General features: G+C 42.9%; 3 protein-coding genes and 1 pseudogene across 11 annotated transcripts in view; 2 read left to right on the plus strand and 2 right to left on the minus strand.

The window, feature by feature from the left end:
- Positions 1-13,137: 13,137 nt before the first annotated feature.
- On the plus strand, positions 13,138-52,767 carry LOC118359254 (protein shisa-like-1a). 2 transcript variants are annotated; one of them, XM_052480558.1, is made up of 6 exons: positions 13,138-13,751; positions 15,545-15,723; positions 33,542-33,727; positions 36,407-36,620; positions 40,487-40,798; positions 52,007-52,767. In XM_052480558.1, coding segments are annotated over exons 3-6 (594 nt in total). In that variant the 5' UTR covers positions 13,138-13,751; positions 15,545-15,723; positions 33,542-33,660; the 3' UTR covers positions 52,008-52,767. The 2 variants fall into 2 exon arrangements, with proteins under 2 accessions (XP_052336518.1, XP_035593565.1); XM_035737672.2 differs by lacking the exon at positions 15,545-15,723 and having other exon boundaries at positions 13,143-13,751.
- A 31,333-nt stretch (positions 52,768-84,100) lies between these two features.
- On the minus strand, positions 84,101-92,094 carry LOC118358766 (beta-parvin-like; annotated as a pseudogene).
- Positions 91,757-103,410, minus strand: LOC118359255 (pseudouridylate synthase 7 homolog). 4 transcript variants are annotated; one of them, XM_035737674.2, is made up of 17 exons: positions 103,302-103,410; positions 102,347-102,694; positions 102,153-102,237; positions 101,031-101,141; positions 100,741-100,885; positions 99,950-99,967; positions 99,310-99,421; positions 99,133-99,210; positions 98,396-98,524; positions 98,127-98,252; positions 97,784-97,845; positions 97,495-97,655; positions 97,103-97,229; positions 96,745-96,846; positions 96,398-96,527; positions 94,877-94,968; positions 91,757-94,685 (listed from the first exon to the last, which is right to left on the minus strand). In XM_035737674.2, exons 1-17 carry the CDS (start codon positions 103,349-103,351, stop codon positions 94,549-94,551), a joined length of 2,013 nt encoding a protein of 670 aa, XP_035593567.1. In that variant the 5' UTR covers positions 103,352-103,410; the 3' UTR covers positions 91,757-94,548. The 4 variants fall into 4 exon arrangements, with proteins under 4 accessions (XP_035593567.1, XP_035593570.1, XP_035593569.1 ...); XM_035737677.2 differs by having other exon boundaries at positions 103,298-103,389; XM_035737676.2 differs by lacking the exon at positions 99,950-99,967.
- Positions 103,411-105,116: 1,706 nt separating this feature from the next.
- The window catches only part of LOC118359256 (SRSF protein kinase 2), a 109,989-nt gene continuing 70,926 nt past the window's right edge, over positions 105,117-144,179 (plus strand). For 3 of the 5 annotated variants that reach the window (XM_035737680.2, XM_035737679.2, XM_035737682.2), the window contains exons 1-2: positions 105,118-105,254; positions 105,476-105,542. In XM_035737680.2, the coding sequence (XP_035593573.1) occupies positions 105,239-105,254; positions 105,476-105,542 (83 nt within the window). In that variant the 5' untranslated portion in view covers positions 105,118-105,238. Of the gene's footprint in view, positions 105,255-105,475; positions 105,543-138,556; positions 139,184-144,179 lie in introns of those variants that run through there. The other 2 variants (XM_035737684.2, XM_035737681.2) reach the window with 2 other exon arrangements.

Below are 144,179 nucleotides of genomic sequence, written 5' to 3' on the forward strand. Positions count from 1 at the left end.
ACCAGCTTTGGCCTGGGCACGAGTGACAACTGAACATGCCATCTGAACATCAGACTGGCAAACTGACTGCTCATATAGCTGACCCCCCACACTTCCCAACAGATCAGAGAGTACAGGCACATCCCTCCCCAAAATCATCTCAAAAGGTAGCTTCTCCATTACCACAACTTTGAGGAGGTATTTCTGACCCTGAATCTCAACTGTGAGCTCAGCTGTGGGCTGCTGTGACTGGTCACCATGAACACATTGGATCAGTGTCTGATGACCATAATCAATGTCATTAACAGGTACATTACATTTTCTGATCAATGACAGGGAACTGCCGGTGTCAATCATTGCAGTAAGACTTTTACCATTCACTTTTACAGGTACCAAGCATGACCCTTCCCGAGTCTGTCTATTCTGAACACCATCCCCCTCTCTGGGTACATAACAGTAACCTGAGAGCTTGGATTTACGTAGCGGACACATTGAAGCTTTGTGCCCCTGCTGCCGGCAGTAAAAACAGGTCAGACCCCTCCCATCAGAGCGAACTGCATGATCCCTTACCTCCCTCCCAGACACATAACCCCCAGAGTTACCTCCACCATCTCTGGCGTTTCTGATGTCCCTTGTGTCTCTGAGACTCCTTGGAGCGGGTGCTGCAGGTTGTGGTGGGCCCCCTTTACGTGCATTAAGATACTGCAGTGCAAGCTTGGCCGCCATAAGCCCGTCCTTGGGCTCGTGCTCTCGGACCCAGGTTCGAATGTCGTGTGGTAGAACTTGTAGAAGTTGCTCGAGGATGATGACCTCCCGATTTCGTCCTGTGTCTTCTCCCCGGTCGAACCCATCGTCGGTAGAGACCCTTGAGGCGGTGGTATGTCTCTGTCGGCGACTCACCCGATGGCGTTGATGCAGCTCTGAAGCGTTGACGGTAGGTTTCCGGTGAGATGTCAAACTTCACCAGCAGCGCTTCCTTCAAGACCTTGTAGACATTGGACAGCCCTCATCCATTGCTGTGTAAGCCTCTAAGGCCTTGCCCGTGAGCAATGGGACAAGCCTGCAGGCCCACTCTACCTCAGGCCACTGCCACGTCTTAGCCATGCGCTCAAACCTCAGCAGGTAGTTTTCAATGTCCTCCCCCTGCTGGTATGAGGGCATCTTTGGCTCCTTCCTCAGGAATGCTGGAAGATGGACGTTAACACTGTTGGACTGGTCTCCTGGTGCTGGCCTCATTACTGCTTGGGGTGCCTGCTGTGGAGTTGAAGTCCCTGCTGCATCGAGCCTTTGTCGTCCTGGTGTTGGAAGACCCAATCTTGGGCTCTCACTGACGAGTTCCGCCTGGTGGGGAGCTGTGAGGATAGATTGGCGTAGGCCACGTAACTCCTGCTTGAGGTCTTCATCCCTCCTCTCAAGGCAGGTGAAAAGTTGCTGAAAAAGGGTTACCATGGTTGGGTGTGGTTCTGGTCCCCCAACTGCTCCTTCAGTCAGCAGCTCACCCAGTTCTGGTTGTCTTTGGCCCCGCGGTCGGGCTCCTAGTTTCTCATACTTGACCTCTTCTTCACCAGACGATTCCACGGTATTCCACCCCGGTTCAACTTCAGGTACCTTTTCTGACAGTTGATGCTGTTGCTGAGAACGCAATCCTGTACGCATTCCTTTACCTCTCTTGTTGGAATTCACTGATTTGCGGTACGCCATCCCACCACTGCCACCATATGTCACGTAGAGTAGGCCAGAAGGCTAAACTGGATAACCTAACCTCTATCAAAATAAAAAGATGGCGGAACCGCAAAAGTTATTCTGTGCAAAGGTGTTTATTTACAAGTGAATTCCGGAACAAAAAACAACAGTACTGCCATCAACGTCTACCTTATGGGACAGCTTAAAAACAATGCTGCCCCATCCACAGCTCAATCCAAAATGCCTCCCCCATTACTGAAAGAGAGGCTCCTTTTGTAGGGCTAGCCCCTCCCCTCAGAACAATTAACCCTGGTTAATTAATCAATTAATAATACAAACCTACATTTTCCATGAACTAAACATACTAAAGGATATACATTGCAACACGGTTTTAAACAATATCACAACATAACATTTACAACATTACATCACTACTGACAATATCTTTCAATATGCCCATATGCATTAATGAGCCATTTGGGACAGGCACTATAAAGCCAACCCAATTCCCTTAGCTCGGGTCCTTTTCCAGCTTACCCGGAAGCTACAGAGATGGAGAGAGAGGAACAGAACAAACAAACAATGCGCTCATCCACAACATTGATAAGTATCATAATTATTGTATCTCTCAAATATGAACATTGACAAGTGTGAAATGCATGCACCAAGACAGAAGTTAATTTGTGTGTCGACCCACATTGTTAACTTATCTTATAATGGCGCAGGGAGGAGTGATGAATATGTGTGTGTGTTAAAGAACCAAATGCTGCCCGCGGCCAGTGACGGACTTCTACGTCACACTCTGAAACCAACCCTTCAGGGTGAGGAGAGACCCTCTGAAACCAACCCTTCAGGGTGAGGAGAGACCCTCTGAAACCAACCCTTCAGGGTGGGGAGGGACCCTCTGAAACCAACCCTTCAGGGTGGGGAGGGACCCTCTGAAACCAACCCTTCAGGGTGAGGAGAGACCCTCTGAACCCAACCCTTCAGGGTGAGGAGAGACCCTCTGAAACCAACCCTTCAGGGTGAGGAGAGACCCTCTGAAACCAACCCTTCAGGGTGAGGAGGGACCCTCTGAAACCAACCCTTCAGGGTGAGGAGAGACCCTCTGAAACCAACCCTTCAGGGTGAGGAGAGACCCTCTGAAACCAACCCTTCAGGGGAGCTGCTCCTGCTGGAGAGGATGACGATGTTGTGAACGACTTTCCAAAAATGGGGCCTGTGCCAAACTAAATTACTATTGAGGGATCCATGTGGAGGGCCACCCACGAGTTGTACTTACATTCAGAAATCCAGGAATCAACCCATTGACCTGCACAGTACGGAGTTCGGCTAACGATTCATCAGAGGACAAATCAAGTGAGGTAGAGCTATTATTATCAGGTGTTTATAACCCCAGTCCACCAGGCGTGCTGTGTGAAGTCTCTGTAAATAGATACAGTAAGTCTTCACACATCTCTCCATGCTCCCCCTCTGATCTCCACATTACCCCCCTCACCAATACCCCTGAGAGGGGCTTGACAAGAAGATTCACTCTCCTCCATGTTGCTGAATGACTTCCCGGCAGCGGGGGCTGGTCAGTCAGTGATTCATGGTAAGGCTATTGCTTCTAGAGGCATGAGTATTGATTTGATAAACCCACCCTAGAACCCATACGGCTAGAACGGGCCACAGCACATATTTTTGGGGAGTTTTCCTCTGTGGAGCTATTTCCTTTCTAAGAAATGGTGATCATATATAACACAACACACACAAAACATCTGAAAAATAAGTTTCCTTTGCAGACTGAAAATATAATGTGGAACTGAGCTTTTTTAAAGATTGGAAGTTCCATCGGTATCAAATACCCTCCTGGTTTTAATGGCTGGCTATGTAAGCCGATACACTGCATTTATGGTCTCTCCTAAAAGGATTCAAAGAAATCTCCTTGATCCAGACTAACGCAGGGAAGATTGCACTGCAGAAAATATACACTGTGTCAGTTGGATCTCTCCACTCGCTGAAGGATGGAGGAATTTACAAACAAAGATGAGCAAGTTAGACAAAATGTCCTGTTCAGTTAAATGTTGATTTTGAACAAAAGCGAAGGCACAGCAATTCAATGAGTAAAATGATCGATGGACATTGCTGTACACACACAGCTTTGAAGTATGAATGAAATCAGCTGCATGACCAACACAGAAATGGACAGGGCATTACATAGTTTCACATTTCACATTTTTATTAGTCGTATGTACAGTATGCACTGTCCAACAAAACTTACTTGCAGGTTCCTTCTCAACAACGCAACAACAATAAGAAATAATAAAAGATGAGAATATGAACATAAAGTAAATGGCTCAGTAGAATATAATAAATATTTTAGCATAAGTTGAATACAGGAAGGAACTATTTGTAGTGTAATATTTGTACATCTATCATGAAGGGCTGATTGGGTGCAAATGTTTAAATTGTGTAGTATTAGCAATAGCAAATTAGAGTCTGGTAGCAGCAGTTAGAGTGAGTGAATGAGTGAGTGAGTGCAGGTGGTCAGTCCAGGTCCAATGTTCAGCAGTCTAATGGCTTGTAGACAAAAACTGTCTCTGTTGTAAATCAGACCTCATGCTCCAATACCGTCTGCCTGACGGGAAGGAAGAGAACAGCTCATGGCTGGCGTGTCTGGGATCCTTGATAATGCCGTGTGACTTCTTCTGGCATCTTTTCAAGTAGATGTCCTGGATGGGTGGGAACACAGCCCCAGTGATGCACTGAGCCATCTTCACCACCCCGATGGAGAGCCTTGCGTTCGTGGATGGAGCAACTCCTGTACCAGGCCGTGATGTGGCTGGTCAGGACGCTCTTGATCGTGCAGTGGTAGTATTTGGAGAGGAATTGGCAGAATTTATTCAGCCGCCTTAGGAAGTCGAGGTGCCTTTGCAGCCTCTTGACAAGAGTTGATGGTCCATGACAAGTCCTTAGTGATGTGGACGCAGAGGAACTTAAAACTGCTGACTGTCTCTACTGCAGTCCCGTTGATGTGGATTGGGGTGTGTTCCCTCCTCTACTTGCTGAAGTCAACAATCAACTCCTTTGTTTTGCTGACATTGAGGGAGAGGTTGTTGTCCTGGAACCACAATGCCAGTTCACTTACCTATTCCCTATAGGCTGACTCGTCATTGTTGGTTATCAGGCCTTTAACCGTGGTGTCGTCAGCAACTTGAAAATGGAGTTGGTGTCATACAAAGCCACACAGTCGTGGGTGAACAGGGAGTACAGCAGAGGGCTAAGGACACACCCTTGGGGGCCCCCTGTGTTAAAAGTCAGTGTGAAGGAGGTGTTGTTGTCAACACTCTGTGGCAGTGGGAAACTCACTACACTGGGCATCTCCCCTGTTGAGAAGGCACAGTATGACGAAACTCGTTAATACCCACAGTGGAATCAAAGAGTTACCAACCAATTCAAGGGCGTTATTGGCATGGGAAACATATGTTAACATTTCCAAAGCAAGTGAAGTAGATAATAAACAAAAGTGAAATAAACAATCAAAATGAACAGTAAATATTACACTCATTATCTATCGACATCCATGTGAGAAGCTTGTTATCTGATCGTCATCAAAGGGTTTACTTCAACATGTGAGTTTTGGAAACAATCCAGAAGCTTCCCTGTTTTGCATTCATTTAACATGACCTGATTTTCCCAGCACATTTCAAAACAGTCAATATTTCACGAGAGTGGTAAGAGAGGATGAGAGAGACATATTTACAATATTGCAATGGTGCTGGGTAAAAGCCTGATATAGAAACAAACAAAAAGTGATGCTTTGCATTTAGTTGTATTAGGAGACAAATATTTCTTAATAATTTTGATGACTTGTTGTTATGATGTTATCCTGTTATAATTCACATTCATTATTATGGGGTGGCAGGTAGCCTAGTGGATAGAGTGTTGGATTAGTAACCGAAAGGTGCAAGTTCATAATCCCTGAGCTAACAAGGTAAAACAAATCTGTCGTTCTGCCCCAGAACAAAGCAGTGTCCTAAGCCATCATTGAAAATAAGAATTTGTTCTTAACTGACCTGCCTAGTTAAATAAATAAAAATTATTACTGTTTCATTCACTTCTTACATCCCCCTTGCTGCTCCCCATATGGACGTTCCCCAACGGACTCTTACCCTTCCCCCGCAGTTGTAAATGTGCATAGATTATTACTATTATTATAATAATTACTATCTTTAATTTGTCTCTTTCCCTGCAATTAGAACTGCGTCCCTGTACATGTGACTAATAAACTCTAACTATCAAGAGTAGACTGTGTTTCTGCTCTCTTTGTTTGGCTTATTGTTGGAGGGGTCAGACTGTTTAGCCTCCCTGTTAAGTGGTACCATTACTTCCCAGCAATGACAATTGCCACTCTGCAAAGGACAAGAACTGTAATAATAAGGGTAAACAACTCTAGACAGATGATAAATAAATGTTCTCTCTCAAGGCTGAGTAACATTACAGCAGAAACAGCATACATCTCTTGATACAAGCTTCTCCAGTTATCCTCCTCCAGTATTTCCTGTTGGCTGGACATCATTAACTCAGCAAAAAACATATTTTCACTGTCAACTGTGTTTATTTTCAGCAAATTTAACATGATCATAACAAGATTCAACAACTGAGACATAAACTGAACAAGTTCTACAGACATAAATTGAACAATGTGTCCCTGAACAAAGCGGGGGGTCAACATCAAAAGTAACAGTCAGTATCTGGTGTGGCCACCAGCTGCATTAAGTACTGCATCTCCTCCTCATGGATTGCATCAGATTTGCAAGTTCTTGCTGTGAGTTGTTACCTCACTCTTCCAACAAGGCATCTGCAAGTTCCTGGACATTTCTGGGCGGAATGGCCCTAGCCCTCACCCTCCGATCCAACAGGTCCCAGATGTGCTCAATGGGATTGAGATCCGGGCTCATCGCTGGCCATGGCAGAACACTGACATTCCTGTCTTGCAGGAAATCACGCACAGAACGAGCAGTATGGCTGGAGGCATTGTCATGCTGGAGGGTCATGTCTGGATGAGCCTGCAGGAAGGGTACAACATGTGTGAGGAGGATGTCTTCCCTGTAAGGTACAGTGATGAGATTGCCTGCAATGACAACAAGCTCAGTCCGATGATGCTGTGACACACCGCCCCAGACCATGACGGACCCTCCACCTCCAAATTGATCCCGCTCCAGAGTACAGGCCTAAGTGTAACACTCATTCCTTAGACGATAAACGCGAATCCGGCCATCACCCCTGGTGAGACAAAACCGCAACTCGTCAGTGAAGAGCACTTTTTGCCAGTCCTGTCTGGTCCAGCGACGGTGGGTTTCTGCCCATAGGCGACGTTGTTGTCGGTGATGTCTGGTGAGGATCTGCCTTACAACAGGCCTACAAGCCCTCAGTCCAGCCTCTCTCAGCCTATTGCGGACAGTCTGAGCACTAATGGAGGGATTGTGCATTCCTGGTGTAACTCCAGCAGTTTTTGTTGCCATCCTGTACCTGTCCCGCAGGTGTGATGTAGGGATGTACCGATCCTGTGCAGGTGTTGTTACATGTGGTCTGCCACTGCGAGGACGATCAGCTGTCCATCCTGTCTCACTGTAGCGCTATCTTAGGCGTATCTCAGACCGATTTCAGAGTGTCAAATCGGAGGGCCTGTTGTGTGGACCTCTGGCAGTCTCTAAGGGGGTGCCACAGAGTTCAATTCTCGGGCTGACTCTTTTCTATGTATACATCAACAATGTTGCTCTTGCTGCTGGTGATTCTCTGATCCACCTCTACGCAGACGACACCATTCTGTATACTTCTGGTCCTTATTTGGTAACTGTGATAACTAACCTCCAGACGAGCTTCAATGCCAAACAACTCTCCTTCTGTGGCCTCCAACTGCTCTTAAATGCAAGTCAAACTAAATGCATGCTCTTCAACCGATTGGTGCCCGCACCTGCCCGCACGTCCAGCATCACTACTCTGGACGGTTCTGAATTAGGATATGTGGACAACTACAAATACCTAGGTGTCTGGTTTGATTGTAAACTCTCCTTGCAAACTCACATTAAGCTTCTCCAAATCAAAATTAAATCTAGAATCGGCTTCCTATTTCTCAAAACAAAGCATTGTTCACTCATGCTGCCAAACATACCCTATTAAAACTGACTATCCTACCAATCCTACTACCCACCACTGCGACCTGTATGCTCTTGTTGGCTGGCCCTCGCTTCATATTCGTCGCCAAACCCACTGGCTCCAGGTCATCTATACGTCTTTGCTAGGTAAAGCCCCGCATTATCTTAACTCACTGGCTGCACCCAGCCGTAGCACGCGCTCCAGCAGGTATATTTCACTGGTCACCCCCAAAGCCAATTCCTCCTTTGGCTGCCTTTCCTTTGAGTTCTCTGCTGCCAATAACTTGAACACATTGCAAAACTCAATTTAGAGAGGGAGACTCATATCTCCCTCTCTAACTGCAAGCAACAGCTGTCAGAGAAGCTCACAGATCACTGCACCTGTACATAGCACATCTGTAAATTGCCCATCCAACTACCTCATCCCCATACAGTTATTTATTTTTTGCTCCTTTGCACCCCAGTATCTCTCCTTGAACATTCATCTTCTGCACATCTATCCCTCCAGTGTTTAATTGCTAAATTGTAAATATTTCACCACTTAATTGCTAAATTGTAATTATTTCACCACTATGTCCTATTTATTGCCTTACCACCCTGATCATTCCTCATTTGCACACACTGTATATAGACTTTTTTCTATTGTGTTATTGACTGTATGTTTGTTTATTCCATGTGTAACTCTGTGTTGTTGTTGGTGTCGCACTGCTTTGCTTCATCTTGGCCAGGCCGCAGTTGTAAAAGAGAACTTGTTCTCAACTGGCCTACCTGGTTAAATATAGGTGAAATAAAAACAATAAAAAATATGCATTACAGTAGCGTCCATTCCCTGTAGGGATCCCTATATGCTCTGGTCTGGTCCTGCCTCTTACCTCTCTCTGACTGACACTGGCCTTTATCAGGGAAGGCAATGCAAATAGTCTGGGTAGCCATTTGATTAGCTGTTCAGGAGTCTTATGGCTTGGGGGTATAAGCTCTTGGAGCCTCTTGGACTTTGGCACTCAGGTGTAGTAGCAGAGCGGACAGTGTATGACTAGGGTGGCTGGAGTCTTTGACAATGTTTAGGGCTTTTCTCTTACACCACCTGGTATAGAGGTCTTGGATTGCAGGAAGTTTGTCCCCGGGGATGTACTGGGCCGTACGCTCTACCCTCTGTAGAGCCTTGCGGTCAGTTGCCATACCAGGCAATGATGCAACCCATCAAGATCCTCTCAATGGTGCAGCTGTAAAACCTTATTGAGGATCTGAGGACCCATGCCATAACTTTTCTGTCTCTCGACGGGGAATAGGTTTTTTCGTGCCCTCTTCATGACTGTCTTGGTGTGCTTGGACCATGTTTGTTTGTTGGTGATGTGGATGCCAAGGAACTTGAAGCTGTCAACCTGCTCCACTATAACCCCGTCGATGAGAATGGGGTTGTGCTCTGTCCTCATTTTCCCGTCGTCCACAATCATCTCCTTTGTCTTGATCACGTTGAGGGTGAGGTTGCTGTCCTTACACCACACGATCAGGTCGCTTACCTCCTCCCTATAGGCCGTCTCATCATTGTCTGTGATTAGGCCTACTGTACCACTGTTGTGTCATCAGCAAACGCAATTATGGTGTCGGAGTCATTCCTGGCCGTGCAGGCATGAGTGAACAGGGAGTACAGGAGGGGACTGGGCACGCACCCCTGAGGGGGCCCCGTGTTGAGGATCAGTGTGGTGGATGTGTTGTTATCTACCCTTACCACCTGGGGACGGCTTGTCAGGAAGTCCAGGATCCAGTTGCAGTGGGAGGTGTTTAGTCCCAGGGTCCTTAGCATAGTGATGAGCTTTGAGGGCACCATGGTGTTAAACGCTGACCTGTAGTCAATGAATAGCATTCTCACATAGGTGTTCCTTTTGTCCAGGTGGGAAAGGGCAGTGTGTAGTGTGTGGATCATCATCTGTGGATCTGTTGGTGCGGTATGCAAAATGGAGTGGGTCTAGGTTTTCTGGGATAATGGTGTTGATGTGAGCCATGACCAGCCTTTTAAAGCATTTCATGGCTACAGACGTGAGTGCTAGGGGTTGGTAGTCCTTTAGGCAGGTTACCTTAGTGTTCTTGGGCACAGGGACTATGGTGGTCTCCTTGAAACATATTGGTATTACATACTCAGACAGGGAGAGGTTGAAAATGTCAGTGAAGACACTTGCCAGATGTGGACTACATGTCTGATAATCCGTCTGGCCCTGCGTCGTTGTGAATGTTGACCTGTTTAAAACCTCTTTGGGATAGGCGGGACACAAATGTCCCAACTGGCCAATTGCCAGGGGAAATGCAGAGCCCAGATTCAAATAAAATACTATAAAATTCAAACTTTCATTAAATCACACATGTAAGATACTCAATTAAAGCTACACTCGTTGTGAATCCAGCCAACATGTCTGATTTTAAAAATGGTTTTCGACGAAAGCATCTGATGATAGCGCCAGCAGTAAACAAAGGGGTTAGCATATTTCAACCCTGCAGGCGCTACACAAAACGCTGAAATAAAAAATAAAACATGCATTACCTTTGATGAGCTTCTTTTGTTGGCGCTCCAATATGTCCCATAAACATCACAATTGGTCCTTTTGTTCAAGTAATTCCGTCCTTATACAGTGCCTTGCGAAAGTATTCGGCCCCCTTGAACTTTGCGACCTTTTGCCACATTTCAGGCTTCAAACATAAAGATATAAAACTGTATTTTTTTGTGAAGAATCAACAACAAGTGGGACACAATCATGAAGTGGAATGACATTTATTGGATATTTCAAACTTTTTTAACAAATCAAAAACTGAAAAATTGGGCGTGCAAAATTATTCAGCCCCTTTACTTTCAGTGCAGCAAACTCTCTCCAAAAGTTCAGTAAGGATCTCTGAATGATCCAATCCACCTGTGTGTAATCAAGTCTCCGTATAAATGCTTGATGTTTGAAGACTGAAATGTGGCAAAAGGTCGCAAAGTTCAAGGAGGCCGAATACTTTCGCAAGGCACTGTATATCCAAAATGTCCATTATAAAGCGCGTTTGATCCAGAAAAAACAGCTTACAAAAAACGCAACGTCACTCCAAAATATTTCAAAAGTTGCCTATAAACTTTGCCAAAATATTTCAAACTACTTTTGTAATACAACTTTAGGTATTTGTAAACGTTAATAATCGATCAAATTGTAGACGGGGTAATCTGTGTTCAATACAGGAATGAAAACAAACCAGCGCTAAATGTGTTACCCAGTTCCTAGTTGGCCTACAACCTCAACCAAATTCCAAAGACTGGTGACATCCAGTGGAAGCGGTATGAACTGAAAACAGGTTCCTAAGAAATATCCCTTGGCAATGACAAGGGATATTTCAGGGAACAGAGAGAGGCACAAAAAAATCTGAACAGTTAGTCCTTGGGGTTTTGCCTGCTACATAAGTTCTGTCATACTCACAGACATGATTCAAACAGTTTTAGAGACTTCAGAGTATTTTCTATCCAAATATATGAATAATATGCATATCTTATATTCCTGGCATGAGTAGCAGGAATTTGAAATTGGGCATGCTATTTATCCAAAAGTGAAAATTCTGCCCCCTAACCCCAAGAGGTCTTTCATCGGCTGCGGAGAGCGTGATCACACAGTCGTCCGGAACAGCTGATGCTCTCATGCATGTTTCAGTGTTACTTGCCTCGAAGCGAGCATAGAAGTTATTTAGCTCGTCAGGTAGGCTCGTGTCACTGGGCAGCTCTCGGCTGTGCTTCCCTTTGTAGTCTGTAATAGTTTGCCGGCCCTGCCACATCCGACGAGCGTCAGCGCCGGTGTAGTACGATTCGATCTTAGTCCTGTATTGACACTTTGCCTGTAGGGTCTCGTCTCTCAGTCACTGTGCAGGTGCCACCCACACGCCAAACCACTTTTATGCACACATCAAGATGATAGCAGTGCCACATGTTCCCATCTTTCCTTTTTAAAAAGGTCCCCCTTCCCTTCATCTTCAGGTGCTGTGTGTGTGGCATAGGGGGAATTATGGCACTTTATCAACACAGTGCATATATACAGATGTAGGATCTTAATTTGATCACCCTGTTGCAGGAAAATGATTCTGCAATGCAGGACAATTTAAACTTGTAGTGTATATGGGGTTTAAAAAGGCTCCTGAAGTTTGTCATTTCCACATTTCTGACCCGATTTTCCCTTACAAAAAATGTATCAACCCCTATAAAAATGTCCCTTAATTAGAATCCTCATAATAACTCACATTTCCTGTTGCTGCAGGATTATTTTCCTTCTGTGGCAAACTGGCTCAAATTAAGATCCTACATCTGTACACCCATGTCTGTTGGGTGGCGTCTAAATCACCTTCCACTTGACGTCTAATATGGATGGCAAGGGGCTTTCTGTGCATTCTGTAGCATGGTGCTGTGCATTACAATTAACTCTCCTGGGAAGAGAAGCACTTACAGCCTCAATTCTGTTACAGGGCACATGTGTCACATCATAAATCAGAGACCTGTAGAGAGATGACAGAGTGCTATTTACAATGCCCATGCCATTCCCCGCCCAGTTAAACAGACAGCAAGGACCTCTCATGGTGGGGTGGGAACAACGACCACTGCTTCTGAGATTCAATCCAAAGCCATCCATTGCATGTGTGTGCAGGTGTGTGCATGTGTGACTACACGTATGTGTGTTGTGTGTGATTCATTTCCATTTGCAACGGAGATTAGATTATAACTCTCTCTGGGATGCAAATTAACTGTGGGGAATCGAGGAGGAGAAGAGAGAGGGAGAGCGAGGGTGTGGGGAGAGAGACAGATAAAGACTGAGAGGGGAAATAGAGAGAGAGAGAGACAGCTGTGATAGAGAGTGAGATAGAAACAGATAACTAATTCACACAGGATTCCCAGTATGTTGCCTGAAGAAGAAAAAGATGCTGGGCAATGTTTATATAATCCCCCATTTATTTGTTTATACTTTTTCATACTGACAAGGACAATGTCGGGCAACAATAGAATGTTCATGATTTAATGTGTGCTAAAGCCGGTAAGATGATTTACATTTTATACTGAGCCGTTGACAGGACTTTAAAACATAATACCGCATTCATGACTACCTTGTTTGGTGGATATAAAAGTACAGGCTTTGTTACTGGCAATATCTTTCTGACTTAAATGTAAATGATAAAGAAAAGGCAGGAAAAAGAAGACGGCATGCCAAAGTTGGCAGGTTTTTGTCTTGGTATGAATGGGATAAGAGACAGAGGCAGCGGTGACAGCAGCTGACCCTGTGTCTTCTGTTTCAGACAACATGTGAGGAATGCCATAACTCGCACACTGAAACACACGCACAAAAGCAAGGAAACGCACACACGCAAACCAAGACAGAAGCCCCGTTTATACCTGGTGCTAACGTGTCTGGAAAATGTCCACATTCGATTTTACCCACATTTTCAGACAGGTGTAGATGATTAAAATACGCATTGTGAACTTATTATGATCCCGATTTCACAAGTGTAAACAGACTAGATCAAGAAAAGATTAGGATGAAGAACGCATGTAAGTGTCAGGTATAAACGGGGCTAAAGAGTCACCCTAGTGTGAACACTGCTTGCTTACACTCCTCTCTCTTACTCGCTAGCCACTAGCTCTCTCACTCACGCAGTATCGCTTCATCTCTCTAGCTCTCTTCCTCTCTCTCTCTCTCTCTCTCTCTCTCTCTCACACACACTCTATCGCTGAGCTCTAACCGGTTGGATACAGTGCAGAGGACTTGAGGAGAGTGCTCTTTTCTTCTTTGGCATTTCCTTCCTGCCTCTCTCCCTCACGCGCTGCTGATTTAGATCATGTCCTTAGGGTGAGGATGTATTTGTGTCAAGCTGCAACAAAGGAAGAGTAAACAAAGAGTAAACATTTACTGAACGGAGGAACGGGAAAGACCCTCCTTTATAGGCTCAACAAAGGTGAGTTGAAAAACTAGTAGTTCTCTCTTTCTCTCTTTCTGCTCTGTGTGGACCTCTTCTTTTCACTATAAAAGTGTGTATTTCCATAGTTGTGCAGGAAGACACACATGAGCTTGTATGGTTTTGTGTGATAGTTTATTATAATAATAATATTAATCATATATTCAGATTTAAAGCACTATTCATTATATAAAGAAATCTCAAAGAACTGTAAAGTAAACGACAACAAAAAGCAAGCAATTTAAAAACAACATCATCACGTTGAGTAGATCTACAGTCAAGAGACTGAAGGATGAGAAAGTTCACACTTACTACGTCAAATGACACACTGTTTTCATCGTTGAGGGATGCCTGCCTCTTTGGTTGTGAGGACTGAGGAGAGAAGTTACACTCTGGGTTGGGTTGTAAACATGGTGTGCTCTCTTATTGTCTGATATCCAGGTGGAGTGTTTTCTCTCTACCATGGTAGCAGAGTGAGCTCAGTGTAAGAAAGGCGAGGGCAGCAAGTTCTGTCTCTCAGCTCTCCCTTTACATGTGAGGCAATTAAGGCAGATTGGCAGTGGCTGTCGGTGGGTAACCTGGAATCAGGCGCGTGGAGGTGCGTTGAGAGTATTTAGAGACGAGAGGGACAATCCCTTTGTACATCACAAAAAGCCATCTTCTCACTGACTAATGATTTAGAATTCACTAAAGAAATGAGTTTAAAAAAACATTGGGCATACACTGGTTGAATAGATGTTGTTTCCACATCATTTTAATGAAATTGCATTGAGCCAACGTGGAATAGACGTTGAATTGATGTCTGTGCCCTGTGGGTTGCAAGTTTTTGTTTGAGTAAACGTGGCCAGAGGCATCTTGTGTGTGCGTGTCTGTGTGTGCACGTGTGCATGTCTGTGATTGTGTCTGCGTACAGTGGCCTTTGGAGTATTTTGAGGTAATGTGGCCATTAGGGCTAATGCACACAGTGCTGAGCCTTCACATTTAATGACTGCAAACTGGGAAATGATTCAGGCATGGCACTGAGAGCATGTAGCATATTCCCTCTTGAATTTTAGTTGATGGATGCATTTCAGCATACCTTACAGGGTGGCTTTACACAGTAGCTCGCCTGTGGGTCCTTCTCTGAGATCACTGTTCTCTGACGTAGGGAAAGTGATTTAGTGAATGGAAAAGTTTACATTAAATGCTCTGAGGGGGTCCATGTTGTAAGTGATTATGAATTCACTTGTTTTAATTAAACAAGGGAGAGGATATATAGGAACACACACTCGGTTGGAACATGGGGCAGTATATAAACATACCCAAATGAAACTGCCTATTTCTCAGGCCCAGAATCTAGAATATGCATATAATTGTCAGATAGAAAACACTCTAAAGTTTCCAAAACTGTCAAAATATTGTCTGTGGGTATAACAGAACTGATATTGCAGGCAAAAACCTGAGGAAAATCCAACAAGGAAGTGCCTAAGAGAAACAAATCTCCCTGTTGCATTGCATGCCTTCCCTCCATTTAAAGGGATATCAACCAGATTCCTTTCTCTATGGCTTCCACATGGTGTGAACAGTCTTTAGACATAGTTTCAGGCTTTTATTCTGAACAATGGGCGAGAAGGATCACATCGCGTCAGCGGATGGCTGGGAGCTAGCAGAGTTTTGCATGTGCAACAACTTGGAGCACACATTTTCTCTCTCTCTCCTATTGAAAAAGCTATGGTCCGGTTGAAATATTATTGATTATTTATTGTAAAAACAACCTGAGGATTGATTATAAAAAACGTTTGACATGTTTCTAGGAACTTTACGGATGCTATTTGGAATTTTCGTCTGACCCGTCGTGACCGCTCGAGCCTGTGGATTTCTGAACAAAACGCGCCAACCAAATGGAGGTATTTTGGATATAAAAATAATCTTTATGGAACAAAAGGAACATTTATTGTGTCTCGTGAGTGCAAACATCCGAAGATCATCAAAGGTAAGCGATTCATTTTATTGCTTTTCTGACTTTCGTGACCAATCTACTTTGCTGCTAGCTGTTTGTAATGTTTTGTCTGCTGAAAGATGTCCTAACATAAACGCTTGGATAGTTTTTGCTGTTAAGCTTTTTTGAAATTTGACACGCCAGGTGGATTAACAACAAGCTAAACTGTGTTTTGCTATTTTGCACTTGTGATGTCATGAAAATTAAATATTTTTAGTAATTTAATTTGAATTTTGCGCTCTGCAATTCAGAGGATGTTGATGAAAATGATCCCGCTAATGGGATGGGTGTGCAAGAAGTTTTTAAAATGAGGGGGGATATTTTTTTTTAATGAGCTTTGCCTTATTTCTGTTACAGCATATTGGGTGACTGTCATTCATATTCCATTCACCCAGTTCAATGTAACATCGATAGATTTATGCTACTGCATGATACTCAAATTTCCCCTGTACCCATCATGAGGTTGCTACAACCTAGCCTATGAATTAAAGTTTACATCGCAGGTGCACAGGTCGACATTCACACATTCAATACCGCCTTACAAACTCTTGCCTGCATCTAGCTGATCTAGGGTGTAATAATTAGTCCAACAGTTGCAAATAAGAGTTTCCATTGGACAAATTCAGGTATGTTTATCCCCGTTTCATTCCATTTGCTTCCATTTAAGAACAGTTTTTCAACAGTATCTGCAGAATGAAAAATAAAATGCAGAATAGGTGGCAGTAGACAGCGCCAGCAGTAGATCCAGCAGATGTACTTCTCAGGCTTTAACATGAAGGAACTAGAGGAAGTAGGTCTGATAAAGGCTAAAAAAAGCTTGGAGTGTCATGACTCTGATAATGTCTCACAGGCTGTCACACGTCTAACCCTGTCTGTCTGGGCAGCTGTTGAGCCCTACAAGGGTAGGTGTCAATTAAAAACACTCAACATAGCCTCAATCCAATAGTGCTATATCAACAAATGTCTTTCATTTGATATTTTAGTCATTTAGCAGACACTCTTACACGCAGCAACTTACAGTTAATACATTAATCTTAAGATAGCTAGGTGAGACAACCACTTATCCCCTATCAGCAAAGAAAAGTGAAAGGTTTATTTAATTGTATAAGCTTTTTATGGTGGGGGGGATAAGACTGAGATGTCTTATTTAAGATAACACAGACAGGTTATCAGCATGCCAAGTCTACAAACAAACCATTTAGATGGTTAGCTAAGAAAAAAACTGTCAATGACTTTTAATAAACATCTGTAGTCGAAATTCACAGAATACCATATAGAATATCAGTCTTATCAAGTTATCTCTGCATAAAGTTCATACGGAGTTCCCCATTTCTGGGCTGGGTCTATGAGTCTCTCTCTCTCTGTCTCTGTCTCTCTCTGTGTGACTGACGGAACCAGGCAGGCAGCCTCAGTTCATATACAGCAGTCGGTTCCTTGACATTGCCTTTGATGCTCCCCCGTATCCAATTCCACTCAACAGATGATCATCTCTAGCAGGAACCTAGCAGGAATATATGTATAATAGACTCTCATCTCATCAGCTGTATTGTGTATCCTCTGTGTCTGTGGGCCCTCGGGGCCTTGTATTTAAAACCATTAGACGCCAGACGCAGTAAGCTAGCGGTCTACCCTGTTACACTGTCAAGTGTAATATCTGATACTAGGAATAGAGAACTCTATGCATTCAGACACCGTTTACTGCTGTGTATTACCGTGTCTGCTCAATGGATAAAACAGTGCAAATTAAAAGCTTGTCGTTGTTGTTTACTCCATATAAAACCACATTCCATTAATCCATTAAATGCATTCATTAAACTGAAATGTCAATAGTGTTGATTTGCTTGTAGTCACCCTTCACTACAATGTCATTCCATCAGTATACACATTAACATTATTTGTGGGTGGTTGCTTTGTCACCCAACACGAGGGTAGTCTCTCTCTCTCTCTCTCTCTCTCTCTCTCTCTCTCTCTCTCTCTCTCTCTCTCTCTCTCTCTCTCTCTCTCTCTCTCTCTCTCTCTCTCTCTCTCTCTCTCTCTCTCTCTCTCTCTCTCTCTCTCTCTCTCTCTCTCTCTCTCTCTCTCTCTCTCTCTCTCTCTCTCTCTCTCTCTCTCTCTCTCTCTCTCTCGTTGTGTATTTAAGCATTGCTGAAATGAGAAGCAGGAATAATAAAATAAAGAACATGATGTTGAAATTCAGAGACATTTTCACCCACTGGCAGTTTTGAATACTAATGTACTGTGTGCTTCTGTGTTAGTGCTCTGTGTACAGAAGTGCATCTTTGGGTCAACAGAACATGCATCACATTTTTAAATCCTATACTGCCAGGCTATGGAAGTATTGACCTATTGATAAACACGATTTAGAATTACAATAATGGCTGCACTTTGCTAAATGGGGCATATAAACTGTGCTAATATTGGTACTATTGAATCCTTCTCTGCATTTTAACACAATCAGACCGAGAAAGCAATTAATCTGTGATGCCATGGAATCAGCATGAAACTCACCATGCTCCTACCATTGGCAAAATGTCTACATACTACAACAAACTGTATGGATCCACAGGAGCAGGAACTCAATGTTCTGAAAAGCCCGATGTCTGAATCATGCTGTAATGAATGGCTCAGCTCCCTGTCGTCAATACTCATTACTTGCTCTACCTGCCTTTGACCAATTGCTTGACTAGTGGATCTGACCTTTGACAGACCAGTGTCACAGTACACCCTATACCTGTATTAGAAAACAGATAATGACAGCTCAGTAAGGAGGGGAGAGTGGGGAGGCAGGGGTGTGTCTGTCCATATAATAGACTTAAGGTTCACTGACCTATGCTCAGCCAGTAGGTGTATACAGAGGCGAATGCCACAAGATCGAATGAAAAGTGAATGAGGGAGGAATGTCAATGTCTGACACCTGCTGTTCGTGATTACAGGTGAACGTGTTAGCATTACGGCATAGTCCCCCTAGCTGCCTCTTTGTCTCAACTTGACCAAGCGTCAGGACAGGATGAACTTTTCACCCCAGATAAAAGGATAATGTCAAAGCTGTGACCCTGATGCCTCTCTAGTGTCTGACCACATGCAATGTGACAGCCAGGTGACCGAAGGGAATATGTGACCTCACCTCACGTCCACCATCAAAGGTGCCAGCTCATTCCCAAGAATATCATTATATATATTGGAGAAAATGGACTGACTTCTAAGTCAACATCACTCAGAACACGAGTAGTAATATCCAAGGTTCGGGTTTAAACAAACCATGAGAGAGTGGATGCAATTACCACCCATAACTCACTGTCCTTGCTCAGAGGGACAACATTTCTCTCATTATTTGTTCATTGATGTTCAGTGGTAACATAATCTTTTTACCCAAGCTGTTCATATCTGCAGTTTAGATTCCAATGCATGAGGCATGTTCAGGACTTCCCCCTATTCCCTCTAAGTGTCCGTTGACTGTCGGCAGAGTGACTCACCAGAGCAGTGGGACTGGAACGATAGATTGGTATATAGTTGTCAGGGTTAAAAGTGGAGCAAGGTGTACTTTCCTTCTTTGACAATGTTCTCATCTCCATGTGGTCTGGTGTGAACGTACACCGACAGACAGGATGGCACAGGACCAGAGGGAACCACAGATAAAAAACATGTAAAAAGGTGCATCCGTAAGAGAGTCGATTTTTTGTCTCTTTCTGATCCAGATCCACTGATGTATGTGGCAGCTGCTTTTCATAATCAAATGATATTCATGGAAAACTGCACAAAATGACACTGAAGTCTGTGCATTAGACAGAACATGTGATATTTCTGCCGTAGTAATGTCTGTAGTAATGACTGTGGTTGTGTGTATTGGCCTTGTTGTCTGGGATAAAGATCGAGGGAATGTGATTCATTATAAGATCCGTTTTTTATATGACTCCTGATATCTGGAACAGACAGTATTATAATGAGCCATCTTCCCCACCGTTAACAATAGTAATATGAATAATAATACACATAATTTGGTGGGTGCTTATATTTGTCCTATTTCGCACATTTACAAGTGTGAATTAATATGCATGTGTGAATTGGAAATGTGTTTTTTGCATATCCCAACTCCCCCTGATACACCTTCAGAGCGTTATCATCCATAATTGTTGCAGAATCCAGTTAGTTTTACACTGAAGTTAAGAAATACTTTAATTGTTCTTAAAGAAAGTTGAAGCTCACTTACTGCATTTCTATACAATTTAAAAACTCAAAAATACTGTCGGAGAACAGCAAAAAAATATCTAAAATTGCCACAAACACTTAGCCTATTAGCTAAACAGTTAACCTCTACACAGTAAGTCACATTAACTGGGATCACAAACTACAATTGTATACGAACAGATTTTTTCTGTTAGCAGAAAAAATATTTGTAATAACACTTTTTTTAAATAGATTTTTTAAAGTACATCCTGCAATTCTACACATTTTGCTATGGCTTATGTTATGTTAATATGATATCTGAGTGAGAGTAACTAACAACATCAATGGGGGCCCCATGGTGGTCAGGGCCCCTGAGCACCTGCCCTGCATGCCCAGGTCGGTAATCCAGCCATGATTACTAGAAGTTTAGATAGCTGTCTAGACTCATTTACCAATCAAAAATAGTGTAACTGACATGGGCTAATTGAGTGACTGTCAGTGTGTGACATATAACAAGAGGAACACTGCTGATGCACAAACAAGTTTAGAAATTGCACCTCGTGTATTCTACTATTTCAATCAACCATATGCACAAAATGTTAATGTAATGAGATTTCAGATTTTACCTCACAACGATGAGATCTCATACCCATTTTGTATGAAATCCTGCAAAAAGTAATCACAATGGAATTCAGCTAATATCTAAGTGCCTTGTGCAGGGCTCTCCAACCATGTTCATGGAGAGCTACCATCCTGTAGGTTTTCACTCCAACCCCAGTTGTAACTAACCTGATTCAGCTTATCAACAATTCAGCTTAGTTAATTATTGAAATCAGGTACGCTAGATTACGGTTGGAGCAACAGTAGCTCTCCAGGAACAGGGTTGGAGAGCCAAGTGTATATTTCAAACAATATTTTGAGAAGGGACAGAATTTTAGTTAAAATGATAGATTTTTTTTTTGAGAGCATGCCAGAATGGAATGGGTCAGTGTGCTTCATCACGGTAGCATGATGAACTACAGTATCTATAATGCTCTGTAAGTATATCCGGTTTATCTTACTAAATACGTTCCTAAAGCTAACACTATGTTGTCCCATCTTCTTATTAATATATGATGTCAGAAGTGCTTTTGAAATCACAGTACGTTACTTTTCCATAAAGTTCCATCACCTCACCTTGACTGAGAAGGTGAACTACAGTGCTTTCAGAAAGTTATCACATCCCTTGACTTTTTCCACATTTTGTTGTCTTACAGCCTGAATTTCAAATGGATTAAATGTATATATATTTGTATATTTGCCTACACACAGTACACGGTATGTTTTTAATTTTTTACAATTTATTTTACAAATGAATGAAAAATTTAAAGCTGAAATATCTTCAGTCAATAAGTATTCAACCCCTTTGTTATGGCAAACCTAACTAGGTTCAGGAGACAACATTTGTTTAACAAGTCACATAAGTTGCATGAAATCACTGTCTGCAATAACAGTGTTTAACATGATTTTTGAATGACTACCTCATCTCTGTACCCCACATATACAATTATCTGTAAGGTCCCTCAGTTGAGCAGTGAGTTTCAAACACAGATTCAACCACAAAGACCAGGGAGGTTTTCCAATGCCTCACAAAGAGGGCACCTATTGGAAGATGGGTAAAAAAACAAACATTGAATATCCCTTTGAGTAAGGTGAAGTTATTAATTACACGTGGATGGTGTATCAATATACCCAGTCACTACAAAGAAACAGGCGTCCTTCCTAACTCAGTTGCAGGAGAGGAAGGAAACTGCCCAGGGATTTCCCCATGAGGCCAATGGTGACTAAAACAGTTACAGAATTGAATGGCTGTGATAGGAGAAAACTGGGGATGGATCAACAACATTGCCGTTACTGCACAACACTAACCTAAATGACAGAGTGAAAAGAAGGAAGCCTGTACAGAATAAAAAATATTCCAAAACATCCATCTTGTTTGCAACAATACTGCAAAAAATGTGGCAAAGCAATACACTTTTTGTCCTGAATACAAACTGCCACTCTCCATATTTGCAAGCATAGTGTTAGCTGCTTGTAATCGTTAAGGACTGGGGAGTTTTTCAGGATAAAAAATAAACAGAATGTAGCTAAGAACAAGTCCTAGAGCAAAACCTGGTTCGGCCTGCTTTCCACCAGACACTGGGAGATGAGATCACCTTTCAGGAGGACAATAACCTAAAACAGAAGGCCAAACCTACAGTACACTGGAGTTGCTTACAGAGAAGACAGTGAATGTTCCTGGGTGGCTGAGTTACAGTTTTGACTTATATCTGCTTGAAAATCTATGGCAAGACTTGAAAATGGTTGTCTAGCAATGATCAACAACCAATTTGACAGAGCTTGAAGAATTTTGAAAAGAATATTGGGCAAATATTGTACAATCCAGGTAAGCAAAGATCTTAGAGACTTTACCCATAAGACTCACAGCTGTAATCGCTGCCAAAAGGGATTCTAACATGTGTTCACTCAGGGGTGTGGAAGTGAGATATTTCTGTATTTCATTTGGAAACATTTCAAAACACGTGTTTTAACTTTGTTATTGTGGGGTAATGTGTGTAGATGGGTGAGAAAATATATTCAAAATATATTCAATCCATTTTGAATTCAGTCTATAACACAACAAACTGTTGAATAAGTCAAAGGGTATGAATACTTTCTGAAGGCACTGTGGCTGTGTCTCTGGTCATTAACCCTCCTGCTGTGTTCCGGTCGAATTGGACCGACTTACAAGTTCTTTCTCTGAAAAATGTAGTTCATGTAATCTGATTGTCATAAGGTTCCCTGACTTTGTCCACACAGGGCATCTGAACACACAAAATACATTTAGATGATTTTCATTACATTTTGGGTGCTTTATTTAACTTTTGTACGCCTGTGGTGTTCCCAATCAAAAATTACCAGTCATTAGAAATGAATGGGTGAGACTACAATTAGTGTATAAAATTGAGTTCAGGCACATGCCCATTCATCAGATGGACACAATTCCTCTCCCAGACCCCCACATGCATGTGTGTTTGAGCACACAGACACACACACACCTCACTCCCCTTCTTGGCTTCCATGGCAACCCCCACAGGAACCTTTCCCCAATATAATTTTTTCCCCATGGGAACCACACCTGTTGACATTCTCACAAACAATTGCAACATTGTTTCAATAATCTATAGAACTTTTCTCGCAGCTCTGGTATATAACGCTTTTTTGAGGTCTTGCTCACAATTAATTCTGTGGCAGCACAATGACCAAACGATATACTGTATGTGAGGCTCTTGATCATATCTTTGATCATGACACTGGTGAGGAGGAGAGTCCTTGTTAAACTTTGACACAAATTAGTCTGTGATAAATAGCACAATATGTTTCATCTGAGTATTTGTTATAGTCAAAATCATCCATGCATTATGCATACATTTACATTTACATTTAAGTCATTTAGCAGACGCTCTTATCCAGAGCGACTTACAAATTGGTGCAAACACCTACTTATCCATACTTTTTAAAACTCAAAACGAGTTGTATGAGCTCAGGTCGATGATGCCTTCAGGCCATAAATAGCAAATAGAAGTTCAAAACATGTTATGTTCGCAATAACTTAAGTTGATAAAAATATCTAACAGAACATCAGGTGATAATGTATGTATTATTAAGAGGACAGACAGGTTAAGAGGACAGACAGGCTCAGTAATGAGGTGGGATTCCCCAGTAAAGGCCCAGCCACCCAACACTTCACATGACAATGTCTGGATACAGGCTCTAGCTGGAAGAGCTCTCCTCAACTCTCCACTTTTTGGACTTAACAGTCCGTATAACCACCTGCCAAAACACCATTAGTGTTTGAAACCAAGAGTAGAGTGATAGAAAACAGATATTCTCTCAGAGCAAGAGTGATTCCCAGAAGCAGTGTTTGTGTGTGAAGCATGTGTGTGACCTTTGCCCAGTGACCTCTGTGACCTGGTGGAGTCTGAGCTCTCTGGGTGTATATCTTCTGCGGTGTCTCTGTATCTTGGTTTAAGGAGGGTTATATGCTGTGCCAAACCCAACACTCCTCTACATACACTTCTAATAACAGGATGTAGTACCCTTTTGGGGCTTGTTAGGGACTTGATACTCAAGCTTTCTGCCCATATAAGACATGTCTATGTCCTGGAAAGTTTGCTGTTATTTACAACTGTCATGCTAATCACATTAGCGCATGTTAGCTCAACCGTCCCGGTATAGGGACACCGATCCTGTATATTAAGGGAGATTGATGTCAAGGCATTCATCTCAGTGAATATGTTTATTGTTAAATTCAGTTACAGTATTTATAGTTTGGGCAAGTAGTCTGACAACCACAATAGCAGGACTAAGGCTATGGGTACCCAGAAAAATATCCTCCAGAGAGATGTCCTATCCCTGTATGTGATCTTTGATATGGGCAGACAAGACAGTATCTCCCAGACACAACCAGACTGTTTGTTTGGATTCTCTGACACTGTGCTTTGGGCTGAACTAATTTCTCTTGGACTGCCACCACATCATCCTCTGACCCTAACCTCTAAATATACTCCTACCCCAATAACCTTATGGACAAATAGCTAGATAGGAATTTCAAATATGGAATCCAACATCACAGAGATATTAATGCAACATTAATGAAAATAAGAATCATCCATAACTACTGGATGATATTAATCATTCCCTAATGATTTATTACATCAACACTCTCAATGAACATATCAGTAGACAACCATGTTGTTTATGAGAATGGCTTAGTGTGGGTACATCTAGTCTACAACACATGTTGGTGCTCAGTGAAATCTTTCATTCTAACGAGACATCATTCTAACAAGATATTCAAACTTAAAACTTCCTATGTGTTTCCATTATAAGCAATGCTTCTAAGATGTATAATTTCAGCCAGTAGTTTTGAAAGTAGCGCTCACGAGCCAAATGGGTCCCACGAAAATGGTGTACTATGTCATCCATTTCATATAATGTATATTTTTTGGGTAGGATATGTTACAAATTCCCATTTTTACAATATGTTACAAATTTGTAAGTGCCGGACTGCATCTTTAAAGCTACCCACAACAATACAAAAAAAATACAGGCAGCCAGACATGAGTGTTGACTATCTGACTGGTTGCAATACAGGCAGCTGCTCCCTTTGTGTTCATCGTACTCCACTTAGCCTCACTCAATTTGGCTGATCTCTCTCTCTCTCTCTCTCTCTCTCTCTCTCACTCTAGCCTCACTCAATTTGGCTCTCTCTCTCTCTCTCTCTCTCTCTCTCTCTCTCTCTCTCTCTCTCTCTCTCTCTCTCTCTCTCTCTCTCTCTCTCTCTCTCTCTCTCTCTCTCTCTCTCTCTCTCTCTCTCTCTCTCTCTCTCTCTCTCTCTCTCTCAGAGAACTGGACCATAGTATATAGTATTTTATATCCTCTGGGAAGCATGGGCTTTGTAGATAGTAGAGAGAAACAGAGAAAAACTTGGAATATGATAGGGGTTCTAATAAATTCCAATCCCCAATTTATTTTGAGGACCTTGATTGTATAACGAATTCAACTTGTTAAACTCCAGTGGCAGGTTCATTTGAAAATCTCTCGGCTGATTGTATATTTGTATTACTGAGTGAGCTTGGCACCAAAAGGACATCATCGTCAGTTTAATTCTAATTTGTCCCAGAGAGTATTCAGATCAGCTCTGCTTAAAACCGCTGGGTGGCTTTTGCATGTTGCTAATATATCCCTTTGAATGGTTCATGCATGTGGATACGTCTTAATCAAGTTATGTCTGTATCCTATTTCCATCAACTTGCCAATATCAATCCATATTCAATGAGAAGTCAAGCTTCACAATATTGGTCTCGTCAAAGAAATGAGGAAACCTCAAATATGTTAGTGCTAAATGCATATTGCTACAGTTGCCACAGATTGATTTTGAGATATTGAGATATTCTAAGACATAGAAAATATTAATTAGCCATGTGACAATATTATTTCATCCCATATGTGTTCAGGCTCGAAATAGTTGTTTTGAAGCCTTTGGAAAGAATATCACCACAATTACCCCACTTCCAGCCATTCCAAACAAAAAGAAACCCACTTTTCATATCTGCCCTTGAGGATTCTGACGAGAGAAGAATGAGCTGTGTGTGGGATGGGGGAGGGGCAGCGTTTTCTCCCCACAGACACATCTCAACAGGCCTCCAGCTGAATTGAGTTTGATTACAGTGCTGATTCCTCTGATTTTGTCAACTTAATACTGTAATCCTTAATTGAAACAATAATAGATGGGACACCCTGCCTGTGTTTGAGTGATAGCAGAGGGATGGGCCTGGAGAAATGTAAGGTATCCATTATATCAAAATTATAGTTCACTTTGTTTACAAATAATGTTTACATATATTTTGGGTTCTGATGTGGTGGGACAGTTAAACTAAGCTCATGAGGCATTTGTAAGTTATATTCTTCAAGAGTCAATTAGTATATATAATTAATGTATAAGTCCAAACAATGTATGTAGCAACTAAGGATTCTATCTTTAATGAACAGACGGTTACAAGCATGGGCCACACTCACCACAAACACAACACGCTCCCTGGCATGGTAACCCTGCCGTGTTGTTTTATTTTTTTTGAATTTCCTGTTCACTACCGCTAATTACTCACTAGATAGAGCAATAACCACCCCCCCGTCTCTTTTGTGAGAAAAGGTTTCCCAGGCAACCTCAAGCCGCAAGTTCACTTGCATTTGCACCCTGCTGCCTTGTGTTTATTTTGAGGATATTAATCTTTTTAGAAAAAGGACTGAACTACATCCTCTTCAGAGCCGTCACTACGGGAACAGCAGGTTTGATGTACACAAGGCACCTCGAATTTGAGGGGGGGGTTGTGCTTTTGATATTTCAAGCATGGTAATTTAGACTGGAAAATAAAATGCACTCATGCCAAATAATGGCACCTCTACAAAGGAAAGAGTCTTATACATTTATACACACACAAATATATGCACGCATGCACGCACACACACACACACACACACACACACACACACACACACACACACACACACACACACACACACACACACCAGAGCATGAAAGCACAGCACCGGACGGTCCCCGTTAAGCTGTTTGATCATGATCTGCTGTCGAGGCTTGTGTGTCAATTACAGTCATTAGATCCCAGCGTTACTACAGCTATCAAATGTTGGCTCATAATGGATCACAGCACAGCCTCTAGCTGAAACTCTAAAGTCATAAAACTGGAATAAAATCCAATTCATTCGGATATGAATTCATAAAGAGCATCAATCAGACCATCAGTGAGACCAGGACCTGATGCCTGGAGACGATAGCTGACCGGAATGCTCAATCTTCTGTGACAGCTAATCTTATTTCCCGACAAACTCACTCCTCTTGTGTCTCAGGGGACAGATTGGCACAGTAGTATTGTACATTAGGATGGATAGACAGAGGGCTTGCAACCAAAAAGGCTATTTGTGTGGCTATAGGAAATGAGGAAACATCAAGGCTAGCGCTCCATGCAGGCATTTCAATGAGACAAATACAGGTGAAAAGTCAGTGATGCCCTACATGCTGCACTTCCTAGGCTGACAATACGGTAAATGGGTCAAAGGGGTTGAAGTCATTTCCTTGGATTTAACAGCTGAACAGCCATTCAACAATAAATCAAATAGAAATCTATATCCAGAAGGGAATATTCTGTCAAGCCCCGCATAAGATGCAAACGCATTAAATGAACAAACTCAAGAGCAAACAAAACAGCATTTTTAGAAAGCAAAATGTGTCACTGGCTAGAAGCAAATGTTTTATTAAAAACAAGAGAGCGTAAGAATGCAATAAGAGTGTGTCTTTCTCTCTATCTCGTCGGAATTTGCAAACAGACTGAAACCTTCAGTAGTTTCTTATCAACCAACTGACAGATCTGGATCTCCTGTCTGGTAGTAATGCAGACTTCATAGTGCATGTGTGACATGGTGAGGTTAGACCCAGATGCAGAGAAGAGATCAGACAAGGAATCAGTGGTTAAGGATAAACATAATACTTCATTGAGAAATGGTAAGGATCATAGTAACACTGGGAAAACACTGGGTAACACTGGGAAAAACACTGGGTAACACTGGGAAAAACACTGGGTAACACTGGGAAGACCTCACTCAGGAGACAAACGCACCCGGCAGGTAAATCAAGCCTCAGCAAAGGACAACAGAAAACACACCTTTTTAACAGGGAAATCATAATGAGTAAATAGAACACACCTGGGTGTTGTTAATGTCTCTAGGATGGTCTCTGCCGCAGTATCCTGCAGTATCCTCTCTTCTAGGAGCTGATCCAGCCGCGGAGCCAGGGCAACCACCACATAGTTGGTTGAAGTCCCGAACGAGTCCCGGATCCAGGATGTCCCGGTCAGGCACCCACGCCCACTCCTCGGGGCTGTAGCCCTCTCAGGCCACCAGGTACTGCCTCCAACAGACACTAGACAGTGTAGTTCGGGCGACCATCGACAACTCGAGGGGGCCGAGGGGCAGGTGTGGGGGGAGAGAAGGAACTGGTCCTTACCAGCTTGAGACGAGAGGGATGGAAGGATGGACAAACTCTCATATACCTGGGAATCTGGAGACGATAGGTGACCGGGCTGATGCGACTGAGGATCTTGAATGGGCCTATGTAGCGTGGAGCGAGCTTCCACGAGTCCACCTTTAAGGGAAGATCACAGGTGGACAGCCACACTTGTTGACCCAGTCGGAGTAGCCGAAAAGGTCTTCGGTGCCGGGTTGCCTGGTGTTGGTGTCGTGCAGATGAGAGGAGCAAGGAGGATGAACGCCTCGGCTGATGGCACCCCCGCTTCGGCCTCTTGTTCAGGAAACAGGGGAACGTAGGAACCCGAACTGACACTCGAATGGCGACCGGCAGTGGGATGTGAGCAAACTCCATCCAGGCAAGGAACTTGCTCAAGTTGCTGGCCTATGTGGAGACTAAACAGTGGAGGAACTTCTCCAGCTCCTGGGTGGCCCGCTCCGTTTGTCCATTCGGCTGTAGGTGGAAGCCGGAGGAGAGACTCACCGCCTCCCCCCACATTAAGCAGGAGGCTTTCGAACACCGTGCGATGAACTGGTGCCCACAGTCCGAGATAATGTCCCGCGGAAGTCTGTGTAGTCAAAAGACATGGGTAATCATGAGATCAGCAGTCTCCTTCACTGAGAGCAACTTGGGTAAAGCAATGAAATGGGATGCCTTGGAGAATCGAACAATGACCACCAGGATAGTGGTAAGACCTTGGGATGGAGGTAACCCTGTGATAAAGTCTACGGACAGGTGGGACCAGGGCCGGCTGGGGATGGGCAGAGGTTGGAGCTGTCATGACTTGCTATGGGCACAGGTGGAACAGGCCGCAACAAAGTATCTCACATCCTCAATCATGTTGGGCCACCAGAATCTCCGCCTCAGGAAGTCCCGTGTCTGATTAACCCCTGGATGCCCAGATTATTTAGAGGCGTGTCTCCATTGTAACACTTCAGAATGGGCTGATCGCGGATCATAAAGTCTGTTAGTGGGGCCCCACCAGCATCAGGTTCTTGGGTCTGGGCTTGTCATAACATAGGAGCCACAATGCGGGAGCTGGGGATGATTGGCTCAGAGTCCCCTCTCCTCGTTAGAGGCATCGTGTTGGCGGGACAGGGCATCAGCTGCAAGGTGGCGCACAACAGGGGTAGGGGTTAACGGTTCTTAATCATGATCCTGCTCAGCGCTCCTCCATAGCCTAGGCAGGGACATAGAACTGCATCCTTCTTTCCCACCAAGAAGAAACCTGCACCAGCTGGGGATGTTGAGGAGCAAACGAAACCTGGCTCCAGCAACTCCTGGATGTATTTGTCAATGACTGCAGCTTCAGGGATTGAGGGGGAGTAAAGACAGCCCTGGGGAGTGTCGGAGGTGGAGTTATGGGGCGGCAGCGTAGCCTAGTGGTTAGAGCGTTGGACTAGTAACCGGAAGGTTGCAAGTTCAAACCCCGAGCTGACAAGGTACAAATCTGTCGTTCTGCCCCTGAACAGGCAGTTAACCCACTGTTCCCAGGCCGTCATTGAAAATAAGAATATGTTCTTAACTGACTTGCCTGGTTAAATAAAGGTAAAATAAAAAAAATAAAAAAATAAAAAATATGGCGCAGTCGTATGGACGATGAGGAGGGAGGGTGGCGGCTTGCCTCTTACTGAAGGCCTCCCAGAGGTCAAAGTATTCGGGAGGGAGAGCGGAGAAGTCCTGGTCTTCAATGTATGCAGGGCGGCACAGCGAGGTTCTAGGTGGGGCTCTTAGACATTTAATCTGGCAGTTCTTACCCCAGTCTAGTATGTGTCCCATGGACCAGGAGCGTAGTGGGTTATGTAGCGCTAGCCAGGGGTACCCTAGGATAAGGGGGTTCTCGGTAGCTGTGATCAAAAGAGAACTAAGAGTGATTCACCCATACCTTCAGTAGAATGGGCTTGGTCTGATATTCCACCTGGCCTGAGCCAATGGGGTGTCCATCGAGGGCTTGAATCTGCAGAGGGATGGGACATTTCACGCAGGGGATTTGTAATTCTCTGGCGAAGTCTTGATCAATTAAATTATCTGCGGCCTTGGAGTCCACAAAAGCTTGAATCTGGTGCTGGCGGTTGTCCCAGTGGAGGGTTGCAGGTAGTGACAGACGGTGACTGGGTAGCCTGGGGTAACTGCACAGCTTGTCAGGGTCTCCCCTTGTCCTGGCGAGCCCTGGTGTTTCCCGTCAGTTCTGGGCATGTAGCATGGAGATGGCCGAGACCGCCGCAGCAGAGTCAGTAGCTTTCGCGCATGCGCCTGTCACGCTTCTGTGGGGTCAGGCGTGTGCGTCCCAGCTGCATGGGCTCCTCAGTGCTGGGTTCGGGGGGGTTGGGGTGCTCAGGAAACCAGGATAGTGTCAAAAGGTGGTTGTTGATCCTGATTTCCAGCGTTATCAGAGACTCGAGGTCCTCTCCCAGTTCCCGAGAGGCCAGTTCATCCTTGATGGAGTTAGACAACCCCTGGTGGAAAGTGGTGACCAGTGCCTCCGTATTCCACCCACTCAATCCTGGCTAGGGCGCAGAACTCAATGGCGAAGTCAGCCACTGGTCTGGCCCCTTGGCGGATGTTGAACAGTCGGCTGGCCGCTTTTCGTCCTCCGGCAGAGTGGTTGAAGCTCTGCAGTGAAAGCTAATATGGAGCTGCAGGATGGTGGCTGCTGCTCCCACACCATCATAGCTCATGCCAGAACCTTGCCTGAGAGTAGAGCGATTATGTAGGCATTCATGGCCCGATTGGTGTGGAACGAGGATGACTGTAGCTCAAACACCAGAGAGCACTGGGCGAGGACCAATGCACTGGGCGAGGACCAACCAGTTTTCCCAATGGGAAAACAACAAACACTAAGTCTCAAATAAACTCACTCAAGAGACAAGCGAAACCGGCACATAATTCAAGCTTCAGCAAAAGACAACAGAAAACACACCTCTAAATAGGACACAGCTGAGTGTCGTAAATGTCTCTAGGACGGTCTCTGTGACCCGCTGGTGACACGTGGAAGCATGACAGCATGCGGGAGTAATTGGTAACATTTCCTGCTCCTCTTTCTTTCTCTGTCCAGCCCAGAAAAAAATGCAATTTGTGCATAATACTGTAATAGATTGAATATGGTGTTCTGCCTGCTCCTTAATTTGTGCTTAATTTGTGCTGCTCCTTAGCAAATTATGCTTACATTGCATAATATTTGTTCAGTTTTTGTTGTTGTTTTTAGAAAGAATGGCTAGAATATTCTGTCAACTTGCGTTACATCTTAGGACAGTCTTTAATTAACATGCTGCTGCCCATTCATTTGTGTAACATGTCTGTTCACATGTGCAGTACATGTGTTCAACTCCGGAGAATATATTCTGTGTGTGTGTTGCGAATAGGGGTTCTGCTTCACTTACATTAAGCTCATTATGTAAACCTTCTGTCTCCACATCAGATTCTTTGTTTATCAGAATAAATGTCTGTTTACACCATGTAGACTTAAATAGGACAGCCGATGACACAAAGGGGAGATTCCACATTTTTAAAAAATATTCAAAAGGCAGAATTCATGTAAAACCCTGTGAAAGACAGCCTGGGGAGGAGGATCTTTCAGAGGATGGGAATCCCTGGCCACGAGTCACATGTTGTCTGACAGAACCCGATACCTTCATCCTCTCTCTCTCTCTCTCTCTCTCTCTCTCTCTCTCTCTCTCTCTCTCTCTCTCTCTCTCTCTCTCTCTCTCTCTCTCTCTCTCTCTCTCTCTCTCTCTCTCTCTCTCTCTCTCTCTCTCTCTCTCTCTCTCTCTCTCTCTCTCTCTCAGAAGGCAGAGGAAAAGAAAGGAACGGCTGCCCTAAGAAGCTCAGTCTAGAGAGACTCTGACTACCTCCCTGAGGAGGAAAGCTATTAAAGACAAAAACTGAAAAAACCCTACAATACTGTAATGGCATAAACAGTATACTCTCCATACTGCACTATACAGTATGGCGGCCATCTGGCTTTGGTTGTGTTCCAACAGTACCTATTGCCCCTTTCTTGTCAGGGACATACAGGCCAGGGCTAGATATACTGCACCAAACAGGACCAGGTATGGGTAGATTGATAGAAATCACACAGAGTGATAGAGACCAACAGCCTCAGCAGACAAACATCCACATTTTCTGCATCGTCAATGTTATGATGCAGGAACCAGCCTCACCAGGCTTTCTCCTCTTCCCCCTGGGAGATGTAGGATTCCTCCTAGCTCTGACAGATGTAGCTACACTGCTGATTAGTGTTTCTGTATCTGTATCTCAGACGAGCAAGAGGAGATTGTCACACTAAACTAAAACCCTTCATGGTTATTCAGAGTGTTTGATGACTAAATCTGTGGTTTTAAATTTCACAATCTCAGATTAACATCAAATCCACAGGAACACACAGTGACCAATTGCACTTCATCCTTAACTTAAGCATAAACAAGAGGCAAAAACTTGTCCAAGAGCAGAAACAGTCCTCAATTCTCACTAAGAAAAAAAAGAAAAAAAAAGAAGGAAAAAAAAGTGTGCCTCCTAAGCCATTTATCTCACTAAGCCACAGTGTACGGATGTTGGACAGGTTTGATAGAGTGGTGCGATGCTAATGGCAGCCACGACACAGGCCTCGCGGGTGACATTCGGTATTTAAACGAGAGATTTCCTCCATGAACTGCTGTGATGCATCACTACAAGCAGACTCATCGAGAACAACCTCTGTAGCCAGACAGGGTCCTCTTCTCACTTTGTATGATTTATCACTAGGTGAGAGAGTCCCAACACAAGCACTCCTATTGATCACAATTATTTGAAGGGTGAGAAACACTTTTTCAAATGGTTTTGGTCCTTGGTGAATACTGCAAGGCGCAATTGTCCAATCAGAGAAAATAACCTGTGGTTAGATTTATGTTATTTGATCCAAAGATTCTATACTCTTAGTTTCTGTAGCCCTTTTTTGACAGCTGTTGATATAGTTCTTCCACAACAGGCTTTATATGTACATACATTTAATGAAATTAAGTGATTCATTGGTTCTCTTGTTGCGTCCAGGTGGCTCACCGGACAGAAGCAGCAATGTGATTGTTTGGGTCAGAGAGCAGATGATGTCCTGGTACAGCTAAAGCAGAAAATCTCCCCTCCTGTCCTCTGTCCTATATGAGGACCCGAAGATGACTGTCACCAGCCGGCAGTCCTTCAATGTCCTGACGGTCATCTTCCTCCTGCTGTCCACCGCAGGTCAGTGCGGCTTTAACCTCTTTGTTATGGTGTGTGTGTGTGTGTGTGTGTGTGTGTGTGTGTGTGTGTGTGTGTGTGTGTGTGTGTGTGTGTGTGTGTGTGTGTGTGTGTGTGTGTGTGTGTGTGTGTGTGTGAAGATGGCATTTTATTGCATTCAATGTATCTTCACTTTCACCTTTATTAAATGTGTGATTTTGTTACTTATGTGTTAATTGGGCCCAAAACGGACATTATTCAAGCATATTTGTACATTTAACATCAACTTCATCCTCAAGATTTCAGTAGTTTGTCTTGTCAATTTCAGTGTTTTCGGGTGTGTTGGTTTGTGACTTGAAAGGTGGTCTGTTTGAACAGTGGGGAATAAAATGCTTGGAAGAGGTAGACTTGCTATATTTTCTGCAGGAAAAGTTTTGTTTTAATAACCTTTTAGCATGGTCTGGGTTTCAACCTCTTTAAAAACATCTGTTTTATAGCCTAATAAATATTTATTGAATTCTGACCATTTTTATCAGTCCAGTTATTATTTGAACCTCTTGATATGCACAGGGTATGGCCAGCTCCGTCACAGTGTTTGTGTTTAAGAGTGTAGTCTTTTCCCATAGTTGCCTGTGAGTCTGGCAAGCGAGACTGGTGTATGACTGTCTCAGGAACAGTATTCTGCATGGTAAAACATCATTGTTGATTACTGCATTTGTGAAACTCTGTCGGTACCCTACAAACGTTATCTTGATTTTTTCTTTTTCAGCTCACAGGTTGAGGTTATAAACGTAACAATAGAGCCAAACTGCTTACTGTAATATGCTAAACTTGTAAAGGTGTTAATGTAATTAACAACATGGCAATGTTTACAATGATTTCCTAACCAGATCCAGCTGTTTCCCCTCTAATAAGACTGCCTTCCCCCTGGTCTGCCTCTCCCTAACTCTTTAAGTCTTGCATCATTAGAGGACTTTATGGTCCACTTCTGATCCCGAGCTGCTCTGCTTCCTTATTGCCAATTCACCCTACTATTACCGCTGACCCCTCCTTTATATCCTGTCAATTATGAGATTAGCTATAGGATCAGAATACCAGAGGCGGAGTTAGATGGGAATATTTTTGAATAAATAATGCTGTCTTTCCAATGTCAGTTTGGGATTGATGTTTGACCTTTTAGAAGTTACTGGTTTGATTTATATATCATCTTCACATTTACCTTTATCTTGCAGTATACAGTTACAGGTCTGGTCTGTACAGGTTTGAGAAATTGTCCCTGAAAATGTACACAAATTACATCTATATTTTTCTGTGACATCTGCAAGCTCCTCTTTTCTATCAGTTCAGTACAAGTATATGAATTCCAGATTTGAGTGCTGACAAAAATTGTATTTCAGAAGCTTAAGTGGCATATATCTATTTGTGAGAGGTTATTTCACAGATAAAGAAGGGTAATGAGATATGAATTGCTGTGAGTGTGAATGTACTGCTGTGAGTGTGTTTGAGTGCACACACTTTTGTGAGAGTCTACATACTATTAAACCTCAAGATTAAGTTTTCCTTTTCTCATCAAATACAATCAAATTTCTCTTATTTCCTAGCAAAGATACAAGGTAGAATAAAGAGCCAATTTCTCTGTCTCTCAAATCAATCTCTGACTTTAAACCTCTGGAGTAAGGCTTCATTACAGCCTCCCCACTCCTCATTCTACTTCCCTGTTCAGCATGGACGCAAAAGCCTGACAATTAGAGAGAGTCGGAGGGAAGTCAATTCTAGCTATCCAGCCAGCCAGTCAGTCAGCCATTCAGTCAGCCATTCAGTCAGCCGGCCCAGAGTGAGGCAATAAGCCAAGCTCATTAGATCTGAGTGTTCTCCCCTTTCAAATGACCAATCTGTTCCTGCTTGGCCTGCATAGGATTAGATAATACCTTTACCATCAGCAGCAGAAATATATAATTACCCCCCTCTCGTCCTCTGTCGTTGCTAGTGCAGGCAGCACTCACTCCCTAATGCTAGAAGGGCTTTCCCCAGCTATGCTATGGGGGACGCTTTTATCTGTTATTATATTCTAATAAAATATTTTAAGATGCCAAATTGTTAATTGTCAATCCTGATCGGTTGCGACGGTGTCTGTCTAACAAGTGGTGTCTGTCACACACACACACACACACACACACACACACACACACACACACACACACACACACACACACACACACACACACACACACACAATGACAAAGGAGGTTAAAACCACACTGACCTGCGGTGGACAGCAGGAGGAAGATGACCGTCAGGACAAGTGGTCCACAATGACATATGATACAGACTTAATCATTATATCTGGTCTGTTACAATGACAGATTGGTAATTGGTGATAATCTACATGAGTCCAGTCTGCCAAATGATGTTTCCATGACTCCCATCAAAAAGAAACACCTCTCTGGTTGACTCAATCCTTCAAATGTATAATCCTTCTACAGATATTAGTAAATGCCTGTTGATTTCTGTTTGGTTTTCCATCATTTGCAATGTAATTGAAATCACAACAAGCTGAATCATGATGTTCCCAATCATTATAATCCATTTATCAGATTTGTAAAAGAATTCAGAAAAATATTTTACCTGACAAAGTGTAAGTGCTTTCCAAGAAGACTACAGTATTAGATTCTCTCTCTCTCTGTCTATCTCTCTCTTCCACAGCTCTATCAGCTAATTTCAGAGTGTGTGAACCATATTCCGACCACAAGGGGCGCTACCACTTTGGTTTCCACTGCCCTCGTCTCTCTGACAACAAGACCTACATGTTCTGCTGTCACCACAACAACACAGCCTTCAAGTACTGCTGTAAGGAGACTGAGTTCCAGACGGTCATGCAGGTCAACCTGACTACCACCACAGACGGCTTCAAACACAAGTGAGTCCTATTCAGGTTTTGGCGGTGTATATATGGAGTGGTACTGTTCCTTGTCTGTTAGTAGGCTAATTATTGTGATTCTATTATACAGTGTGCTGTTATTATAAATTGCTACTTACATTAGGTCGAGCGCATACCTTAAGAACATAGAAAATGTTATCCGCAAGGAAACAGCCATTAGCTTTTCACTCACAATTGAGACATTTCCACAGAGAAAAAATCCCTGGCCTTTAAATGTTAGTGATTGATAAGCTGTTAGCTCCCTTGACAATATCCCACTCATTGACACCATTTGACTGGTGCTCAAAGGACACGTTGACATTGATCTACACCTACAGAGAGAATCAGAACCACAGCAGTGAAGAGCTGAGGCTTTGTTACTGAGTGAGTGGGTGGGCTGCCATCTCTCAGCAACGTTTATTAAAGTGCTTTAGTGTACTGTATGTTACTATACTGTACTATAGTATAATATTATATAGTATACTATAATACTGCACTACACTACAAATGTCGGTAAGAACAAGAAGCTGATTGTGGACTACAGGAGAAAGAGCAGAGACCATGCCTCCATACACATCGGCAAGGCTGTAGTGGAGCGGGTCGAGGGCTTCAAGTTCCTTGATGTCCACATCAATAAGGACTTAACATGGTCCACACACACCTGCACAGTCGTGAAAAATTGCTCCAACCACCCAAGCGATAGACTGTTCTGGCAAACGGTACTGGAACATGGGCTCTCGGACCAACAGACTCCGAGACTGCATCTATCCCCAAGCCATAAGACTGCTAAATAGCCATAAGAATGCTAAATAGTTAATTACATGGTTACCCGGACTATCTGCACTGACTCTATGCACACTCACAAGACTATATAGATTACACACACTAAATACACGCTCACTCACACACACAAACACATACTTACACACTTTTACACTGATCATATGCTGCGGCTGCTACTCTGTTCTTTATTTTACTCTTATAATAATCTACCCTGATGCCGAGGTACATTACCCTGCCTTCAAGTACATATCTACCTCAAATACTTCATACCCCTGCACATTGATCTGGTACTGGTACTCCCTGAACATAGCTTCATTATTGTGTATTTTATTCCTCATGTTACTATTTTTCTTTTTATTATTATTTTTAACTGCATCGTTGGGAAGGGCTCGTAAGCAGTAAAGTCTACACTCGTTGTATTTGGCGCATGTGACAAATTCAATTTGATTTGACTACACTGCAATGCACTACACTACACTACACTATACTACACAGTACTATGACAGACTTAAATATAAATATTTTTCTATGTAGCCAACAGCTCCGTCTGCAGCAACCGGGTAGAGATCAGTAAGAGAAGAGACAGGCAGGAATGACCTCCCAGAGTGTGAAGGAGCTCAGTAAGAGAACAGACAGGGAAGAATGACCTCCCAGAGTGTGAAGGAGCTCAGTAAGAGAAGAGACAGGCAGGAATGACCTCCCAGAGTGTGAAGGAGCTCAGTAAGAGAACAGACAGGGAAGAATGACCTCCCAGAGTGTGAAGGAGCTCAGTAAGAGAAGAGACAGGCAGGAATGACCTCCCAGAGTGTGAAGGAGCTCAGTAAGAGAACAGACAGGGAAGAATGACCTCTCAGAGTGTGAAGGAGCTCAGTAAGAGAACAGACAGGGAAGAATGACCTCCCAGAGTGTGAAGGAGCTCAGTAAGAGAAGAGACAGGCAGGAATGACCTCTCAGAGTGTGAAGGAGCTCAGTAAGAGAACAGACAGGGAAGAATGACCTCCCAGAGTGTGAAGGAGCTCAGTAAGAGAAGAGACAGGCAGGAATGACCTCCCAGAGTGTGAAGGAGCTCAGTAAGAGAACAGACAGGGAAGAATGACCTCTCAGAGTGTGAAGGAGCTCAGTAAGAGTACAGACAGGGAGGAATGACCTCCCAGAGTGTGAAGGAGCTCAGTAAGAGAACAGACAGGGAAGAATTACCTCCCAGAGTGTGAAGGAGCTCAGTAAGAGAACAGACAGGGAGGAATGATCTCCCAGAGTGTGAAGGAGCTCAGTAAGAGAACAGACAGGGAGGAATGATCTCCCAGAGTGTGAAGGAGCTCAGTAAGAGAACAGACAGGGAAGAATGGCCTCCCAGAGTGTGAAGGAGCTCAGTAAGAGAACAGACAGGGAAGAATGACCTCCCAGAGTGTGAAGGAGCTCAGTAAGAGAACAGACAGGGAAGAATGACCTCCCAGAGTGTGAAGGAGCTCAGTAGGAGTACAGACAGGGAGGAATGACCTCCCAGAGTGTGAAGGAGCTCAGTAAGAGAACAAACAGGGAAGAATGACCTCCCAGAGTGTGAAGGAGCTCAGTAAGAGAACAGACAGGGAAGAATGACCTCCCAGAGTGTGAAGGAGCTCAGTAAGAGAATAGACAGGGAGGAATGACCTCCCAGAGTGTGAAGGAGCTCAGTAGAAGTACTCCCTGACAAACAGAAACATAGAGTGCGCTCTCTCGTGCACTCTCACTTTCTCTCCTCGAATACCCTCTCAGCGGGTGCTCTCTATGGCCAGTTACACAGCCCCTCTGGCAGGTCAGGATATTTCATCTAGTGGCTGATAACATAATGGGAGGACATTTCATCCTCCTCCGCTCTGGACTGCAGCTGAAGTGGTGAAGTGGTGATATTTACCACTGGCCCCAGGTTAAACTGGCAATAGCTCTGGGTCTGAGACTCTGAGCGTTCTGTCTACTGTTAGGAGCATGAGCTATTCTATTATTGTAGCTTACCATGTACCATGTACTGGTATTAGCAGGTGATGACTTCATGTGTATGCATTAGGAAAGTTGCCTTGTTTAACGTTGTCTAACATTTGTTGTTGCTGTGTGGTGAGTCTGCTCTCATCAATCTCTCCACACAGACAGCTGTCCAAACAGTCCCCTTTGCTTACTCTAGGTTCACTTAAATACACTCCTGAATGGCCCCACTGCCCTTAAACAGACAGATTTACACATCACCATAGACTGCTAAGCTATGCAAACAGTCAGTCATATGTCACACAGGCCTGGCGAGGGAAGTGAGACAAGGTAAACAGGGGTTTTATTTGGGTTTGTTTGAGTGCAGTTGCAAAGCTAGTGACCATGGTGGGTTTATTATTCCTGGTGTTGTGAAATATCTACAACACCATCCAAGGAGCTATTTGGTCAGCATGTTATGCATTAGACCAGGGTTTCCCAAACTCGGACTTCGGGATCCCAAGGGGTGTACGTTTTGGTTTTTACCCTGGCACTACACAGCTGATAATAATGAACTAATCATCAAGCGTTGGTGTTCCCTCCATATGACAAACCTCACTTTGACCGTAATATCCTCTCTCAACTGCCTTTCTTGGTCAGAATGATCATTTTATGTGGAGTTTTGCATTCTAATAGGAATGGGTAGTGTCTTCCTGGGTAGTCCCTTTTCTAATGCACAGTTCTGCTCCGTAAAACCATCATCTTAGTAGCACATCCTCGAGACATTTATTACAAGTCTTATTCATAACGCTGTTCGTGGAGGTAAAGTGTAATTGGAAACTATTTACACTCATTTTTACCTTGCGGCGATTTATGGATTGGAGAGTGAATCCCGCAAATGGTTTAATGCACCACATACATCCTTATGGAGTGTGAAATACATTAAATGTGTTGGTGTTGAATACTGGGACCAAATATTGAAGAGCAATGAAGTTATTCAAATGGATAGGCTATGAGAGGGCCCTTTACATCTCAGTAAAACACTCCCTTTCCCGTAATATCAAATGACAAAAAAATATGCTTGAAATGCAACATACAAATATTTAGAAGGATATTTCACGCCATTCTCACCTATCTGTCCTCTACAGTAACTACACAGCCCTAGTAGGAGTGTGGATCTATGGCTTCTTCGTCATGGTGCTGCTAGCCCTGGACTTCCTCTACTACTCGGCCATGAACTATGAGCTGTGTCGGGTTTACCTGGAGAAGTGGGGTCTGGGAGGGCGCTGGCTCAAGAAGGCTAGGAGCCAGTGGCACCGGCCGGTCCCAGGAGAGGAGAGTGAGACCCAGAACCAGGCCCAGGGTCACCCCATGGCCCTCAGTCAACACCACCCCAGACACAGCCTCAGAGGCGAGGGCCAGAGCCCCACGCTCCTCCCCTACCACACACCGACCGTCTGGTGAGTCACCCCGTCACACAGTGGATGTCCATTCAGACTCATTGTGCATTAAACAGTATGGACTTGTATAGAGTTGTCAGGATCAGGAAAGTAACACTTTTCAAATGCCATTTGGTGCTCATGGTTTAATTATATACAGCAGAAAGCACAAGGGAGCCTAGCACATTCTCCCTCAGGGTTCATCACCTCACGTTGTCTTGCTCTATGTCTCATTGAATGTTACAATGTTGCTAAGTGAAAGTTACCATAGCAAACCATCAGCACAATATTTCTCCCTATGAAAAGATTTGGCATCTCCAGCATAGACCAAGTTTCAATACCGGGAATAAATCGGATTTATCCCAGGAACATTTGAAGCATTTAAAACACAGAGAGCGCTCCAGGACACACAAAGAGTTGTCCAATCATACAAACTGTGTAACAAAAGCCAAATTACCAAAGATGCTAAGCTTACTAGATAACCTCCTTCAACGAATGACTGAATATCTCATATACAGATAGCAGATCTGCTAATGAATAACGGGGAGTGGAAATCGTTTAAATACCAACTCAGTTTTAAAAACTCTCATACCATTTGTTGATCACACATTCTCTAGTGAAGCTCTAAGCAAGTATGAGACCGCGCAGAGTAGCAGGGAAATGTTATAGAGGTATCCTGACATGCAGGCGAGAGAGGTGTTTTGATCATGCAACCTATGGATTACAGAATAAAGTTAGGAATGTTCATGTGAGACAGGAGTCAGGATTTTGGGAGAAGTGGGATTTGGACTGGATAGGAAAATAGCCTAGGCTGTAGGACGGGAGAAGGTAGAATTTTCCCCTCACGCCTCTTGGAATTGTTAACAAACATGTTTGTAACCAGGTTTCCATCCAACCATTTTATGCAAGTGAAGTAGCCTACATGTTGGATAAAACTATTCACAACAGGCCTGATGGGAACAGCTAATTTGTCTGTAAACTTTCCTTTTGTTGACAAAACTAAATACGCTAGACAAGGAGGGATCTTTTTGTGTCAGCAAAATGTGAGAAATGGCGGTGGTCCAAATTTACACAAAACATTATTTACCATTTCATTACTGTTACAGTGCTATTTGGTTGTTAATTGGATTCGTTCCTGACATTTCTTGATTTGTATCATTTTTTTATTACTGTGTACAGTTTACATTTTCCTGCATTGTTTAGAGCTAGTAACATAAGCATTTTCCTGCATTGTTTAGAGCTAGTAACATAAGCATTTTACTGCATTGTTTAGAGCTAGTAACATAAGCATTTTACTGCATTGTTTAGAGCTAGTAACATAAGCATTTTACTGCATTGTTTAGAGCTAGTAACATAAGCATTTTGCTGCATTGTTTAGAGCTAGTAACATAAGCATTTTACTGCATTGTTTAGAGCTAGTAACATAAGCATTTTGCTGCATTGTTTAGAGCTAGTAACATAAGCATTTTGCTGCATTGTTTAGAGCTAGTAACATAAGCATTTTCCTGCATTGTTTAGAGCTAGTAACATAAGCATTTTACTGCATTGTTTAGAGCTAGTAACATAAGCATTTTGCTGCATTGTTTAGAGCTAGTAACATAAGCATTTTCCTGCATTGTTTAGAGCTAGTAACATAAGCATTTTACTGCATTGTTTAGAGCTAGTAACATAAGCATTTTGCTGCATTGTTTAGAGCTAGTAACATAAGCATTTTCCTGCATTGTTTAGAGCTAGTAACATAAGCATTTTACTGCATTGTTTAGAGCTAGTAACATAAGCATTTTGCTGCATTGTTTAGAGCTAGTAACATAAGCATTTTACTGCATTGTTTAGAGCTAGTAACATAAGCATTTTGCTGCATTGTTTAGAGCTAGTAACATAAGCATTTTGCTGCATTGTTTAGAGCTAGTAACATAAGCATTTTGCTGCACCCTCTACAACATCTGTTAATCTGTGTAAGCGACCAATAAACTTTTATTTGATTGCCCCCAAACGCTTCGTAGGATGATGGGAATCAGAAACACTGAGCCTCGCCACACTCTCATGCCCTCACCTGTTCTAACCTTACACACACACACACACACACACACACACACACACACACACACACACACACACACACACACACACACACACACACACACACACACACACACACACACACACACACACACACACACGCAGTCACCTACTCTATACCATATCATGTCTCAACATGCTCCTTCAGTCACCACTTAGAGGAGGAAAGTGAGAGACAACCAATGGTATCTTGGAGACACACATCCAGCCTCGACCCACATATACAGTGCATTTGGAAAGTAATCAGACCCCTTTACCTTTTCCACATTTTGTTATGTTACAGCCTTATTCTAAAAGGGATTAAAAATAATAAGTCCTCATCACAATACCCCATAATGACAAAGCAATAACAGGTTTTTAGAAATGTTTATAACATTTACATAACTATTCAGACCCTTTGCTCAGTACTTTCTTCAAGCACCTTTGCCAGCGATTACAGCTTTGAGTCTTCTTGGGTATGACACTACAAGCTTGACACATCTGTATTTGGGAAGTTTCTCGTATTCTTCTCTGCAGATTCTCTCAAGCTCTGTCGGGTTGGAAAGGGAGTGTCGCTGCACAGCTATTTTCAGGTCTCTCCAGATATTAGGTCGATTTAAAGTCCGGGGTCTGTCTGGGCCACTCAATAACATTCAGAGACTTGTCCTGAAGCTACTCCTGCATTGTCTTGGCTGTGTGCTTAGGGTCATTGTCCTGTTGGAAGGTGAACCTTCGCCCCAGTCTGAGGTCTTGAGCGCTCTGGAGCAGGTTTTCATCAGGATCTCTCTGTACTTTGCTCCGTTCATCTTTCCCTTGATCCTGACTAGTCTCCCAATCCCTGCCGCTGAAAAACATCCCCACAGCATGATGCTGCCACCACCATGCTTCAGGGGTGGTGCAAGGTTTTCTCCAGACCTTCAATCTTGGTTTCATCAGACCAGATAATCTTGTTTCCCATGGTCTGAGAGTCGTTTAGGTACCTTTGACAAACTCTGTCTGGACACTATCATGAAGACCTGATGGTGGAGTGCTGAAGAGATAGTTGTTCTACAGGAAGGTTCTCCCTTCTCCACAGAGGAACTCTGGAGCTCTGTCAGAGTGACCATCAAGTTCTTGGTCACCTCCCTGACCAAGGCCCTTCTTCGCCGATTGCTGAGTTTGGCCAGGCGGCCAGCTCTAAGAAAAGTCTTGGTGGTTCCAATGCTGCAAGAATGTTTTGGTAACCTTGTGCCTCAACACAATTCGAGCTCTACGGACAATTCCTTTAACCTCATGGCTTGGTTTTTGTTCTGAAATGCACTGTCATCTGTGGGACCTTATATAGACAGGTGTGTGCCTTTCCAAATCATGTCCAATCAATTGAATTTACCACAGCTGGACTCCAATCAAGTTATAGAAACATCTCAAGGATGATCACTGGAAAAAGGATATGCCTGAGCTCAATTTCAAATCTCATAGCAAAGGGTCTGAATTCTTATTTAAGTAAGGTATTTCTATTTTTTTATATATATAAATTTGCAAAAATGTATAAACACCTGTTTTTACTTTGTCATTATGGGATATTGTGTGTAGATTGATGAAGGAAAAAAATATTTTATCAATTTTAGAATAAGGCTGTAACAAAGAAAATGTGGAAAAAGTGTAGGGGTATGAATACTTTTCGAATGCACTGTTTATCTGTCTTCAAGGAATTCAAAGAACAACTGGAAGAATAACCTCAATCAAAAATGTAATGTTAATACAAATAAAAAATGTCATGTTAATCAGAACAAACTCAATCTTCATCAGAGGGTTGGATCAACACAGTCAGAATGTTAGTCAGAACAACCTCAATCTTCCTCAAAGGAATGGATCAATCTCTGTCTCAGACATTCTCTTGGTGTCGAGGAGCTGGCTTGTATTCAAACCACAGAGCTCTCACTACGAGCCAGACAGCCGGACAGCCAGAACGGCAGATAGACAGACACCAGTCCTCTGGCCAAGCCCTCTCTCTGACTGCCTATGATAACTTAATGAGAACAGAGATATGACAAATGGGTTTGTTGGCCGTACCAGACCGTCAGAGTCAGGGTTCTGACACAGACAGGAGAGCTGAGACAGAATCTGTCCTAGCGGTGAACACATTCCTAGTAACTATCAGTGGGACATGTTCATAGGAACACCTGTCCATAGAGCCTGTCCTAATGATGAATATATGCCTAATTATACTTAACAAAATATAAATGCAACATGTAAAGTGTTGGTCCCATGTTTCATGAGCTGAAATAAAATATCCTAGAAATGTTCCATAGGCACAAAAAGCTTATTTCTCTCAAATGTTGTGCACAAATTTGTTTACACCCCTGTTGGTGAGCATTTCTCATTTGACAAGATAATCCATCCACCTGACAGGTGTGGCATATCAAGAAGATTATTAAACAGCATGATCATTACACAGGTGTACCTTGTGCAGGGGACTATAAAAGGCCACTCTAAAAAGTGCCACACAACACAATGCCACAAATGTCTCAAGTTTTGAGGGAGCATGCAATTGGCATGCTGACTGCAGGAATGTCCACAAGAGCTGTTACCAGATAATGTAATGTTCATTTCTGTACCACTCTTATTTTCTTAGAATAAGATTAGCTTAATTATTGACATAAATTCCCTGAGAACCTGCACTAGCACATGGTTATATTAACAGTATTGCATGTTTGGCCAGCTAAAAGCCTGACCACCGATCAAGCAACAATATTGACTAAATGTTAAAATCCTGTTGCTGCATGACTATTTTGCTGTGACAATACTGGTCAAACACCTGTGCCACCAGAAATGTCCACAGAGGCCCGTTGTTAGAGAGAGCAGTCAGTTCAGTCTGAGAGGCCTCATCAGTCTCTGTCAGGGATGCTTCACTCCAACTGGAAACAGCTTCACACAGAACATACGGTCTTTGAAAATGGATCAGGTTTGGCTCAGGATTCACATTGTGGATAAAACACAAAGTAGGCCTATAGGAAGGTAGCATCCATAGGCTACCTGATGGTAATACGTGCTGGTGTAATAGATGATTGGTAGTGAAGACTTTGCATCATGACTCCGTAAGGTTGTTATGGATGTGTTAGCAACAGTATGATCTTGTTCTGAAAATAAAGATGTAATATTTGACAAAACATTTGATTGTTTAGAGTAAGCTGAGTTTGGCTTAGGAAGTTCAAAGCGAGTGCTTTCAGTAAGCATTCATTTGTACGACATTTTCATAATCTGTTATGAATAACAAATCATGTTTTCTTCCAAATGATACAAACATTGAGATGATACCATCTCAAAGACTGAGGCTCTGTTCAATCACAAGCTGTTTTTCTGGTATGAGATGAAAATAACATTGTTATTGTCTTACACTGCAAATTCTGTAATCGGTTGTGACTGAATAGGATCCAAAGTTTGTTGCACTAATAAATACACAAACAATCATCAGATGGTCTTGAGTTAAGTTGCAAGCGACAGAGCCGTAACCCCAGGGACAGGGAGGATGATGGGTAATGGCTGAGAATTAGATTCATACTTAGAGGAACATCTGTTTGTTGGTCGGATGTAAACCAACAGAAATAGGGGTCAAAAGGTCACCAAACTGAAGCATAATCTACAACCATTTTTTGTAACCTTTATTTAACTAGGCAGGTCAGTTAAAAGCTAATTCTTATTTTCAATGACAAACAGTGGGATAACTGCCTTTTTCATGGGTAGAACGACACATTTTTACCTTGTCAGCTCGGGGATTCGATTTTGCAACCTTCCGGTTACTAGTCCAACACTCTAACCCCTAGGCTACCTGCCACAACAATACTTCAGCAAAAGTATCAGATTATTGCTCTGCATCTATTTCTTTGTGGTGAGGAATTGCAGCATGGCAAGTTAATGTGTGGGAACACTGTTTACCATAATCCCAGCTAGCAGATAATGTTGTGAGAACCATATGTTTCTTAGAGCTTGGTGAGAACATGGTGGTTGTTTTGTTATTTTGCATACAACCTTCCCATAACGCTCTGGGAATGGTGCAGGTTACCCAGCTAGCACATAATGTTCTGAGAACCATGTTTCTTAGGTGTGAATTTCAGTACATAACGTAACATACATAATTTTCTACAGGTTTCCTCATGGTTCTATTCAAAGTCATGATCTCAGAACATTCAGAGAGTATTAAGAAACAACGTTTTGTGGGAATTTCAGTGCTTCAGAATATTGCTTTTCTACAGTTTCTCTCCATGGTTCTATTTAAAGTCAACTTCTCAGAAAATTAAGAAAACTTTCCACAAAAAAACACAAGAAAACATTAGTAATGTCCAAATAACGTTCTTAATGTCACGACTGTTGAAGGAACTGGACCATGGTGCAGCGTAGTGGGCGTACGTGTTCTTTAATTAAGAAAAGACGCAAAACAAAACAATACACACTACACACTACAAAACTAAACCGTGAAGCTTAAGGCTAAGTGCCATAAAGTACGTCAACTTCCCACAAACACAGGTGGGGAAAAGGGTACCTAAGTATGGTTCGATAGACAGCTGTCCCTGATTGAGAACCATACCCAGCCAAAACATAGAAATAGAAAATCATATGAACACAAAACATAGAACGCCCACCCCAACTCAGGCCCTGACCAAACCAAAAGAGACATAAAAGGATCTCTAAGGTCAGGGTGTGACACTAAGAATGTTATTTAAAAACATATACATTCCGTTTTCAGTCCCAACAAAACTATCTCTATCCTCTATCTTGTTAAGTGTGTGATCTTATTGATTGAGTGCTTGTTTCCTTTGAAATGGGGTCTGTTGGAATAGACAAAAATGAACAGCTTTGTTTTAAAAAACATTGCACGCCAGCTCCATTCTGGGGGCGCAGTGGACTAATTCCATGGATAGAGAACAGAAGAGCATTGGTTTGAATCTCACTGACGTTACTAAAAGTCTTTCTGAAACATGTTCTGAGAACGTTATTTAATTACCTTCAAATAACCTAGAATTTCCATTCTCAGAACGTTAATAAAACCTCCCAGGAACACTTTCAGGGAACCATAGTAAAATGTTCTCAGAACCTCCCTGCAACCTAAAGATTAACGTTACCAGAACAGGCAAAATGTTCACTTCGGTTCTCAGAAAGTTTAAAAAACGTTCAGTCAGGAAATCTATGGCTTCGTTCCCAGAACCAATGGGGAACCAAAAGCGTACGTTCCTACAACTTCTAAGGAACCACATTTTCTAGCTGGGATTCTACTTGAGAAGGCTGTTATGTGTGCACAGACTTAAATCTGTTATTGGCTCAGCGTAGGCGGTCTGGGAATCTGATATTACTTTCTCTCCATGGATAGATTTATAAAAATTCTGCTGTTCAGGTATTGAAGTCAGCCTAAACAAATACAGAATGCTTAGCCAGGTACTGTATGTTCTAGCTAAAAGGAAGAGTCGCAATGCATGGATGAGCAGAAAGCATAATCAGTTACTCATGCACAGTCATGTATTTACAGGAACCGATAGGTCCAATATAGATAACAGACAGCAAGTCCCCATTGGTTAAGTGGAACAAATAATATGCACAGTGGGATCATGACAGTATCAAGTATGCCATGATTGATAAGAAGCTGTGGACTATATTGGCTCATAACACGAAAAAGATCCAAGGCGTTGGTATGCTTTCTTTGACAATTTGTGCATGGAGAGCACATGAGCACATGGCCACATAACTGATATATTTTTGACATTGTGGTCCGCTGGGGCCCTGTAGCAAGCCTTTACACAGCAGTAAACACACACAGCTGTTCCTGGAAGCTCCCAGCACAGCGCAAATAAAAAACACTCAGAGCTCAATAATGAAACGGGATCTCCTCCTGACAGTTACAGATGTAGGATCTTAATTTGGTCACCCGGTTGCAGGATAACTTTCAGAAAATGTAATACTTTTAAGGTTTAAAAAGGCTTCTGACATTGTAATTTCCATTTCAAATTTGACTTGATTTCCCCTTACAAAAAAGGATCAACCCCTACAAAAATGTCCATTCATTATAATGCACATAATAATTCACATTTGCTGTTGCTGTAGGATTATTTTTCTGCTACAGCAAACTGTCTTAAATTAAGATCCTACATCTGTACAATGTCTCAGATCTGGTTAGAATGTCTGGTCATATTAAGGCCAAGCACCACATGCTGAAATTACATTTTTGCATCTAGCTGTCAGTATTTATATTTGTTTGTATTTTGGTCCATTAATATTAGTATTTTCAAAAAGTCAACATAAAAATGTCAAAAACTTGAAAAAAATGTATATTTTCTTTAGTTTATCATACTACCGTTATTAACATTTGAATGCATTTGAATCACTTTAGAATGAACATACACCAATAATTTCAAAGCTCACTACATTAAAGGGTCATTCAGCAGTTGAAACAATAATAAAGTGTTTTCTCTGCCCCGGTTTTTATAAAAAGCTAAGGGAAAGGCCTGGAGAAACTGAACCACTTTCAAATTCATAGAGAGTGCTAAGGAATTATATAAAATGTATAGTTTAACCATGTTTTGATGCTATATAATATTTGTTTACATTTACTTTGTTTACAAACATTGTAGTAAAACACGCTTATAATTTCATTTCTGATAGGGTACAGCTGTTGAACTAAGCTCATGAGGCATTTGTAAGTTATATTCTTCAAGAATCAATGGGTACATATCATAGAAAATGTATACAAAATGAAACGGGGAAAAGTTGATTGTGGTATGATTAAGGGGGAAAAATGACCCTATGAGGGTGTGGTGCCTGGCCTCAAGGCCAGTTGTCCCTGCCCAGGGGTGGGGTGATAACCCTTAACTCTCTTGATACCATCGGATCGCACATGTGTGATGGACCCCTTACCAGAGAGAGGTCCTGGATTCAGTTTTGTGATGTTGGCAGATTGAGCCTTCCCTTTTCTATGATTAGTGCTGCTCTTTGGATTCCTCATGTTCCCATACTAACTTAGTATGATGCCTCAGAGCATTATAAAAAAAATAGCTGAACTGCAATATAATTTAGGTCAGAATCTAGGTTTTAGGCTTTATAATACAGTATGTGAGCGACGATCAAGCTGCTCGGGGCTTGGTGTGTACAGATGTAGGATCTTAATTTGATCACTCTTTAGTTGCTGAGAATTTTCCTGTACAGCAGGAAATGCAAACAACTGTAGCATCGACAGTGTGAAAACTGAATAGGCAGCCAGCAGCATGTCATATCATATTAATGCATGTTAACCATAGCGAGAGATGAAGCTCTATCTCCATGGTGATTATCACCAGAACATTTGGCATCGGATCACAGCAACCAGGCCCGGTGCCATATGGACCACCCAAATCCTGGGTGATGCCTGCCTGCATGCCAGGCTGCCTCACCAGGCCAGCTAGGGTCATCTATAGCAGAGTCGACCAAACGAGGTGGCATCTGTCACCACAATCATAGGCCCTGACTCAGAGCTGAGCAGTCTGCCTGACCGTCCGTCACCTGACAGTCATTTCCAGTCAGGCCCCTGTGGCTAAGATACACAAAAGTATGTGGACACCCCTAAAAAATGTGTGGATTTGGCTATTTCAGCAACACCCATTGTTGACAGGTTTATAAAATCAAGCACACAGTTATGCATTCTCCATAGACAAACATTGGCAGTAGAATGTCCTGCACTGAAGAGCTCAGTGACTTTCAACGTGGCACCGTCATAGGATGCCACCTTTCCAACAAGTCAGTTCGTCTAATTTCTGCCCTGCGAGAGCTGCCCCAGTCAACTGTAAGTGCTGTTACTGTGAAGTGGAAACATCTAGGAGCAACAACGGCTCAGCCGAGAAGTGTGAAGCTACACAAGCCCACAGTCGTCTGTCCTCGGTTGCAAAACTCACTATTGAGTTCCAAACTGCCTCTGGAAGCAACGTCAGCACATGAAATGGGTTTCCATGGCCGAGCAGCCACACACAAGCCTAAGATCATCATGCGCAATGCCAAGTGTCAGTGGAGTGGAGTAAATTTAACAGCCATTGGGCTCTGGAACATTGGAAACGCGTTCTCTGGAATGATGAATCACGCTTCACCATCTGGCAGGCCAACAACTCTGTGTTTGGCAGATGCCAGGAGATCGCTATCTGCCCGAATGCATAGTGTCATCCGTAACGTTTGGTGGAGGAGGAATAATGGTCTGGTGCTGTTATTCATGGTTCGGGCCCCTTAGTTCCAGTGAAGGGAAATCTTAACGCTACCGCATACAATGATATTCTAGACGATTCTGTGCTTTCAACTTTGTTGCAACAGTTTGAGGAAGGCCCTTTCGTGTTTCAACATGACAATGCCCCCGTGCACAAAGTGAAGTCCATACAGAAACGTTTTGTAGAGATTGGAGTGGAAGAACTTGACTGGCCTGCACAGAGCTCTAACCTCAACCCCATCGAACACCTTTGGGTTGAATTGGAACGCCGACTGCGAGACTGGCCTAATTGCCCAACATCAGTGCCTGACCTCACTAATGCGCTTGTGGCTGAAGTGGAGGCAAGTCACCGCAGCAATATTCCAACATCTAGTGGAAAGCCTTCCCAGAAGAGTGGAAGCTCTTATAGCAGCACAGGGGGGACCAACTCCATATTAATGCCCAAGTTTTCTGGAATGAGATATTTGTCGGGCAGGTGTCCACATACTTTTGTTGTGTAGTGTATCATATCAGCAAGTCTATTGCCTGGCAGTCTGGTTTCTGATTCAACAGATGGTCAATGTATGGTAGGTACATTGCTTTGACCAAACCATACGGCAACATACACACTAACAGCAGTCATCTGCCTGCCAGTCTACCTGAGCAGTGTGACATAATAATCTGATAAAGATACCACTTATTAATGCCAGATTCTCTCCAGAAATAAGCTTGGGCGCTTCAAATATCTTTCATCTTTTGTCTCCAAAGCGTGTGTCTATTTCCTGCATATTCACATTGTATCTTTGAACCACTACGGCAGCTGAATGGGTTTGCGTGGTAACGTTTGGGTAGTAAATAAATTAAATCAAGTGAAGTCTGCCGTGTGTGTGGGGGGGGTTAATAAATAAATACATATTTTCTAATCAATTTAGTTGCTCGTACTGTCAATACCATCGTTATAAGGGTTTTAATAGTGTATCACTGTCTTTTTTTCCATTCAGAGTGAAGCTGCAAGAGGATGAATGAGTAGAAGAGTAGAGAGCAGCGACGCCGGGCAGAGGATAGCACGGCTCAGACACCTTTCTCTGTCTGCCTGGATTATTGACACAGTAACATACCACAGGGTGGCTGGCCCTACGGAAGCTAGTGGCTAGCTAGCAGTTCCTGCTCACCTCCATTCCTCTGAGCTCCTACACACAGGGCATTGGAGGATAGAGTATGACGAAACGTCTAGACTACAACAGAAGGCCCAGGTGAATGGAGCTGCTGCTACCCAAACACTGCTGAGGAACAGGCCACAGGCACTGAAACTGACCATGTATACCCCTGCATGGGCTGGGACTGTTAAGAAACCAATGGAGACTTGAAGTGAACTGGATAAAATGTGGTTACAAACGAGGGGCCTTTGTTTGATTTGTGTGTTTGAGTGTTGATTTCACTTGGTTGCTGTGTGGGGTTAAATTCAGTAGTAGTCAGAAGAAGTTGTGGGAGTACTGTATATTTTGGGGATTTATTTAAAGTAAACTAGTCAGGGACTTTCTATGAGTGGTCAACATCCAAGACGATTCACTATGGAGGTTGACACTGAGCATCTTGAAGACAGACAACACTATTTTTCTTCAGCGACAAATGAGTCACCTGAATCGAGCGATATCTCTATTCTACAGTGTCAGCCTGTCTTCAGAAAAGGCCTTTGTGTGTATTTTGTGATCTTATTATTTTTCTAATTAAACATAAGTTGGTGAAGTTTCCTCTACTACAACCTTCACAAATTGATGTCCAGTCCTTTTCCTGTCCAGGCTTTATTTAAAGAGACCCATTAAGAATAATGATTAAAATATATATTAATTTGGTTCATTTAAATTATAAGCACCAATGTCCCATACCGGTAATAGCCATTGAGAGCCCTGACCTAAATGAGAACATAGGCCATCTCACACACAGAGCAATCACTGAATTGAATCTGAGGTCTGCATCCCAAATTTCATCCTATTCCCTATATAGTGCACTACATTTGGTAGGGCTCAGGTCAAAAGTAATGCACTATATAGGGAATAGGGTGCCATTTGGGATGTAGACCCAGGCTCTCTCTGCAGGATAGATTTAATTACAAGGTGAAGTCTATGGAAAAGAAATATGTCAACATAATAAAACCTTACTGAACACAGAGGTCTTCCCCTTCAAGCCACCTTGTCAGCTTAGCAATGAGCAAGAGTGGAGTGCAGACAAAATAATCACTTCAGTGAAAAAGAAAGGTGTTAGGAACCGCACAGGGATGGAATAAAGCTGTGCTCAGCGCTTAACTAATTGCTGACATATACTGTACTTTCCGATTGATACATAAAGTACAGCCTTGTTGTGTTGGGAGGGGGGAGAGAGAATAAAGCATATGTTTGTGTCAGCAGGCTGGGAGGCGGAAGGATTGTGATGGAGGAAGACAGGAGGCACGCTCGTAGAGAAAAGGTTCCAAAAGGGTTTTGCTGCTGTCCCCATAGGAGAACTCTTTTGGGTTCCATATAGTACCCTCTGTGGAAAGGGTTCTACATCGATCCCAAAAGGTTTGTACCTGGAATAGAAAGGATTCTACCTGGAACCAAAAGGGGTTCTTCAAAGGGTTCTCCGATGGGGACAGCCGAAGAACCCTTTTTGGATTTAGAAATCACTTCTTTCTAAGAGCGTATACAGTGCAGTACAGGGGTGTGTCTCTCTTCACTCTACCCCGATTCTGCAGCTGTAACCTGGATATCTGGCAGCTGCACAGCCAGTACATCACGTGCAGAGAATTCCTGGACCGTACCAACCATGCAGCACTGCAGTGTCCTTGGTAGGGGCCAATAAAAGTGGCAGAACTATACACATTTCTGTTATAAGAATGACCCTTGCTGACATTATAATATGTTGTAATCAGCAATAAAGTTCAGATTTGGTCAGTTTGAGTTAACTTCCGTACACTAAAAGGCTACAATCTAACTGCGTGGCTGCTCCAGTGGATTTGTATCCTGTGCTGATATGTTTCAAGTTTCAACGTTTATTCGCCACGTGCACAGAATGCAACAGTACAGAGAAATCCTTACTTAAGAGCTCTTTCCCAACAGTGCAGTACTAATAATATGGATAATCATAGAAATATATCATTTTTAAAACACAAGAAGTGCGATATAAGTTGACTTGTACTCTCTCTCTCTCTCTCTCTCTCTCTCTCTCTCTCTCTCTCTCTCTCTCTCTCTCTCTCTCTCTCTCTCTCTCTCTCTCTCTCTCTCTCTCTCTCTCTCTCTCTCTCTCTCTCTCTCTCTCTCTCTCTCTCCCTCTCCCTCTGCAGAAAGTGAGAGCAGTCTCTAGGAAACTCTAAACAGCTGCTCAATACTCTCCTCTGGAGCCCCCGGCTCTCTTCTTCCGTCTCCTCTGGAGCCACAGTGCCTAACCCTCCCTCCCTCCCTGGAGCCACCTGTGCAGAAAGTGAGAGAGCAGTGGCAGCAGCTAGGAAACTGGGAGGAGCAGGAATTTTAAACAGCTGCTGCAATACAAAGGGGATTTAATTGGGCTCAAAGCAGGGGAAATGGCAGAGATCAGATATGCTAGGGAACACACGTCTCCTCTGGAGCCACAGTGCTGTGCTGCTGTAAAAAAGCAGGGGAAACGGCAGAGATCAGATATGCTAGGGAACACACGTCTCCTCTGGAGCCACAGTGCTGTGCTGCTGTAACAAAGCAGGGGAAACGGCAGAGATCAGATATGCTAGGGAACACACGTCTCCTCTGGAGCCACAGTGCTGTGCTGCTGTAACAAAGCAGGGGAAACGGCAGAGATCAGATATGCTAGGGAACACACGTCTCCTCTGGAGCCACAGTGCTGTGCTGCTGTAACAAAGCAAAGCTACTGTGAGCAGGGACTTCCTTTTCCATGGACAATATGTAGTCGTGATAAATAGGGAAATGCCCCTTCCCTAGCAACCCACTGGGCGCACAGACTTCAGTTAAACATCTAGTAAACAACAGCTGTGGACTAACAGTGAAATGCATACTCATGGTCCGTTCCCAACAGTGCAGAGAGAAAGAAAATAGAGAAATAATACAAAAGTAAAACACGTAATATTAAAAGTAATAATAGATACAAGTTAACAATAACTTGTCTATATACAAGGAGGACCAGTACTGAGTCACTGTGCAGGGGTACGAGGTAATTGAGGTAGATATGTACATATAACTAGGGATAAAGTGACATAGTGAACAGTAGCAGTATGTAATGAGTCAAAAAAGTTAGTGCAAAAAGGGTCAATGCAGATAGTTAACTACTTAACCAAATAGCTACCAGGACTAACTGTTTAGCAGTCTTATGGCTTGAGGGTAGAAGCTGTTCGGGGTGTTGTTGGTTCTAGACTTGGTGTATCGGTACCTCTTGCTTGAGGTTGCCGTAGAGTAAATCTCCACCTGTACAAAGAAGCTTTGTAGTGATTTGTCGGTACCTCACTGTGGGTGTGGTGATGATGATAACGTAGAGTTATGAGTTTAATTGTTTCTGCACTTGTTAACTTTGTATTGTTCCACCAGGGAGAAATAAAGTTGTATCTTTTCCAGTGTGTTCAAACATTTCTGTGTGTATGCTGCTCTTTTTTAAACTCTGAATCTCAGAGCCCAAAACATAAAAGCAGAATAAAGTTTGTTCCAGATGTTGTGTTTGGCTAGAGCATTCTGTCTGAGTCAAAGCAGTGGCCTGTAGCTGCCACCCCTAGCCTGGTGAATCACACAACCCAGGCAGCCAGACAAGGACCTGAGACATCATTAAGGCCAGGAGATGACAGGCCAGAGAGAAGCAGACAGACGGAGACACAGACAGTCATGTCACGCCTAAATACCTTGTTCTAAATTAGAATCCTGTCTGCCACAGCTGAAGATGGGTCTCAGATGCCAGAGTATCCAAGGAGATGGCAAGGTTTGTTAGCAAGAAGTATTTTCAGCTTTTTCATTAATCAGCTTTCTCTCTCTCTCAAAAAATCTCACTTTTTGAAATATTTTGTTTTACCTCCGACTCAATAAGCATTTTCTCTTCTCTCCTCATCCCACCAGTGTGTCCTTCACTCTCTTCCTTTCTTCTTTTTCTTCTCCTAAACACATCCATCTGCCTTGCTCCCCATCACTTCCACATTTCCCAAGACCTTCCTCCCTGTTTCATTTCTATGATAGCATTATTGTGGGAAAAGACCAGAGGGACAAAGACTTTATAATAAACCTCGTAAGCTAGTTAATCCCATTCATCACTATGAAAAACAAAACATCTCTTCGATCTCCCACTGTTCCAGAGGAGCAGGGCAAAGCATCACTCTGGCTGCTGGCATGATGGCATCCATCTATCAAAACCCCATTAGACCGTCCCATCGCTAGCATCTACCACCCTGCCCACTCAGCCCTCTCTGAGGCAGGCAGAGAGCTCTTCTGTGGCGCAGAGCCCACGTTAAGTGGATCTTAATGTTGCCATTTCATGCCATTTGTCTAAATGTAATGTGATAAAGCCCATTTGGATGGCCCTATCCAGCCCACTGTTATCAGATTATCATTACAGTGCCATTGGTGATCAGATGTCACTCAAAGAGGGAGACACCCACAGGGGGTGGAGAATAGAGAAGTGGGTAGGGGGAGAGGAAGGGGAGAAGAGCAGAAGAGAGGAGAGCTGAAGTAGCCGATTGTGAATTTCGGTAAACTAGTCAAATTGGCTCCCTTACTCAGATAACTTTCATGTGTAGATGAATATCTTCATAATAGCACCAAGCATAAACAATAAATATTGTAGCTATCTTTGCACTGCCTCCACAGTCAGCCCTATTTTCCACAGTGTGACGTTTATTATCATGAATCTTGCCCTGGAGGCAGAACTGAGCGATTTCTGCTAGATGGGCCAGCTGCAAAGTCCAAATTGGCTATATTATAAGAAATGTCACTTTTGGTCTTATTTTAAGGTTAGAGTTAGGCATTAAGGTTAGCAGTGTGGTTACAGTTAGGGCTAGGTTTAAAAGTAGATTTTATAACTTCGGCACAGGCCTACTAGTGACCATTCTGCCTAGCTGCCTCCAGGTCAAGATTCATGCAATAAATGCCAACCTCCCTATTTTCCCATCAACTGAACTCAGCCTTAAACAAGACTGACAGCCCTTATTCACTATTCCATTTATTGTAATTTCAGACCTTTGTGTCTACCACTAAGTGCTGAGAATCATCAAGGATCTGACCTCTGACCATCTGCTATACCTGTCTTAAATGTTTTGAATGTCCACAATTTTCATCAGGCAAATCTAACTGCCATTCCCCTGAGACGGGGGAGTTCAAGGGCAGTAAATTGGAAGGCTGGCCCGAAAACATTGAGTGAAGAGAAACCATTCTGGTGACCTGACAGCACACTTAAACTGTCTGCTGAAACGGGCTATTTACATGATGAAGAGGGGGAACACAAACCTGCCCAGGACCACTCTCTCTCTGTCTGCCCTCTGAGAAGTGTGACATTGAGCTGTAATGAACGTGTGCCTGAGTATCAGTCTCAGAATCTTACAACACAATATGATACTCACTCAAACACTCACACAGACGTTCACTATTTCAGTTCAGCTAGCTACAATACGAGGAACTATAATTCATAACTGTATTGAAACTATAACTTTATTGAAACAGTTCACAAACCTTTATATAGAAAATCATTCATATAAAAAAACATGTATATCTTTATTTTGGCCAAGTAAGAAAAGAGCTGAGACAAAGGACTTCCCATGTTTCACCTTGTTACATCCTCCTCCACATTCTGTCCATTCTCGGCTGCTCTTAAACAGAGCATATAGGACCTCCTATATCTAGGAGAGATGCAGTCAGAGACTGATTTATGCTTTGACAGCACCTACAACCACTAGAGTGTTGATAATGGGGGTCAGGTGGGTGCATTTAGCGACATTGGCACAAAAAGTCAAATGCAGCATCATTGTCACGTTCTGACCTTTATTTCCTTTGTTTTGTCTTTATTTAGTATGGTCAGGGCGTGAGTTGGGGTGGGCAGTCTGTTTGTTTTTCTATGTTTGGTTTCTGTTTCGGCCTAGTATGGTTCTCAATCAGAGGCAGGTGTCGTTAGTTGTCTCTGATTGAGAATCATACTGAGGTAGCCTGGGTTTCACTGTTGGTTTGTGGGTGTTTGTTTGCGTGTGTGTGTTTGTCGCCACACGGTACTGTTCGGTTTTTGTAGATTTCACGTTATCGTTTGTTTTTGTTCGAGTGTTCATTTGTCTTCATTAAAAACATTATGGACACTTACCACGCTGCATCTTGGTCCGATCCTTACTCCTCTTCAGACGAAGAGGAGATCTGCCGTTACAATCATATGATGCAAAATGCATCATACCAGTTGTATTTCTGTATTTTGAAAGTTACACATCTTGAAAACTTGATTGCTGACATGCAAAATATTTTGGGACTATGTCAACAATGGACTAATGAAACAAATACCAAAATATAGTTTTTCAGTGGAGTTTTCCTTTAACGTGGGTCACAAAATTTTACCAAAAACAACATTAGATAAAATCGAATCAATGTTTAAATGGTAATATTAGATCCAACAATATCACTCTTCCCTCTGTGGTAATTATTCATTAGATATAATAATTATTAATAATTAAATGAATGCACTATGAAGATGTACTCAAGTTCCTGCTAACCTAATTAATGCACACACTGGTGTGTACCTGTAGACCTGGAGCAGTGGGATTCCTTATTCCATCACAGAGATTAGCCCATAATTAAAAGGATGCTAAAAAAACTAATTAAATCAGCCACTTATTCCTGGGTTGAATGAATTGTGCCAGTCCAACCATTAACAGTTATCAACTCAAAGCTTTACTTTTAAATGACAGGTTATGCTGCCAAGTAAATTAACCAGCTTATTGTATTATTACAAAGAAAGTAAACACTCAGAGCTTCTACATTTACATTTTTTCCAGAAGCAAAATCAAGAAAACACACACTATTTTTTTGCTCGCTCTCTCTCTCAATGTGCATATTGCCAATGCTTATTTTGGAGATGTACAATGTTAACATAAATAAAATAATAATAATCAATATTGTCAACGGGACAACAGTAACACCATTAACCAAGGGTCAAAATAACCAGACATTGAACAATAACACTAAGCACAGAGGACATGTGCAGGTTGTTTGGTCTGTCAGAAACTGTCCCTCATTTTGTGGCAGACAGCAATGTAGTGTGCTGCCAACCCACAGCTCTCTGCATCCTCCCCCATCAGGACAGGTCACCTATTCTCATCAGAGAGGTCTGACACTCTTTAATTGTTTTATATTTTTTAAACATTTTGACAGGAAATGCAGCTCTGTCTCAGGTTCTGCTGTGGTGCAGTGGTTGCACAGCCTTTCTTCTACAGTGAGCCAGGTTTTCCTGTGTCTACTCTTCTCAATGGTAAGGCTGTGCTCACTGAGCCTGTACATTGCCAAGGTTTTTCAAAGGTTTTGATCAGTAACCATGGTCAAATAGTTTGCCACTGTGTGCTGTCGATTTAGGGCCAGATAGCACTGCATTTTGCTTTATACTTGTGTTTCCCAATAGGTAATGTAGTTTGGTTTTGACTGTGTTGTAATTTGGTTTATTCTGATTGATTGGATGTTCTGGTCCTGAGGCTTCCATGTGTTAATAGAACAGGTTTGTAAACTCAGCCTCTATCTATCTTTTTCCACTATCTCCCTTTCTCTCTTTTTTAATCCTCTCAGTTCAATTGGCATGACATAACAATGAACATATTGCCAAAGCTTACGATGGACATTTCAAATATGAACATAATTAATAATCAATATTGTCAACAACAATAACCAAGGGTCAAAATAACCAGACATTGAACAATAACAATAAGTATGGAGGACATGTGCAGGCAGGTTGGTTTTTCAGACACTGTCTCTCATTTTATGGCAGGCAGCATTGTGTGCACTGACAACCCACAGCTCTCTGTGTCCTCCCCCAACAGGACAGGTCGCCTATTCTCATCAGAGAGGTCTTTGAAATCTTGAATAAGGATTTCAAATTTGGGGAAATGACACTCTCTAATTGTTTTCTATTTGTCTCTCTCTCACTCCCTTCCAGTGATGGCATAGTTCCAGTAGCCTGGCTCGATGTATCAATATCTTGATTAGCTCTTTCTTTCTCTCGCTCTCTCAATTCAATCCACTATCTCCCTTTCTCTATCTTTCTCTCTTTCTTAATCCTCTCAGTTCAATTCAAATAGCTTTATTGGCATGACACAACAATGTACATATTGCCAAAGCTTACTTTGGACATTTAAAACATGAACATAATTAATCATCAATATTGTCAACAGGACAACAGTATCTCTCTCTCTCTCTGCAGTGTATGGTGGAGAAAGGTCAATCAACAGCTAACAGATAGAGTGACATTCTCCCTTTGAGGTTTCAAGCCTGAGAGAGCCTCGAAATGAATGATTATGACCTCAGAGTGGGGTCTTAGTCCCAAATGGCACCCTATTCCCTATGTAGTGTACTACTTTTAATCAGGGCCCACATGGCTCTGGACTAAAGCAGTGCAGTATATAGGGAATAGGGTGCCATTTTGGACAAACACTTTAGCCAATCATCCAGAGCAATAATCATCATATTCATTCATATTCCAACGGAATCCCAGCTCTCCCTCAGAACACTACTCATATCACCATGCATACACACACTAAGAAAAGAGGGGTCCTTAAGGGTTCTTTGGGAAGGGTTATGATTCTATGTGGAACCATAATGACTCAAAGAACCATTTGAGCCCTGCAATGGTTCTTTACAGTTCACAAAAGGGTTCTTTGCTCTTTTAGTGACAATTCAAATGTACAGTAAATATAGGCGCCGAAGGAGATGGAGGGGCGGCGGTTCATTCAAATATTTTGAGGAGTGGTTTCCGCACAGTTCTTTTTGTGCAAGTGTGAGTGAGAGTGTCAATCCAGATTATTTTATCTGTTGTTTAATGCCATTACATGTTATATATGACTATGGCCAGTGTCTTGTGAAAAACACGTATGGCCTTGAGAACAGTTGTCTAAATAATTTCTGTCACGCCCTGACCTTAGAGAGCCTTTTTATGTCTCTATTTGGTTTGGTCAAGGTGTGATTTGGGTGGGCATTCTATGTGTTGTATTTCTTTGTGTTTGGCGAGTGTGGTTCCCAATCAGAGGCAGCTGTTTATCGTTGTCTCTGATTGGGAATCATACTTAGGTAGACTTTTTTTTCTCCCACCTATGTTGTGGATCTTGTCCTTGTATTGTTGCTGTTGAGTCCTACAAGGCTGTACATTTCGTTGGTTCTCTCTTTCTTGTTTTGTGGGTTATCATTAAAGAATATGATTAACCTGCCCCACGCTGCATCTTGGTCTAATTCCACCAACAACGATTACAATTTCTCAATTCTCTCCTCAGCGACCCGCAGCTTTACCAGAGCTTTCATACCTGATTCAACTTGTCAATTAACACAAAAATAACACCTAAGGAATTTTAACAATATAATATGGCTAACCAAAATGAAAAACATGTAAGGTTCTTGAAAAGGATATACAAAAAAGCTTCAGATTGAGAACCAAATATCCTGAGAGTGAGGTTCTTTATAGAAGCATTCCCCATTTAAAAAATGGTTCTATATAGCCCCAAAAAGGGTTGTAACCACAGCGAACACCTTTTTTGTTCTATGTTCTATGTTCTATGTAGAACCGGTTCTTTATAGAACCTTAGAAAAGGGTTATTTATAGCACCATACAGGTTTAATTTAGAACCTTATGAGCATTGTTCTTTATAAAACCTTTAAAAAAGGTTTTATATAGAACCACGGTTACAAGCCAAATAAGCCTTATTTGGCATTACATTAGAACCATTTGTTTTTAGTGTGTAGCGATGGGGCTTAATTCAAACTAGCAGTACTTATTTTGGCTTCAACTTGCCATGTGAACAGTCTGTGGCATATCACTATCTTCCTTGATAAATGCCTTTGATACAGGAAATCTTCTGAATTAGTTTGATATTACTGTCTCACAGCGCCTTTTCTCTGCTGTGGAGATTACAGCCCTGAGCAATCTTGGTCAAATTCCTATTTCCTGTGGTATTTTTGTTTTTCTCCTTAGGCTCCTACTGTAAGTACACTGTCACAAGACCAATTTGGCTCCAAGTTGGTGTGAGGATATAGGTAGGTCAACTATGGGTGCCACAGAATATGAACACGCTTATTTTATTTTACCTTTATTTAACTAGGCAGGTCAGTTAAGAACAAATTCTTACTTTCAATGACGGCCTAGGAACAGTGGGTTAACTGCCTTGTTCAGGGGCAGAACGACAGATTTGTACCTTGTCAGCTCGGGGATTCAAACTTGCAACCTTTCGATGACTAGTCCAACGCTCTAACCACTAGGCTACCCTGCCACTGTACTTACTGTACCTTCGGGGTCAACATTGGGCATGGGTAGCTCAATGTCATTCAGGAGGTCCAGATTGTACAGCTAAACCACAGAGAGGGATAATCATCATTTAGCCGACACTTTTTTCCAAAGTGAGTCATGCGTTCGTACATTTTCCACATGGGTGGCACCCAGTGAGAACTGAAACCACGATCCCGGCTTTGCAAGCGTCATTCTCTACCATCTGAGCCACATAATGACATGAGTGACACAGCACACCATGACATATTCAGACGACACCTGGAGACACCTGGGCTGCCTCCAGATTCATCCCCTAAAAATGTCATTCTGTCTCTGAATCCGAGAACATGTATGAGATCCTTACCATCTCATTGTTATAGACTGGGGTGAGGTTGACGTCATGGAGTGGAACAAAGAACTGCTCCAACTGTCCAATCAGCAGGAGGAGAATGGATAAATGGATAAAGAAAGAACACCATTTGTTGATCTTACCTAAGTGGGTGTGGTGTTACACAACAGGAAGGAAAAGTATTGATTCCTTTTTAATTCACACCATTGGTAGTGATCAATACCCATCCAAACAGAATGGCCAAAGCCTTTCTACAGTAAACATACCTGTTTCTCCATGTCTGTCACCTGTAGTCCCAGGGTTGACATGATCTTGTTGACAAAATGCCTGATGGCCTAAAATAGAAAGATATAATATTACAGACATATCTCATTAGAAATATGTTGGCATTTAACCATAACAACAACATTCAAAGTCACTATTTTGACAGACTCTAATGAGAACATATTGGAGTTGCAATGCTCAGGCAGTCAGACACGGTAAGAGTGATCAGGGGCATTTATATGTATTATTCATGCTGTCACACATCTCATCTACATAGCACCTTTGCACACAAATCAGCCTCGCCCTGAATCAGAACCAGTATAGAAATCAAATCAAATAAAGTGTATTTTCCACATGCTTCATAAACAACATGTATAGACTAACAGTAAAATGCTTGCTTATCGTTTTCAACAATGCAGAGTTAAAGATAAAAACATTTAAATAAACTACAAATAGTGACAAAAGAAAAAAATTCACAGTGAATAACGAATAACAAATGATGAGTAAAAATAACGTGGCTATATACAGGGAGTACCAGTACTGAATCGATGTGCTGAGGTAAGAGATAATTGAGGTAGCTATGTTCATATACTGTAGGTAGGGTTAAAGTGACTAGGCAACAGGATAGATAATAGACAGTAGCAGGTAGCCTTTTGATAAGCTATTTAGCTGTCTTGTTTAGCAGTCTTATGGCTTGGGGGTAGAAGCTGTTCAGGCTCCTATTGGTTCCAGACTTGGTGCACTGCTACCGCATGGCAAGCGGTACCAGTGCAGTCTATGACTAGGGTGGCTGGAGTCATCGACAATTGTTTGGGCCTTTCTCTGACACCACCTGGTATAGAGGTCCTGGATAGCCGGGAGCTCGGGGCTCAGTGATATACTGGGCCGTACTCACCAACCTCTGTAGCCCCTTTCGGTGGGGTGCCTTGCAGTTGCCGTACCAAGCAGTGATGCAGTCAATCAAGATGCTCTCGATGGTGCAGCTGTATAACTTTTTGAGGATCTGAGAGCCCATGCCAAATCTAGACAATATACGCTTGTCCTATAATCAATCCTAACGCTGTCTGATAACGCAGTAGTCCAGCTTACACAACAGATCAGCAGGGATGGAGGACCCATATTTTCTCTCCATTACCTGCTTAACTGTGTTAACCTTGTGGGAGTCCAGCTTCAGCAGCTGCTCAACAGAATCCTCAACATGATGAAGAGACAGGGAGGAGAGCATTTATCTGTGCAATGTTCTGGATAAAACCCAGTACAGTACCTCAACGATGTCCGTGAATATCTTACTCACTGTCTGAGCTGCTCAGCGAGTCTGTAGTTGAATCACTGTTGAAATAAAGAACAAAGTATGTGAACATTCAATCTTCTGAAACAGAATACATTTTCTGACGAACATGCACCCATCATAATCAGAAATAATTTACCAACCTTTCATCTGTAAGAATCTCAATTTCTTTTTCTGATTTTATTCCATTTCTGTTGACCTAAAAGTTTGGGGCCACTTAGAAATATACTTGTTTTTGAAAGAAAATCACATTTTTTGTCCATTAAAATAACATCAAATTGATCAGAAATACAGTGTAGACATTGTTAATGTTGTAAATTACCATTGTAGCTGGAAACGGCAGATTTGTTTATGGAATATCTACATAAGCGTACAGAGACCCATTATCAGCAACCATCACTCCTGTGTTCCAATGGCACCTTGTGTTAGCTAATCCAAGTTTAACATTTTAAAGGGCTAATTGAAACCTTTTGCAATTATGTTAGCACAGCTGAAAATTGTTTTTCTGATTAAAGAAGCAATAAAACTGGCCTTCTTTAGACGAGTTGAGTATCTGGAGCATCAGCATTTGTGGGTTCAATTACAGGCTCAAAATGGCCAGAAACCAAAAAAATAAATCTGAAACTCATTATTCTATTCTTGCTCTGAGAAATGAAGGCTATTCTATGCAAGAAATTGTAAAGAAACTGAAGATCTCGTACAACGCTGTATACTACTCCCTTCACAGAACAGTGCAAACTGTCTCTAACCAGAATAGAAAAAGGAGTGGGAGGCCCCGGTGCACAACGGTGCAAGAGGACAAGTACATTAGTGTCTAGTTTGAGAAATAGACACCTCACAAGTCCTCAACTGGCAGCTTCATTATATCGTTCCCGCAAAACGCCAGTCTCAACGTCAACAACGAAGAGGCGACTCTGGGTAGTTAGTTAGTGTGTGCGTACGTGCGCGTGTGTGTGCTTGCGTGTCTCACCTAGGAGAGGATGGAGGACCAGACCATCAAAGATCCTCTTCAAGACTCTGCACCACAATGTGTTCCTCTTTCAAAGTGCTGTTGATCCAGTCAACCAACACCTGCAGAGACCAGAGTTCACCATAATAGTCAGTTATATTGACTGATATTAATAACTGGGTGCTATAATTCTGCTGGCAGGTAGCCTGCTATACTGGAGTGTTGCCAGTTTGAATCCTGGGTCTGACATGAAAAATCTGGCAGAAAGTAAGCTAGCAACTAAGAGGGTTTCTGGTATCAAATCCTATTGTGCAAGGCACTTAACCCTCCACAACTGCTCCACGGGTGCCCAATGTGGCTTCATCCTGTATGTGTTTTCAGGAGGTGTTGGAAGCGAAAGTAAAATTTTGGTTGGACCTTGTGTACAGTTGAGGAATAAAGTGATATTAGTCTCTTGTGTCCTACTTTTACAGAAATGTACCAAATCAAACAGTGGAGAGATTAGGTTCTGGGTGCAGATATCAGTACATTAGTATCTACTGTAGTTCATCTTTGTATACCTTTACTTATCAATTTAGAGCAGACTCTGATGTCTGATAATGTCCACTTATATTTCTATTAAATGATGAGTGTTTCGTGTGTTATTGAGGTGTTTACAGAGAGCAGGTGTGAGATTACAAGGACCAGATAGGCCCTGTCAGACTTGACAGTTAATACAGTTTTTGTATTCTGATCATGGAGTTCTGATCAAGGAATTCCGAACACATCATGAATCAACCCCTACATTTAAATGTGTCCACCATGTCTACATTGTGTCCGGATTCCATTTTCCGGTGCTATATTCAAATGCCAGCTAACCTCTGTAGCTAGCCAGCAAGCAAAGCTAAAGGGATTCTCTAAACAAACAATTTTCATTTATTTTTTGTAAATATTATCTAGCTGGCTACCATTTATGTAGCCCAGGCAGCCACTAGAGGGCGCTAAATCTGCGCTACTTTCTAGGGTTGATGTGCATTCCCTGTAATACACTCAAGTCCCCCGTGGACCGGCTCGTACACAAAGCATCCTCCATTCAGGCTGTAAAGGCATAATTTTCCTCCTTAACTAGCATTAATGGTGAGCAGCCTAAAAAAATCTGTAATGTCTTAATAAAACTACATTTTCCACCACCATTTTCTGATAACCTAGGATGTTGCACATCTTGTTCAGCCAACGGTGTGCAACATCCTAAATTGTCAGAAAATCTGAAAATGTAGTTTTATTAAGACAGTGCACCTACGTGGCCTTTGTGCATCTAGACCTGTCTTTTCAATGCGATCTTTGTATTCTGATAGTAGAAGTCGCATGTAAGTGTCAAGTGTAGATGGCCATAGAATTTGTAGGGGTGTTTTTCTTTTCCATACCTTCTGCGATTACAGAGGCAGATTTTGATCAATCAGATCAGCTTAGGAAAAGATCTGATGTGAAAAGATCTGATGTGATAGGGTAAAAGACCGATTAGTGGAAAGATCAGAATTGGGCTGCCTGTGTAACACAGCCATTTAGGTCTATACCGTATTATACTTATTTAATTGATAAACACAGCAATAATTTGATTTGACTTTAATTTATTCCAGAAGTATATTTTCTATTTAAAATCCTCTTTGAGGGTCTAGGGAGAAGGTCTGCATCCACAACTACTACCTTGCCCTGGCAATGACTTTCTGATCTGTCCACCATCCTCTCTGATACTTTCATTTTTATTTTGTTTGTAACGTATTTTCTGTGTAGCAATTATCTTCTACCCATATCACCCAAAGGTATCATGGTCCTACAGAAAATTAGTATAATAATGTGTTACCATTGGTATGGCATAGTAGTATAATAATGTGTTATCATTGGTGTAGTAGTATAATCATGTGTTATCATTGATATGGCATAGTAGTATAATAATGTGTTATCATTGGTATAGGTGTTATCATTGGTATGGCATAGTAGTATAATAATGTGTTATCATTGGTATAGGTGTTATCATTGGTAGGGCATAGTAGTATAATAATGTGTTATCATTGTTATAGTATTATAATAATGTGTTATCATTGGTATGGCATAGTAGTATCATAATGTGTTATCATTGATATGGCATAGTAGTATAATAATGTGTTATCATTGGTATAGTATTATAATAATGTGTTATCATTGATATGGCATAGTAGTATAATAATGTGTTATCATTGGTATAGGTGTTATCATTGGTATGGCATAGTAGTATAATAATGTGTTATCATTGGTATAGGTGTTATCATTGGTATGGCATAGTAGTATAATAATGTGTTATCATTGGTATAGTATTATAATAATGTGTTATCATTGATATGGCATAGTAGTATAATAATGTGTTATCATTGGTATGGCATAGTAGTATAATAATGTGTTATCATTGGTATAGTATTATAATAATGTGTTATCATTGATATGGCATAGTAGTATAATAATGTGTTATCATTGGTATGGCATAGTAGTATAATAATGTATTATCATTGGTATGGCATAGTAGTATAATAATGTGTTATCATTGGTATAGTAGCATAATAATGTGTTATCATTGGTATAGTAGTATAATAATGTGTTATCATTGGTATAGTAGTATAATAATGTGTTATCATTGGTATAGTAGTATAATAATGTGTTATCATTGGTATAGTATTATAATAATGTGTTATCATTGATATGGCATATTATTATAATAATGTGTTATCATTGGTATAGTATTATAATAATGTGTTATCATTGATATGGCATATTATTATAATAATGTGTTATCATTGGTATGGCATAGTAGTATAATAATGTGTTATCATTGGTATAGTATTATAATAATGTGTTATCATTGATATGGCATAGTAGTATAATAATGTGTTATCATTGGTATGGCATAGTAGTATAATAATGTATTATCATTGGTATGGCATAGTAGTATAATAATGTGTTATCATTGGTATAGTAGCATAATAATGTGTTATCATTGGTATAGTAGTATAATAATGTGTTATCATTGGTATAGTAGTATAATAATGTGTTATCATTGGTATAGTAGTATAATAATGTGTTATCATTGGTATAGTATTATAATAATGTGTTATCATTGATATGGCATATTATTATAATAATGTGTTATCATTGGTATAGTATTATAATAATGTGTTATCATTGATATGGCATACTATTATAATAATGTGTTATCATTGGTATGGTATAGTATTATAATAATGTGTTATCATTGGTATAGTAGTATAATAATGTGTTATCATTGGTATAGTAGTATAATAATGTGTTATCATTGGTATAGTAGTATAATAATGTGTTATCATTGGTATAGTATTATAATAATGTGTTATCATTGATATGGCATATTATTATAATAATGTGTTATCATTGGTATAGTATTATAATAATGTGTTATCATTGATATGGCATACTATTATAATAATGTGTTATCATTGGTATGGTATAGTATTATAATAATGTGTTACCATTGGTATAGTAGTATAATAATGTGTTATCATTAGTATAGTAGTATAATGTGTTATCATTGGTATAGTAGTATAATCATGTGTTATCATTGGTGTAGTAGTATAATAATGTGTTATCATTGGTATAGTAGTATAATAATGTGTTATCATTGGTATGGCATAGTAGTATAATAATGTTTTATCATTGGTATAGTAGTATAATAATGTGTTATCATTGGTATAGTAGTATAATAATGTGTTATCATTGGTATAGTATTATAATAATGTGTTATCATTGATATGGCATAGTAGTATAAAAATGTGTTATCATTGGTATAGTATTATAATAATGTGTTATCATTGGTATAGTATTATAATAATGTGCTATCATTGGTATAGTAGTATAATAATGTGTTATCATTGGTATAGTAAAGTAGTTTAATAATGTGTTATCATTGGTATAGTAGTATAATCATGTGTTATCATTGGTGTAGTAGTATAATAATGTGTTATCATTGGTATAGTAGTATAATAATGTGTTATCATTGATATGGCATAGTAGTATAATAATGTGTTATCATTGATATGGCATAGTAGTATAATAATGTGTTATCATTGGTATAGTATTATAATAATGTGTTATCATTGGTATAGTATTATAATAATGTGTTATCATTGATATGGCATAGTAGTATAATAATGTGTTATCATTGGTATAGTATTATAATAATGTGTTATCATTGATATGGCATAGTAGTATAATAATGTGTTATCATTGGTATCGTAGTATAATAATGTGTTATCATTGGTATAGTATTATAATAATGTGTTATCATTGCTATGGCATAGTAGTATAATAATGTGTTATCATTGGTATAGTATTATAATAATGTGTTATCATTGGTATAGTAGTATAATAATGTGTTATCATTGGTATGGCATAGTAGTATAATAATGTGTTATCATTGGTATAGTAGTATAATAATGTGTTATCATTGGTATAGTATTATAATAATGTGTTATCATTGATATGGCATAGTAGTATAATAATGTGTTATCATTGGTATAGTATTATAATAATGTGTTATCATTGGTATTATAGTGTAATAATGTGCTATCATTGGTATAGTATTATAATAATGTGCTATCATTGGTATAGTAGTATAATAATGTGTTATCATTGGTGTAGTAGTATAATAATGTGCTATCATTGGTATAGTAGTATAATAATGTGTTATCATTGGTATAGTAGTATAATAATGTGCTATCATTGGTATAGTAGTATAATAATGTGTTACCATTGGTATGGCATAGTAGTATAATCATGTGTTATCATTGGTGTAGTAGTATAATCATGTTTTATCATTGGTATAGTATTATAATAATGTGTTATCATTGGCATAGTAGTATAATCATGTGTTATCATTGGTGTAGTAGTATAATCATGTTTTCTAATTGGTATAGTATTATAATAATGTGTTATCATTGGTATAGTAGTATAATCATGTTTTATCATTGGTATAGTAGTATAATAATGTGTTATCATTGGTATAGTAGTATAATAATGTGTTATCATTGGCATAGTAGTATAATAATGTGTTATCATTGGTATAGTAGTATAATGTGTTATCATTGGTATAGTAGTATAATCATGTTTTATCATTGGTATAGTAGTTTAATAATGTGTTATCATTGGTATAGTAGTATAATAATGTGTTATCATTGGCATAGTAGTATAATGTGTTATCATTGGTATAGTAGTATAATCATGTTTTATCATTGGTATAGTAGTATAATCATGTTTTATCATTGGTATAGTAGTATAATAATGTGTTATCATTGGCATAGAAGTATAATAATGTGTTATCATTGGTATAGTAGTATAATAATGTGTTATCATTGGCATAGTAGTATAATAATGTGTTATCATTGGTATAGTAGTATAATAATGTGTTATCATTGGCATAGTAGTATAATAATGTGTTATCATTGGTATAGTAGTATAATGTGTTATCATTGGTATAGTAGTATAATAGTGTGTTATCATTGGGCTTTGATGATGGATGATCATTTGAGGAGAATAACTTGGCTGGTGGTGGGGAGTGAAATGTAAAACAAGGGTCAATCTTATCACTTTCAACTTCGGGATCTTTCAAAGATGTTGGCTGAACAATGTTTTTCCACTCACCTGTTTCAACACATACATTTTAAGTTGAGAAGCACACTACTTAACAACCATTTTGGAGGGAAAATATGATATCCAAAAGATGAGGTGAGCTGGAATACAGCTGAATGTAGACTTCAGGGTCTTTCCACTTCTACATATCAGGAAAATCCTCCGTATCCCCTCTGCTGAGCAAGATATCAAGTGACTGTACCTGGTACCAGTGTAGCCTACACTTGAAATAATAGTTCAGGAATAGTTCAAATTCAATTATATTCAATTCATTTAAGGGACCACTTCAAACTTCAGTATCTGATTTGATCACTTCCTTCTCTGTGAGTGCACTTCTGCGCACTGAGCACACACAAAGCAGAGCACACACAAAGCAGAGCACACACAAAGCAGAGCACACACAAAGCAGAGCACACACAAAGCTGCACACACAAAGCAGAGCACACACAAAGCAGAGCACACACAAAGCAGATCACACACAAAGCAGAGCACACAAAGCAGAGCACACACAAAGCTGCACACACAAAGCTGCACACACACAAAGCTGCACACACACAAAGCAGAGCACACACAAAGCAGAGCACACACAAAGCAGAGCACACACAAAGCAGAGCACACACAAAGCAGAGCACACACAAAGCTGCACAGACAAAGCTGAGCACACACAAAGCAGAGCACACACAAAGCAGAGCACACACAAAGCAGAGCACACACAAAGCTGAGCACACACAAAGCAGAGCACACACAAAGCAGAGCACACACAAAGCTGCACACACAAAGCAGAGCACACACAAAGCAGAGCACACACAAAGCAGAGCACACACAAAGCAGAGCACACACAAAGCAGAGCACACACAAAGCTGCACACACAAAGCAGAGCACACACAAAGCAGAGCACACACAAAGCAGAGCACACACAAAGCAGAGCACACACAAAGCAGAGCACACACAAAGCTGCACACACACAAAGCTGCACACACAAAGCAGAGCACACACAAAGCAGAGCACACACAAAGCAGAGCACACACAAAGCAGAGCACACACAAAGCTGCACACACAAAGCTGCACACACAAAGCAGAGCACACACAAAGCAGAGCACACACAAAGCAGAGCACACACAAAGCAGAGCACACACAAAGCAGAGCACACACAAAGCTGCACACACAAAGCAGAGCACACACAAAGCTGCACACACAAAGCAGAGCAAACACAAAGAAGAGCACACACAAAGCAGAGCACACACAAAGCAGAGCACACACAAAGCAGAGCACACACAAAGCAGAGCACACACAAAGCAGAGCACACACAAAGCAGAGCACACACAAAGCAGAGCACACACAAAGCAGAGCACACACAAAGCAGAGCACACACAAAGCTGAGCACACACAAAGCAGAGCACAGACAAAGCTGCACACACAAAGCTGCACACACAAAGCAGAGCACACACAAAGCAGAGCACACACACAAAGCAGAGCACACACAAAGCAGAGCACACACAAAGCAGAGCACACACAAAGCAGAGCACACACAAAGCAGAGCACACACAAAGCAGAGCACACACAAAGCAGAGCACACACAAAGCAGAGCACACACAAAGCAGAGCACACACAAAGCAGAGCACACACAAAGCAGAGCACACACAAAGCAGAGCACACACAAAGCAGAGCACACACAAAGCAGAGCACACACAAAGCTGCACACACAAAGCAGAGCACACACAAAGCAGAGCACACACAAAGCAGAGCACACACAAAGCAGAGCACACACAAAGCAGAGCACACACAAAGCAGAGCACACACAAAGCAGAGCACACACAAAGCAGAGCACACACAAAGCAGAGCACACACAAAGCAGAGCACACACAAAGCAGAGCACACACAAAGCAGAGCACACACAAAGCAGAGCACACACAAAGCTGCACACACAAAGCAGAGCACACACAAAGCAGAGCACACACAAAGCAGAGCACACACAAAGCAGAGCACACACAAAGCAGAGCACACACAAAGCAGAGCACACACAAAGCTGAGCACACACAAAGCTGCACACACAAAGCAGAGCACACACAAAGCAGAGCACACACAAAGCTGCACACACAAAGCAGAGCACACACAAAGCAGAGCACACACAAAGCAGAGCACACACAAAGCAGAGCACACACAAAGCTGAGCACACACAAAGCTGCACACACAAAGCAGAGCACACACAAAGCAGAGCACACACAAAGCAGAGCACACAAAGCAGAGCACACACAAAGCAGAGCACACACAAAGCAGAGCACACACAAAGCAGAGCACACACAAAGCAGAGCACACACAAAGCAGAGCACACACAAAGCAGAGCACACACAAAGCTGAGCACACACAAAGCTGAGCACACAAAGCAGAGCACACAAAGCTGCACACACAAAGCAGAGCACACACAAAGCTGAGCACACACAAAGCTGAGCACACACAAAGCTGCACACACAAAGCAGAGCACACACAAAGCAGAGCACACACAAAGCAGAGCACACACAAAGCTGCACACACACAGCTGCACACACAAAGCTGCACACACAAAGCTGCACACACAAAGCTGAGCACACACAAAGCTGAGCACACACAAAGCAGAGCACACACAAAGCAGAGCACACACAAAGCAGAGCACACACAAAGCAGAGCACACACAAAGCTGAGCACACACAAAGCTGAGCACACACAAAGCTGAGCACACACAAAGCTGCACACACAAAGCAGAGCACACACAAAGCTGCACACACAAAGCAGAGCACACACAAAGCTGCACACACAAAGCTGCACACACAAAGCAGAGCACACACAAAGCTGCACACACAAAGCTGCACACACAAAGCAGAGCACACACAAAGCTGAGCACACACAAAGCTGCACACACAAAGCAGAGCACACACAAAGCAGAGCACACACAAAGCAGAGCACACACAAAGCTGCACACACACAAAGCTGCACACACAAAGCAGAGCACACACAAAGCAGAGCACACACAAAGCAGAGCACACACAAAGCTGAGCACACACAAAGCAGAGCACACAAAGCAGAGCACACACAAAGCTGCACACACAAAGCTGCACACACAAAGCAGAGCACACACAAAGCAGAGCACACACAAAGCAGAGCACACACAAAGCAGAGCACACACAAAGCAGAGCACACACAAAGCAGAGCACACACAAAGCTGCACACACAAAGCAGAGCACACACAAAGCTGCACACACAAAGCAGAGCACACACAAAGCTGCACACACAAAGCAGAGCACACACAAAGAAGAGCACACACAAAGCAGAGCACACACAAAGCAGAGCACACACAAAGCAGAGCACACACAAAGCAGAACACACACAAAGCAGAGCACACACAAAGCAGAGCACACACAAAGCTGCACACACAAAGCAGAGCACACAAAGCAGAGCACACACAAAGCAGAGCACACACAAAGCTGAGCACACACAAAGCAGAGCACACAAAGCAGAGCACACACAAAGCTGCACACACAAAGCAGAGCACACACAAAGCAGAGCACACACAAAGCAGAGCACACACAAAGCAGAGCACACACAAAGCAGAGCACACACAAAGCAGAGCACACACAAAGCTGTACACACAAAGCAGAGCACACACAAAGCAGAGCACACACAAAGCAGAGCACACACAAAGCAGAGCACACACAAAGCAGAGCACACACAAAGCAGAGCACACACAAAGCAGAGCACACACAAAGCTGAGCACACACAAAGCAGAGCACACACAAAGCTGCACACACAAAGCAGAGCACACACAAAGCAGAGCACACACAAAGCAGAGCAAAGCAGAGCACACACAAAGCAGAGCACACACAAAGCAGAGCACACACAAAGCAGAGCACACACAAAGCAGAGCACACACAAAGCAGAGCACACACAAAGCAGAGCACACACAAAACAGAACACACAAAGCAGAGCACACACAAAGCAGAGCACACACAAAGCAGAGCACACACAAAGCAGCACACACAAAGCAGAGCACACACAAAGCAGAGCACACACAAAGCAGAGCACACACAAAGCAGAGCACACACAAAGCTGCACACACAAAGCAGAGCACACACAAAGCAGAGCACACACAAAGCAGAGCACACACAAAGCAGAGCACACACAAAGCAGCGCACACACAAAGCAGAGCACACACAAAGCAGAGCACACACAAAGCAGAGCACACACAAAGCAGAGCACACACAAAGCTGAGCACACACAAAGCTGCACACACAAAGCAGAGCACACACAAAGCAGAGCACACACAAAGCTGCACACACAAAGCAGAGCACACACAAAGCAGAGCACACACAAAGCAGAGCACACACAAAGCTGAGCACACACAAAGCTGAGCACACACAAAGCTGCACACACAAAGCAGAGCACACACAAAGCTGCACACACAAAGCAGAGCACACACAAAGCAGAGCACACACAAAGCAGAGCACACACAAAGCAGAGCACACACAAAGCAGAGCACACACAAAGCAGAGCACACACAAAGCAGAGCACACACAAAGCTGAGCACACACAAAGCTGAGCACACAAAGCAGAGCACACAAAGCTGCACACACAAAGCAGAGCACACACAAAGCTGAGCACACACAAAGCTGAGCACACACAAAGCAGAGCACACACAAAGCAGAGCACACACAAAGCAGAGCACACACAAAGCAGAGCACACACAAAGCTGCACACACAAAGCTGCACACACAAACACAAAGCTGCACACACAAAGCTGAGCACACACAAAGCTGAGCACACACAAAGCTGAGCACACACAAAGCAGAGCACACACAAAGCAGAGCACACACAAAGCAGAGCACACACAAAGCAGAGCACACACAAAGCAGAGCACACACAAAGCTGAGCACACAAAGCTGCACACACAAAGCAGAGCACACACAAAGCAGAGCACACACAAAGCTGCACACACAAAGCTGCACACACAAAGCTGAGCACACACAAAGCTGAGCACACACAAAGCTGAGCACACACAAAGCAGAGCACACACAAAGCAGAGCACACACAAAGCAGAGCACACACAAAGCAGAGCACACACAAAGCAGAGCACACACAAAGCAGAGCACACACAAAGCTGAGCACACAAAGCAGAGCACACAAAGCTGCACACACAAAGCAGAGCACACACAAAGCTGAGCACACACAAAGCTGAGCACACACAAAGCTGAGCACACACAAAGCTGAGCACACACAAAGCTGCACACACAAAGCAGAGCACACACAAAGCTGCACACACAAAGCAGAGCACACACAAAGCAGAGCACACACAAAGCAGAGCACACACAAAGCAGAGCACACACAAAGCATAGCACACACAAAGCAGAGCACACACAAAGCTGAGCACACACAAAGCTGAGCACACAAAGCAGAGCACACAAAGCTGCACACACAAAGCAGAGCACACACAAAGCTGAGCACACACAAAGCTGAGCACACACAAAGCTGAGCACACACAAAGCTGAGCACACACAAAGCTGAGCACACACAAAGCTGCACACACAAAGCAGAGCACACACAAAGCAGAGCACACAAAGCTGCACACACAAAGCTGCACACACAAAGCTGCACACACAAAGCTGAGCACACACAAAGCTGAGCACACACAAAGCAGAGCACACACAAAGCAGAGCACACACAAAGCAGAGCACACACAAAGCAGAGCACACACAAAGCAGAGCACACACAAAGCTGAGCACACAAAGCAGAGCACACAAAGCTGCACACACAAAGCAGAGCACACACAAAGCAGAGCACACACAAAGCAGAGCTGCACACAAAGCTGCACACACAAAGCTGACACACACAAAGCTGAGCACACACAAAGCTGAGCACACACAAAGCAGAGCACACACAAAGCAGAGCACACGCAAAGCAGAGCACACACAAAGCAGAGCACACACAAAGCTGAGCACACACAAAGCTGAGCACACAAAGCAGAGCACACAAAGCTGCACACACAAAGCAGAGCACACACAAAGCTGAGCACACACAAAGCTGAGCACACACAAAGCTGAGCACACACAAAGCTGAGCACACACAAAGCTGCACACACAAAGCGCTGCACACACAAAGCAGAGCACACACAAAGCTGCACACACAAAGCTGCACACACAAAGCTGCACACACAAAGCTGCACACACAAAGCTGCACACACAAAGCTGAGCACACACAAAGCTGAGCACACACAAAGCAGAGCACACACAAAGCAGAGCACACACAAAGCAGAGCACACACAAAGCAGAGCACACACAAAGCAGAGCACACACAAAGCTGAGCACACACAAAGCTGAGCACACACAAAGCTGAGCACACACAAAGCTGAGCACACACAAAGCTGAGCACACACAAAGCTGCACACACAAAGCTGAGCACACACAAAGCTGCACACACAAAGCAGAGCACACACAAAGCAGAGCACACACAAAGCTGCACACACAAAGCTGCACACACAAAGCAGAGCACACACAAAGCAGAGCACACACAAAGCTGCACACACAAAGCTGCACACACAAAGCAGAGCACACACAAAGCTGAGCACACACAAAGCTGCACACACAAAGCAGAGCACACACAAAGCTGAGCACACACAAAGCTGCACACACAAAGCAGAGCACACACAAAGCAGAGCACACACAAAGCTGAGCACACACAAAGCTGCACACACAAAGCAGAGCACACACAAAGCTGAGCACACACAAAGCTGCACACACAAAGCAGAGCACACACAAAGCAGAGCACACACAAAGCTGCACACACAAAGCTGCACACACAAAGCTGAGCACACACAAAGCTGAGCACACACAAAGCTGCACACACAAAGCAGAGCACACAAAGCAGAGCACACACAAAGCTGCACACACAAAGCTGCACACACAAAGCTGAGCACACACAAAGCAGAGCACACACAAAGCAGAGCACACACAAAGCAGAGCACACACAAAGCAGAGCACACACAAAGCAGAGCACACACAAAGCAGAGCACACACAAAGCTGAGCACACACAAAGCTGAGCACACACAAAGCTGAGCACACACAAAGCAGAGCACACACAAAGCTGCACACACAAAGCTGCACACACAAAGCTGCACACACAAAGCTGAGCACACACAAAGCAGAGCACACACAAAGCAGAGCACACACAAAGCAGAGCACACACAAAGCAGAGCACACACAAAGCAGAGCACACACAAAGCAGAGCACACACAAAGCAGAGCACACACAAAGCTGAGCACACACAAAGCTGAGCACACACAAAGCTGAGCACACACAAAGCAGAGCACACACAAAGCAGAGCACACACAAAGCAGAGCACACACAAAGCAGAGCACACACAAAGCAGAGCACACACAAAGCAGAGCACACACAAAGCAGAGCACACACAAAGCTGAGCACACAAAGCAGAGCACACAAAGCTGCACACACAAAGCAGAGCACACACAAAGCTGAGCACACACAAAGCTGAGCACACACAAAGCTGAGCACACACAAAGCTGCACACACAAAGCAGAGCACACACAAAGCAGAGCACACACAAAGCAGAGCACACACAAAGCAGAGCACACACAAAGCAGAGCACACACAAAGCAGAGCACACACAAAGCATAGCACACACAAAGCAGAGCACACACAAAGCTGAGCACACACAAAGCTGAGCACACAAAGCAGAGCACACAAAGCTGCACACACAAAGCAGAGCACACACAAAGCTGAGCACACACAAAGCTGAGCACACACAAAGCTGAGCACACACAAAGCTGAGCACACACAAAGCTGAGCACACACAAAGCTGCACACACAAAGCAGAGCACACACAAAGCAGAGCACACACAAAGCTGCACACACAAAGCTGCACACACAAAGCTGCACACACAAAGCTGCACACACAAAGCTGAGCACACACAAAGCTGAGCACACACAAAGCAGAGCACACACAAAGCAGAGCACACACAAAGCAGAGCACACACAAAGCAGAGCACACACAAAGCAGAGCACACACAAAGCTGAGCACACAAAGCAGAGCACACAAAGCTGCACACACAAAGCAGAGCACACACAAAGCAGAGCACACACAAAGCAGAGCACACAAAGCTGCACACACAAAGCTGCACACACAAAGCTGCACACACAAAGCTGAGCACACACAAAGCTGAGCACACACAAAGCAGAGCACACACAAAGCAGAGCACACGCAAAGCAGAGCACACACAAAGCAGAGCACACACAAAGCTGAGCACACACAAAGCTGAGCACACAAAGCAGAGCACACAAAGCTGCACACACAAAGCAGAGCACACACAAAGCTGAGCACACACAAAGCTGAGCACACACAAAGCTGAGCACACACAAAGCTGAGCACACACAAAGCTGCACACACAAAGCGCTGCACACACAAAGCAGAGCACACACAAAGCTGCACACACAAAGCTGCACACACAAAGCTGCACACACAAAGCTGCACACACAAAGCTGCACACACAAAGCTGAGCACACACAAAGCTGAGCACACACAAAGCAGAGCACACACAAAGCAGAGCACACACAAAGCAGAGCACACACAAAGCAGAGCACACACAAAGCAGAGCACACACAAAGCTGAGCACACACAAAGCTGAGCACACACAAAGCTGAGCACACACAAAGCTGAGCACACACAAAGCTGAGCACACACAAAGCTGCACACACAAAGCTGAGCACACACAAAGCTGCACACACAAAGCAGAGCACACACAAAGCAGAGCACACACAAAGCTGCACACACAAAGCTGCACACACAAAGCAGAGCACACACAAAGCAGAGCACACACAAAGCTGCACACACAAAGCTGCACACACAAAGCAGAGCACACACAAAGCTGAGCACACACAAAGCTGCACACACAAAGCAGAGCACACACAAAGCTGAGCACACACAAAGCTGCACACACAAAGCAGAGCACACACAAAGCAGAGCACACACAAAGCTGAGCACACACAAAGCTGCACACACAAAGCAGAGCACACACAAAGCTGAGCACACACAGAGCTGCACACACAAAGCAGAGCACACACAAAGCAGAGCACACACAAAGCTGCACACACAAAGCTGCACACACAAAGCTGAGCACACACAAAGCTGAGCACACACAAAGCTGCACACACAAAGCAGAGCACACAAAGCAGAGCACACACAAAGCTGCACACACAAAGCTGCACACACAAAGCTGAGCACACACAAAGCAGAGCACACACAAAGCAGAGCACACACAAAGCAGAGCACACACAAAGCAGAGCACACACAAAGCTGAGCACACACAAAGCTGAGCACACACAAAGCTGAGCACACACAAGAGCAGCAGCACACACAAAGCTGCACACACAAAGCTGCACACACAAAGCTGCACACACAAAGCTGAGCACACACAAAGCAGAGCACACACAAAGCAGAGCACACACAAAGCAGAGCACACACAAAGCAGAGCACACACAAAGCAGAGCACACACAAAGCAGAGCACACACAAAGCAGAGCACACACAAAGCTGAGCACACACAAAGCTGAGCACACACAAAGCTGAGCACACACAAAGCTGAGCACACACAAAGCAGAGCACACACAAAGCTGCACACACAAAGCTGAGCACACACAAAGCAGAGCACACACAAAGCAGAGCACACACAAAGCTGCACACACAAAGCTGAGCACACACAAAGCTGCACACACAAAGCAGAGCACACACAAAGCAGAGCACACACAAAGCAGAGCACACACAAAGCTGAGCACACACAAAGCTGAGCACACACAAATAGCATGAATAGAGCAAAATGGCTATAACCCCATAACATCATGTCCCTCTGAATGCTTTTTGGGGATTCTGGGCCCCAAAACACACAACATCAAACTCTGAGGAATGCATCCTGACTCTACACTAACCTGACTGGGATTTAATGTGACCAACAATATGTCAAAGTGTCTTCCTGAGACTAGAGTGTAGCTTCACTGTCCCATATCTGTCTTTGTGATGTACTCTTCTCTGTCTGAGGTTGACAACAAAATGCAAAATGAATAATCATACCTTCAGAGCAGTAGCAGCAAACAGATAGAATAAGGAAATAACACTGTTGTACTCTGCTTCCTGACTAATGTCAACACTGAATCAATCAAAATAGCATTGCGACAGAGTAAAATACACCCAATCTGACAAGCACTTCTCCAGAAACGTGTTACAGGAGAGCAGCACAAACAGTCTTCATACAATTCAGGACCAAAAATAACTATTTGTGAGAAACACAAGGTCAGAATGAAGGACTGAAAACAGTCAAAAGAGAAATGAGAGGATGTGGAAGGGAAGAAGTAAGCAAAAGTAAACCTCGGTTTTGTTACACACAGTGTGTTCTGAGGAGAGGCCATGTATATGTGGTGGTCCAAGTGGTCCAGACTTATAGTTTAGAGCATTTGGATAGAGACAACTGCTTAGAGGTGAAAGTGAGGTCACTTCACCTAATAGAAGTGGCAACCATACCACAGGAGGCCAAAACAAACATCCCACAGGGCACACACTGGTTGAATCAACATTGTTGACACATCATTTCAATGAAATTGCATTGAAACAACGTGGAATAGACGTTGAATTGACGTCTGTGCCCAGTGGCTGTATCATGGCTGTAGTCTGTTTTCCAGCACTCCTCAATCATATACAGAGAGAGAAGAGACAACACACACTGCATGTGCACCATCTCTACGTCAGAGGAGCAGAGGAAACACGAACACTCCATCAACCCCAAGAGGAAAGGGAAAAAAGGGAAAAGGAGTAGTAGTCATGGTTACCATAGACAAGAAAATAAAGACAGTCCTAAAATAAACCCCATCATTCCTTTGGCTAAACCAAAACCAGAAGGCTTGTGTTGTGAGTTCCAATCTCCGCCACACTTCTGAAGACAAAGAAAGCTACCGTACATGTGTGAAGCACAGGAGGCTGGTGGCACCTTAATTGGGGAGGACAGGCTTGTGGTAATGACTGGAGTGGAATCAGTGCAATGGTATCATATACATGGTTCCCATATGTTTGACGCCATTCCATTCGCTCCGTTCCAGACATTATTATGAGCCGTCCTCCCCTCAGCAACCTCCACTGGTGTGAAGTGTATAATTAAACACATTCAACGGCTCTCTGAATTCAAACATGTATTTCTTGATAGACAGACACGTCCAGGCAGATACACACAAGGAGGGAGGCGAGTTGTTTCCATTGAACAGCCTGTCTCCTGGCGATCCAGACTTGACCACTTAATAATTTACCCATGGTCTAAAATGCATGAGTGGACTCCTGTACATTCAGCTCTCTCTCGCTCTCTTTCGCTCTCTCTCTCTCTCTCTCTCTCATCTGAAGGGCAGATCAACACAATGATGCTCTGTGGTACAGAAGGAGAATAAATAATATTGCACATAAGGTGAAAGGCAACAGGGTCGGCATCAAGAAATATGGCTTGAACCTGTCCATATAGTCAGTCAGAGAATACTAAAATAGCACTGTTACAATTAATTTATCTTTTACATTGTTTTCCCCACCTTTATTTAACCAGGTAGGCAATTGAGAACAAGTTCTCATCTACAACTGCGACCTGACCAAGATAAAGAAAATCAGTGCGACAAAAACAACAACACAGAGTTACAGGATAAACAAACTTACAGTCAATAACACAATAGAAAAATCTTTGTACAGTCTGTGCAAATGTAGTTAGATTCGGGAGGTAAGTCAATAAATAGGCCATAGAGGCGAAATAATTACAATTTAGCATTAACACTGGAATGATATATGTGGAGATGATGATGTGTAAGTAGAGCTACTGGGGTGCTAAAGAGCAAAATAATAAATAACAATATGGGGATGAGGTAGTTGGGTGTGCTATTCACAGATGGGCTGTGTACAGGTACAGTGATTGGTAAGCTGCTCTGACAGCTGATGCTTATTGTTTGAGAGGGAGATAGAAGTCCCCAGCTTCAGTGATTTTTGCAATTCATTCCAGTCATTGGCAGGATAGATACAATAGAAGTACATCAATAATAATATACTGTATAAAAAGCTTTATGAGATAAAACATACAGCATTTGACACATAAATATCTTCTTATGAAGCAGTAGAGGCTTTTTGCAGAAAATACACACCCACACAGCAAATTCTCCAGTGTAAAAAAACTAACAAAATGAACAGTGTTAAATCAACATTGAAATTGTTGAGTCTGTGGACCCATATAGACGTTAGAACAGTTTTAAATTAACACGCTGCGTGAGTTTCAGGCCATTGTATTACACAAAAAAGGGTTTGATTTGTTCCTAAAGGGGTACAAACACTTGCAACTGTAATGGTATCCTGTAAAGAAAAAAAATGCTGGGAAATGTGATAATGATGGTTTTGGTTCAAAGTGATTTGTATGAGTTTCTAGCCCATGGATTAGGGTAAAAATAGGCCTTGTGTAATACTTATTATATTTTGTTAAAAAGCTTATTTTTTATGATACATACTTACTTAGGATCTCACTTGATTAAATTCATAGGACTGAAAATGGATGAATGCAACAACCATATCTCTGTCACCAACAAATACAATCATGGGTGGTAACTCAAATTTACTCGAAATTACAAGTAACTCTGAGAAATATTTGAACAAGGTTTTACACAAAACAGTGTGTTAATTTAACACTGTTCCACTGTCTATATTGGTCCACAGACTCAACACTTTCAGTGTTGATTTAACACTCTCAGTGATATTTTAGTTTTTAATGCTGGAGAATTTGCTGTCCATGTTTTCCAACTGCATAATACATTCTCCAGTGTTGACTGAGTATTAAAATATAAGTGTGCTGGAGTATGGGTTGTGGTTAGCATAAAGGAGGAATTAAGTACTGACATTGGGGAGATTAAAAACAAACCATCTGTCTCTTCAGGCCAGTCCTCGGGGGTATCTGTATGTCCCACGGCACTGATACGAGGGGTGAATTTAGTCTATTTCCCGTGGGTTCAATCATTGTTTAGGCTCAAAGTGGGCACAAGCACAGTGCCTTCATTCTCCTCACACTGTAGCTGTGTGTGTGACTGCGTGCGACTGTGTCTGGCAGGCAGACGTTACTCAGAGTTCTTGTATTTGGTGAAAATGTTGTACAACACCCTCAAGGTGGACTTCAAGTTCAGGTTCACAATGTCTATAACCAAACAATGCACACAAAATAAGTAATTCATTATTTATAAAAACAAAAATAAACTTCTCTCTGAGAGGGAAAATCACAAACACAAAGAAAAGCTCATGCTGCTTGACTGATTCTGGGTAATATTGGTATACAAACATAAAAATATACACTTTTCTTTTGACAATTCATCCTGTGAGACTTTATATTCAGGAAGACAAAAGCTGGCGGGGTAAGGTTGGGTGTGTTTGGGTCACATGCTGGCTTAGATTTACATCAATGTTCAAGTATCTAAAGTGAGAAAAGAGCTCCACCTACTGGACATCTAAGACATTAAAGATACTCAAGCATCATGAGCATTCCGATGACAGTCTACATTCAGAAAGCTTCCCTCTTCTATTGAAAGTTCACTGCCTGCATTCCCCATGTGTTACCGCTCTCCTTGTTCATCTAATGGAGGGGTTCCCAAACTTTGTAAAAACAATTACAGCCAATGTTTACTTTTTTTAATTGGGGTTATTACAATCTATTACAAATCAGTCTGACAGTACTTTTGACAGTATTTCCATCTGAAGAAAGTATAGTTTGAAGTGTCTGAAATGCATCAGAAAGGTATTGGGATGTTCAGAAGATCATCAGGCAATAATGTTGTATGATATTCTGTGTAGAAAAGAACATCATTGCACATTCTCTCTCACAACCCCATTTTTAAATCAGGCAAAAACACATGGGGTCGCAACCCCTAGTTTGGGAAACACTGATGTTATATATTGTGTCAGTACTGTACCGTCTGGTTTGGCTTTGGGTTTCTTCAGGCCTCCGTCCTGCATCAGCTCAAAGGCAAACGCCACATTGTGGACCTGAGGGGAACCAGGGGAGAGAATGAACAAGATGAACCTGCTAGCGGTTGACCAAAGAAACACCACTTCGACAAGTCCACCTCTCACAGAGAAACCCCACTTCTACAAGTCCACCTCTCACAGAGAAACCCCACTTCTACAAGTCCACCTCTCACAGAGAAACACCACTTCTACATGTCCACCTCTCACAGAGAAACACCACTTCTACATGTCCACCTCTCACAGAGAAACACCACTTCTACATGTCCACCTCTCACAGAGAAACACCACTTCTACATGTCCACCTCTCACAGAGAAACACCACTTCTACATGTCCACCTCTCACAGAGAAACACCACTTCTACATGTCCACCTCTCACAGAGAAACACCACTTCTACATGTCCACCTCTCACAGAGAAACACCACTTCTACATGTCCACCTCTCACAGAGAAACACCACTTCTACATGTCCACCTCTCACAGAGAAACACCACTTCTACATGTCCACCTCTCACAGAGAAACACCACTTCTACATGTCCAACTCTCACAGAGAAACACCACTTCTACAAGTCCACCTCTCACAGAGAAACCCCACTTCTACATGCCCACCTCTCACAGAGAAACACCACTTCTACAAGTCCTACCTACCTTCTGCTCAAAGTTTTCCAGTGTGAGGAAGAAGCTGTAGAGGGGGACAAAGTAGTCCTGTTATGAACCCCACCAGGGCAGAGCCCCACCTGTTATGAACCCCACCAGGGCAGAGCCCCACCTGTTATGAACCCCACCAGGGCAGAGCCCCACCTGTTATGAACCCCACCAGGGCAGAGCCCCACCTGTTATGAACCCCACCAGGGCAGACAGAGCCCCACCTGTTATGAACCCCACCAGGGCAGAGCCCCACCTGTTATGAACCCCACCAGGGCAGAGCCCCACCCGTTATGAACCCCACCAGGGCAGAGCCCCACCTGTTATGAACCCCACCAGGGCAGAGCCCCACCTGTTATGAACCCCACCAGGGCAGAGCCCCACCCGTTATGAACCCCACCAGGGCAGAGCCCCACCCGTTTAGCAAAAAAAGTATTATAGTAATATTTACTTGCTTGTTATTTTAGCACTAAGACGTGTCACATATCAGTTTGCAAACAAAGTAAAAAACAATGTATTGAGTTAACAAAGCTGCATACAAACATGGTCTATTTGTTGCTTTCTTGAGTGAGGCAGCTCCAAAATGCAGGTGTTTCAGCCTAGCTCAGCGGCCCAGTGGAAAGTACAGAGCGTAGGGGTTGGTAATCTTCTGTCACTCATGGGGACACTAGGTCACTGCAAAATCTACAGGGAGAGCTAGAAAGTTTAATCAGTTTTCATGTGGTTTCTTCCTTCACAGACTCCATGAAATGATGACCGCTTCCTGGTCAAATGATTAATTCTGTGTGTGGTTTCCTAGAAACAAGGTTGGCTGATCTTACCCCTATTGCTCAACTTAAGCCACCAACCCCTAAAGTGTGAAGGAATGCATGTTTAAATCTCTCTTCAAATATTTGACCTCCTTTATAACATAGAGCTTGTCAGGTGTGTGATCCAAGAGTGTGTCAAATGCATCCCTTTCTGAGATGCAGTAAAAAAAGGGAAAAAAATAAATCTATACAGGTCAGTGGAAGAATCTGAATTAAGTCCTCTCTCCACGTCTCCTCAAAACCCATTGGATGAGAAAGCCAGAGGTCCCTCCCAATCGAGGATGTGAGGATGAATGCAATTGAGATTCTCCCAATGAGTCATCATCATTTATTATTTTATTTCACCTTTATTTAACCAGGTAGGCCAGTTGAAAACAAGTTCTCATTTACAATTATGATGTGCAACAGATAATAGATATGTGTTGTGTCTCCTCACCTTGACCACCACCACCTGTACAGACATCTGTTTAGACAATCTGATGGGGGACAGATAGTGCATGGCCAGAGTCACCAGCAGGTACAGTATGGCCACCAGGTTCTTAGTATGGATAGCTGTGGATGGAGGAGGCCAGCAGAGGGAGCTGTCAGCATTCACCAGGTTTAAATTGTGACTACTAAGGTCAAATGTTTTTTAATTAAGTGCTTTCTAGAGGTCAATTTAATGGTAAAATTATGATTTTTATTAGATACTTTGTTAGCATGATATCAAAGAACACTGATCACAATACAGAATATATTATTAAGTGTGTTAAATGTTGCGTTAGCCACTCGGACTGGCAATTGAATGGCACCTGTCAATGTTTGGTCTTAGACTGTAAAATACAACTCACAGTCAACGCTCTACACAATGGACCAGCCGTAAGGCCTGAGCAGCTGGTTGACAGACTCCAGTACCGTTTGGAGCATCTACTTCTGTCTTCTCTCTGACTGGGTCACCTCAGCCACATTTAGCTTCCGACCCGACAGCTTCACTGTCACCAGCAGAGAAGAGACACACAGGGACTTATAAAGCAGTCGCTCAGAGCATCATAATAAACACAAACACACATACACTGCAAATGCTTTATAAACACTCACCCTAAACACTTACACCATTTATCAGAATCAAAGAAACTGTGAAAACAGTGATGTTGCTAGCATCAAAATATTATATAGTTCATCAGAAAAACACCAAGCTCAGCCACAGACACTACACAGAGTCCAAACAAATGATTCCTTACCAAATAACTTCTAGAGCACCTGTCCATCATAGCAATCCTCCTCCAAGTCTTTGAAGATGATCCTGTCCTCCTCCAGCTCATTGTTGATCCAGTCTATTAACACCTGGACACAGCAACATCCTTTAGCATCAGAGTATGTTCTCAAAATAAAGGGATACACACTACTGAGAGATGTGGAAAAGTCACCTACCCTCTGAAGATCTTTCAATGGAGGATTCTCTGGAAGTTGGGTTCAGCATGTTCCTCTCAGCATTCTCTTCTAAGAAAGACATTGGAAGAATACACTCAACGGCGAAGCCAGAGGGCTACAACTGATACACATAGAAGTAGTACATATCATCATCCACATTTGAGAGTGCAACACTCTACACAAACATCCAACACACACAGAGTACACTTCTCCTGTGTACTACTATACTAGTGTACACTCATCTTGGATCATAAGAATGATTCAGACAATGAGTGGAATTAAGACACAGGGGGTTGTCCTTTGCACGTTGCTCTTTCATTTCCTCATCCACCAAAAGTCACTCACAGTCACAGTGAGTCCCCCAGAAGTCACCCTTAATGAGCTTCCGTAACCCCCAGTCACTGAGAATCACCCCAGTCAGAAAGAGGCAAAGACAAGTACAATCGTCACCGAAGGTCAAGTGTCAACAGTCAACCAACAGTTTGAGTTGCTGTTACCCAGCAACAGAGGCATATTGTACAATGCAGTCGGAAAGTTCAGACCCCTTGACTTTTTTCACATTTTCTTACGTTACAGCCTTATTCTAAAATTGATTAAATGCATTTTTCCCCGCATCAATCTACACACAATATCCCATAATGACAAAGTGAAAATAGGTTTTTAGAAATGTTTGCAAATGTATTAAAAATTAAAAACAGAAATACCATATTTACATAGGAATTCAGACCCTTTGCAATGAGACTTGATTGGCAATGTTAAGTACACAAGCCACCAAATCCAGAACGAAGTCCTTGAGGGCTTAGCTGAGATGGTACAAAGTGAAATAACAGGAGAAGCAAAAGAAAGTGACGTTTTTAGTGTAATTGCAGATGAAACCAAAGATTTAAAGAAAAAATAACAAATGTCTTTAGTTGTGAGGTACTATTACAACGGGGCCATCCACAAAAGTTTTACACTTTTGATCAGCTGAAAGCTTAGATGCAGCAGGTCTCATAAATTATAATTGATTGCCTTGAAAAACATGGTCTGGACTACAGAAATAATCTTGTGGGGCAAGGCTATGACGGTGCATCCGTCATGAGTGGTATGCATTCTGGTGTGTCTGCACGGATTAAAAACAGCGTGAGATTAGCATTTTATGTGCACCGTAATGCACAGTGTTGGAATTTGGTTCTTGTCAATGCTGTAAAATCAGTGCCTGAGGCAGCTAACTTTTTTGCTCTCCTGCAGAAGCTTTATAACTTTGTATCTGGCTCATATGCTCATCTCAAGTGGCTTGCAGTTCAGAAAGAGATGTATCTACAGCAGCAGCCCAGGGAACTACGGAGACTTACTGATGTACGGTGGGCATGCAGGTATGCCGTAATCTGAGGGACAGGCTTCCAGCAGTTCTGAGAGTGCTACAGGATATCACACTTGAAAATGGTGGTGATAAATCAGTGGAGACAAGGGGCCTTCTTTCTCAGATAGATTTACATTTCATAGGGCTTTTGGGTACTTTTTGTAAAGTGCTTGGTGATGCCACATGTCTTTCTGACATGCTCCAATCAAGCTCTCTTGACCTAGCAAGGGCTGAGGATCTACTAGGTGCCCTTACAGACACATTACAGGACTACAGAAGTGAGGGTTACTTTGGAGAACTATGGGAAGAGATTGCAGAGCACTGAAAAATAAGTGTACAAACAGCATGTAAAAGACAGCCTAAAACAAGCTTAAGATTTCACGACTCATTGATGATGAGCACTGTAGCACAGAAAAATTGTGACCAAAGTGATGTTGAGAGCTTCCAAAGATCTATCTATTATCAGGTGCTTGACAGTCTCACAGCTGAGTTACAGAGGCGTTTTCAAAGAAGAATTGTGAGATAATGCAAGGGGTCCAGTCTCTCAACCCAAAGAATACAACATTCTTGAATGAGGAGCCTGTTTGCCTTTGCTGAGTCCGATTTAGAGGACCTCAAACATGAGGTTCATCAAACCAAGCTGCTTCTTGATAGGAGAGTGAAAAGTGGAAGGGACAGACCGTCTACTCTCCCTGACTTTGTTGTGTTTCGAGAAACCTTATAAAGGTCTTCCATGAGCACTTTCGACTTTCTAAGATTTGTTGTTACACCAGTCAGCCGTGTTTCTTGCGAGAGAAGCTTTTCAGCTATAAATCTGATTAAAACCCACCTGTAACAGTACCAGCTACATTATTTTCACATTTACATTTTTGTCATTGAGCAGATGCTCTTCTCCAGAGCGACTTACAGTCTAGCATCCTACTTATAAGTGGTACTTATGTTATAGCAGTTTTAAAGTTGAAGAAATGCCTTGATTGAGAAACTAGCCAATCACTCACATGGTCCGTTCAGTTCTGTTGTTTGGGGGGCAGGATCTCCAAGTAAGGTTTGGACGGTCTGGCACACTGATTGGGCTAGTGAGGTCAAGAGAGTGACACTGTTAAATATCACAGTCGATGAGTGACAGTCACCTCCAGGACTGTACACAGTTTCCCCCCCAGCCAGGGACATCGGGAGGTGGGTCTGGTGGGCAAAGATGTCTGGGGTTTCACACATGACCCTGGGACAAAACATGAAAGACATTCATTACAATAAAATGACAATCCCTCCACACTCGATTGGTTATTCATCAAAAGGTTAAATGCCTTACCTCTGGGTCTCCAATGGCAGAGTCAAAGTCAGCACAAATACCAAACCTGGGCTGAACTGAAACAAAGAGCATTGATTTAATTTGTACCTTTATTTAACTAGGCAAGTCAGTTAAGAACAAATTCTTATTTTCAATGATGGCCTAGGAACAGTGGGTTAACTGCCGGGTCAGGGGCAGAACAACAGATTTGTACCTTGTCAGCTCGGGGGTTTTAACTTGCAACCTTCCGGTTACTAGTCCAACGCTCTAACCACTAGGCTACCCTACATAATTTGAGATTGAAATGTAGAGATTGATCATCAGACATGTTTTGTGAGTGCTGCAGATGCAGGAGAATGCCTCACCTCAGATGCGAGAACATGGAAGATGGAAAGGTAATCACTGTTCTCCTTCCCCACCTGTAACCACTCAAGAGATAAAATGAGAACTGAAGGCATAATGCTACTGAGGAAGAAACAAGGGCTTCTTAGAATTGAAATGACTTCTAGAATTCTACTTCTATGGCATTGACCTTGTTCCAGGTTAAGTTGCTGTTGAAGCCAGCACCCTTCTCTTTGCCCACACTGTCATAGTCAGACTCCCTCAGATTGGGCCAGATGCCTTGGTGCTCATAGCGGTGCCAGGAGAAGTAGAGCACAATGGGAGACAAAGAGGGGTGTCAGTCAAGATGGATTAACAGCCAAAAAGTCCAGTTAGGATAAAGAAAAGACACTCGGAAGAGAACTGGAAGCTGTCCGTGATGCACGTCCCAGGCCACTATCAACATCCTGGGCAAAACAACAGCACTCTTAGAAAAACACCACACATTCTCCTATTCTATTTCCAAAGGCATACACTGGAATCCATTAGGAGTGGGTTCTATCCAGGCCCTGCTCACCTCTTGACATTGTAGTGTTTCTTGACATAGTGGGCAGCGATGGCTTATGTTGTAAAAACACAGAAGCCGTTGCCAGACTGTGGTGTCTGATAGAGAGGAGGGAGAGAATACCAACTACCAGATACTGTTAACTGACATACATGAAGTCCATGACACCTCGAGGCACATTGTAAATATAACAGCTGAGGGCTAATCTCTTTATATAAATCAAGGACCACTTTGGAAACAAGTGTTTAATTAGGAATTGTAAGTGCTATCCTCTGAGAATACATTGTACATGCTGTTTGTTTTTTACCCCCAAAATTATATTAACCTATTATTATTATTGTTGTGGAAAATGTCATCCAAAGATTAAGGCAGAGTATTCAATTGTATAATAACTTTAATCAAGCAACTGCAGGGGAGGGAGATCTGATTTCACAGGGAAGAACTCAGGAGTAAATGGTTCCATGTCCCTTATATAGTGGGAGGTGACAACACAATCATATTATTTACGCAAGTTATTTCATACAAGCAACAGTTCCAGAACACAATGGCCTTGTGTTAGGGTGCAGACATAACAGGAGTCTATGAAAGGCATAACATCACAGTGCAACACAGGACATATCCATTGAAAAGTTACAACAGCTCACCCCACATTCTGTCCCTGTCCCTTCAGACCCACCTGACCAGAGCCATACCGTTCCTCACGTTCCCAGTCATCACACTGTCCACCAGTGGTAGATGTTCTACAGTTGACCAAGATAGCCCACACCTTAGCTAGCCACTGCTTCTGGCAGTTTCAGTCGTGTTTAAAAAATATATATATTGTTTTGTTTTTATCCTGACCACTACACATCTCAATTGGGACAATAAAGATAATTATAGATAGCCCATTTCATCTCACCGGTTAGAAGTAGACTTATCCATACTGCAGTGTGCATAGAATAACATACAGTACAATAAGGATGGAGAATCACATAGGCGTTTGTAGCGGGTCATCTGCTCATAAATCAAAGCAGTTCCAGATCTCTTTAAAGCAGAGTTGTAAGGACTTCAATGCCAGAAGGACAGGAACACAACTTTAAAGCAGAGTTGTAAGGACTTCAATGCCAGAAGGACAGGAACACAACTTTAAAGCAGAGTTGTAAGGACTTCAATGCCAGAAGGACAGGAACACAACTTTAAAGCAGAGTTGTAAGGACTTCAATGCCAGAAGGACAGGAACACAACTTTAAAGCAGAGTTGAGAGAATGTAAATAGCTGTACCTGTAAAACACGCTGCAGAGCAATACAACTTCATATTGGATTTAGAGGAACACATTTATTGTGTATTTATTAGAGATGTTTGTGTCACCTGACCACAGGACAGTTTTGATTGGTTTTCATACCAAGGAACGTGGACATTTACACATTTTGTTAATGAAATTGAATAATAAAGTGTGATGTGCAGATGTTGAGGTAAAAAAAAAATGTTGTAAGTAAAAGTCTTACTTAGGCCATGTAAAAAAAAAAATGAAAATATGGTGGTCACTCACAAGGTTACACCAGTCCTGCTAGAAAATAATGTGCTAGGAGGATATGGAAGAAAATCATACTAACACAGATTCAAATATATAAACAAATCTGAAGTGCTCCGTTACAGAGATTGGTTTTCAGAGCATGACATAACAGAAAATTAAGTAAAACTGCATGAGATCCTTCTCAGTATACCAGGGTAACTGGCTGGTGACTGGATCCTGTCAAACACAGATTGGAGACATGGCACTGATAGCAGGCAATCACTACAATAACTACTGCCAGTTGGCAAGAGCCACCCTGCCAGACGGTAAGCTCCACAGCACCTGCCATGACCAGCAGCAACCGGGGCATTGTCTCAGTGCCGACTGGAACCCAAAACAGAACACTGATCTATCATTGCCAAGATGCATCTTTACTGCCTCCAACCAGAAATAAGTGCCCCCAAAGCACAACACTACTATACATGTCAATGTCTATTGAATAAAAGTGTTTTAGTCAAGCAACATTAGTTTTATGACAGTAGATGCTCCCATTTTTTGACGATGGAACTGTAATTCATAGGACTGATCTTCTTGGGCTGAATAGTTACTATAGGCATCATGATACTCTGAAAGTGGCACAGGCTGGAACAGAGTGCTGTATCTCAAATGTCTGATGAAACAAACCTTCTCCAACAGTCTTCACTCAACATTTCAATTCTCGCTCTGTAAAAAAAAAAAAAGAGCTCGTTTAAAAAATAAATAAAAAATAAACATTTTAGTTAAAAAAAGCAAATGATAATTCCGTACAATCAGAGACAGTTCATTGTAGTCCTGTGCGAAGTAGCAGGGGCGTCAAGTTTTTGTATCTGTCTTTGGGGAAGTGGGTGACAGAGTCGAGGTGGTGGCCCTTAAAGAGGAAATCTTTCTACCAGAGTTCCAGAGAATAGATATTGCGATAGATTTCCTGAATTGATACGATAACAATACATAGAACACTACGATTAGAACAGTAATGTGCACCACTGTTTAGTATTACTACTAGTTTGTTGTAGCCATCACCCATATTAGCTACTGTTATGGTAGTGAATGGTATCAGCAAAAAGCTGCATGCAAAAGTGGCCGTATCGATCATTTTAGGTTTATCGTCCCAGCCCTACCTCAGAACACCCCCATGGGTTACTGAGAAACTCCTAGACGTCACCTATAAGTGCTTAGGCAGCACATCACTCATTTCAAAATCATCTCTCTGAACCCCACCAGTGCAGGATTACTTTAAAACCTCCTGATAAAAAAAAAAAGAAAAGGGAATAACAGAGATGTTGCTCTTGGTTGTGTGGGTGGCTATGATTTACATCATCACTACGATACACCTTGAGGAATGACTTTTGGCTTGGCAAAGTACCAAACACACTCCCAGTCTACAGATACTCGCACATACAGTATGGACTGCTCTGCAGCCTGTAAAAACAGCCCAGTAGTTTAGGCCTATATGCATTTCAAGGGCCTATTGAGGAGAAAGTAACAATACAGAAGATTCAGATAGAAATGTATCGCGTAGACAAGATATGATCGTCATATCGAATAGGGGAATCGTGTCAGCACTATTCATTCAATTTCTATCTGCAACGTTCGACATCGCTGGATACAGCTCAGTAAAATGTTGTTCCGTGTTGTGTTAGTTGAGCCAGATGGTGTTGAGCTGGGTCTGGTTCTTGATGCTGGTGTCCATCTTGAGCACCTCTCTGATGGCCATGGTGGCATAGGTGGAGGGAGGCAGAGAGAACTCCATCCTCAAAGCCCTGTACTTCCCCTCTGGAGGTGGGAGGAAGAGAAGAGAGGAGGGATAATGAAGAAAAAAAGAGTGAGGCAGAAACTTCACCAGAAAGAGGGCTGTCGAGAATTATTTGTTTTTCTCTACCACTTTAAAATGGGGGTACACATACAAGCCAAGTTGAGGAGGAACACAAGTGATCAATGTACAGCAACATGAAGCTAGAACAGACCTTTGTTGAAGACCGGAGGAGGTTGGTCCTCTAGTTTCTCCACATCCGTGTGAACCAGAGAGATACGAGGGTCATCATAGTTAATCACCTCCCTACACAAGGAGACGATACAAGAAATACAACTCAACATCGTACCTGAAGAAATTGAGGACAGATTATCAAAAAATGTATTTGAAGTGCATTTAACAAAAGCCTCAATAATCATTAGGTGGGTGCTTATATATTTGTCCAGTATCACTCATGTACAAGTGTGTATTATATACATGTAAATTGGACATGTGTTTTTTGCATATCCCAACTCCCCAAGACACCTGTGGCGAGAGAGAGGGGGGGGGTCACAGCCAGGGTCAGCCATTATCAGTGGCGACCAAGGAGCAATTAGGGTTAAGTTCCTTGCTCAAGGGCACATTGAAAACCGTCACCTTGTTGGCTCGGGATTCAAACTAGCAACCTTTCAGTTACTGGCCCAACGCTCTAACCACCAAGCTACCTGTTGCCCTAATAAATAAATAAATAAAACACATAGTACCAGTCAAAAGTTGACACCTACTCATTCCAGGGTTTTTCTTTATTATCTACATTGTATATACATTGTAGAATACAAGACATGAAAACTATGAAATAACACACACCAATCATGTAGTAAGCAAAAAAAGTGTTAAATCAAAATATATTTTACATTCCCTCTCAACCAGCTTCATGAGGTAGTCACCTGGAATGCATTTCAATTAACAGGTGTGCCTTGTTCATTTGTGGAATCAGTTGAGCCAATCAGAACAGCTCAAATAAGTAAAGAAAAACAGTCCATTATTTTAATGGAAAATGTCAAGAAAGTTTCTTCAAGTGCAGTCACAAAAACTATCAAGTGCTATGAATGAGGACCGCCACAGGAAAGGAAGACAGAGTTACCTCTGCTGCAGAGGATAAGGTCATTAGAGATTGCAGCCCAAATAAATGCTTCAGAGTTCAGATGACCTGGCCTCCACAATCACACATCCTCAATCCAATTGAGATGGTTTGGGATGAGTTGGACCGCAAAGTGAAGAAAAAGCAGCCAACAAGCACTTAGCATATGTGGGAACTCCTTCAAGACTGTTGGAAAAGCATTCCAGGTAAACCAGGTTGAGAGAATGCCAAGTGTGTGCAAAGCTGTCATCAAGGCGAAGGGTGGCTACTTTGAAGAATATAAAATATATTTTGATTCGTTTAACACTTTTTTTTGGTTACTACATGATTCCATGTGTTTCATAGTTTTGATGACTTCACCATTATTCTACAATGTAGAAAATAATAAAAAATAAAGAAAACCCTTGAATGAGTAGGTGTACAAACTTTTGACTGGTACTGCATATCACACTCACGCACAATTTTGATTAAATAAAGAAATCCTCAGCTCCCTTTTATGTCTTTGGAATGTGTAACGACATTTTGCATAATACTATTAGATAGATCTTTACTAGTTAGCTATGACAGAAAATTGTTCTATTACTTGATACCGAGGTGAGAGTGAGTGTTACAGACCAGCTGACGTCACTGGGTTTGATGAGGATGCGTCGGTAGGCCCCGGCCAGAGAGTAGTCCCTCACCCTGTGTCTCATGTTGTCAATGTCCAGGTTATCTGCACTCAGCTTCTCCCTGTAGCCCTTCCCCACTGTTACAGAACAGGAGGAAAGGACACAATCACATCTGAAACACACACCTCACACACATATCTAAATAGAATAGTATACTCCAGAGATATAGTAGTCCAGGGATTTAAATTATTCTCCTCCTCTGCTTCGACCCCCACAAACAACAGGCATCAGTACAGCAGTTGTGTGGGAACTGTGCCCTGCCATGGAGGATAAGAGGATGCAGGGCTCTCTTACCGTGGTGAGTGGGGTAGATGACATCAAACCCTGGTAGGGGCATCACCACGTCCTGAATAGAGTGGGTCTCTGCCTCGGCTGCACACAGAACGAACGCAGTGCCTGGAGATAGAGGGCGAATAGGATGTGTACATTAGTTGGTTTGAGCCCCTACATAGAATAAACACTAACTCAGTCCAGCCTAGCAGGTGGTCTTGAAGCCCTCTGTTCGACGTGGATTATCACACTTGAGAGCCATCTGTGAGACAGGCACTCTAGGCTGTGTGCTCGTCCTCTACAGAAGATTTAACAAAGGATTTAAAACTCAGTTGTCCCCAAATACACCCACACGAAGGCGCACAAGACAGATAGGACCCACCTCCTCTGAGCACGAGGTCTCCCTCCACAGCCTTCAGCCCGAAGGCCTCAATGCGTCTGCTGACCATGGTGTTCCACATAAAGCTCTGGTAGCTGTGGATGTACATCAGCCGGTTATTACGAGGGATCTAGAAGATGAGGGCCAACACAGGGAGTTAACCCACCGTACGGAAACCTGACGAAAACAGACTAAATGAATCAAACAAATCAACAGTGGACCCGTGCGGCCAAGTTTGTTTCTCACCTTTTACAACATACAATCCATTGGAAACACACAGGGATAAATAAATCATGTACATGATGTTTGGAAAGTGTGTGCAAGTCACCCATGACTTCCCGATTAGTCATAACAGTGCATTTGCCAGTTAGTCTGTAAAAGCTGGCTCAGCTCACCATGGCAAATGCAGTGATGATGTTCTTCTTGCCGTACATGGAGAGGCCTCGGAGCAGATGTCCCTCCACACAGCGTTTCACAGGTAGCTTCTTAAGCGCTGCCTCTGGGTCCTGGGACTGGGCCCACTCCTCACGACACTTCACTAGGTAACCTTTCTCCGCTGCAGAGAAAGGTCACAGTAAATCAAGTCGAACACATGATCTTGCAATAATGCTTTGGCCATCTGGTATCTGACATTACATGAAAAGCATTCAAAACCGAGTCAAATGAAGGAGAGTGGCTGTTTACCTCCAGGGCGAGGCTTCAGGATCAGATCTATCACTTCATTCCAGTTGTCTTGCAGGATGGCTCTGGTCCAGACACAACAACAGTCAAATCACCTATCCCCTGCCTACCCCATACCCGTGGGCCAGTTACACCATGCACAGAGTAGTCATGTTCTTGCCTGCTGACCCTATACCCTATGTATGTCACAGGAGGCTGCTGAAGGGAGGACGGCTCATAATAATGGCTGGAATGGCATTGTGTTTGATACCATTCCACATATTTCATACCAGCCATTACTATGAGCCCGTCCTACCCAATTAAGGTGCCACCAGCAACTGGCGTACGTGTGTGTGTCTGTCCTTACTTGCCAACCTGGTGTGTGGGCACGGCAGTGGTGCCAAAGCGCTGCATGCCGTAGTAGTTGATAAAGCCTGTCTCTCTGAGGGAGGTCATGGCCTGCTGGACCTGGTCATCTGTCCCGGTGATGTTCCTGTGGGAGACAACCAGCCAGTAACAAAACAGCAACGCTGAGCAGATTAAAAGTTGTTGCTATTTGAATAAATGGGGAGTAATTATAGTTACAAAGAATGTTATAGCAAAGACAGACATCACACACAGCTAGTATCCACTGACCTGATGACCACAGTGAAATTATTTCCCCGTAGTTCCCCCAGTTTCAGAGGGTGTTTTTTGTAGCAGAAGTTTCCCAGCTTGAAGTTATTGAGGCACTTGTTAAGGTGAGACAGTCTTTCTGCTGTGACCCTGAAGTCACAGGCAACATAAAGGCCCAGTGCAGTCAAAAACAGGATTTTCCCATGTTCTATATACAATTCCACACAAGGAGGCCAGAATAATAGTGTGAAAATTATGGCAATGCTTTTTAGTGTAAAAGGTGTTTGAAAAGAGTGCCTGAAATTTCTGCTTGTTTTGCGTGGATGGAGTTTTGGCCTGTCTGGCGACAATCACCAGGCAGTATAAGTTCATAGACCAATAAGATCGAGTTCAGGTTAAATACCTCTCCAATTAGGTCCCTCACTCAGACCACTCCCAGAGAGTCCTAGTAAAATTCTTGCTTGCTTGATCTTTGCTAACAAGCAATTTTTATAAAAAGAAAAACATTTATATATATCTAAGCAACCTTTTATTTGAAAACAATCACAGTAAAGGCTCTCCACAGAGATTTCATAGTCAAATAGAGCTACAGAGCTTCGTTTGTGCTGGGTTCCCAAAATCCTGCATCACAAAAGTAGAACTACGTAGACAAACCTCCGTTGGATCTGTTGCAGTTCCATTGCATAGAGGATGTAGAGCCCTTAATGTACTTAATTACATGTTTGTCAGTTTGATGAGTGGCAGGCCACCACACTCACTTGAGAACTGCAATCTCCTGCACAGTGATGGCTCTCTTGTCCTTGGTCCCCATGTAAGAGAACACATTAGGCCTCATCCTAGAGAAAAGCAGACACACAATGTCAGTCAGGAGTTGTACAGTTTAGTAAAGTTACACATCCTGTGAGAAATGCTATGAAAAAAACCAAGTGTTCTACCTGAGGAACTTGGACAGCACATTGATGGCCTCCATGGTGTCCTTGTTCTCTTTGTAAAGGACAAAGTGGCAGAAGGCCCCACGGCTCTTAGGCCAGGAGTGTTTCCTGGGGGCTGTCCAGGGACACAGGAGTAAGTCGTGGAGAGACAGGCAGAGGATCAGATATCTAACACCTTCTGTCACCAGAGAATACATCCTCATCAGTATTCAGGCCTTTGATAAGTTACTGAAACTACCTGGCGCTTTCATCTTTTTGGATGGAAGCAGCTTCGTTACGGGCCCCAACACATACAGCATTAACCACTTCTCTAACAAATTATGCCGGGAGCATCCTGCCTGTCCCAAGATGTCAGAATAATTTAAATGCTGCACTTGAACACTCATTCCCCATTGATCTAAAGTATAAACTAACCAACTGAGGTTCTGTTCCCTTAGCCTGAACAATATGATAACAGTTCATCACACCCTGAAAATAGTCATGACTATTTCTTTACCATAAAGACAATCGTGCAAGACTGATGATGCCATGACAGATGATATTTAATCAGATGTGAGGCTACCAACATTTAGACTAGTCTCCTGAAACCTTTAAATTGCATATACCTCTCTTTTTCTGAGCAGTGTGGACAAGGATTTCTTACCTGCAGCGATTTTGACCTCTGTCCACACAGAGAAGAGCAAAAGGAATAGAATATTAATGATAAAAGACTGTTACTAAAAGAAGTTTATGGACCGTTAGGCAGACAGACCGACAGGGGAGGCGAACCAGCATGCAGGTTTGGAGTGCTGTTGTGTCAAACCGTTTCTGTGCAGCAAGTCATGTGCCACGGGCATGACAAAGCAATTATTTGATGACAACCGTGCTGTGCTCTTTTTGCACAAGCTACTGAATTCACAGGAAATTATTGATGTGAATAATGTCAATGTCTTAACTGATCTCAAAATAGGCCAGTCAAGGAGATTCTGCTGATTTGTTGGGCCTAAAAGTCAAGACCCATGTGCTCTCTCACAGGCCATGGGCCTGGTCAGGATCTTCATGCAGTATCATCATGCAGGTTTGTTGTGTTGACATTGCACATGCACCTGTTCATTCATGCAGCCTGCATTTTATCCCATACGCTAGCCAACCCAGTATTTTTTATTTTATTTAACTAGGCAGTAGCTACTCGGCTCAGACAGAACCACATGCAGTGAGAACCTAAGAGGCCAAGCTGAACAAGGGCATGCAGCACAACCCTTCCCAACCATTCAACAAGAACTTTCCTCATTCTGAAATGTAAACTCTTTATTGAAGCAAGAGACACAAACTTGAGTGCGACTTGATTCTGTTCTATGACAGACGTTACAGAGATTTCACCCTGCGAAAATAAACCAGAGAGATACAAACTCAGAAAAGGTCCATTACACCCATCTCCCATTCTCTTGTCTCTACCTGCGAGGGCTTTCTGCCCGGCTGCGTGGTAGGCCACGATGAACTTCTTTCCCTCCCGCTCCTCTGTCTTGGTCTCCAGTCCAGGGTACAGGGTCTTGACAGCTTTGTGGACCAGGGTCCGTTTCTCTTTGGTGTCATCCTCCATCTGTGTTCAACCAGAAGCAACTGGTCACCTTTCAAGACAGGTGAACTATTCAACGTTATATAAACCCACTGGTCAAGGTGGATAACAAACTACTACTAAATTCTCAGACTTAATTAATGGGTTTTTAGAAAGTCAGCGTATTCACCTCTATGGACACGTTGCCCTCTTTTTTCTTGAAGAGCTGCAGCTGCTCAAGTTGGTGTTTCTGCTCCTCTGTGAAAACCTCAGACCCTGGCTGCTCTGCCACACTGGCTTCCTTGCACAAGACAAAGCCAACATCAGTTTAAAGATGGAATCCACAGTTGGGGAAGCAGGACTAACTGGTGTATTCAGGTGGCCACACACATCTCTCCAAAGTGTGCACAGTTGTCCCTAAGCAATTTTATGAGTCGAAGAAGAATCTTCAACTATAAGGTACTTTTTGGAGCTCTCTTAGCTGTGCTGCTGAGGAACTAGAGCAAGCACACTTGTAGTTTTGTTTGGAACACAACCTGCATCCCTGAAATCACAACTACTGTTGTTGTTTACGCAATCCAAAAGCGGCCCATTATAAATTGCAATCTGAGTCAGGTGGCCATGATTTCTTGCCAACGTGACTAGCTAAGTTATAAAATATGATCTTACACAAGGCAATTTGGTTCAGCTAGGAAGAAGTTGTGAGTGCATTCAGGTGCGTGTGCTTTCTTCACAATATAACATATGCTCATTGTGTTCAGAACTACCCAGGGTATGACGACACTTCATCTTGTAAGTTGACATCAAACATAGAAATCATAAACATTGACACTGTATATGACATGAATTTTGAAGTGAGATGGGACTGGGACTCACGGGTGTTTGGCTTGCTTGTCAAGGATGTATTTACTATAATCCTTAACATCTCATATTTCAAAATACACAGAGTCCTCTTAATTTACAGCATTTCTCTTACTTAGATAAAACATTTTCTAAAGTTACCCAATTACCAGGAGGGATGCGGTCAACTTCTTGTTGTGCGCGGTGCTCAAATTCAGAACAGTTGTCAGTCAAAACCCATACAGCACTGTGAAGTGCAGAGGAATAGCTTTGACGTCACGTATAGCATGTTACTGTACAGCCACGACGTTCCAATGTAGGTGCTTATTAGTGCTCAAATCTTCCATCTCAATCACGTATACGGGTACGGGTGTAAAGGGCTACGGAGTCAAGTTTTAACTTCAGGAATGATTATGTTTCACTCTAAAACTGCAAGACGAAAGACAGTTCTACTGATACATTGTTAGCTCACCTCAGCCTCCTCAGGGACCGAGAGATCATCCAACTGCACTGTCTTGCCTTCTTTGTTGACCTCATGTACGACAAAGTCAGAGTACCTAAATAAAGAGTATTAGATTTTCTGTCAGTGTGAAACGCACACAGCAACACATATACATCACGCCATGGATCAGATCACACTACAGCCTGACTGGAATCAGTACAAACCTCTCCTTGAGGATCCCAGAGAAGCCCTTGTGTTCACTGACAAATTTCAGAATCCCCACATCCAGCTCTGTGAGCCCATGCTTCATCATCTCTGCAAAAGCCTCTCCAGAACCTAACCCGGCCCCTTCTCCATCCTCCTCTTCCAGTGGCTCTGTCTCCTCCCCCTCTGGTTCTTCTGTCTCATCCTGGGCTGGCTTGTGAGAGTGTCCTCCTCTGTCGTTCTCATCCTTCTGGACTCTGGGTCTCTTGGTGCTGTGGGCCACCTCATCCTCCAAGGCAGGGCAGGCCCTTTTCTCCCCCCCAGGGGCAGGGACCAGCATGGGCTCTGTATCCGCCATAGGACACAAGCTGAGGGTCAAGAGAAGATAACAAGGACATGTGAATGAATAGGTCAACATCCCCACCACTACTAGACACTTCTCTTACACTAACTATTGGTAGAGTTGTGGCAAACACTGACTTAAAAAATATATATTTAACATTTGAAAATGTTGCATGTTGCGTTTATTTTTGTTCAGTGTAACTTGTTAGTATTAATGTAAATATAACATGATAATTATTCTGGTTGGCTATAATCAAAGACAGTAAGTACTCTGTGCTCGCTAGCAGGGTTCCTTGCTGAAACAGTGTAACAACAACTTGTCACCCTGTGACTAGGATGTAAAGACATTGTTGGTACAGTTCCATCCAACTGTCGAATTGCAAATAAATGGCAGATGGTTAGGAGACGTGTTTAATTTCACATTTTTCTTTTGGCATCATCAACTGGTTAGGTAGTTTGGTTGCTAGCTAGCTAACGATAGATATTAGCTCATAACAATAACCTAAGTCGTAACATGACTTGCTAAAGGAGCCAACACATGCTTAGCCATGGAAAAGCTATGCATCGTTACATGAATGCCAAATAAAATACTGACATAAACTGTTATTTAACTTTGAAATCTGATTTACCTACTTATTCAGTAGAGTACGCACAGCGAAGTACCCCAGTTTTCCTACACACATGTGTGTGTGTGTGTGTCTGCTCGAATCCGGAAAAAGTAATGTCTTGAAACCCGCCCATATCAACACTTATTGGCTGAAGGACATGTCAATAAAAAAATCTCCCGTTTCTTTAACAGTGGTGGTACTCGTTTAGCATGGCCCGGTATCCCGGGTGTATGGAGATTTTCAATGGAACTGTCTAAAATGAGAGGTCGGGGCCCACAGATAGCATATGATAGCGAAAAAAGTAATTTAGCACGTGGAGTAATTAGTAAGATTCTGTGTTTTCAAATACAAATGATTGCTTTGATAACAACGCGTTTATATGCCTTCCTAATGAAAACTAGTTAGAAAATTAAAACATATATTTCATGGAAAACATATGTATGTTTCTGGAAGATGCACCATGCTGCCTTTTTCACAACCGAGCAGCGCCGATTACTGTTCATTTTGAGAAGGTCACTCACCCCTTTTGCCCGTTTCTGTCACGGGACTGTTGCCCAGCATAATCGAATCCGCCGACTTGGATCAGAATTAGGGTTACATTGGCCCAACGCCCCAGTGTTTCAATATAACGCTATCTTTCATTTATGAATAGTTTATGATTCAGCTGCCACATAGTGTTCAATAACGATTATAGTTGATATACTTTATACTTCTAATAGTCTAGTAATAACTAGGCCTATAATAAGAAAATGTAGGCTAATCGCAGTTTGCCAATCGCAGGCAGGCCTTTTCTAAAATGTAAATCTAAAAATACAGATGTCTTTGACAAATAGGCCTATTTGTAGGATAATTGTTGTTCTGGGTCAGAGAAAGTTATATATTTAAAAAATGTAAATTTTACCTTTATTTAACCAGGCAAGTCAGTTAAGAACACATTCTTATTTTCAATGACTGCCTGGGAACAGTGGGTTAACTGCCTGTTCAGGGGTAGAACGACATATTTGTACCTTGTCAGCTCGGGGGTTTGAACTCGCAACCTTCCAACGCTCTAACAACTAGGCTACGCTGCCGCCCCATGTGATCCAGGGTGAGATAATAATGGATTAGGTTTGCCATAATATGACCCACCAGCTATGGATTGATCGGGTGACACAACAGATAACTAAATTGCAGATACTTTTTGAAACCCATTGACTTAACCTGCTAAGCCTATTCTGGGCCCATTTGAGATAGGCCTAGTCATTCCCCAGAATCCTAAACAGCTTTGAACATTGGATGGGATCCTAAAGAAGGAAACTTTGCCAGAACCAGCATGTCAATAACATGTCTTGAAAATAATATAAAATAGGGTGGAGAATTCAGCAGAAGGCTCTGTGTGATTCAGGGTTCCCTTTGCTCATGATACGCCCTAGTTAACCTACACTCTTAGAAAAAAAGGGTTCCAAAAGGGTTCTTCGCCTGTACCCTTTTTGGTTCCATGTAGAATCCTTTTGTTCCATGTAGAACACTATGTGGAAAGAGTTCTACTTGGAACCAAAAAGGGTTCTTCAAAGGGTTCTCCTATGGGGACAGCGGAATAACTATTTTAGGTTCTAGATAGAGGCCTACTGAGCTAATATTGCTTTGGCGTGGGGATAAATAGGGAAGCAGGCAGGGGAAATATATTAACGTTCAAGACATCAGAGACATTGATAAAATGGGGATAGTCTAATGTTGTCCGGAGGGACTCAGTCTTTCTGGTTTTGGTTCTTTCAATTTAAGCGCTCCTTTTCGCGCTAACCTCAATTGTGACCGTTGTGCGCGGCCACGTAGCATAGAGCTCCAGTTCTTGAGCGCGCCTCCTCCTCCTAACGACAGAGGGAGTGCGCGTTCTCCAGAGAGAAGGCTGGAGACGAGAGAGCGTGAGATCTCGGCTGCTGCGGTTGAGCTGCCGCTGCTGCTGAAGGGAAGGAGGAAAACATCATGAGCTCCAGGAAAGGTATGAAAATATGTTATATTTTTTACAAATATTCCGACTACGGGACAGCTTTTGTTGGTTTTGATAAGAGGTGGTGAAATTACGCGCGTGCGGGGGTTTCCAACCTTTTTGATAAGGATGCTTGGCCGGGCCAGCTAAAGCTCGAGACTGATGTGTTGTTCTTTCTCTCTGTCCCTTCTCGGTGCTCGGACCTACTTCTACATGAATCTAATCTCTTCTAGTGATGGCAATCCAGGCCCGAAAGAGAAGGCCCAAGGGGAAAAAAGACAAAGCAGCCCACGGAAGGAGGTAAGCAGAGCGGTGTTCGGAATGGAGTGGAAGTGGTATTTGGTGGTGCTGTGCTCGTTTGTTATGTCTCTTGTGTCAAGTCGTGACAGCGGTTATTAAGCTTTCCATAGAACGTCAGCCAGCTAAGCTGTCATTGTTGGCAGTGGCTGGTTGAGTAGCTGGTGCGAAGGCAACATACGGGGGAAGAGTCTGTTTTGGGCAGGTATGGCAAAACGCACACATAGGCATATTGCGAGGGCGGTGGTGCAGGTGCTGGTACGGGAACGCTGGTCCAGCTCGTTTGGGCGCTCCTACTGTGTGGTGTCGGAAGTTGCCATTGGCAACGTCCCTCGGGCCCCCTTGTGTATGGATAGGTCGATGGATACCTCGTGCCTGGAATGGCTTTTTGCCCAAGGAGGATATGAATTTCATGCTGGAGTTGTATATCGTAGGCCTAATACATCGGCAATGACTGACTCTTTCTGTGAAAACCCAACATGTTATTGGGTTGTTGGGATTACCCAAACATGGGTTAATTTAACCATCAGTTGGATATTCTTTTACTTTGATGCTGGTTGACCTAGCAGCTGGGTCTTTTAGAATGTAATCCTTAGGTTATTTTTCAGGAGGCTTGGTTTATCAGGGGTGTGGCTTTCAGAAAGCTCTTATTGACAACCCGTGAGAGTAAATGTAGTTGTTGTTCATCATGTTACATTTACATACTGAAAATCAACATTTTCTTTAAAATGTTTAGCATTTTACACATTCTTTTAGAATATAAAGATGATTTATTACCAGAGGTGTTGACTCGAGTCTGACTTGGACTCTACAAGATAGAAAATAAAATCACTTGACTTTGACTCTGAGCTTCAAGACTCGGGCCTTGACTTTGACTTGAGACTGATGACTTGAAACTATCGGGCGAAAGCGGAGAAGGGAGGCGTGCCCTTCTCAAATCGAACAGTAATCTGCGCAACTCTGTCATTTTGTCAACAAAGCAACATGGTGCATCTTTTCCATAAAATACATGTTGTAATTTTCTAACTTGTTTTCATTGGGAAGGCAGATAAGGCGTTTTTTATTAAAAGCAATCCCTTTTGAATGGGAAAACACAGAAACCTAGTAATTACTACACGTGATTAATTATGTCACTTTGTTTAGAGCCAACTTCACTGTGGGTTTTGAACTGGGTGCCTGGCTCATGCCTGGCTCATGCCTGGCTCATGCCTGGCTCATGCCTGGCTCATGCCTGGCTCATGCCTGGCTCATGCCTGGCTCATGCCTGGCTCATGCCTGGGATCCAGCCCAGTTCCAAATTGAACGCAATAAACTTTCAGCTGATGCAAAACACGCCTACACGGATTTGTGGGGTTGCTAGTGTGAAACAATGGGAAAAATATAAACAATTCATACATATTTTAATAGGCTACATACAGAATAGCCTTTGCTTATTTGATCTGCATTGCACCAAATTCTTGTTTAAAAAAACATCTAATCTGTGCTTCTCAACCAAAAAGTTGCGGTTCTTGACTGTTTACCAGTCATCAGCAATGATGCGCAAAGGCGGGCGCACATATACAGATTAGTGACCAGAAAGCGCTTGTTTAATTTTCTACAATTTTGCATGTCAAAAATAGAGTAGCCTACTTAAATTGATATTATCCATTTAAAGTACAGTTTAGCAATCTGCTACAGATGCATCTTTGCTACAACAATCAGCTTGGTGTCATAGACTAGACTAGACTTAGTATGATGTGTTACGTTTGGTATGGTTAAATAAGACAGATGGTTACTTAAGGCAAAAACAAAAGTAGGGTGGTTGGTCGGGGTGGGTGAGCATATAACACGAACATCTAGCAACCCAAAGGTTGTGATTTAGAATCTCAAAATGGACAACTTTAGCACTTCTTGCAACCCAAAGATTGTGACTTCAACTCTCATTACAGACAACTTTAGCATTTTAGCTAATTAGCAACTCTTCAACTACTTTGCAACTACTTAGCATGTTAGCTAACCCTTCCCCCAACCCTTAACTTATCCTTTTAGCTAACCCATCCCCTAACCCTACCCATAACCCTTTAACCTAACTCCTTAACTTAACCTTAACTCTAACCCTAAGACCTAGCCTAGCTAACCTAGCCACCTAGCTAGAATTCGTAACATATCATACATTTAACAAATTCGCAATATATTGTACATTTTGCAATTCCAAACATGATAATACAAATTGTATTATGATATTTGTGAGGAAGAAAAAGGTGACAGACAGATCGTGCTTTCCATCCGATCATGCAACCTCTGCTGCACACAGGTAGGCTATATGATCCTGCTTGCTCTGCTGCACACAGGTAGGCTATATGATGCTGCTTGCTCTGCTGCACACAGGTAGGCCATATGATCCTGCTTTCTCTGCTGCACACAGGTAGGCCATATGATCCTGCTTGCTCTGCTGCACACAGGTAGGCCATATGATGCTGCTTGCTCTGCTGTACACAGGTAGGCCATATGATCCTGCTTGCTCTGCTGCACACAGGTAGGCCATATGATCCTGCTTGCTCTGCTGCACACAGGTAGGCCATATGATGCTGCTTGCTCTGCTGCACACAGGTAGGCCATATGATCCTGCTTGCTCTGCTGCACACAGGTAGGCCATATGATCCTGCTTGCTCTGCTGCACACAGGTAGGCCATATGATCCTGCTTGCTCTGCTGCACACAGGTAGGCCATATGATCCTGCTTGCTCTGCTGCACACAGGTAGGCCATATGATCCTGCTTGCTTTGCTGCACACAGGTAGGCCATATGATCCTGCTTGCTCTGCTGCACACAGGTAGGCCATATGATCCTGCTTGCTCTGCTGCACACAGGTAGGCCATATGATCCTGCTTGCTCTGCTGCACACAGGTAGGCCATATGATGCTGCTTGCTCTGCTGCACACAGGTAGGCCATATGATGCTGCTTGCTCTGCTGCACACAGGTAGGCCATATGATTCTGCTTGCTCTGCTGCACACAGGTAGGCCATATGATGCTGCTTGCTCTGGACTCCTGAGAAGTGACAATGTGACACGCTATTCCTAGTTGATATTGACTGCTAACATGAATGACTTTCAGATCAAAATGCAGTTGTAAAACACAGTTTATTTCGGTATCTTGTGTTTTGAAAATAAATGTATCACTGTTTATGGCTGTAATGACAGGCTCCATTTGCACAACGTTTATGCACATGTTGTTCGCCCTTTGAGCACGTGTGTGCGCAGGGGTCGGAACCACTCCTTTTTGTGGACTGAGCTAGAACAGATTGCTGATTTGATGTACAGCTATAGGATATGGTCATATCTCAATAACCCAGCACCAATAACCCAACATCAACAACCCAACCTTGCTCTTTTTAAATAAAACAACCCAACTAAGTGACCCAATGCCTGCAACCCAGCAGTTGGGTGAACCAAACAACCCAGTATTTTTTTTCTGTGCTAGGTTACTTCAGCTGCAACTGAGACTGAAACCCTGAGCCTTGTTTGGGGGTTGTAAAAGAGATCTGACTGATGTGACAGGCTTCCTCTGCCTATTTTCAGTAATGACAGCACAGAGACAGATGAGCATCCCAAATGAATAAACTAGCTACTTTCGTCGATTTAAAGGCACTATATGTGAATCACACCGGGGTCTGTGGCTGCTAGATGGCTGTTGGTGATGTAGCCTAACAGAGTGTGAGTGTTTGTGTAGACAAAGGACTTCTACTAGAGTGAGAATGATCTGGTTTGGGTGTGTGAGTGCTGTCTATTGCATGGTGCGTGAGCCGGTTATGATGAAGTGCAGTAGTTGGTATGCACACGGCGGCACATTGGCCCTGTAAAGTGCATACGAATTGGTCTGGATAGAGAGGAGTAGACTTCATGGCACAATGCTATTGGACCAAAGTCACCGGTGTAGTCACTGGCCACAATTAGGGGACTCCATACCAAGGTTCCGCCCACACAGGTGCGCTGTGGAAGGGGCTGGAATCGCTGTTGCTTCAGGAAACATTCACCAAATGATTCCGCACGTCACTCACAAACATGTCAAATAGAAATGTATTGAAGCACTGGTTTTTTCTTCTTCTTCTTGCCATTAATTGAATGATGTTAGAAATGTATCTTGTTATCATGCTGTTATAATTAGGGATGCACGATATATCGCTAAGCATATCGGAATCAGACGATATTAGCTAAAAATGCTAACATCGGCATCTGCCCGATGGCTAGTTTAACGCCAATGTGCAAAACCGTTGTCATAGCTATGTAACATAGGTAGATGAGGTAATGACGGCACGACAAATACTACGTTACACATGCAACACAGCATTCCTAACCTGGCCCACAATGTCTGCTATGTGGATCTATTTTGAAGTTTCAAAGGAAGATAACAAAAAGGCCATGTGAAACATTTATACTGCTATTATTTCCCGAGGAGGGGAGAGGGTGAAATCTTTCAATACCACAAACATAATTACTCATTTGAAAGTGCATAACCCCCAGACATTCAGAGACTACTTAGAACAAAAGCAGAAAAATACTAAGGGCACACTTCCAACAACTAAACAAGTTCAAGTCGAGCAGTCATTCGAAAGAGTAAGAGCATTTCAGCGAGACAACTCAAAGGCAAAATCCATTAACGCCAAGATAATGAAATTCATTGCCCTTGACAATCAAGCGTTCTCTGTTGTGGATGATGTTGGCTTTCGCCGACTGGACGAGCACCTCGAACCACGGTACACTCTACCAAGTAGGCGCCATTTTTCAGATGGTTTCCCTACCGGAGTTACACTGTATGGTTGAAATGCACATCCCTGAGCTGCTTGCTACGGGTGTTACTGCTATTAGCTTCATGACTGACATTTGGACCAGAGATGTCAGCCCCATGAGCATGCCGAGTCTGACAGCACAGTGGGTCGATGAGGATTTCATACTGAAGGAAAGCTGTACTGCTCAAGAATGTGCTGGTTCTCATACCGCTGCTGCCATTTCAATGGCATTTGAGAACATGTTTGAAACATGAACACACTCCTAGCACCATTTGAACAACTAACTCAAGAAATAAGCTCATCAACTGCGACTGCAGCAGACGTGATCCCCTCGGTCATGGCATTGAAACGCCTGCTCAACAAAACTGCTGACTGACCGTGGGGTGAAAACTTGCAAAAGTACTCTAGTAGAGGCTGTGAACAAGCGATCCGGTGTCATTCTCTGAGCCGCTTTACGGAGTCGCCACCTTGCTCGATGCTAGGTACAAGGCCCCACACTTCGATGCAGACAAGAAACAGGGTTTACGTGAAATGTTAGACACAGTTGGACAAGATGGAAACGGACATACTGACAGTGTGCACCGAGGAAGAGGACCCACGACAGAAGAGGCCACGGACAGACAGAGCTGAAACTTCATGTCACTTCTTGACATGTATGATGAAATCCTGGTTGAGAATGAAACGACTGAACAAATGAACAACAAAACAGCACAGCAGGTAAGTGAAAGAAATAGGTTTCGATTATGTTTTACTGGTAATGGGGACTTAAATGCCAACAAAATAACTTTTTGGTGTGTGTGTGTGTGTGTGTTTCAACTATTTAACTGTATTAGAGTGCTTAAAAGGCAGCTAAAATGTAAAATATTGGTAATATAAATTTCAGTTGATTTATATTGGGTCCATTGACATCATGTGTGACTTCTTGAGTATTGACATTGCTCTGAAAGAGACCTTAAAAATGAACCTGTATCACACTCTATCTTGGCCTTTGCCACCTTTCAATGTCATAACTGTGTGTTTTGTTAAAGCTTTGCTGCTGCTGGGAACAATCTCTCTGTAAAGACATGCTTTGAGCCGGAGTGGAAACCACAACAAACAAACACATGACATGTTCTCAGGTGACATCATAGCAATACCTGTCCATACATTTTCTGTATGTGTGCATGTTTGTGCACGTGCGCATTAGCGTATGAGCTTATCATGTGGGCCCACGTGTGAATGTTGTTTTGTGTATGGTAGGCCCCTCAGGAGGACTATGTCTACATGTCTGTCTACTGCTACAGACAGGAGGCTCATCAAGACCTATCTGAAACCAGAGGGCCAAAGCAAAGCAGTAGTACCATTGACCCACATCACAGCCTCCTCTCCATTCATATGGAGAGAACATCTTCTGTTTGCACCCCCAGCCCCTGGAGGGTTACGCCCACCTTATTTGGCTGACATCTGACCTGGCCACACCCTGGCCATCAGAACAACACAGGGCCTGAGAAAGGAAGATCACAATAAAGCTGGGAAGAACAGAGGCTCCTTTCATTGATCCTCAGCTACAGCTACAGCGAAACAGAACAGGACACACACACACACACACACACACACACACACACACACACACACACACACACACACACACACACACACACACACACACACACACACACACACACACACACACACACACACACACACACACAAAGAGTGCTGCTGGGTGTGGTGCAGAGTGTGTGTGTGTGTGTGTGTGTGAGTCATGTCCATGTGTACCGTACATTTGTGTTAGGCTATGTAGATGGGATGGTTCTGAAATAGAGTATGCTCTGCAGACAGTCTGAATTGGGCCTCAGTGCCTCATATTCTCTTCCATCTGTCTCATTCATGCTGCCTCTTGACAGATTAAGTTTGCTCACTGCCCTTTAAATGGTTTCTGGGGGCAGTTTTTTAGGCCTTATTTCTACAAGACATAGTTATTTCTACAAGACATAACTTGTGACTTGATAGAATCTTTCATCTTTGATTTGTTTTATGGTCTATGTTATGAACAAGGTATTGACTGTGTGTGGGGGTGGAGGGATAGAGGGATTTGTTCATCATCCTGACCAGAGGTTCACTTCTTTCTATCACAACATGCACTTTTCATCCAACTGTTGCTTATTTATTCAGTGGTTTACAGTTCAGTTATTAACTAGTGATGTGATCCTATCACCAACTCATTCACATCAAATCAAATAAAATTAAATAAAATTTCATTTGTCACATACACATGGTTAGCAGATGTTAATGCGAGTGGAGCGAAATGCTTGTGCTTCTAGTTCCGACAATGCAGTGATAACCAACAAGTAATCTAACTAACAATTCCAAAACTACTGTCTTATACACAGTGTAAGGGGATAAAGAATATGTACATAAAGATATATGAATGAGTGATGGTACAGAGCGGCATAGGCAAGATACAGTAGATGGTATCGAGTACAGTATATACATATGAGATGAGTATGTAAACAAAGTGGCATAGTTAAAGTGGCTAGTGATACATGTATTACATAAGGATGCAGTAGATGATATAGAGTACAGTATATACGTATACATATGAGATGAATAATGTAGGGTAAGTAACATTATATTAGGCAGCATTGTTTAAAGTGGCTAGTGATATATTTGACATCATTTCCCATCAATTCCCATTATTAAAGTGGCTGGAGTTGAGTCAGTGTCAGTGTGTTGGCAGCAGCCACTCAATGTTAGTGGTGGCTGTTTAATGTTCTCATGGCCTTGAGATAGAAGCTGTTTTTCAGTCTCTCGGTCCCAGCTTTGATGCACTTGTACTGACCTCGCCTTCTGCGGGGCGAACAGGCAGTGGCTCGGGTGGTTGTTGTCCTTGATGATCTTTATGGCCTTCCTGTGACATCGGGTGGTGTAGGAGTCCTGGAGGGCAGGTAGTTTGCCCCCGGTGATGCGTTGTGCAGACCTCACTACCCTCTGGAGAGCCTTACGGTTGTGAGGCACAGGCATACAGGAGGCTGCATGCTCACACTTATCCTGGCATGACTGCCTGGGCGACTGCCTGGGCGACTGCCTGGGCGACTGCCTGGGCGACTGCCTGGGCGACTGCCTGAATGAGTCATGGATCAACCTTTCCATGTCCAGCATCAATGCTGCCAGAATTATTACATGATAATTATACCTGTTTGTAGTTTGTTTTTGCACTTTATATGCATTATCAGATAGATTTGTAGGTTAACACACTGAGATGAATGATGGCTAAACCTCCCCTAACTCTAAAGATATGGCTCGAGATGACTCAGTCATCTCAATTCTGAGTTTATGATTTCTGCTAGCATTAAACTCAGAACCACTAGAGAAGCCATACTCAACTGGTGGACAGTGGTCCAAAACGGGGTCAATACGGACCGCAGGTCCCGACTTAAAAAATCGTAGTTATTATAACTAGATTACGTGCCCAGGGGCCTCGACCGCCAGGGGTCCCCCATTTTCCTTTTGTTGAGTCACTCCAGTGTCATATGAACACCCATAAGACATGACAAAATGGGTAGAAATGCAGGAAATTTGTTTTAAAAATGACTAAATGTTCTCAATGCCCCATTGCAAAATGTGTAGAATTGCAGCAACATTTTCTTTCTGCCAATAAGAGGGGTGTGAACAGTTTGGGGTTGCATGGGTTGCGTGTTGGCGGTTTGTTACTATGCCGATAAATTACAATATTCATCCAAACCTTTGCCACCTTTGCCACTCACAGTGCATTCTGAAAGTATTCAGACTCCTTTACTTTTTACACATTTTGTTAGGTTACAGCCTTTTTCTAAAATGGATAAAATGGGTAACAAAACATTTCTGCAGTGTGGAAGGTGTCCAAGAACACAGTGGCCTCCAAAATTCTTAAATGGAAGAAGTTTGGAACCACCAAAGCTGGCCGCACGGCCAAACTAAGCAATCGGTGGAGAAGGGCTGATGGTCACTCTGACAGAGCTCCAGAGTTCTTCTGTGGAGGTGGGAGAACCTTCCAGAAGGACAACCATCTCTGCAGCTCTCCACCAATCAGGCCTTTGTGGTAGAGTGGTCAGACAAAATCCACTCCTCAGTAAAAGGCACATGACAGCCGCTTGGAGTTTGCCAAAAGGAACCAAAAGGACTGTCAGACCATGAGAAACAAGATTCTCTGGTCTGATGAAACCAAGATTGAACTATTTGGCCTGAATGCCAAGCGTCATGTCTGGAGGAAACCTGGCATAGTGGTGGCAGAATCATGCTGTCGGGATGTTTTTCAGCAAAAGATGAAAGGAGCACAGAGTACAGTACAAAGAGATCCTTAATGAAAACCTGCTCTAGAGTGCTCAGGACCTCAGACTGGGGCGAAGGTTCACCCTCCAACAGGACAATGACCCTAAACACACAGCCAGACAACACACGAGTGGCTTCAGGACAAGTCTCTGAATGTCCTTGAGTGGCCAGCCAGAGACCGAACTTGAACCAGAATGAACATCTCTGGAGAGACCTGAAAATAGCTGTGCAGTGACGTTCCCCTTCCAACCCGACAGAGCTTGAAAGGATCTGCAGAGACAAATGGGAGAAACTCCCCAAATACAGGTGTGCCAAGCTTGTAGTGTCATACCCTAGAGGACCTCGCAACCAAAAGTGCTTCAACAAAGTACTGAGAAAATGGTCTGAATACTTATGTAAATGTTATATTTAAGTTTGAAATCTTTTATAATTTTGCAAACATTTCTAAAAACCTTTTTTTGCTTTGGCATTATGGGGTATTGTGTGTAAATTGATGGGAGAGAAAAAACAACTATTTAATCCATTTTAGAATAAGGCTGTAACGTAAGAAAATGTGGAAAAAGTCAAAGGGTCTGAATACTTTCTGAAAGCACTGTAAAAACTGTGTGTGACCGGACCTTCTCAAATAGCGCTTGAGTACCCATGCGCCAGAGCTTCAATGACACATAATTCTGTGTATCACAGCGTTTGTGTTGTTAGGAGTTATGATACAGTATCACTAACTCCTATAAATATCCCAGCCTCAGTGCTAACAGTGTGTGTCGTATAATTCTGCTCTCTCCCTGTGTACTGCTGTAATGTAGATGCTTGTATGAGCCCAATGCAGTCTGATTGATGTTGCTACATCAACAGCATTGATTTTTGTCTTGTGTTTCGCCATTTGATGGAAGATGGGAGTAGGCTAGCGAACAGGACTGTGTGTGGTGCAGTGGAGTGAGGCAGCCAGGTATTGTAATGTTCTCTGGAATTCAGACAAATGTTTTTTCTGCGGTAGCTGAATAATATTGCTCCAGCTCACAACTCCCCCTCTTGGAGTTAAGTCAAAGTTATAAATAGGTATATATAATAATAATAATAATAATAATAATAATAATAATAAGCCATTTAGCAGACACTTTTATCCAAAGCAAACTACTCTCATACATTTTACGTACAGGTGGTCCCAGAAATCGAACCCACGATCCTGCCATTGCTAGGGAGATGCTCTACTAACTGAGCTACAGAGGACCATGGTACCTAACTACGTTGTGGTGGTTCTTCTATGGAAGTCAGAGGACTAGGTACAGGCTTCAACGTTGTCTGAGCAGACCTCAGCACAACCGCTGACTTAGGTTAATTAATTCATTTAATTGATTCCCAGAGAGGATCACTTAGTGATGGTGAAGAGCCAATACTTTGGACCAGACCTTGTTGGTTGGTTCTACTGACTGGATATCAGTGACCTGAAGCTTATATGCACTTGTTTACAGTTTGTTTGTGTAGATTGTCAATTCACATTGCTAGCGATGTGGGCTGTGCCATATTGGCCTTATCAGTATATGTCCCTGGTCAGAGATGTATGGACTGAGAGTGTGTCAAAGGCAAGTGGATTCGAGTGTGAGTGAGCAAGAGGGGGAAGCTCAGGAGTTCGATCCCTGCTGGACAGATCTGCTCAGCCAATGCTGCTTCATCGATACGGTGGCCTGGCTGAATGGATCTGATATCCACAGCTCAGCAGAGTAGTTGGCCCATGTGATGTACTAGGCAGTACGCACTACCCTCTATAGCGCCTTGTGGTCAGAACCCAAGCGGTTGACTTACCAACTAGTGAGGCAGCCAGTCAAGATGCTTTCAAGGGTACAAGGGTACAGCTGTATAACTTTCTGAGGATCTGAGGGCCAATGGCAAATCTTTTCAGTCTTCTTTGGGGAGGAGGCGTTGTTGTGCCTTCTTCACGACTGTCTCGGTGTGTGTGGACTAGAGGTTGACCGACTATGATTTTTCAACGCCGATACCGATTATTGGAGGACCAAAAAAATCTGATACCGATTAATCGGATGATTTTTATATATATATTTGTAATAATGACAATTACAACAATACTGAATGTGAACACATTTACTTTAACTTAATATAATACATAAATAAAATCAATTTAGTCTCAAAATGTATGAAACATGTTCAATTTGGTTTAAATAATGCAAACACTGTGTTGGAGAAGAAAGTAAAAGTGCAATATGTGCCATGTAAAAAAGCTAACGTTTAAGTTCCTTGCTCAGAACATGTGAAAGCTGGTGGTTCCTTTTAACATGAGTCTTCAATATTCCCAGTTAAGAAGTTTTAGTTTGTAGTTATTATAGGAATTATAGGACTATTTCTCTCTATACCATTTGTATTTTATTAACCTTTGACAATTGGATGTTCTTATAGGCGCGATAATATTGCCAGCCTAATCTCGGGAGTTGAAGTCATAAACAGCGCTGTGCTTCAAGCATTACGAAAAGCTGCTGGAAAATGCAGGAAAGTGCTGTTTGAATGAATGCTTACGAGCCTGCTGCTGCCTACCACCGCTCAGTCAGACTGCTCTATCAAATATCAAATCATAGACTTAATTATATTATAATAAACACACAGAAATACGAGCCTTAGGTCATTAATATGGTCAAATCCGGAAACTATCATTTCGAAAACAAAACGTTTATTTTTTCAGTGAAATACAGAACCGTTCCGTATTTTATCGAACGGGTGGCAACCCTAAGTCTAAATATTGCTGTTACATTGCACAACCTTCATAAAAACTCTCTTGGTAAATAGTATGGTCTGCAGCTTATCATGAGATATTCTAATTTAAGCAAGCAAAAACTCAAGACTTCCTTAACATTAGAGATCGTGCACCAGCTGTTTTTAACACATTCCTCCCCGCTTTGTCTTAACCGAGGCTGCCGTCCTGGTAAAACCAGCTAGATGTATATTATCCATGTCCTTGTTCAGCCACGACTCGATGTAACATCGGATATTACAGTTCTTCAAGTCCCGTTGATGGGATAGTCTCGAACAGAACTTCTCCAGTTCGTTCTCTAGTGACTGTACGTTCGCCAATAGAATGGAGGGTAGAGGCGGATTATTGGCTCGCCAACGTAGTCTTGTCAGGATGCCGGCTCATATGCCTCTTTTGAGCTGTCGCTTTTGAGTCTTGGGGATTGTGGTCTGGCCTGTAGTAAGCAGAACGTCCAGAGCTGCCAACTCATTGAAATAGAAAGTATTATCAAAATCAAGGTTAGTGATCGCTGTTCTGATGTCCAAAAACAAATGAAATAGCTATCCACAGCAGCGCCATCTAAAGGCTGTTTGTGTTGAATTCACAGTCAGGAGCATGAGGCTAAAGCCAAGCCCATAATCCTCACACACCCACTCACTTCTGGGCTTGTTATGGTAACATGAGATTATATTAAGTAGCCTACTCTGGTTGTCAACTGACACTTTCAAGACAATAATACGTTCTGAGGTGCCTCTGTCAAATATTACAGTTGTAATATAAAACCAGCTAAACCATAGGCCAATGCATGCTGTGTCATGATATCTAGATCAGTTGTTATTACCGTTTAGCTCACACTGATGACTGTATAATAATTGGGTAGGCTATATGAAAGCAATCTACTAATATGGAGGAATCCTCTGTTTTGGTATATGCAGTGGACAGAATATCTAAGATATCTCTCACAGGGAGAATGGTTTATTTGAATTTGATAAGGCGACATCATATTGATGATAATGTCCCAGTGTGTGACATGCTCTTCCTGAATGTTCTCCTCAGGTAGGACACAGAGAGAGTAGTACTGATTGAATGGAGGCTAATTGAATGTGGATTGTGGAACTGCACCACCAGTGGAATAAGCACCAGGAGTGTTTTAGGTAGGGCTCTGGATATTCATGTCTAGAGTCCAGACTGGGCTCGTCGACACTGGGCTTGAAGTGATGTTGAGTTGATTTAGACATGATTATTTTGAGCATTTTAACAGGGGTTCTTTAGCTTATATATCTTTATACTCAATATTAATGATGGTTAACTGTGGGTAAGTAGGTTAACCCATTGTGGTTGCTGATTATAAGGATCCACAGATTACTGCCAAATCCACAAAACAAGGATGACCCATATTTGGTAGAACCAGCGGCTAGCCTATCCATTTAATCCACATTAAGGCCTAATGATTAGGCTTGGCACTGGCACCATGTTCTCCTCAGGATTTGGTGGTGGATTTTGAAAAATGTTTTGATGTAGTGTAGTTGCGGTTTAGTAAGATCAGACAGGCTTCTGGTCCTGTAAAACGACTGGCGTGATGAGACATGATCATCATACATGGGTAAATAAGATGTTGTACTGGAGGGTTAACCTACATTCAATCAGTTTGCATCTCATAACATATCTGAGCTGCAGTCCAGTTCCAGCCAGGGCCGGGCAGCCAGGCCACCGAGGGAAGATAGAGGCATTAGGGCATGTAATTCTGTGTTCACATTCACTCACAGAGGATGCCAGAGCCAGTGAGGGTGAAGACTCAAGAAATAGCTCCCACCTGCCCTCTGCTGGTGGTTAAAGGTGAAGCGGTGAGAGAGGAAAAAGAGGTGTTATTGTGTTCATGAAGTTGACCATCTTTTCTATTCATCCTCCTCTCCTCTCTTTTATCAGCGTGGCCCCATATCTGATCATGAGAGTTTCTGATATTCTGAGAAGAGCTGCAAATAGAATAAGCCTAAGGCTTGTGTGTGAGAAATAACAAGAGATGTTGTGCCTCATACATTGTGTGATCACAACCAAGGCAGTTGAAGGCGTCTGCCAACTGCCTAGGCATCGTGATCGCAGTGTTGTGCTATGTGTTTGCCTATATGACCGTATGTATCTGACCTAGTCAATGGGTTAGTGTAAAACTATCCCATCCACTAATGCGTGTGTGTGTGTGTGTGTGTGTGTGTGTGTGTGTGTGTGTGTGTGTGTGTGTGTGTGTGTGTGTGTGTGTGTGTGTGTGTGTGTGTGTGTGTGTGTGTGTGTGTGTGTGTGTGTGTTCACGTGCGCGTGTCTGTTCTTGTTGAGTTCAGGATTAACCAGCAGCTCTAAGCCTACCTGCCAATAATACAATTGGTGGGCGTGTCTCTCTCTCCTCTATTTGTCTCAAAGAACCTCAAATCAAATCAAAGTTTATTGGTTGCGGACACAGATTTGCAGATGTTATTGCAGGTGCAGCGAAAAGGTTGTGTTTCTAGCTCCAACAGTGCAGTAATACCTAGTAAAAAATAAATAATAAACAAATATAATCCAGGAAAATAAGGAAATTACACACAATAATCACATTAGACAATCATTATGTATTATCAATGATATAGCAATTATACTGTACACAAAAATCAATATAACATGCAACAATTTATATGATTTTACTGAGTTACAGTTCATATCATGAAATCAGTCCATTGAAATGAATTCATTACACCCTAATCTCTGGATTTCACTTGACTGGGCAGGGGAGCAGCCATAGGTGGGCCTGGGAGGGCATAGGCCCACCCACTTGGCAGCCAGGCCAACCCACTGAGGAGCCAGGCCCAGGAAATCAGAATGAGTTTTTCCCCACAAAAGGGCTTTATTACAGACCTAAATACTCCTCAGCACTCCCTCAGACGATCCCACATGTGAAGAAGCCGGATGTGGAGATCCTGGGGCTTGCGTGGTTACAAGTGGTCTGTGGTTGTGAGGCCGGTTGTACACACTACTTCATTCTCTAAAACGACATTCGTTGGAGGCAATTTATGGTAGAGAATTTAACATTCAATTCTCTGGCAACAGATATTTCTGCAGTTAGCGTGCCAATTGCACGCTCCCTTTAAATTTGAGATGTCTGTGGCATTGTGTTGTGTGTCAAAACTGTACATTTTAAAAGTGGCCTTTTATTGTCCCCAGCATAAGGTGCACCTGTGTAATGATCAAGCTGTTTAATCAGCTTTTTGATATGCCACACCGTCAGGTGGATGGATTATCTTGGCAAAGGAGAAATGAGTTGTAACACATATCTCTCATATCTCTCTCATTGTTGTGTACTGTGCACCATGCAGCTTGTAGCAGGGATGTTTAAGCATGCTCTACTAATACATCATGGAAGTATTAAACAGAGTCTGAATTAGTCTGTTTCCCTACCCCATGACTGTTTTATTTCTCCCCAATGCCTTGGTTTACCGTTTCAATGGTTTCTATTTGGTCAAAATAATATTGTGTTCAATTTGAGGTGCAGGCAAAGTGCAGTTCTCTTAGTGAACACCAGAGGGCTCTATGACACCATCCAGTTTGATCCAGTTCTGCTGTTTTTGGGGAATAGAGGCTTTGTGTAGACCAAAACAAACATGAATTGAATGCTGCTGCTGTTGTTGTTGTTGTGCATAGTGTGCATGAGAACCATGATACCTTGTGAAATCTTAGTAGGTCATAGCTGCCGTGCCTTATATCAAGACATTACATGTTTCATATCTATGGGTGAAACTGTGAAGGTGAAGTGGATATCTGAAAGTGCATGTCTTAATGGCATTGAGTGTCAGCCATTTTGTGTCTGAGCAGAGCCCTCCGTTTGAGACAATCCTGAGCAGAGTCCCTAGTAATGTGCCAGATATAATGGCTGTGGTTTTATGAAGCTGCAGCTGCCTGACAAGAGGTCAGAGTGAAGGGTGGGAGAGGGCAAAGGTCATCAGCCAATATCCATCAATTAAACACATACCAGTTAGCTAATGAGACTGCATACTGCCCCCGTCTGTCTGCCTGCCTGCCTGCCTGCCTGCCTGCCTGCCTGCCTGCCTGCCTGCCTGCCTGCAGTATGTTCTCTAGTGTAATGAGTCACAGTAAGCAGATAGAGTGCTTACTTGTCCTATCTCTAGGGAATCAAGATGCACTCAACAGTGTTCAACAACCAGGAAGAGTGTGTGCATGTGCGCGCGCAAATTTGAAAGGCCTGTTTTGACCTGTGTGTATAATGTCATATTGTATGGTAGAAGTACATGGATCCTAAACTCGACCCACTCTAGGCCAGACTTGGGGCCATCAGTCTGCCAATCAATCTGCCTACTCCTGCTAACCACACCAGGCGTCATGTAGGGCATGCTAGGGCACATAGGGTCAATCACAGATAGGCTTGTAGGGCTTAGGGAATGAAGTCAATTATAGGGAGCCAGATCTTCTCAAGTTCTCTTTAAAAGGACAAGTTGTTGTTGTGTGTGTGTGTGTGTGTGTGTGTGTGTGTGTGTGTGTGTGTGTGTGTGTGTGTGTGTGTGTGTGTGTGTGTGTGTGTGTGTGTGTGTGTGTGTGTGTGTGTGTGTGTGTGTGTGTGTGTGTGTGTGTAGTTGGACACACACACACATTGGAGTCCTGTGTGTGCGTGCGTGCGTGTAGTGTGCCTGTGTACTTGTAAGCAGGCAGGCTTTGGTCGTGTGTCTACTTGGGATTTGGACCCTTTTCCTCTCCATCCCTCCTTCTCCCCTTCTGTCTCTCTCTGTCTCTGTGTCCTTATCTGTCTCTCTCTCTGTCTCTGTGTCCTTATCTGTCTCTCTCTGTCTCTGTGTCCTTATCTGTCTCTCTCTGTCTGTGTGTCCTTATCTGTCTCTCTCTGTCTGTGTGTCCTTATCTGTCTCTCTCTGTCTCTGTGTCCTTATCTGTCTGTCTCTGTCTCTGTGTCCTTATCTGTCTCTCTCTCTGTCTCTGTGTCCTTATCTGTCTCTCTCTGTCTCTGTGTCCTTATCTGTCTCTCTCTGTCTCTGTGTCCTTATCTGTCTCTCTCTGTCTCTGTGTCCTTATCTGTCTCTCTCTGTCTCTGTGTCCTTATCTGTCTCTCTCTGTCTCTGTGTCCTTATCTGTCTCTCTCTGTCTCTGTGTCCTTATCTGTCTCTCTCTGTCTCTGTGTCCTTATCTGTCTCTCTCTGTCTCTGTGTCCTTATCTGTCTCTCTGTCTCTGTGTCCTTATCTGTCTCTCTCTGTCTCTGTGTCCTTATCTGTCTCTCTCTGTCTCTGTGTCCTTATCTGTCTCTCTCTGTCTCTGTGTCCTTATCTGTCTTCTCTGTCTCTGTGTCCTTATCTGCCTTCTCTGTCTCTGTGTCCTTATCTGCCTTATCTGTCTCTGTGTCCTTATCTGCCTTATCTGTCTCTGTGTCCTTATCTGCCTTCTCTGTCTCTCTCTGTGTCCTTATCTGTCTCTCTCTGTCTCTGTGTCCTTATCTGCCTTCTATGTCTCTGTGTCCTTATCTGCCTTCTCTGTGTCCTTATCTGCCTTCTCTGTCTCTGTGTCCTTATCTGCCTTCTCTGTCTGTGTCCTTATCTGCCTTCTCTGTCTCTGTGTCCTTATCTGTCTCTCTCTGTCTCTGTGTCCTTATCTGCCTTCTCTGTCTCTGTGTCCTTATCTGCCTTCTCTGTCTCTCTCTGTCTCTGTGTCCTTATCTGCCTTCTCTGTCTCTCTCTGTCTCTGTGTCCTTATCTGCCTTCTCTGTCTCTGTCTCTGCCTAGCTCTCTCTGCCATGATCTGTCTTCTCTCTCTCTGTCTCTCTCTGCCTTCTCTGCATCTGTCACTCTCTCCTTTCCTCAGTAACACCAGGCATTGAGAGAAGTAGGCCACTAAAATACTGTCTCCCAAAATATCACTGCTAGTGAGACCCTCTACTCTCTCTCTCTCTCTCTTATAGCCAGGAGACAGGTCCTCTCATCCTCTTTTTCTTCCTATCCTCCTTTTTCTCGCCACAGCTCCACCTAGAGCTTCAATCCCTCTGAAGGATATGGGCTAACATGCAGAAAGGACATCCTAGACCTGTGAGTGTGTGAGAGCGAGTGTGTGAGAGCGAGTGTGTGAGAGCGAGTGTATGAGAGTGTGAGAGCTTGCAACAGGTGTAGACTAACAGTGAAATTGTTACTTATGGACCCTTCCCAACAATACAGAGAGAAAAAAAGAATAGAAAAATAATAACAGGATAATTAAATACACAATGAGTAACAGTAACAAGATATTCTAAACTAAGTGTTTTGATCATTTTCAAATGTAGTAACATGTCAATGTAGAATACATTGGAGGTCGACCGATTATGAATTTTCAACGCCGATACCGATTATTGGAGGCCCCCCCAAAAAAAGCCGATACCGATTAATCGGCCAATTTTTTTAAACTTTTTTTATTTTTTGTAATAATGACAATTACAACAATACTGAATGAACACTTATTTTAACTTAATATAATACATCAATAAAATAAATGTAGCCTCAAGTAAATAATGAAACAATTTGGTTTAAATAATGCAAAAACAAAGTGTTGGAGAAGAAAGTAAAAGTGCAATATGTACCATGTAAGAAAGCTAACGTTTCAGTTCCTTGCTCAGAACATGAGAACATATGAAAGCTGGTGGTTCCTTTTAACATGAGTCTTCAATATTCCCAGGTAAGAAGTTTTAGGTTGTAGTTATTATAGGAATTATAGGACTATTTCCCTCTATACCATTTGTATTTCATTAACCTTTGACTATTAGATGTTCTTATAGGCACTTTAGTATTGCCAGTGTAACAGTATAGCTTCCGTCCCTCTCCTCGCTCCTCCCTGGGCTCGAACCAGCAACACAACGACAACAGCCACCATCGAAGCAGCTACTACTAGAAGGCTCAGAGCGAGTGACGTTTGAAACGCTATTAGCACGCGCTAACTAGCTAGCCATTTCACTTCGGTTACACCAGCCTCATCTCGGGAGTTGATAGGCTTGAAGTCATAAACAGCGCAATGTTTGACGCACAATGAAGAGCTGCTGGCAAAACGCACAAAAGTGCTGTTTGAATGAATGTATACGAGCCTGCTTCTGCCTACCACCGCTCAGTCAGATACTTGGATACTTGTATGCTTGTATGCTCAGTCAGATTATATGCAACGCAGGACACGCTAGATAATATCTAGTAATATCATCAACCATGTGTAGTTAACTAGTAATTATGATTGATTGTTTTTTATAAGATACGTTTAATGCGAGCTACAAACTTACCTTGGCTTACTGCATTCGTGTAACAGGCAGTCTCCTTGGAGTGCAATGAGAGAGAGGCAGGTCGTTATTGCGTTGGACTAGTTAACTGTAAGGTTGCAAGATTGGATCACCCGAGCTGACAAGGTGAGGTTCCTAGGCCATCATTGAAAATAAGAATGTGTTCTTAACTGACTTGCCTAGTTAAATTAAAGGTATAAAAAAAATATATTTAAACAATTTAAATAAAAATAATCGGCAAATCGGCGCCCAAATTGTTATGAAAACTTGAAATCGGCCCTAATTAATTGGCCATTCCGATTAATCGGTCTACCTCTAGAATAAATGACCCTTTATATGATACCATAGAAGCAGTGTTCTGAAGGTAATGGGGATACCTTGGCAAACATGTCAGAGTGGTCATAAAATCAAACAAAAGTTTATTGGTCCTGTGAAAATCCATAAAAATATTTACAAAGTCATATAGGATGAGCCATGACTAGAATACAGTATATACATATCAAGTGGGTGAAACTGTAGTGGTGACTGTTTATCAGTCTGATGACCTGAAGGTAGAAGCTGCTTCTCAGTCTCTTGGTTCCAGCTTTGATGCACCTGTACTGTCTCCACCTTCTAGATGATAGCAGGGTGAACCGGCAGTGGCTCGGGTGAATGATGTCCTTGATGATCTTTTTGGCCTTCCTGTGACATCGGGTGCTGTAGATGCCCTGGAGGGCAGGCAGTGTGCCTCCGGTGATGTGTTGGGCTGAACGCAACACCCCCTGAGAGCCCTGCGGTTGCGACCTGCAATTGCCTTACCAGGCGGTGATACAGCCTGACAGGATGCTCTCAATGGTGCATCTGTAGAAATGTGTTAGGGTATTAGGGGGCAAGCCTCAGCCTCCAGAGAAGCTGCAGGAACTTGAAGCTCGATGGGGGTGTGCTGTCTCCTGTGGTCCACGATCAGCTCCTTCGTTTTGTTGACATTGAGAAAGAGGTTACTTTCCTGGCACCACTCTGCCAGGGTGCCCACCTCCTCCCTGTAGGCTGTCTCGTCGTTCTTGATAATCAGGCCTACCACTGTTGTGTCGTCAGCAAACTTTATGATTGAGTTGGAGGCGTGCATGACCATACAGTCATGGGTGAACAGGGAGTACAGGAGGGTCTGAGCACACACGTGTGAGACCCACGTGTTGAGGATCAGTGTGGCGCAAATGTTGTTGCCTACCTTCATCACTTGGGGTCAGCCCATCAGGAAGTCCAGAACCCAGTTGCTCAAGGAGGGTTTCAGACCCAGCCTCTGAGCTTAGTGATGAGCTTGACCACACATCATACCTTCCTGTGTAGTGTCCTGAATACAACAGTAGTTCCCTGATCCTGGTACAGCATATACAGGGTTTCTTCCTCCTATCTCGACTGATACCGTTTAATTCAATAATTGAAAAAGACAATACAAGTAAAAGTTGAGTGCCATTTCTCTCTCCATTCAGAGACATCAGTATCAAGCCTGTGTGTCAGTCTGGACTTCAACACATCATCAAATCTCATTTTATTGGTCACATACACATGTTTAGCAGATGTTAATGGTCTCATACACATGTTTAGCAGATGTTAATGGTCTCATACACATGTTTAGCAGATGTTAATGGTCTCATACACATGTTTAGCAGATGTTATTGGTCACATACACATGTTTAGCAGATGTTAATGGTCTCATACACATGTTTAGCAGATGTTAATGGTCTCATACACATGTTTAGCAGATGTTATTGGTCACATACACATGTTTAGCAGATGTTAATGGTCTCATACACATGTTTAGCAGATGTTAATGGTCTCATACACATGTTTAGCAGATGTTAATGGTCTCATACACATGTTTAGCAGATGTTATTGCAGGTGTAGCGAAATGCTTGCTTGTCTGCATGTGCTGCCTCAATGTTTCTGTGAACACATACTGTACACACACAGTCACTGTTCTATTACCAATGGCAGTTAGGGATAGGTGATATCTGACACACACACATATACTATGCTGAAGTTTGACCAAGTCAGACTAAATGTACCTAATTGTGTTCTCCACCTCTACACAACCGTTGGTGAGCAGGCAAGAGGTGAGACTGGAGGTGAGGTCTATGCCAAGGCCCTATCAAGTATAGCAGCATAGATCAGCTTCCTGGCCCCTCATCAAAGATACTGGGCAGTCACTGACACACACACACACACACACACACACACACACACACACACACACACACACACACACACACACACACACACACACACACACACACACACACACACACACACACACACACACACACACACACACACACACACACACACACACACACACACACACACACACACACACACAGAGCATTGATTATATTACACATGGTGGTTATCATTAGCCTGGTGGAACCAACCTGATCACTGCTTTCACTTTTCTATTTCACTTCAGATATCATCAAATGTGAAGTGAAATACTGTACAATGGTAAACACAGCTATCAGGCTATTTTATCAAGCTGGGTATTTTTTAATACAACTTTTCCCACTTCAAATAGCACACATTACCTGTAGTTGTTGATGAAGCTGTCTGTGTCATCAGTGCAGTAAGGAAGACTCAGCCAACAATGGAGGACAAGGGTACACAAGGGTACACTTTTATTCTGAGGTATTGCCTGACAAGCTGTGAAAATAGCAAGTGAACAGTGAATAAAATTATTTTTGGAGGTTGCTAAACCATTGCAATCACATTGCAGGACATGTTATGATACCCACCTTTGCTCCTTCTGGTAGGTCCCTGCATCCCTTCATAACCAAGGGATCAGTCTGGCACACAACTGTGCACTTTGTTTAACAGAAAAACAGGGTCAAAGAGTGTCATCATCCCTCAATTATAAACAGCTTGAGAAATAAAGTAATCTTGTATGGAAGCAAATTCTATGCTTTACAGATATAGACTGACTGGCTCCAGATTAGATTAGATTCTGGCCGGTGACGCCGTTACTCTGCAACCAACTGTGACATGTTTAGCTATGGCCATGGTTTTGTTTTTTAGGTTGTTTCTGCTAGTTGGTACACTTTTGTAGTCAGGCATGAATTATCTAGTACACCCATAGCTGCATCCAATATTTATTTGTGCCCTAGACATGGGTTGCACCTCGGAGGCTAATGTGAATGTAAAATACCCTAATTTAGAGGGGAAATACGATGACGTTGCTAAAGTAGGCAAATAATTAGTAGGAAGAACTTTGCCATTATGATATTGTCCAGTTTACTTTAGAGACATGGCAAGGTTGCCATTACTGTTGCAAGCTAGAAAAGTTGGTCAAAAATAGCTAGCAATGTTAATGTTAGCGAGCTAAAATACGGTGGTCCCCTCAATCTTAGCTAGATAAAATTATACTGCATCTAAAGTCAATCTGGCGACATCACAATCGTGCCAAAAGTCTTCCTACGTATAATTTGCCTTCTTTTGAAATGTTATCGTGTTTCCAAGTCAAATCAGAGTTGTATTGCTAGGTAAGTGTAGTATCTGGGATCTACATCTGTTTATATTAGTTACTGTGCTGTTACTAAGCAGTAATGCATTACGGCAGTGTTACGTTACTACACCTAATAGGAAATGCACATGCGCACTGGAATGCCGCGAACTGTAGAGCACGAGGGTTTTTTAACTAAACGACAACTAACTGTACTCCCGTCTCCTGCCTGGTCATTTCTCCACAACACAAATATTACAGTAAGTAGGTAGCTCGCTAGCTAACAACAGCTATGCTACCGATGATAGTGATAATTATCAAAATATAGCTACATATACAGATAAATAACCAGCAGTCAATGGCAGGGATCATCAACTAGATTCAGCCACGGATGGTCGGGGGGGGTGGAACATAATTACAAATCATTTGTAGACTGCAAATTGACCGCAAGGAGCCCAAACAGATATAATATTTGACTAAAACATCATAATTTAAACCTTGCTTACATTTCTATGCGAGCACGTGTTTCTCTATTATGCGTGGGAGTCAGTGCCGCTTATGATGAGGGAGGAATATTTAGTTTTTCTCCATGACCATGGCCTTATTTCTATTACAGCATGTTGGATGACTGTCATTCATTTTCCATTCACCCAGTTCAATGTAACGTCAATAGGTGTAGGCTACGACATGAAACTAATTTTCCCTATACCCATCATGAGTTTCCTACAACCTAGCCTATAAATGAAAGTTTACAATGTAGGTGCACACAGGTTGAGAGATTTGAGATGACAGACAGTAACACATGGACAGACAGTGACCCATTCAATACAGCCTTGCACGTTCTTGGCTGCATCTAGTTTGAACATTAATCCACAGTTTCAAAAGAGTTTCTATTGGACAAATTTGGGTATTTTTTATCACCGTTTTATTTGCTTCTGTGTAAGAAATATTTTTCGACAGAATTAGCAGAATGAATACACCCCTGATGAAACACAGTACACTTTCATAGCAGCCACGTTGTATTCCATCTCACCCTATGCACTCTTCTCAGCTTTTCTCTTCATTTGTGGACTTCAATGAACATCAGCTGTCTGTGACCAGGCGAAACAACCTTTCCAAACCAGGTTAAATTAAGGTGAAATAAAATTTAAAATAAACGTCATAATCGCTACACACAGCCTACATCGTTGTCCCCATATTAGCTAAAGTAACATCCTAGTCAACATAGCTAATAGAACTAATGTGTTAGTAAACCCCCTACAATCATGCAGTAGGATTACAGTTAATAGTTAGTAAGCAGTTACACCAGCGGGCCGCAGTGGCAATAAATTAATAAAACCAAAAGCTTACCTTGACTTGGAAGAGTTACAGTGTTGTGTCAGATAGTCATAGCCAGCTAGCTAACATAGCATCTCTCTGTTTGGCAATCTCTCTCTTGCTTCTCCTTCATTTTTGAAGAAATTCATTTGTGAAAATTGTTCAACTATGGTCTTTCTCTCTCTTTGAGTCACCTACACACCACATGTTATGCACTGCAGTGCTAGCATTCCCTGATCCTTTGATTGGGTGGACAACGTGTCAGTTCATGTTACAAGAGCTCTGATAGGTTGGAGGATGTCCTCCAGAAGTTGTCATAATTACTGTGTAAGTCTCAGGATGGGGGTGAGAACCAAGAACCTCCTAGGTTTTGTATTGAAGTCTGTGTACCAAGAGGAGGTTGGAAGATAGCTGTCCTCCAGATACACCATGGTGCAACCCTACAGAGTGCTGTTGAGGCTACTGTAGACCTTCATTGCATAACAGTGTGTTTTAATACATTATTTGGTGACTTGAATATATTTAGTAGGGTTTTATCTAAAAAGGATAACATTTATAATTTTTATGAAATTCACTGAGGAGGATGGTCCTCCCCTTCTTCCTCTGAGGAGCCTACAGATTAGAAACATTTAAATCACTTGGAGTGGATTTACTGGTGTTTTTACAGTCGTTATGTCCAACAATGAAAATATATATACAGTTGAAGTCGGAAGTTTACATACATCTTAGGCAAATACATTTAAACTCAGTTTTTCACAATTCCTGACATTTAATCCAATGAAAAATTCCCTGTGATAGGTCAGTTAGGATCACCACTTTATTTTAAGAATGTGAAATGTCAGAATAATAGTAGAGAGTATGACTTTTTATGCTTTATTTCTTTCATCACATTCCCAGTAGGTCAGAAGTTGACACACTTAATTAGTCATTGGTATCATTGCCTTTAAATTGTTTAACTTGGGTCAAATGTTTCGGGTAGCCTTCCACAAGCTTCCCACAATAAGTTGGATGAATGTTGGCTCAATCCTCCTGACAGTGTAACTGAGTCAGGTTTGTGATGGCCACTCCAATACCTTGACTTTGTTGTGCTTAAGCCATTTTGCCACAACTTTGGAAGTATGCTTGGGGTTGTTGTCCATTTGGAAGATCCATTTGCAACCATGCTTTAACTTCCTGACTGGTGTCTTTAGATGTTGCTTCAATATATCCACATAATTTTCCTTTCTCATGAAGCAATTTATTTTGTGAAGTGCACCAGTCCCTCCTGCAGCAAAGCACACCCATAACATGATGCTGCCACCCCCGTTCTTTATGGTTGGAATGGTGTTCTTCGACGTGCAAGCCTCCCCCTTTCCTACAAACATAACGATGGTCATTATGACAGTTCTATTTTTGTTTCATCAGACCATTCATCGGAGGACATTTCTCCAAAAAGTACAATCTTTGTCCCCATGTGCAGTTGTCTGGCTTTTTTATGGCGGTTTTGGAGCAGTGGCTTCTTCCTTGCTGAGTGGCCTTTCAGGTTATGTCAATATAGGACTCGTTTTACTGTGGATATAGATACTTTTGGCCCTGTTTCCTCCAGCATCTTCACAGGGTCCATTGCTGATGTTCTGGGGTTGATTTGCACTTTTCGCACCAAAGTACATTCATCTCTAGGAGACAGAACGCGCCTCCTTCCTGAGTGGCATGACGGCTGCGTGGTCCCATGGTCTGTCACGTTCTGACCTTTAGTTCCCTTGTTTTGTCTTTGTTTTAGTATGGTCAGGGCGTGAGTGGGGTGGGCAGTCTATGTGTGTTTTTCTATGTTGGGGTTTTGAGTTCAGCCTAGTATGGTTCTCAACCAGAGGCAGGTGTCGTTAGTTGTCTCTGATTGAGAATCATAGGTAGCCTGGGTTTCACTTTTGAGTTGTGGGTGTTTGTTTCCGTGTGAGTGTTTGTTGCCACACGGTACTGTTTCGGTTTTCATTAATGTTCACGTTTAATGTTTTATATTTCATAGTGTTCAGTTTATATCTTAAAATAAACGTTATGGACACTTACCACACTGCGCATTGGTCCTCCGATCCTTCTCGCTACTCCTCCTCAGAAGAGGAGGGGGAATGACGTTACACGGTCTTTATACTTACTTGCGTAGTACTGTTGTTTGTACAGATGAAGGTGGTACCTTCAGGTGTTTGGAAATTGCTCCCAAGGATGAACCAGACTTGTGGAGGTCTATAATTCTTTTCTGAAGTCTTGGCTGATTTCTTCTGGATTTCCCAATATGTCAAGCAAAGAGGCACTGAGTTTGAAGGTAGGCATTGAAATACATCCACAGGTACACCTCCAATTGACTCAAATTATATCAATTATCATATCAGAAGCTTCTAAAGCCATGGCATCATTTTGTGGAATTTTCCAAGCTGTTTAAATGCACTGTCAACTTAGTGTATGTAAACTTCTGACCCACTGGAATTGTGATACAGTGAATTATAAGTGAAATAATCTGTCCAACCGGCCTTACAACCACAGACCACGTGTGACCGCTCCAGCCCAGGTCCTCCTGTGGGATCATCGGAGACCAGCCACTCGGACATCTGATGAAACTGAGGACTATTCTTGTCTGTATTAAAGCCCTTTTGTTGAAAAAACTAATTCTGATTGGCTGGGCCTGGCTCCCAAGTGGGTGGGGTGGGCCTGTGCTATCCCAGGCCCACCCATGGCTGCGCCCCTGCCCAGTCATGTGAAATCCATAGATTAAGTCCTAATGAATTTATTTCAATTGACTGATTTCCTTATATGAACAGTTACACAGTAAAATCGTGGTAATTGTTGCATGTTGTGTTCATATTTTTGGTCAGTATATAATTGTTTTTTCTTTGCTCTAAAATCTTGGGGGGCCAAATAAATCCACATGTCACCAGTTGGGGAACCCAGGTCTATGGTCTAGTATCCGATATATTCACCATCACTGGTGAGCAGTTTTTAAATAAAAAAAAAATGTACATTGGTACCCAGGTCATCTTAGGTTTCATTACATACAGTCGAGAAGAACTACTGAACATAAGAGCAGCGTCAACTCACCATCAGTACGACCAAGAATATGACTTTCGCGAAGCGGATCCTGTGTTCTGCCTTTCACCCAGGACAACGGAATGGATCCCAGCCGGCGACCCCAAAAAACGACTTTGAAAAAGGGGAAAACGAAGCGGTCTTCTGGTCAGACTCCGGAGACGGGCACATCGTGCACCACTCCCTAGCATTCTCCTCGCCAATGTCCAGTCTCTTGACAACAAGGTTGATGAAATCCGAGCGAGGGTAGCATTCCAGAGGGACATCAGAGACTGTAACGTTCTTTGCTTCACGGAAACATGTCTCACTGGAGAGACGCTGTCGGAGACGGTGCAGCCAGCTGGTTTCTCCACGCATCGCGGACAGAAACAAACATCTTTCTGGTAAGAAGAGGGGCGGGGCGTATGCTTTATGGTTAACGTGACGTGGTGTGGCCACAACAACATACAGGAACTCAAGTCCTTCTGTTCACCTGATTTAGAATTCCTCACAATCAAATGCATTATCTACCAAGGGAATTCTCTTCGATTATAATCACAGCCGTATATATTCCCCCCCAAGCAGACACATCGATGGCTCTGAACGAACTTTATTTGACTCTTTGCAAACTGGAATCCATATATCCGGAGGCTGCATTCATTGTAGCTGGGGATTTTAACAAGGCTAATCTGAAAACAAGACTCCCTAAATTTTATCAGCATATCGATTGTGCAACCAGGGCTGGAAAAACCTTGGATCATTGCTATTCCAACTTCCGCGACGCATATAAGGCCCTGCCCCGCCCTCCTTTCGGAAAAGCTGACCACGACTCCAGTTTGTTGATAACTGCCTACAGACAGAAACTAAAACAAGAAGCTCCCGCGCTGAGGTCTGTTCAACGCTGGTCCGACCAATCTGATTCCACACTCCAAGACTGCTTCCATCACGTGGACTGGGATATGTTCCGTATTGCGTCAGACGACAACATTGACGAATACGCTGATTCGGTGTGCGAGTTCATTAGAACGTGCGTTGAAGAAGTCGTTCCCATAGCAACGATTAAAACATTCCCAAACCAGAAACCGTGGATTGATGGCAGCATTCGCGTGAAACTGAAAGCGCAAACCACTGCTTTTAATCAGGGCACGGTGACTGGAAACATGACCAAATACAAACAGTGTAACTATTCCCTCCGCAAGGCAATCAAACAAGCTAAGCGTCAGTATAGAGACAAAGTAGAATCTCAATTCAACGGCTCAGACACAAGAGGTATGTGGCAGGGTCTACAGTCAATCACGGATTACAAAAAGAAAACCAGCACCGTCACGGACCAGGATGTCTTGCTCCCAGGCAGACTAAATAACTGTTTTGCCCGCTATGAGGACAATACAGTGCCACTGACACTGCCCGCAACTAAAACATGCGGACTCTCCTTCACTGCAGCCGACGTGAGGAAAACATTTAAACGTGTCAACCCTCGCAAGGCTGCAGGCCCAGACGGCATCCCCAGCCACGCCCTCAGAGCATGCGCAGACCAGCTGGCTGGTGTGTTTACGGACATATTCAATCAATCCCTATCCCAGTCTGTTGTTCCCACATACTTCAAGAGGGCCACCATTGTTCCTGTTCCCAAGAAAGCTAAGGTAACTGAGCTAAACGACTACCGCCCCGTAGCACTCACTTCCGTCATCATGAAGTGCTTTGAGAGACTAGTCAAGGGCCATATCACCTCCACCCTACCTGACACCCTAGACCCACTCCAATTTGTTTACCGCCCAAATAGGTCCACAGACGATGCAATCTCAACCACACTGCACACTGCCCTAACCCATCTGGACAAGAGGAATACCTATGTGAGAATGCTGTTCATCGACTACAGCTCGGCATTTAACACCATAGTGCCCTCCAAGCTCGTCATCAAGCTCGAGACCCTGGGTCTCGACCCCGCCCTGTGCAACTGGGTACTGGACTTTCTGACGGGCCGCCCCCAGGTGGTGAGGGTAGGCAACAACATCTCCACCCCGCTGATTCTCAACACTGGGGCCCCACAAGGGTGCGCTCTGAGCCCTCTCCTGTACTCCCTGTTCACCCACGACTGCGTGGCCACGCACGCCTCCAACTCAATCATCAAGTTTGCGGACAACACAACAGTGGTAGGCTTGATTACCAACAACGACGAGACGGCCTACAGGGAGGAGGTGAGGGCCCTCGCAGTGTCAGGAAAATAACCTCACACTCAACGTCAACAAAACTAAGGAGATGATTGTGGACTTCAGGAAACAGCAGAGGGAACACCCCCATATACACATCGATGGAACAGTAGTGGAGAGGGCAGTAAGTTTTAAGTTCCTCGGCGTACACATCACAGACAAACTGAATTGGTCCACCCACACAGACCGCATCGTGAAGAAGGCGCAGCAGCGCCTCTTCAACCTCAGGAGGCTGAAGAAATTCAGCTTGTCACCAAAAGCACTCACAAACTTCTACAGATGCACAATCGAGAGCATCCTGTCGGGCTGTATCACCGCCTGGTACGGCAACTGCTCCGCCCACAACCGTAAGGCTCTCCAGAGGGTAGTGAGGTCTGCACAACGCATCACCGGGGGCAAACTACCTGCCCTCCAGGACACCTACACCACCCGATGTCACAGGAAGGCCATAAAGATCATCAAGACAACAACGACCCTAGCCACTGCCTGTTCACCCCGCTATCATCCAGAAGGCGAGGTCAGTACAGGTGCATCAAAGCAGGGACCGAGAGACTGAAAAACAGCTTCTATCTCAAGGCCATCAGACTGTTAAACAGCCACCACTAACATTGAGTGGCTGCTGCCAACACACTGACTCAACTCCAGCCACTTTAATAATGGGAATTGATGGGAAATGATGTAAAATATATCACTAGCCACTTTAAACATTGCTACCTAATATAATGTTTACATACCCTACGTTATTCATCTCATATGTATACGTAAATACTGTACTCTATATCATCTACTGCATCCTTATGTAATACATATATCACTAGCCACTTGAACTATGCCACTTTGTTTACATACTCATCTCATATGTATATACTGCACTCAATACCATCTACTGTATCTTGCCTATGCCGCTCTGTACCATCACTCATTCATATATCTTTATGTACATATTCTTTAACCCCTTAAACTTGTGTCTATAAGGTAGTAGTTTTGGAATTGTTAGCTAGATTACTTGTTGGTTATTACTGCATTGTCGGAACTAGAAGCACAAGCATTTCGCTACACTCGCACTAACATCTGCTAACCATGTGTATGCGACAAATAAAATTTTATTTGATTTGACCAGTGCCCTCCAACCACCTGCTCTGCATGATGGAGGTCCTTCAGCATGGCATGCAAACCATTGTTGTTGGCTGTGCATCCTGCTGGAAGCCTACGTTCAAAATATACCCATCTTCAACCCGAGCTGGAAGAGTGCGTTGCATGGGTCTTTTCAGTTTCAAACAGCCGTGATCCTTTGAATGCGTTGGTTGGGGTCGATGAAACAACAGAGGTCCATTCAATGAAGGGAAGTGAAGTAGACAGAGGGGCAGTTTGCACGTGGAGCTTGGCAAAAGGGGGGATGACTTGTTGACATAAATGTCATTCAAAACCAACCTTCATTTACTCGTTGTGACGCTCTGAGTTTCCACATTTTCACACTAGAATAAATGTTTCTCACTCCTATTGATGCCACATAGGCCGTTGTCAAAGGGATTCGTTGTTTTTTAAGGGCAGTCACTCTTTAAAATGGGTGACAGGTCTTTAGTCTCAGTTCTTTCCCTCCTTTATGGAAATATGTACCATCAGCTGTGTGTAGTGGAGGGGAGTCCTTGGCTCTATTAGTAATACAATGAGATGATCAGCTATGAGGCAGCATAGTGACTTAGTATTTACCCCCCTGTTGGCCCACAGCCACACAGAATGAGGACAATTGGATGGGTCGCTCTCATGTTTGCTTAAATGTAATCCTGTTTTAGTGTGTTGTGTTATACATGTGTTATATGCAGTGTGTGGCACTATAGAATGGTGTGTGTGTGTGTTTTAATGTGCACGTGTATGTGTGTATGTTAACGTGCACGTGTATGTGTGTCCGTGCGTGCATGTGTGTGTGTTTCCGATTCTTATCTGAGCATGTTAAATCTCACACTCTTAGAGGCAGATATGCATGTCCTCAGATATGGATTGCATGTGGATTTCCCCATTAAATGATCATACCATCACACAACACTAGTCTCATTCATACAGAGCATTTGTTCATGTGCTCATGTGCTCGTGCTATACTAGATGACTGCCAGGGGGCGCTGTGTTGAAGGCCCAAGCCTCCATCTTGGCACCCTCCCACCGTTGTAAAAATGATTTTGGAAACTATAGAAATGCATTTATTAATATCTATACTTGTTTTTGCCACGTTTATTCTATTACAGACACCTTCACCACTTGGGAAAATAAAAAATCATATTACGTTAGCAAAACATATTTAAAAGAGTATGTCTTTTTTAAAGTTCTGATGTTACTGTCTCCACTACAACAACAACAAAAATACTTAAATACATGTCATTTTGTCCTTGAAGAATTTCATTTAAATAATTGTAGAATTCCATTCATTCCTATGGAGGACTGCTTCTTCTGGGGAATGCCAAAATGGCTGATCAGTGGCTTCAAAGCCTCTCATTGGCCAATGCATAGCATCAGCAATCCAGGGTTTTTTCATCATCGGTTTCACCCAGGGCTAATATCTACTGGAAAGCCTTTTACTTTCTCTGTAGCCTATGTTTTATGAACTTTAAAGTACATGTGCATTAGGTAATGGTTTTGCCTGACCCAAATGTTTTTATAAAGCTTGAATACATTCGTCATGGAATGCATTCAGCAGCGTGTGTGAGTTTGTGTGTGCCGTGGGTATGTGTTTGTACAGACAGTACAGACTCTTACCTGCTTGTGCAATTCCATTGTGTGCAAATGGAGGGTGGCTAGTCAGTAACCGTAACCTCAGAATGCACACACACACACACACAAACACACACACACACACACACACACACACACACACACACACAGACATACCTGGACTATTTGCATAGACCTTTTTTTAAACTGCTGCTACTTGCTGTTTATTTTCTGTGCATAGTAATTTTACCCCTACCTACATGTTGTGTACATATTACCTGAATTACCTCGACTAACCTGTACGCCCGCACATCGACTCAGTACCCCCTGTATGTATCCTCGTTATTGTTATTTTATTGTGTTACTTTTTTTACTTGTATTTTCTTAGCTCTTATTTTATTAAAACCGAATTGTTGGTTAAAGGCTTATAAGTTAGCATTTCACGGTAAGGTTGTTATATTCGGCGCATGAGAGAGCGAGATAGTGATGGGGAAGGAAAGTAGAGCGATGGGGAAGGCAGTAGAGCGATGGGGAAGGACAGTAGAGCCATGGGGGAGGACAGTAGAGCCATGGGGGAGGACAGTAGAGCCATGGGGGAGGACAGTAGAGCCATGGGGGAGGACAGTAGAGCCATGAGGGAGGACAGTAGAGCCATGGGGGAGGACAGTAGAGCCATGGGGGAGGACAGTAGAGCCATGGGGGAGGACAGTAGAGCCATGAGGGAGGACAGTAGAGCCATGGGGGAGGACAGTAGAGCCATGGGGGAGGACAGTAGAGCCATGGGGGAGGACAGCAGAGAGAGACCCCCCGTCATGACACCCTCTGGCTACCTCTCTGTGCTGTTCTCTCATGCAGAAATATACCCGTCTGCTGGGAGAGAGAGGGAATGTAGAAAGAAAAGATAATTACAACCATACACATTACAGCCATAGTGGCAGAAAAGACATCGGAAAATGGATTGAGAGACAACGAGAGAAAAGAGTAGGGGGGAGAAGAGGAGGATGGCAGATAGAGAGAGGGGGAGTCAGATCTGTGTGGCGTTGCCCCGAGATACAAGATGTCATAATAAGGCAAAGGGGATGGAGGGAAGGAGGGAGGTCCGGACCACGCAGGGAGAGGGGTAGGAGAGACCTCAAGGAGAAGTGGTTTGGTTTCCCATTGGTCCCAGCCCTCCCACCCCCCTCTCTCTGTCAGGCAGTGGTTTGTTCCAGTTCGCTCTGGGCTCTGTTGTTGTGCAGAGCTGCAGAAGGCCTGCTAGAGCCAGCTACTGCACTGCTGCTGTTTTGGAAAGAGGGAGAGAGAGAGAAAGGGAGAGAGGGTGAAAAGGAAGAGGAGAACAGACAAAGCGGATTGAGACTGTGGGAGCTTGTGTGTTCATTTCATCACCATTTAAGAACCAACCAAGGAGGACAGAGAACACGAGGAAAGAGAGTGAAAAAACGACTCTGAAAAAGCGAAAGTGAAATAGAGGGTGAAGGAGGTAAAGGAAGGGAGGAAGCTGGGTCTGAGGAAAGGCGTCTGACATTGCTTGTCTCGCTTCACACGCAGCAAGATTTCTGCTCAGACAGCCCACAGCTGTTTTTTTCCCCCTACTACACTTGGAGCGTTGTCCTCCATCCTTTCTTCTCCTCTGAGCAAGAGGAGGAGAGCTAGAAGGAGGAAGAGTGGAGGAGGAGGGGAGGCAGCCCCCCCTCCCCTTACACAGACACACGGCACAGAACGAAGGGAGAGAGAAGCAGAGAAAAGAGAGCCTGTTCCTTGCCGTCTCTCTGTCGTCCCTCGGCGAGCGAGCGGCAAACAGGCACCGCTCATGTCCATGAACTCAGAGAAATCCTCGTCCCCCGAAAGGTAACATGTCCTCCCCTGCCCCTGTCTCTCCGTCCGTCTGTCTCTATACCATGCATTTTGTCTGGCTGACTGTCATTCTGTCTTCTGCTCCAGAATTCCCCCATATCCTTCCCTCCCTCCCTCCCCACCCACCCTCCTTCCTTCTCTCTCTATCCATCTGTCTCTCCGTCTATCCTTATCTCTGTCCATCTCTAGCCAGTTGTCGTCTGCTATTGTTTGTAGAGGGTGCAGTGTGCTGACACGGTGAGGAAAAAGGCGCAGTGGTCAATTGTTGCATGCTGATGTAGCTGTTCATACAGCCAGTGGAAAGACAACAACACATAGCCACCCTATCAAACCATCTCTGTCTGTCTGTATGATGATGGCTGCTCCTGCACAGCATATCTGCATATCTGTCAACATGTCAACATTAGCACAGCCACTAGCACATCTCAGCAGGACAAAACACACTTCAAATGACGAACACATCACCAGCAGCACATCTCAAAACACATGACAACAACCGAACAACAGACCTCCTACAACCATCCCCCAAAAACCTGAAAATGTTGTTGTTCATGTACATATATTGCAGATGTTATTGCAGGTGCAGCAAAATGTTTATGCTTCTAACACCAACAGTGCAGTAATACCTTACAATACACAACAATACACAACAATACACACAAATTAAACAAATGTAAATTAAGAAATGAAGAAATATCAGAACAAGCAATGTCAGATTCTGGAGTGTGTGTGCGTGTGTGCGTGTTTGTGCGTGCGCGTGTGTGTGTGCGTATGCGTGTGTGTGTACACAGTTGAAGTCGGAAGTTTACATACACTTAGGTTGGCGTCATTAAAACTCGTTTTTCAAACACTCCACAAATTTCTTGTTAACAAACTATGGTTTGGGTAAGTCGTTTAGGACATCTACTTTGTGCATGACACAAGTCATTTTTCCAACAATTGTTTATTTCACTTATAATTCACTGTATCACAATTCCAGTGGGTCAGAAGTTTACATACACTAAGTTGAAGCTTCTGATATGATAATTCACATAATTTGAGTCAATTGGTGGTGTACCTGTGGATGTATTTCAAGGTCTAGATTCAAACTCAGTGCCTCTTTACTTGACATATTGGGAAAACCAGAGGAAATCAGCCAAGACCTCAGAAAAAAAATTGTAGACCTCCACAAGTCTGGTTCATTCTTGGGAGCAATTTCCAAACGCCTGAAGGTACCACCTTCATCTGTACAAACAATAGTACGCAACTCTAAACACCATGGGACCACGCAGCCGTCATACCGCTCAGGAAGGAGACGCATTCTGTCTCATTTTAAAAGGGTAATTGATCATTATAAAACCCTTTTGCAATTATGTTAGCACAGTTGAAAAATGTTGTGCTGATTTAAAGAAGCAATAAAACTGCCCTTCTTTGGACTAGTTGAGTATCTGGAGCATCAGCATTTGTGGGTTCGATTACAGGCTCAAACTGGCTAGAAACAAAGAACTTTCTTCTGGAACTTGTCAGTCTATTCTTGTTCTGAGAAATGACGGCCATTCCATGCGAGAATTTGCCAAGAAACTGAAGATCTCATTCAACGCTATGTACTACTCCCTTCACAGAACAGAGCAAACTAACCAGAATAGAAAGAAGAGTGGGAGGCCCCAGTGCACAACTGAGAAAGAGGGCAAGTACATTAGAGTGTCTAGTTTGAGAAACAGATGCCTCAAGTCCTCAACTGGCAGCTTCATTAAATAGTTCCCGCAAAACACCAGTCTCAACATCAACAGTGAAGAGGCGACTCCGGAATGCTGGCCTTCTAGGCAGAGTTGCAAAGAAAAAGCCATATCTCAGACTGGCCAATAAAAAAAGAGATTAAGATGGGCAAAAGAACACAGACTGGACAGAGGAACTCTGCCTAGAAGGCCAGCATCCCGGAGTCGCCTCTTCACTGTTGACGTTGAGACTGGTGTTTTGCGGGTACTATATTTTATATTTTATATTCTTCAAAGTAGCCACCCTTTGCCTTGATGACAGCTTTGCACACTCTTGGCATTCTCTTAACCAGCTACACCTGGAATGATTTTCCAAAAGTCGTGAAGGTGTTCCCACACATGCTGAGCTCTTGTTGGATGCTTTTCTTTCACTCTGCTCTCCTACTTACCCTAAACCATCTCAATTGTGTTGAGGTTGGGTGATTGTGGAGGCCAGGTCATCTGATGCAGCACTCCATCACTCTCCTTCTTGGTCAACTTTCCCTTCCACAGCCTGGAGGTGTGGTCATTGTCCTGTTGAAAAACAAATGATAGTCCTACTAAGAGCACACCAGATGAGATGGCGTATCGCTGCAGAATGCCTTCTGTATCCATTATGGTATGAGGTCGGTTGGTTTGCAGAGCATTCAACAAAACCATAGCCCTAACCTTAACAGTTTTGGCATTAATTCCAAGTGGTTAACATCGTGAGTTATTTCTGTTTTTTAAACCCTGTAACAGTGCAGAGCTAACTCTGATACCATGAGGAATTAATGCGTCAAAAATAGGCGTTCATCCATAATACGTTGAATTTCGAAAAAGAACTATGAGCTCTTGTTGCAGTATAAGACGGCATCCAGAACGTGTTTGTTAATGTCATAACAAAGCCGGCTTATATTATGCCTAATGCATTATCAGTGATATACAATGCAATATAAGTATCTATGCCAACAGACGGTATACAAGTGTATTAATGCTAATATGTGAGCAGGTTTATATGGGCTAATGTATTTGTGTAAGAGGGCAGATTATTTGAAGTGTATCAACAATAGGCCTATTCATTATTATATTTTATTTCATGTCATCTGAGAGCTTTATCTGGATATCTGTGCCAAATCACTATATTGGGCCTGTGTTTGGGGTATCATTGCTTTATTTTTAAAGTACCATCTGGGCCAGAGGAATACACACACACACACACACACACACACACACACACACACACACACACACACACACACACACACACACACACACACACACACACACACACACACACACACACACACACTGCTGAGTTAGATTGAGCTAAACTGTGATAGCCATCAGTCAGTCGAGCTGACTAGCTGAGACGCCAGCAGCAGGAGCAGCCTATCTACTTCTGTGTGAATTAGGATGGGGGATAGATAGAGGGGAAGGATAGAGGGAGGGATGGAAGAAGTGTGGTAGGAGGAGATCTGTGAGCGTAATGGTGCTCTGCCTCTGACACTTTTTTTTAAAGCAGCAGGCAGGCAGATTTTGACGACGGCTGTTGTGTAAGATGGCACTAGAGGCATGGCAGGGGAAAGGAGGTAGAACTGGTTCTTGATCAGATATCTTTCTTTCGTCCCTAATGGTTATGATGATTATTGTGACCAGGTAATCTGACCCTAGATCTGTGGTTAGGGAGAACTACTATGGACTGTACCTCGAGCCATGGCAGGGATGGATGCAGCTGGGAAGGGAGGGATTGGGGGAGGTCGGGGAGGGGTGTGCGTTTTGACATCTGAGGGTTTCAGTATGTGTTTGTGTTGTTTGGTTGCAGTCTTTGTTCTATAACATAATGTAAATGTAATGTACTGTTGTATTAGTCCACAGCTGAGCTGGGGTGTCGGTGGCATGATGTTCTACATGGATGGGGTCGGGTGTTTGTGTCTGGACTGCAGTGCCTAGTTTGAGAGAAAAAGTGGCAAGAGAAACAGAGAGGGGAAGGAACCTAAAGAGACAGAGAGAAGGAGACAGAGAGATAAAGCTAAAGAGACAGAGAGAATGAGACAGAGAGATAAAGCTAAAGAGACAGAGAGAAGGAGACAGAGAGAAGGAGACAGAGAGATAAAGCTAAAGAGACAGAGAGAAGGAGACAGAGAGATAAAGCTAAAGAAACAGAGAGAAGGAGACAGAGAGAAGGAGACAGAGAGATAAAGCTAAAGAGACAGAGAGAAGGAGACAGAGAGATAAAGCTAAAGAAACAGAGAGAAGGAGACAGAGAGGGAGAAAGCTAAAGAGACAGAGAGAAGGAGACAGAGAGATAAAGCTAAAGAAACAGAGAGAAGGAGACAGAGAGATAAAGCTAAAGAAACAGAGAGAAGGAGACAGAGAGATAAAGCTAAAGAAACAGAGAGAATGAGACAGAGAGATAAAGCTAAAGAAACAGAGAGAAGGAGACAGAGAGAGGGAGACAGAGAGGGAGAAAGCTAAAGAGACAGAGAGAAGGAGACAGGGAGATAAAGCTAAAGAAACAGAGAGAAGGAGACAGAGAGATAAAGCTAAAGAAACAGAGAGAAGGAGACAGAGAGGGAGAAAGCTAAAGAGACAGAGAGAAGGAGACAGAGAGATAAAGCTAAAGAAACAGAGAGAAGGAGACAGAGAGATAAAGCTAAAGAAACAGAGAGAGGGAGACAGAGGGAGAAAGCTAAAGAGACAGAGAGAAGGAGACAGAGAGATAAAGATAAAGAAACAGAGAGAAGGAGAGAGAGATAAAGCTAAAGAAACAGAGAGAAGGAGACAGAGAGGGAGAAAGCTAAAGAGACAGAGAGAAGGAGACAGAGAGATAAAGCTAAAGAAACAGAGAGAAGAAGACAGGGAGATAAAGCTAAAGAAACAGAGAGAAGGAGACAGAGAGGGAGAAAGCTAAAGAGACAGAGAGAAGGAGACAGAGAGATAAAGCTAAAGAAACAGAGAGAAGAAGACAGAGAGATAAAGCTAAAGAAACAGAGAGAAGGAGACAGAGAGGGAGAAAGCTAAAGAGACAGAGAGATAAAGCTAAAGAAACAGGGAGAAGGAGACAGAGAGAGGGAGACAGAGAGGGAGAAAGCTAAAGAGACAGAGATAAGGAGACAGAGAGATAAAGCTAAAGAAACAGAGAGAAGGAGACAGAGAGATAAAGCTAAAGAGACAGAGAGAAGGAGACAGAGAGAAGGAGACAGAGAGATAAAGCTAAAGAGACAGAGAGAAGGAGACAGAGAGATAAAGCTAAAGAAACAGGGAGAAGGAGACAG

The sequence above is a fragment of the Oncorhynchus keta genome, chromosome 26, assembly GCF_023373465.1.
Source record: "Oncorhynchus keta strain PuntledgeMale-10-30-2019 chromosome 26, Oket_V2, whole genome shotgun sequence".
NCBI lineage: Eukaryota > Metazoa > Chordata > Actinopteri > Salmoniformes > Salmonidae > Oncorhynchus > Oncorhynchus keta.

Coding starts and splice junctions, on each gene's coding strand:
- LOC118359254 (XM_052480558.1), top strand. CDS start 33,661: ATGACTGTCACCAGCCGGCAGTCCTTCAATGTCCTGACGGTCATCTTC. Junction 33,728..36,406: donor CCTCCTGCTGTCCACCGCAG/GTCAGTGCGGCT, acceptor TCTCTTCCACAG/CTCTATCAGCTAATTTCAGA. Junction 36,621..40,486: donor ACAGACGGCTTCAAACACAA/GTGAGTCCTATT, acceptor TGTCCTCTACAG/TAACTACACAGCCCTAGTAG.
- LOC118359255 (XM_035737674.2), bottom strand. CDS start 103,351: ATGTGTGTAGGAAAACTGGGGTACTTCGCTGTGCGTACTCTACTGAAT. Junction 97,656..97,783: donor CCTGAAGCCTCGCCCTGGAG/GTAAACAGCCAC, acceptor CTTTCTCTGCAG/CGGAGAAAGGTTACCTAGTG. Junction 94,686..94,876: donor TCCTCCGGTCTTCAACAAAG/GTCTGTTCTAGC, acceptor TCCCACCTCCAG/AGGGGAAGTACAGGGCTTTG.